Consider the following 144,179-nt stretch of genomic DNA (forward strand, 5'->3'; position numbering starts at 1 on the left):
ACCACCAAAGTGCAGACTAATACATTGATCACAATGCACACAAAAAGCTGAAAATCATGAAACTTGGTCTAAATATGCTACTTGGGAAACCCAGTTTATTTGTATTCTATGGCAGAAATAAGGACTTGATGAGCTTTAGAATGATGGAGGATTTGTAGCAGGTAATCAAGTGACGAAATCCATTGGCAGGTCTCAGTCGGCCGGGGACATCAATATCCTCTGTGTCATGTCCTTAACCTATTACTGCCAATTATCCGCAACAACAACAACAACAAAAAAAAAAACTTTGCAGTTTCGATTGTGGTTATGCCAATCCGATTTTTTGTTGCTCAAAACCGAGTGTCTGCTGATGAATCAGGTTTACTCAATTTGTGACAAAGAAATTTAATTTAATTTAATTTAATTTAATTTAATTTAATTTAATTTAATTTAATTTAATTTAATTTAATTTAATTTAATTTAATTTAATTTAATTTAAAACAATTTATTTCCACATTTTCTGAAAATGAGTATTATGCTTCAATTAATCACACTGTAAAATAAAATCTAACACGGTGAACCTGAAATTGATTTTTGTTTTGGAAATTAGTATATATTATACTATACTTTACTAATAATAGGCCGTATTTAACCACAAAACAGCATGATTTATTAATTAATGTATCTCTGTAAAACTGTGATATAGTGAAGCCGTTAATTTCGAAGTGCAGAGAGGCGAGGGATTATTATCGTGGTTTAGCTCAATCGTTCAAAATCTTTGGAGTCTTTCGAGACTTTGAAAATGAAACACTATCTTTTTCATCACTTAAATAGACAACAGCAGCAGTTATTGTCATTTCTTTTGGGATCCATGCTTTATTTATGAAGGCCATTTAGCGTCCTTCAAATTGCCCTCGGAGAATACCATACAATATTTCTTATTAAATGTGGAACTTTGTGGCAGTTACAGACTGACATAGCACACAATGGTCTGTACTATTTTAAAAATCTGTCACAAACAAGAATGCATTGTTTAAAAATACTCAAAATGCTGTATCGGCATGGAAAGGGAATGTATCCCACTTGGATGAACTTGAAACGTGTTTAGTTGTACTTATTTTACACAGAATGACAACAGAAAAGACAGAAATACACAGCAGACAGCAGACAAAGAAGCCAAAACCCATACAAAGGGCTCTGGAATGTGATGATGCTATTTGATGCTAATACAAACTGATGCTGAACACTGACTGAAACCAAAAGAAACTTCATATTTGCATGTTACAACCAGAAGATTAGGTCTCGTCTGTGATAATTCTGTGCTGAGGAGCCTTATCCCTGTCATCGGATGCTGTTCATACATTGCTTTGCAAGTTATTTGGATTGTTATACTTTACAGTACAACTTATTGTCTTTGGTTCTATTGCCGTTCCCCTGAATCGCTAGTTCACTCTATTCTTTTTGAAGTTCTTTGGTTTACAGCTAAATCCTATCATACTACTTATAGTATTACAGGTATTATTTTACCACAATAAAAAATATAGTATTGTCATATTACAGTGGTGTGCAGTCCGGGCCAGCAAAACCTTCTCTGCTGGCCTGGCTGTTCTGAAAAGGACTGACAACTTAAACTCCAGTATTTGTTCCATGAAATTGGATGAATTTGTTCCCAACGGTCTTATTATCTTCATTCTGCACTGATTCCAGTAGTGCAATGTAAGTTCATCGTATGTCATCAAACCAAAACTAATCAACATTCATAAAGCCCTTTTATACATTAAAAATGCTCTCATCCCAAACACACACACACACACACACATTGAATTAAAATATGTCTGAGCACATATGGCTGCCTCTGAGGAACCCTGGTCGATAAAAATCATAAAACTCGTAAAAATAAAAGTAATATAAATATTAATGAAAATAAAATAAGATATAGAAATATTAATCACTATGGTTAAAAATAAGGATTCAAAATAAGGATAAAAAGACCATTTGTTTTGATACCAAATGGTACAGTTGTTGGAAGGAGGAGAGATTTATTAATGCTCCAAGCTAAACTGCTGACTATCGAGGATCCAGTAAAATGGAGGATCCACTTTCAGAGCTAAAGGGACTTAAAAAGCAGTGGGCAACTTCTAAAGGTTCCTTCACAAGGAGAGTTCATCTTATTCACAAACGAGCTGACAAGATGACAGAAAACAAATTCTGGGGGGAGTTTGCTTGATTCTGTGAGGACGATTGGAAAATCATGCATGCAGGGTCGCGGAGGGGTGCTGGAGCCTATGCCAGCTGTCTTTGGACGAGAGGCGGGGTACACCCTGGACTGGTGGCCAGCCATTCCCACTCATATTTATACCTATGAACTATTAGGAGTCGCCAATTAACCTAGCATGTTTTTGGAATGCGGGAGGAAACCAAAACCCATGCATGCACGGGGAGAACATGCAAACTCCACACAGATATGGCCGAGGGTGGAATTGAACTCGGGTCTCCTAGCTGTGAGGTCTTGGCCAAAACTGAATATTTCTTGCACGGGAAGAGTTAAAGCAACTCATCTACCAAATTTTCAATGGGTGCAACAGAGACTATTATAGATGGAAGAAAGATCGGGAATCTCTGCAAAGACGAGCAAATCCTTATGGGTCAGATGAAGTCATGAAAGCTCAGCTGATTGACAGTATAGACGAAAAGATAAGGAAAGAACTGAGACTAACATCTTACAGCTCTGACAAAGAGATATTCAGAAAACAAGTATGGAAACAAGTCAGCCATTGTCGTTGAGATCTTGAGGGAACTGCAGGAGTTACGTCCCGTTAGAGGGAACAAACCAAAGCAGATTATTGAGTTTGTCAGGAAAAGTTGAAAAAGCTCTGGCAGATTTAGAAGAATGAGAAGATTATGGTGCTGTGGAGGATCGACTCACTGTACTGTCAGTGGAAAGTAAATTAGTCGACTTCCTTCCGAATGAACGGCTAATGTTTGTAGACAATCCTTTCTTTCAACCGATTACATATTTACATTAAGTCCATTCACTCACTTTATCCTTCCACTGCTGTGTGGTTGTGTGGGCTGTTTACTGAATGTAGACATTACTAAAAATAATTAGAAACATCCACTAATTGTTTCACTTTAAGGATCGTTTTTACGTCAAGGTCGCTACATTAGAGTTGAATAACTATATTATATTTAGAATCCAGCTTCTGGTGTATCCCAAAATAAATATTCAAAAAGGCTCACATTGTGTGCAACATATGCACTCATGAGAGGATGCAGGTGCTCGGTTTGTGTGAGTGAGTCTAAGCCCTATATGCTGCAGCTGGCTCTCTGCTGTACGCTTCTCTACACTGAGACCCTCAAACAGACCCCTTCAGCATTAATTACTGTGGCCATTAATCAGACCAGCACATAGCTGTGTAATGTCCCTATAATGCAGTTTTCTGTGGGGGGCACCAGTGTTAACAGGATTTGATTGGATAGTGGTATGATGTAGCACACAGAAGCTTCTTAAGGTAATGTGTGGCGCTCACCATATATTTAGGCTGTACTATACTGTGCCATGGTCATTTTAAATGGAGAGTAAATTTTGCCCTTAAGGGTAAGGTAAAGACACTCCCTTGTACTATTATTATCAATTTTGGTATTGTTTATATAATAAAACATGAAATTTGGTCTTTTAAATAGTATGATCCCTTTTTGTTAACAAAGCATTTCATGTAAAGTCAATTCCAATCTTGGACATCTCTGTGTGGAGTTTGCATGTTCTCCCCGTGCATGCGTGGGTTTCCTCCCACATTCCAAAAACATGCTAGGTTAATTAGCGACTCCAAATTGTCCATAGGTATGAATGTGAGTGTGAATGGTTGTTTGTCTATATGTGCCCTGTGATTGGCTGGCGACCAGTCCAGGGTGTACCCCGCCTCTCGCCTGAAGACAGCTGGGATAGGCTCCAGCACCCCCCCCCCCCCAGAAAATGAATGAGTGAATGAATTTCATGTAAAGAAAAAGGGTTATCACTGCAGATGTAGATGCTCAATTCCAATTTATTGTCTATATCGGATTGTTTCTGATTATTTATACACAACAACAGAACAGAAGATGGATGGATAGGACTATGCAAATATCAATATTGTGCAGCAACTGCAGATATAATGAACAAATAATGACATAATAAATAATAACAAATAATGACATAACATTACATACGTTACCCTTCTCCTAATACTTGATTCCAAACTGAGCTTTTTTTGTTTTTTCCATTTTCCACGTGCAAATTGAGACACATGACGAAAAAAATGGGTCTTGAAACATGTACTAATTGTAAATGCAAATCCAGCCTAATACTGAATAGAGACTGTCTGCTTTGACTGATGGTGTTGAAAAAATGCAGTTGGTTGCCTATATGGTAACTCTGCAAAAAATGAGTTCTACAAAAAACACTCAAAAAGCATGTATGTAAATGTATTATTGGTAAAGTTAATAGCACACAACTTTTTGGACATAAATCTCATAGTTGACGAGCAGGGATAAGGCAATGGCAGAGGCGGTAGAGCAAGAGGCTAAATGACAGCCTGGGTAGAAAGAAGCAGAAAGTTTTACAGAACTTTATTTTCTTCCAAACAAAAAAATTGTTTATATGTTGTTCACAAGACAAAGTTTGAGCAAACTTGGAGAGCTAAGTAGACACGGGTTGATTACCAAACAATTGACAGCAGAGGATGATACAAGTAGAGAGGTGATTGGCTGCCAGGATGATGACTGACAAGACCATGTGAAACCAAGACTGCGTTCACACTGCAATGTATGATGCCCAATTTGGAATATTTTTGTTAAAATCCTATTTTTTATGTAGTTATTCCTATTACCAAGAAACTGTGACTTGTACATTTTAATGTGAATGCAATGCATTCAGAAAACACAAACATGAGATTGTCCTATTCTACATTCTATTTATGTGCTCCTGGTACAGAGAACTTCATATCAGAAATGATTGATTATGATGTAAAATTCCTTTCTGAAAAGTAAGGTGGATTTTGCTAACAAATGTTTTGTTCTGGACAGACATCACAGATCTTGCTGACCTTGTGGGACAGTGGAGAATGAGATCCAAGGATTTCCCTTACGACTTTAAAAGATGCATAGGCGACCAGATGCCTGTACCACTCGTGAGAGGCGGTGGATGCAACTTGCAACTTGTCACACACCTCCAGGATCGGGGATTGCGGTGAAGAGGAAACAACAAGATGTTGTAAGAATTGCATTGGGTAATTACTGGGCTTACTGGCTTGTGGCATTTGGTGGTTAAGGAGTGGTATCGTTCAGCATCAGTCTCCATTAATGAGCTGGATCTGGGCATTAACTGAGTCCATCAGGAGGCTGGGAGGTTGGTGCTTATAAAAGACAACATCATCAGCTTGAAGTGGCTTAGTATATTTGACATAATGGAGGAGAAAATGGGTGACATATTAAAAGTTGAACCAAAGTGAAAACGCTTAACAATGCCATACAATACAAATACATTATACATGGTCAGGCAAAATGATCTGACGCATTTGTCGGTTAAATAAAAGGCAAATAAAGTAAAGAAACAATTATTATTTTCGAATAGCACATATACCGTATTTTCCAGACTATAAGTCACACTTTTTTTCATAGGTTGGCTGTTCCTGCGACTTATACTCCAGAGCGACTTATTGTTTTTTTGGTAGAACTTGCCTTCCAAGAGGACGTAATGTCTGTTTTGGTCAAATAGTTTGTAAAATAAATTACCCACAAAAAATGCGACTTATCTATGTATTTTGTTACCTAATTATGCATTTTTGGCCTTGTGCGACTTATACTCCGGAGCGACTTATACTCCAGAAAATACGGTAATGCCATTTTGCTTTGTTTCTTTATAATGCCATTGTTTTTCGTTTCTTTTTCAGTTGCTGCCATGAATTGGACTGGTGAGCATGGCGCTTTCATTGTGGAAACGTTTATCAAAACAAACAAATCTGTAACTGCAACACAACGAGCATTCCGTTTGCACTTCAATCTTGGTAGACGTGATCTCGTACCAAGAAAACAGAAACACCATCTTGTTATGGGTTACCAACTTCAGAGCTACAAAGCTACAGAGTTTCTTTACTTTATTTGCCTTTTATTTAACCTACAAATGTGTCAGATCATTTTGCCATTATCCTGTATCAATAAATGACACATAGACTGTTCTGCGAAGAATTTGCTGCCTTCACCAACAAATTACTAATTTTCGTATGACTCCACTATACAGAGCTGGACTTTTCTTATCTCTGTAATGGAATGTATAACAAATGACTTTAGTTTTGCTGACTTTCCCCATTACTTACCAATCCATTGCAGACTTATGCTGGAAGTCATTCATTAACACCCACTCCAGTCTCTCTGGCACAAAGCAACCAGGGTATGGGACACTCTAAGGGAATTAGGGTACTTTGGTTCCATCATATAGTCCAAAAACATCCATGATACGTCCATTGTCCAATTGTAAATACTCAATTTTAATGAGTTTAGGCTGTTTAAGCTAAATTGAGCGTAAAAGTGTGATGTTGGTCTATAAAGTGCAATTAAATATTTGGACTACTGAATGCCTCATTAAAGTGTGGCGGATTACGAGCATACTTGTGTGAATCTCTGAACTGAATTGGAATTCACAAATAGTAATTTTCCACTTTGCAGAGCAATTTTCCTCAGCATCAGTATTCATCTGCATCTCGGTTCATTTCAGGCGACTGTCCTCTTTTCATCCTTGATCATGGAAAGAAATCAACTCTCAAGAGTCACAAACATAATTAAAGCAAAATCTCCTCTTCTAATAGTGAAGACAAAGAGAAGATAAAGAGAAAGACTCATTGCCTTCGTTCTTCAAAAGTTAAATATGTCTTGGCAGGTGCTGGCTGACAAAGTACTTCTCTGGTACTTCTCTACGTAGTCTACCAAAGCCTCATATACTGTACACGTATATTCATACAGACATATACATTAAAAGGACAACTTCAAAGTGGAAAGATAAATAGTGAAGGGCATGCCCTGCTTCTGTCCATGGTGTCCCAACTGTAAAAGAAACCCGACCACCTTCATAATAGTGTCTAAGTTATGAAAATACATACAACCATCAACAAAACCTAATTTTCAGGTGAATCTCCACTCACAGTTTAATTGGAACACCAATATAAATTGAATCTTCAAGACTTTTATGCACAAAGTAACCATTCAAACGTACTTATTTGTTGATGTGATACAACTTGCCGCTCTGTCTCCTTCCTGCTGCAATCTCCTAATACAGTGAGGCATTCAGGCGCACTCATAATTTTGAGTCTTAGGTGGTAATTGTTTTTCCGCTTTTATTCACATATCTCTGAAAGTAATTGGTGTACCACTTTGGGAACCACTGATATAATGCAATATAAACATTGGTTGTACAGATTTTTTTTTTTTATTACTGGCTCTTATTAATTAATTTAAAATTTCTACTGCTTATCCTCATGAGGGTCATGGGCATGCTGGAGCCTATCCCAGCTTTCTTCAGGCGGGGTACATCTTTGACTGGTCGCCAGCCAATCACAGGGCACATATAGGCAAACAACCATTCACACTCACATTCATACCTATGGACAATTTGGAGTTGCCAATTAACCTAGCATGTTTTTGGAATGTGGGAGGAAACCGGAGTCCCCGGGTCTCCTAGCTGTGTGGCCTACGTGCTAACCATTCGCCCTTCAATGGTTTTCTTTTACTTTTCATTTTTGTATTGTTTAAAAAATGCAGGTTAAAATTCAGGCAAAATAGCAGGTGACCGGAAAAGCAGAGCCGTTCCACACATCCCACATGCACACGCAAAGGAGCAACCTTAGTGTAGGTACATGCTGTCATCAGCACTAAATGCATGTCATTATTGCTCACAAATTTAGAATAACTCAGACAGTGTATGTTTTGGCAATGTGGGGAGCATACTGGCAATTGTAGGCACTTAAGAACAAAGACTATGATTTTCTTCAACCACAGTTGTTTCACATACTCTTACTACATGCAAAGCCATATATTTCGCTGAATTGGTGGTGGAACATTGCTCTTTCTATTGACACATCCATCACAATGATGCTTGACTGTATCAAGACCCATCAAATCATATACCTAAGTAGGCCAAAAATATATATAAATGTATATAAAAGTAGTGTGCTACTACTCATTCTAGCACATCAAAAAAAAGTAGTTGCATGCATATGACTCAATGTCAAGCGTATGTTTTTTGATTGGGGTGTCAGAAGTATTTTGGTTTCCTCAGGTAGCGTCACACAATGTAACACGTAACCCGTGGAGCATGCATGCCGTTTAATGCATGCGTGAACAGGATGCGTTGATGGCAATTAAAGCTTCAATCAGCCGTCGTGTGACATAGTATTGTTTTGGACAACTGCGAGATTACATTTTTGCCTGCTGATTGGGGATAAGCTTTGATAGTTGCCAAATATTTCGGCTTTGCACAGTGTGAAATAAATTAACAAGAAGAAAATAACTTTTACTCCCTAATGTTTCAACCGTCTGTGATCCAATTACTGTAATACACTCCTGATCAAATATTAAGACAAGTTGAAAGATTGTAAGGATTCGGATCTTAAGAAGGTTCTAAGTCAATAGCTTTTTATAGTTATTTATTGGTAACAATTAATTTTAGTACAGCTGATGCAGTGAAATTACTTAATTTGTTTCAGTTTTAAAAATTAATTATGCTGGAGGTTTTGGAAACTGCAGTATTTAGTGTTTTTAATGTGTTTTAAAATGGCTCTTTTGGATGGAACATGAAATCCAGATTTCATGCAAAACCAATGTTCAGTGCCAGTTTAAAATGTTTATTCCGTTTCAACATTAATTAAACATGTCTTTGGCTTCCATCCCGGCAGACACAATTCGCTTTTTGCCGAGATGAAGAGATTTAATGTATCTTTATAATTCATGGTCCCGATCTTGTCATCTAACCATGATGCAATGATTTACTCATTTTTTGAAGGGAAAACATGGGTCATTTCATGAAACAACTGGAGGATAAAACTTTGCCATTAAAACAAACCAAACTATGAACATTTTATCGTTTGTATCCATGGAGGGGTAGACATATAAAAGTCATGACTACTAAGTACTCAAACCACTCAAGTGTAGATCAGAGCCATGAAAATGATGCATTTAGTGTGGAAGTCCTCATGCTGATATTTTTATTCATTTGTTGTTTATCTTAACCAACCATAAAGCTTAACTCATTCATGGAAATGTAGCTATATGGAATGACTGTTATGATGCAGCAACAATTCGACACATAACGATGGACAATTCTAAGGATTTTTAAGGTTAGTGGTTCTCAATGATGGACCCACCATCGCTCTTCAATGCCAGGCGGTAAACCAAATTGCTGTCATTTTTCCAACTTGAATTTCTCACAGATCTTATATTTATATTTTAGGGGTGCTGGAGCCTATCCCAGCTGTATTCGGGCGAGAGTCGGGGTACACCCTGGACTGGTCGCCAGCCAATCACAGGGCTTTAACCCTAAATGTAACATTAAAAAACATTTGAGTTTGGTTGACAGGATATCTGACACCTGACAAAAGTGTTGAGTTGGAGTAGACAATGGAACTCTGAGGTCACGCTCAATATCAAGTCTGTCTATTTCTATTTTGCCAGATCTGAGAACCCTGACTATTTTTTTAATAAATCTATATTTTGTCTATTTTCTGTGATTATATCTACTACATTGGGTAATGGAAATCCAAATGTGACTATAGGGGTGTTATTTCATGTCTTGAGGGCTCTAATAATGTCAAAAACCGTATTTAGAATAATGTGCAAGTGTTCCATGACTGCAAAGTCTGAAAGTTCAAGGACAAATGATAGCAGGTATTGGTTTTTGGTAAAAAAACAAAAAAAAAAAACAAAAAAAAGAACGTCCCTGTCATCTGCACATTGTACCCATTCAACTGCTGACTGGAATGAGAATAAGCCAATTCCTTCCCCCACTGCAGTTCTGCAGAGATGGCCGTTGTGCCTGTTTTTTCTCCAACACCAAACAAAACTGGGGTTTACACATGAGTCTGCTGGCACCAATGCACCGACTGTATTGTTCAGTGTGTTGCTTACATACAACAACACAGAGAGAGACACTCAACCACTGAACTACAGATTTCTGTAGATGGAAGGGTTTTGTATTCATGTTGTGTTTTTCCAAATCTGTCTATAAAGTTGATCATGTGCTTTATATCACAATTAAAATCATTGATTTCATAACATTTTTATTTTGGGGGAATATATTCATTCTTAATTTGTTTCTATTAACTGTCATATGTTCATGAAGCACCATTAGAAAGTGTGCATTGACAGTGGAGAATGTGGAGAAGTCAAGTGACCATCATCCTGAGGTTTCAAGTATAGAATTAAACTGTTATATTTCACGTCTACAAAGACAGCCTAGGGCTGGGCGATATGGGCCAAAACTCAGATCCCGATATATTCTGTTCTGATTGAGTAAGGAACCCAAACAATGCACATTTCAAGAAACAATACAAGTAGTTGATGTTTGATAAATACAAGGATGAAGGGCTGAACCAGTCATGATGTGCTATATAGTAAATATCACTATACTTACTATGGTACCCATTATGTCATTGGATGCTCATATCACCTCGTACTTCGGTACGTGACAAAAAATTAATAAAAATACAAAATAATAATAAAAAACAAAAAAAACGGAGTTATTAGAAAGCAGGAAGTGAACAAATGTAACAGATACTGATTATAAAAGTACCAGATGGAGGGGTAGGATTTAATAAGCTTTGCTTCTTCCTACTCCTTTTGGACATGTGGAACTTTGAACTGATTATGTGATGCATTCAATTGTAATCTGATGTTCAAATGAAATTAAACCATTACCATTACCATATTTATACCGTCTTTTTTGCTGTTCACTCCCTCTATGATGAACATCCATAGCTGCACACATGCTTAAGTTGTCGGCATGGCACAAAAAACAACAATAAAGTAACAAATCAAGAACTATTAAACACAAAAACGCCACAAAAGGCACAGAGCTGCCTTAACGAGCTTGCACTTGGTTGGGACCATCTTGAAACATGATACATACTTCAAACCCAGTCTATATTTATATGAATCAGATGTTTGATTGGATATTTTACTTACTTACGTTACTGGAAATGTGCTTTCGATAGGCAGGAGACACAACGGAAAAGGCCTTGATCCAGTCCTCCAAAATGTCGAACAGAACTTGTGTGACTGACACTTGAATCATTGCCCATTGAGGTCAAAAAGAGAATAGGTGTTAAAAGACACCTTGATAGTCAATTCCCACTGAGATGGAGTCAAAGAAAACAAGTTGGAAACCAGTATGTTTAAGTCGCCATATTAATCCCTGACACGCATGGATAACAATATTAATTTTGTGTCAATGCGGGCGCGATACTGAATTAACCACTACAAACAAATAAACTGTTAACTGATTTTTCCTCCCTGCTTTTCATAAGAAAAGATGAAAGCACCGCGCCACTGACTTCTGATCAGACATGGAGCTGTCTACTAGGAGACAGTCACACTGCTTTCCCTGCTTCATCCTTGTATTCATGTCTGTCAGCCAGCAGACTGGACAGAAGGTCACAGAAATGATCTGTGCCAAAACTGTTTTTACCCCTCCTTCCTTTTTTCTCTCATTTTCCCTTTCAGATATGCAGATTCTGGACCTCCTAATGAGAATATGTTACTTCCAGATACCATCTGTTCTACTTGCACACTGAATAAGCAAACAAAGAACATGTGACATCATTCCAGTGAGACTGATTAATCAAAGTCATTGGATTGTTGCCCTTTGGAGAAATGTGTTACTATGTGTCTTCAATGCTGTTACCTGAGTACAACCAAAATACAACGTAAATATCACCAGATTATTTCTACATATACATGGCTGGAATAAACAAGGTTGATGGCGGCTCTAATGCTTAGTCATGTGACTGTTATTTATGTTCATTTTCAGATGGACATGTTCCGACGCTTGGTGCACAACCGGTGTCATTCCAATCAAATCCACTCTTGTTTGTGGAAATTGGAATCTATTCTCCAAATAAGGAATGACAGGTGAGATTGCTGCACTGGAAGGCCAATAAAAGAACATCCTCAGGATGTTTTTCAATATTGAACCAGAAACAGATTAGGGTCACCAGCAACAAAATCCCTGAAAACCAATACCATAGTAACGAGTGGTGATTAAAGCATGCCAGTTTAAATGTTCAGTCAAATATTTCATCAATCTAAATGCATCTAATTATGAAGAAGACACAATAAATGATGGAATGTAATGGCAAGCCTGAGATCGCCACAGTTTGAGACTGCCTCATACTCATATTCATATTCATAGGGCAGGATCCAATCAAGACGAATCGACAGAGGGGCGTCTTGGACAGTAGCAACATGTAAGGTAATCATTAAGGTGACAGCTCAGGTAAAAAAAAACAGAGGCAATGAAACAGCACGGTTCAAGGGACAACGCTGGGCTTTTGAACCCAACTAATTGTAATTGCAAACAGCCGCGCAAAGATCCACTGAGGTGAAGAGTCTTCATTCTACACCTGGCAGGAAGTACACAACACTAAATAATAAGAGTATCAGATAGGAAGTCACCCTTCCTGTCCTGCGGAGAGTCACAATAGTATTTTTTTAGGTACTTTTCACAAAAATTATTGACTAAAAAGAGTTAAAAAGTATTTTGTACAGCATGCGTTGCCAGGTGCAGTAACTTCCAGATGGCAGACATTTTCTGGTGGGAATCGGCGGTGGATCTTTGAAGACTTTCTCTGTGGCAAAATTATGTCCGGAGTGCTCCCAGGTACACTTCGATCCGAGGTACTTGGGCTGAGAGGTTCACTATTTTGTCCGCGGGGTGAACTCTTCTCCTTGGATCTCCGCATAGTTGCGGTTGCTAAGCAACGCCTTGTCAACACCGACCATTGTTAGCCTGTTAGCTTGCTTTTATGACTGTCTTTGATATTTAGTGTTCATTGTTATAGTGAATATAGTCTCTCACCACTCGATGTCACAGCCCGGAATGTCCCCACAAAGTTTCCGAGATGTTATGGAGGTTACGGAGGGTAAAAGTGAGCCGCCAGCTAGCGAGCCGCCAGCTAGCGAGCCGCCAGCTAGCGAGCCGCCAGCTAGCGAGCCGCCAGCTAGCGAGCCGCCAGCTAGCGAGCCGCCAGCTAGCGAGCCGCCAGCTAGCGAGCCGCCAGCTAGCGAGCCGCCAGCTAGCGAGCCGCCAGCTAGCGAGCCGCCAGCTAGCGAGCCGCCAGCTAGCGAGCCGCCAGCTAGCGAGCCGCCAGCTAGCGAGCCGCCAGCTAGCGAGCCGCCAGCTAGCGAGCCGCCAGCTAGCGAGCCGCCAGCTAGCGAGCCGCCAGCTAGCGAGCCGCCAGCTAGCGAGCCGCCAGCTAGCGAGCCGCCAGCTAGCGAGCCGCCAGCTAGCGAGCCGCCAGCTAGCGAGCCGCCAGCTAGCGAGCCGCCAGCTAGCGAGCCGCCAGCTAGCGAGCCGCCAGCTAGCGAGCCGCCAGCTAGCGAGCCGCCGAGGCGCTGACACGAGTAATGATCGGGAATGTTCCCAACAAAAACTTTCTTTTTTGATTTTTCTTGTGGCCAGTTGATTGCAAATTCATTTTTATGCTTTATTTATAAAATTCTTTAACAAAAATAAATCAATAAAAGAAAAAATGCATGTTACCTGGACCAGGTTGTTGTTTTCCCAACAACCTGAAAAAGAAACGATGCCATTATAAAGAAACAAAGCAAAATGGCATTATATGAAAAAAAGGCATTAAATGTACTTTTCAAAAATAAAACCACTTTTTTGTTTCTTTACTTTATTTGTGTTTTATTTAACCTACAAATGTGTCAGATCATTTTACCTGACCCTGTATGTTGCCTCTCATACAAGTACTGTATCTACAATGTATGCACTCTATCTGACATCATTACCCAATAATATATCTATTTTGTATTCACTTTAATAAAAGAGTTGACATGCACAATTACATTTTAGTAAAATATTGAACATGCAGAGATTTTAATGAGATTCTTATTGCTCTGTAATACTCCCCAATCATGTTAATCTATTAAAAAAAACTGCTAAGCTTGCCCATGAGACATTATCTCTTATGGATGTCATCATTTAACAGCCATTGATTCTTATTGTTCACACTTAATCAGACAGGGGAAGGACCAAAGACAATTAATCAGAAGTGAACTCCATTAAGTTGCATTTTAACCTTTCAATTTGATCACTTCCTGTGAAGCACTAACTGGACTTGTGTTTTCACTTGTATAAGCGAATTGTTTCTCTTGCGTGTTGCATGTTCCGAGAACTTATGTATGAATTCAGGGAAAATAGGGACAACTGTATTACTAATATTTACATTATATATACCGTATTTCAGACATTCTGTCAAACGTTACAACAGAAGATATGGCGGAACAATGGCTCTGGGGGTCAACCTCAGAAGAGAAAGGTCTGGGGAATAATTATTGGTTTGGCTTTTCTTCTTGGTTCATGCAGACCTGCCAACATGTTCAAATCAAAGTATTCAACATGCAGTCTGTCCAGATAAATAAATGGTAGAGATGTTCCAATCAGGATTTTACGCTGCCGATGAGTGAAATTGGCTGATACCGATACCACTACTGATCACATACATGTGGTGCAAATGTTTAATATACTACTGGCTATATTAGCGATCACCAAGGTTTTTTCTTGTGAGAGATACTTTTACAAAGTGAAAATGGCCAAGAGATACCCATTTTTGTAACATATATTTTCATCGCTTGTTTCAAGCCAATCAAAGTCAATATGTTCTCACATTATTAATTGGAAACCTGAAAAACCTGAAAAGCAGGTTTATCCACCTCTGCTGGGTAACTTCAGCCGCATCCGCTGCCTTCTGAGGCGCAGAAGCAGTCGACTCCCTCTTGTTTGCCTGTGAAGGACATACAATATGTGTGCACAACACCTGTTTCAACGCTCACCTGTCACACTCGTCACACATCATCCGTAGTCCAACTCAGCCCCGCACACAACAAAAGTTCCTCCTGCACTAAAAGTGCTACATCGTGTCTCCATGCTCCCCAATCCGTACTGGGCCAGTACTCATCCCCAAATTCTTGCAAGTACAGTGGAGTTGGGACGGCTGCCTGACGGAGGAGCGCATCACGAGCCTCAAACTCACCACACCCTGCCAAGTGTCCGGCCCAAAATGTTGCACCAATCTAAAGCTTTTTAAAATGCCACCTTGGTGAGACATGTTTGAGGCACGTTTTGCAGGGTGCAAAACTTACATTATACTTATACTATACTTATACTGGGTTGCACGGCGAACGAGTGGTTAGCACACAGGCCTCACAGTGAGGAGACCCGAGTTCAATTCCACCCTGTGCGGAGTTTGCATGTTCTCCCCGTGCATGCGTGGGTTTTAAGCAAAAACATGCTAGGTTAATTGGCAAATTGTCCATAGGTATGAATGTGAGTGTGAATGGTTGTTTGTCTATATGTGCCCTGTGATTGGCTGGGGACCAGTCCAGGGTGTACCCCGAATGAATGATATATACTTATACTACTAAAACACCTATTATACTTATACTTATATTCATCTCAGGAAAGAATACATGCATTGAATCAACCAAAAACATAAAATCAACTTTTTGGTAAAATATCGTGCAAGGGTCACAAATGTTCTCAAACATTTGCTTGTATTTCTAACAAGTAGTGTATGGTATTCTTTATTCATGTCATTTTAGCCATGGTTAAGGATCCCTCATAATGGCAAAATTGTGTGTCTTTTTGTAGGTGCGGTAATGTAGTACAGCGTGCCTGTCTGTGGTCTTAAATTCACTTCTGAACATCTCAGACGCAGAGGAGAGCACTCTACCTTGCTCATTGGAAGTATGCTTGAATACACTTGCAAGATGCACCCTGTGATGTTCAGTGTCTTTCAAAACAGAGAAAGCATTAGAAGTGCTTGTCACATAATGTAAAATGGATTTTTGCTTGGAAAAAAAAAATCTGTAATAGGTTTATCGGAGCAGAATAAGCAGTCAGCTGGAAATAACAGTATTCGTGTTGTTAGTTTATGAGTGTCCATGTGTTTAATGTGCTATTGCTAATTTCAGGTTACATGCCAAAGGGCATTAAATTCTCCCTGATGTGATAAGACACTGATTACATTATAGTTATTGATCGAGTACCCTTGAGTGATTGTAGCCCTTTGTCATCTTTTGCTGTGCTTGGAATACATTATTTGTCAGTAGTTCTTGATTTGATTTTCAAGTGTATTTTCCCACTTAATAATGATGTGTCACTTGCTCGAAAAATATATTTTTAGACCTGGCTGGAAATCTGAGACACTTTTTAAAAAAGTGTTCTTTTATTGATTTTGTTTTCTGCTCAAGCCGGATATGAATTGTCAGCTCCATGATATGGCTTCTGATTGTCTGCACTTAGCAGGAGGAAGAGGGGTGGGCGTTAGAGACGCAGTATAAGCACACAGACACTGATAGGGGGGCTAGGGAGGCAAACGAGAAAACACTCTTGGAAAAAATTGGTGTTTTTTCCCAAATTTAAGTTTTTCATTCATTCATTAATTTTCTGTACTGCTTATCCTTCAAGGGTCATGGGCGTGCTGGAGCCTATCCCAGCTGTCTTTGGGCGAGAGGCGGGGTACACCCTGGACTGGTCGCCAGTCAATCACATGGACAATCAATTTACCAGTCAATCACATGGACAATTCATTCATTCATTCATTCATTTTCTACCGCTTTTTCCTCACGAGGGTCGCGGGGGGTGCTGGAGCCCATCCCAGCTGTCTTCGGGCGAGAGGCGGGGTACACCCTGGACTGGTTGCCAGCCAATCACAGGGCACATATAGACAAACAACCATTCACACTCACATTCATACCTATGGACAATTTGGAGTCACCAGTTAACCTAGCATGTTTTTGGAATGTGGGAGGAAACCGGAGTACCCGGAGAAAACCCACGCGTGCATGGGGAGAACATGCAAACTCCACACAGAGATGGCCGAGGGTGGGAATTGAACCCTGGTCTCCTAGCTGTGAGGTCTGCGTGCTAACCACTAGACCGCCGTGCCGCCACATGGACAATTTGGAGTCGCCAATTAACCTAGCATGTTTTTGGAATGTGGGAGAGTATGCGAGTATGCAAATTTTCCATAGGTATGAATGTGAGTGTGAATGGTTGTTTGTCTATATGTACATGTATATACCCCGCCTCTCGCCCGAAGACAGCTGGGATAGGCTCCAGCACCCCCCCCCCCCGCAACCCTCGTGAGGATAAGCGGTAGAAAATGAATGAATGAATGAACGACTAGATCAATTTTTCACAGTCCACATCCAAAAGGCTGATTAACTGTACTGTGCAGAATATGAGGTAGATGGCGGTCTGACAAAATCAAATTAAAAATGGCCTATGTAAACCTTTAGTTCATTGCCCAGTAAAGGTTTTTTTTAAGATAAATTGTAAATTTAACAGCAACCTTTTATTGTGGCCAGTCCAATGCAAAGCTCTGCAATAATCATGTCCTTTACAGCATCTTTTCAATGGATTCGTTTAAAGCACTGTTATTTTATTTTACTATTTCATGAAAAGTATGAGTAAAAAGCAAAGCGCTTTTATTTACATTGAGGTAAAATGTCTTCTGGGGGTTGTATTAGGTTTTTGTCTAAATTGTATAAATCTTCTTTACTTTGCATGGGTATAAGGTATCAGAAATAGGACAGGATGAACTAAATTCAACTAAACGAGTAAGCATTCATTTGTCAGAAGCTCCCTGACTGAACAAAATAGAATACTTTACTCCAACTAATTTTGATGTTTACATTTCTGTAGCATGTTAGGGAAAAGCAGACACAAATAACAGATTTGGATGGTGAAAAACTCAGGTGGCATAAAGACCGCCAGAAGCAGTATGAAAGGGAAAAGGCCCCCAGCCACATTTCTCTGGCTTGTTTCTCCCACACCTGACAACTTTTATTTCACCGACTCTGAACTGTGCATAATATCAGAATAGATGTCTCATACCCTCCAAAAAAACATCATGAATAATGAATGCAAGATCTCAAAATAAAGAACACACATTATTAATGTATTTGGAGTTTCTGTTAAGAGGGACAGCTGTGGTTGTATAGTAGCTGGCCCTCCAGGGTCCATGAGTAATATATGTTAGTGGAGAAACGCAACAACCTTCAACGTTTTACAATGGCTGTCAAAAATTCATTCATTTTCTACTGCTTATCCTCACAGGGGTCGCGGGGGTGCTGGAGCCTATCCCAGCTGTCTAGTAGTAGTTAGTAGTTGAAATGTGGTGGGGTGGGGTGGGTATTCAGAAGGCACTGCATGAAATTGACCCATGGTTCCACTAGAGACACCAGAGTTGTTGGTAGCAGGAATCAAAACACCCAACCCCCAATTATCAGTATTAAGCTTTCCTATTTCAATTCAGTATGAGGCTAGTTGACTCCCAAGTTGTGACATTATAGTTGTATCGTAATCCCTCGTTTATTGTGGTTAATTGGTTCCAGACTCGTGAAAAGGAAATTCGTATGTATACAAATATTTTCATAGTGACAGCATAGAAAACCTTCTATATTAAATTTAACTAAACTAAACTTTATTTGACACCTCCAGACATGGACTAACAACCTTATAGTCACATTTACACTGGTATTACCCAATAAAGTAGTCATAATAAGAGAAAAGTGAGGAACATGAGTGAGGTAATTCAAACCTAAAATAAAGGCCTGTTGTTTTGGCGATCAAGTCTGGTGCTTTTTGTGTCTTTCATTACATTTCATTTCATTACAGTACTTCCTGACATGAAGAAAGAATTTTAAGTGAAGGGGATTTTATTTTTGTCTCCCTCGAGTTCATGCCTTTGCACTATCTGAGTAACGAACGGTGCCATCTGTAAATCGTTTCCTGCATCACAAAATGTTATCTGGTTCTATAATCATCATTTTACTTTTTTTTATACTTTTTAGTCATTCACATGCTGAAGTGGACTGAAATTAAGATATTTTTCTATGGTTGAATTCCGCGTTGAACCATTTGGGGTGCAGCAATTTCTTTTTATTACAATAAATTTGTTCGATACCTGACTGTGAATTTCTGGCAAGCAGGATTCCTTATTTATGAACTGAATTTTTTCGTAGTTGAAGCATAGAAAACATGTTTAAGACCTTTTAAATATTGTTCTGAACAACATTAGAGCACTTTCCACATGAACTAACACCCCTATAGTCACCTTTGCACTTCAGAGTTGAGTTGAAACTTGCCGTGGGCTACGGCCACATCAGTAGGTCGTGTTTGTATTCGGGAATATTGTGATAGATGTTATTGTGACCTGCAATAAAAGCAAATTTAGTGTGTTTTATGGGAACATGACAGTAACGTTACTCAAACACAGTGACTAGAGTTGAATAGTATGTTCTTTTGAATGCAATATATTTGTATTTTACTTCATTTAGCACAATAACAGAAAATAGTGAGGGACAGCTGCAAATTATTTTTTTTGGTCAACATGTTCTTTCAGCAAAAATTATCTTGGCTGAGTCAATAAGCAATTATGAGCAGTAGAGTTGAGCGGGGTACACACAGTATTCCTTCTGCAGGATAAAACCCACATGGCATACCCAACACGATTATTACATTATCTAATTCCATCCCAACACATGTATTATTCAGTTTCTGACAACATAATACTCACAAGAAAAGGAAGAGATGTGTGTGCCTTAAGTCAGCCCTGAAAGGCACGTAACTGTTTTTTCTTCATTCTGTCATAACATCACATTTTCAAGGTTGTCACCATCAGAGTACTGCGAAAAAAACCGAATCATTTAAAAGTTGGATGCAGTCTTGAGTTAAGAAATCACATTGTTAAACCCAAGCAATATCCATTTCACGAGGGTGCTGAAAGCATAACAAATAAACTATGCTGAAGTATGACCTTAAATAAGGCTCTTTGCCCTTGCCACTTGAGGAATAAGTACCCCCAAGAGACTCGTGTGTCCTGCCCTTTCAAAGAACAAGGTCACATGGTTTCCAGTGCATCTCTTTACCATTCTCTAAGGGCATAGATACAACATCAACATTGGGACGTGTCATTGACATGCAACTGATTGTACATGTGCTGATTATGACAACGTGCAGATGCACCGAAATTGATGCAGATGATAGATTCTTGCAACAATAATTCAGCGTCCCAAAGCACCACTTTAAATATGTAAGTGTTTCTAGCAGTAAAGATGTTGTTGTCGTAAAAAAGCCACATACACTAAGATTAAGCGCTTAGCTCTTAAGTGATGGCTCCTATGACGCAGATAAGGCCAAATACAGGAAATAGTGGTCACCACATCTGATGCTAAAAGTCAAAGTAAAATAAAAAGCCTGTGATGAAGACCAATGACTAAAACCCTCTTTATGTTATCTCATCAATAAAGATATCCAACCTTTTGGAGAGCATTAAGAGTTTGTATATTAATGGCATCCATTAGGCATGCCTCCTACATGTGAGGTGAAAAGAAACAGTGAGGAAGTCGGAGTATTTAATAATGTCTCCTTCAGCTGGAAAGCGAGAGGGTGGTGCTCTTTATATGCCAGGGACACAGAGGCTGGCAGGAGGACAGTTATGAAGACAGATGAATGATGCAACACCTTTCAGCGTGGAGGGAAATGATATCAGATGCTGACAGCTCGATGGACATATCTCCGCTCTGGCATTCAAATGGTTTCCTCGAATCTTCTGTCATATTGCCTCCTGATGTATATGTGTGGGTGTGTGTGCAGTTGGAAGGTGAGATGTGAGCAATAAAATGAGGTTTGGCCTGTGCTTCTATACAATATATACAATAGAGTGGGCAGGTGATGCTTTGATACAATAGCACAACAACAGAATCCTCCAACCTGGAGATCTTCATGTCCACCAAGGAGGAACATTTCCACCACTTTGAGTTTCCTATTGAGTATGTCTGGAGCGGTCCAAGAACTCATTAAATATTGGTGCACATCACATTTTAAAAAGCATTTTCAACCTTTTATTTTATTGAATAATGCAAAATTTTGTAACTTGCAGGGGTTTGTATTTGGTGCTGAGCCAAATTGCCAATGTTGGCCTTTTATTGAGACCCATTGCAATTTAAAATGTTTTGTGTTTACTTATTTTTATTCACTAGATGAGCTTGACAAAACATTGTGGCCACAGCTGTGCTCAGATCAAATCTCAGTACAAAATTAAGCACTTAAAAAGTGGCGAATGTGTGTTTTTTTTACCTAGTGCTGTCAGTATAAATTGAAACATTGAAAGGTTCATTAATTATTGTGTGTAATTAATTTATCTAATTTATCTTTTTTAATTTAACCTAAAAATTGCTGACAAAATCCTCACCTAAAAAGGTATTTTTATTTAATTTTGTGACTTTATTGTGGCAGATCAAAATTATTGACATAATATATAAGTGGCTTTATGAAGAAAGTCCCAAAGGCTGCCTGTAACCTGTAGTTATGAAAATCAGGCGGATTCATGATGTGTTCTTTTGGTGGTATAAGCAAAAAAGACATATGACTCTACTTTTATCAATAATCCTGTCAGGTAATTTTTGAAAAGTAAACTTTTATTGGGGGCGGCACGGCGGTCGAGTGGTTAGCGCACGGACCAGGGTTCAATTCCACCCCCGGCCATCTCTGTGTGGAGTGTTCTCCCTGTGTACTCCGGTTTCCTCCCACATTCCAAAAACATGCTAGGTTAATTGGTGACTCCAAATTGTCCATAGGTATGAATGTGAGTGTGAATGGTTGTTTGTCTGTATGTGCCCTGTGATTGGCTGGCGACCAATCCAGGGATAGACTCCAAGCACCCCCGCGACCCTTATGAGGAAAAGCGGTAGAAAATGAATGAATGATTGAATGAACATTTATTGGCTCAACAACTCTTTCATTTTCACATTTACTCACCGCTTCTCACCTTGCCCTCCCAACTGCGAATCAGTTGAGGCTAAGTAAACCAACCCAATCAATGTCCAATTCAGGGTGTGACTGACCTTTGGTTTCCACCCCCAACAACTCAAGCACAGGAATCCCAACGCATAAAAATGGATTTTATAAAAATAGCAACATGCATCGGAAACAGTAAAGTTAGAGATTAAAAATTGCATTAACATAATTAACGATAATCTGGCTTTTTTTGTAGCATTTATCTCATGTTGGTGTTTTGGGCGTTTCTATGTGTTTTTGGCAAATGCAGCATTTTTCTTTGCATTTCTTTCATTTCCTGCAACATTTATGTGTTTGTACATAATTGTCCCCATCTGTACATTACTGCGCCTTCACCCCTGTAAGATTATGACAAGAACACATCTATAATATTTGACTGCTACACTTCCATCTGCCATGTATTGTGTTCCAGGCATGCATTGTATATTGTGTCCTGAAGCATTTCCGAATTCAAACTGGGTAATCAGAGACGTTGAAGTGAAATGTAGTCTATCCTTTGCACAAAGAGCCCGGGGCCACAATCTTACTCCAACAAACCGACGAGGGGGTTCGGTAGGTGGCAGTCGTGTCCTATTTGCGAGACACATTAGCGGTTCAAGCTCCCGTAAGCACCTCGTTCTTTCTTCTCCATCTCCGCCGCTTGGATGTACATTTTTTGGACACATGAAAGAAGCCAGTCATGAACGTCACTTTTGCAGACATGTGACTGAAAACTGCGGCGCCATTCTGGAGCCATTCAGGGTGAAAGTGAGCAACATGTCGACTGAGGGAGAAGAAGAGAAACAACGTCCGCAGCTCTCCCCTTGATCAGCAGCAGTGGCCGAGGGGGAACTTTGTCAGTGGGAGGTAACCCACATGACTGCCTGACAATTCAACGCTTGTCCGTGGGGCTGCGCCGTCCGGAACACAGTCTGAAGTGATCCATATCACAGTTTCAGGAAGAAGAAAAAAACGCAGCCTGCTCATTCAGAAACCCGAAGCATTTGTAACCTGGATATGAGAATAAGGGATGGACGGGACGCCACTTGGATGAGCAGCACTCGACATCATCTGTCCCCGTGTGAACGTCTCCTCAGCGGATAGACGAGACGTGATTTGGACAGATTTACGCACGGGTGGCGCAGAAGTGAAGACGGTCTTCAGTGGACACAGGTCCTGTGTGCGCTTAATGCTACCAAAACACGGATGAAATTTGAATTTGAGCTTTTCCAACGACAAAGAGCCATTTTTAAGGATACTCGCTGGATTTATTTTTTATTTTTTTCCATTTTTTGGTGTTGCGCAGGATTTTCATCTTGTAGAGCCCCTCGGGCATAATACTGTTAGTTGTCAATGACTTAACAGATACTTTTTTTGCGCATCCACAAACCTTATAAACATCTTTAAACCTACACTGAGATGTGAGATTGAATCCAATCCAATCCAGTGTGATTGACAGCAAAGAAGTAATAGAGACTTGGTGGAAGTTCCATTTCTAATTAAAGAAAAGGACGCTGATCCACTCCTGCAAAGGGCTTTTTTTTTTAAAGGATGCACCTTCTGATTCGTCGTGTGCACCATTTTGTGATGCAATGTCTCCGTCTTATATCTTATATGCATGTTCAGCAGTGAAGAAATAACAAGTGTGCACGTCCACATTGCCCTAACTCAGGAGGAAACGTCGGGCATTAGTGGTTCCGCTCAGTTCCAGCTATGGCACTTGTGGGTCTCTCCACGCTAAGAGTCTCGTGGAAAAAGGCGATGTCGGATATATCAGCATCATTTTGAGAGTTACCCCCACATCTGGACTAATGGATGGATTGCTGTTTTTTTAGCCTCGGATTGTGCAGGATCGCCTGAGAATTGCGGATTTTTTTTTTTTTTTGGTGTGCGTTTTTTCAAAAGACGCAACGTTCTCAATCAGAATCCAGAAAGGATTGGTGACTACTGAGCAAGTAAGTTTATGTGTGTGTATAAAAAGCAAATCTCAGTCCCCTGTCTCACTTGTCCTAAAGCAGGGGTGTCCAAAGTGTGGCCCGAGGGCCACTTGTGACCACACTTTGGTTCGATTTTTTTTTAATTTGACCCATTGCAAATTGTATAACTGAAACAAGGTGAAAATGGTGTAAAAAGGCATGAAAATGTTTGAAAAGTGAAACATCGGGCAGATGAAATGTTAGTTGTCATAACTAAGCTTGTTCCTTAAATATATACTTTTTGTTTAGTTTATCATATAATCATAGTATAGACGGTTCTTAAATCCGCAGTGGTAACATTAAACTATAGTGCAGTTATCAGCTTTTTTTTGCAACAAGACAGTCTTTGCTCTGTGTGTAGGTGTGTGTGTGTGTAGGTGTGTGTGTGTGTGTGTGAACAACATACTGACTCACACTGATTTGGCAGACAATTTGGAAATATGTATGCAATCACCCCTAAGAACGTCAGGCTTAAGCTCACACGCAAGGAAAAGTGTACCTCTGAGAGAAAGAGCACATTATTAGGCACGCTAGTCGCCAGCATGGAGTTACACACTGCACCATGTTGAACACTTACCGAATACAAAGTAGGCCAAAAGCTGTTTTTTAAATGTCTTTTTTTACTCACTAAGATGCAATAAGCCAGATAGATTACAGTGTATGGTTTGTTAGTGATTCCTTTTTGATATTATTCGAAGAACGAGAGAAAAAAAAGGCTTTTTTTTTCCATTTCATGAAGAGCAACACTGTCATCCCATGAGTGGTTGCCTAAATCGTCAGACATTGCCTGTCATGTCTTTTCTTCCTGGCATGGACTAGGCCTATACAGAAGGCACTTGTTCCTTAGCTCCCTGCGATGGAGCTGTCCCTTTCTGTGGTGCTGAAATGAAGTCAGTCTCAAACGCTGCACTGCATCATACAATAGAGGGCCTTATATATTGAAGGGTATCTCTTCATCACTTGTTGTATCAATTATTTGTTCAGTCAGCCTCAATTGGTACCCATTAATTCCATTTATCACCAAGAGACTGTGAGCAATTTTATAAGCGTTTGCTTGTCGTTGTATTCACAAATACGCAACATATAACTCATATCAATGTCAGATCCCGGAAGTATGTGTCTATCATCAACAGTAAACCATAAACCGATTCTGGTGTTAAATGCATAAATCGCCTCAGCTGTCACTGTCACATAAAGAATGAATCACATTATTGTCCTGTGAAAGTGAGAAATACTGTATGGCAAGCATCATTCATCCACTGAAAGAAAAGCACTCCATGATGGAGTGACATCACCTTGGGACGTGTTAGAATGCTGATTGGATGTTTTTTTTTCCCTTGTTTTTCCCACCTTTGGGGTACCGTGATGAATCCTTCTCTGTTAGTTTTTCTTTTGCAGTTGGTAAACATATTATGCTCAACTCTAACTATGCTTTGAAGCTAAATTTTAAATTAAAATGTGCGGCTAATGTTGGTCCGGTTGAATGTGTTAGAGCTATATTAGTACTTGATAGTAGTTGGCATTAGCCTTTGAGCAGGTGCAGTTTACAGACCAAAAGACTTCCTGCTGTTCACACAAAGACTGTCTTTCCATGATGACATTGCTTCCTCAGACATCTGTTTCATGTCCAATTTATACAGTCGCTGCTGTCTATTGCATCTATTGAAAATCGTTCCAAGCAGCCATGTCAGAAAATTAATGAAGTTGTCAGACAGAAAGGAGCACAGAAATGAGGGGTCAGGGTCTTGCAAAGTGACATACTGTATAAAATGTTCACTTCCCTACACTCTTTTGTCATTTATTTCCTACTTCAGCTTGTAGGCTGGTTCAGATCAAGGCCAGCACTTTGTGCTGTTTAATGAAATGATCATTTCTCAAATCGGATTAATATCTGCAAAGCCCCTCTTCCAACATCATTAGCATTCATTTCTTTCACTGCACTCGTGTCAATAATAGAGCTACTGCTATATTTCGCATCGTCTCTGGTTATGGAATCTCTTGAGAAGGTTCATTTAATAAGAAATAGAGCAATTACATAGATCTGTTTTATGCTCCCCATTTTCTTGTCTTGGGGACAAGCGGATTAATCCGGCAGGTCTAAATGTGAGGGAAATGCAGGATGTGGAAAAAGTGTAGACATTGACAAGATAACAGGATAGGTCGTAAATGCAAGTGCCTCAAACTGATGACAGTGGTGGACGAATGGATCAATACAACACCGCAATGTGCCGCACGAGATTTATGTTTATTTCTTATTTTCTATGCCACAAGTTTCATATTTATAACCACAAACAGTACAAAACAACATGATGTGTTAACTTTAAGAAGAGTAAACTATCTATCTATCTATCTATCTATCTATCTATCTATCTATCTATCTATCTATCTATCTATCTATCTATCTATCTATCATCCATCCATCCATCCATCCATCCATCCATCCATCATCCATCCATCCATCTATGTATTTAGCTATCTAGCTATCAATTAGTATCAATCCATCCATCCATCATCCATCCATCCATCCATCCATCCAGCCATCTACGTATTTAGCTATCTAGCTATCTAGTTGTCTAGCTATCTAGCTATCTATTAGTATCCATCCATCCATCCATCATCCATCCATCCATCCATCCATCCATCCATCCATCCATCTATTTAGCTATCTATCTATCTATTGGTATCAATCCATCCATCTACGTATCTAGCTATCTAGCTCTCTATTAGTATCCATCCATCCTTCCATCCATCATCCATCCATCCATCCATCCATCCATCTAGCTATCTAGCTATCTCGCTATCTATTGGTATCCATCCATCCATCTGTCCATGTCTATCCATCTGTCAATCCATCTGTCCGACCGTCCATCCATTCATCCATCCATCCATCCATCCATTTGTCTGTCGGTCCATCCACCCATCTGTCCATGTCTATCCATCTGTCAATCCATCTGTCCGACCGTCCATCCATCTGTCCGACCATCCATCCATCCATCCATCCATCCCTCTCTCTGTCTGCCTGTCCATCTATTCTTTTTCTTCAAGATATGCAAAATAAACAGGAGGGAATGCCTTTGAAGGTATTACCTTTAAAACTCTAAACCCAGACTACCTCGACCCGCGCCAAATGATGTATCCAATTATGTTTCCTTTGATAAACAAAATAATTAATAATTAACAATGCATACTTATGTAATTAATAGTCATGTAGTAGTACACCCGACCACAGGGCATAGCCTTCAATTGCCTCACACTCCCCAAGAAATGGAACCCCTTCCTGTGTTGCATATCAGCAACAACCATGTCTGGCCCGATTGGAAACATGACATTTTTCCCAATGTGTTTCCACTCCACCTCTTCCATGGAATGAGCTTTCACTGTGTTGCAGTACTCCCAGTGTGCGTAATCTTTGTTCAACGTTTTTTCTTTTTTAGCTTCAGCTAATAATAACTCCACACGGTGGCTGCTGGCGTGTTGTGGTGAGTCCTGCATCGCAGGCAGCTGATGTGATTGTGATAAAAGCTCACCTGAATTGGGTGACAGCGGCATTGCTTGGAGGATGTTGCGGTCAGATTTGTCGGGTGCTGTCATTTATGGGTTTATTGTTACTGCAAAGCCGCAAACACAACAGCACCACCGCAAGGGAAAGTGAAGCAAAGCCGATTCATATTTTTTGCTTATATTGCAATTATTTAGTAAGTTAATCCCTGCGGTGGTCTATATTACTGAGTGAAGGGCACCTGCTTTACACCTGTTGATGTGACTCCATGTTGTTCATGCAAGCATAAACATAATGGCCATCAACCAGGAATGAGCAAGCATCTTAGACCGAGCACCTCGACGCAGATGGTCACGATCGGTATCTGCGGGCGCCCAACTCATTAGTCATCCTCTCCAGCATGTCTGCTTGAATGTTGTGTCCAAGAGAAGAACAGCTGAGCAGGGGGACAGCCGCAGCACATTCCACCAGTCGATGGATTAATCAATTGGTGTTCCAGCTCAACCCATCCATCTTTGGGAATAATCTGGGAGACATCATAAAAGTGCTAGTCTGTCATTCTAGAGGCCAGGGATCAGTCGTCTCTTTTTTTCTTACTTCCCTCTCAAGGGCCGCTCTTATCACAAGAATGTAAGTGGATTCAAAGTCTTATATGTAGATATGAAGTCAATTTGGTAAGAAATAGGAAATCTTGCTTGCCGTTTTTTTTTTCTGTTTTAAAACAATATGACTTTTTTTTAACTGAAGGCTAGATTTTTTTTTTTTTTACAACATTTCACACTTTGTGGTACTTTAAGGGGAACTTCATGTTTGTTTGGAATTCTGCCCATCATTCACAATCTTTATGTGAAACATGAACACATGAATCCTTTTCTGTGCCAGACAACAAGTTAATATGAGCTAGCTAACAATGCACGTAACTGGGACACACCTGTTTTGACTACAAAGCCCTCTAAACAAACCCTCTAATATACATGCTGTGATTTTGCAAAAGTAATTACATTGATGATAACATGTAGTACATTCAGTATCTTGCCGTATTTCGATAATTTACAACATTACCTGAACCACTTTCTTGCCGCATTGATTTCACATTGAGCATTTAGCTTACGCTACTTCCATCAATAACAGAAGCATAGGTACAGCAAACACACTTACAATGTCCACTCTCCTTGGGATGGTTGTGTCTTCCAGTTCTTGGGTTAAAAACACTGACAGCAAACTAGCATCTTGTTGACTCTTTGTAGCAAAATTGAGAGGTATTCATTGTTTCGTCTGTGAGTGACACACTCACACGAATGGCTAGCGAGGCGTTTCTAGTTTTTTATGTGTTAGCTGCTACAATAACAATATCACTGTAGCATGGTTAACATAGAAGTCTGTTATGTAAATGGTACATTGTTGCCATTTTTTTGTTTTTTTGTAAGACCTTTAGTGTCAAAATAAGTATTTCCCATGATGTCCATTGTTAGCTAGCTCATATTAACTCGTTTCTTGCACTATAACGCAAATAAGAATTGTGAATGATGCTCACGATTCCCCCCAAAAAGTGTAGTTCTCCTTTAACTCCATTTGTAAATTCAGCGAGGAGCGCTGACCTCGTCAGCATGCATAATTTCTCACCATCTCACTTGCATTTCTTTCTTAACCCGTTGCGATACAATCCATACGCTGCTCTGCAAAGCCACTTTCACTTTCTTGGCCTAACACTGTCGCATGCTGCTAATATGGGGAGTGACAGCACCTCATGTAGGAATTATGCAATGGTACCGATAATAACAGCTTGCAGGAGTTCACCATAAATACTGACAAGCACCGTTTTCCAACCACATGCACACACAAACATTGAGAGACATTTGTGCATCTGAACCATGCAGGAGACATTTTTTTTTCTGCCTTTGAGGCAATTGGGTGTTGTTAAAGTGGTACTGGCTCAGGTCCACATGTTCATAATTCTTATTTAAAAGGTTAAATGGTATGTGAAATGGTCGTTCCTCTTATTTTCCAGCTCGTTGTCTTATTTTCCAAGTACGACATTTAAGTTCCCACAGGGGTAAAAACAAATGATAAGGAGGAAGAAAAGTAATTATTATACTGTTGTCTGCTGTGAACTTGACAGTGATCATGAACTCAAGGACAAAAACATATGAATGTAAGAGATTCACTCACACCACATTTAGTGGTTGCATAACATCTAGAGCTATGACTAGTGCACCTCCAGGTGGTTTATGACTTGCTATTTAAAATAGAGGTTGTTAGCGGACACCAGCCATGAACAGCAAAACCAGAAAGCATCTGCATTTACATATTTAAAAATGCACATACTGGGTATGAATGTTTAGGTGTACATTTACCAGAGTAAAAAAAAATGTTTCAGCTCATCAAACAAATTTAAATATGACAACACAACTGAACACAAAAAGCACTTTTTAAAGGGAACTTGCATATTTAGGAAGAAAAAACCTACATGGCCCTGTGAGAAAAGATACTGTCCATTTTCGATGTTGCTTATCCTCACTAGTGTTGCATGCAAGCTGGAGCCTATCCCAGCTCACTTCGGGCGAGATGCGGGGTACACCCTGGAACTCATAAAACAATAAAAGTAATTACTCTCACATACATACACACACACATAGACAAAGTAATACAGCTCGTGCAACTGCCCCCCCCCCCCAGAGTACACTGTTTCACACTACTGTATATGTGTTTTAAATTAAAAAAAAAATAATCTAACTAAAAAAAATAATGATGTAAGCTCACCCTCATCAAAATATATCTGCTGGTTTTGATGTTTTGCCACAGTGCATGCGTGTTTGCAAGCTTGGCATATGTTTGCACTCCTAAAGTGGTGACTTCTGCAGACCCGTGGGTGCAGAATGAGGGTCTAAGATCTGGACATCTGGGTCGAGCTTTGCAGTCTGTCGCCAGATCTCATCAAACCCATGCTGGCTGGTCATCAGAGTAGAAGCTAATTTCCGGCATGAAACTTACGCTCAGTTGAAAAAATGCACACAAATGACACAACCCAGTCACACATCAACAAGCATTACACAAAATAGACATACTTAATAATAAACACCTCTTACTCTCCTGATTGAGGCCCATAGTGGCATGGTTCAATGAGTGGAAGAACTTGACTCAGACGGTCATATGACCCAATGCTTATGTCCATTTAGTGTAACAGAGCTTAATTTAACAAGGGAAAACATCACCTTTTGTCAGGTTCAAACTCCTGTGACACTTGTAAAAACACTTACAGAAGAGACAGACAACAATATTGAAAGTTACTCGCACCGAGGAGAGTGAAACCACATACCCAGTGACATGCAGAGTTCACACTCCTCTCTTTTTATTCTCTTTCGGGGGTCCCTACTACATGGTCGTGCAACTCTAAGGGGGGGGGCATGTGTGTGTTTATATGTGAGAGTAATTACTTTTATTGTTTTATGAGTTCTTATCTTGACACATTCTTGCAGGATTAACATGAACATCTGCAGGGTCGCCGTTGGTTCATCCAGGCACCTCCAGGACCTGGGGATCCCTGGGGGTCTCTGATCAGGGTCACGGGAACATTTCTTCTTCAGCACATTCAAACACTCTTTCTATTGTCTAAGCAAATGGATACAAGGGTGATAACTAACATTATATTCATTCTATCTACATTTTATTTTAACCTTTCCAGATGAGGGAAAAGTGGACCACTGTGAGGTAATAAGTCTCACGATGATCTATTTTCACTCTCAGCCAATGTGCATTGATGTGTACATCTTTTATGTGTTTATCCGAGTGTGTATCTGAGCAATTGTCAGTGTCTTGATGGATTTCGCTTGCTACCCACTCACCCCGTTAGTCTACGACCTTAATGTGTCACTCATCCTGGCACCTGCATGTAGGCAAGACTGCCCTACTCAGATAGTTTTGATCTGACATGGATCGACTTTCACGTGATTTAATCCAAGTTGTCTCTATGGTACCAGTCTGTTTTCACCACTCAGGTCAAGGCCCTGTGACAGGAGCTGTCAGTCTGCTCTTATGCTGCACGTGGGTGAGAGAGTAAAGAAATGCAAGCTGTTGTAAAGTTAAACACAGACTGCCTGGACGTACTGAAGGATCTTTTTCACACTTTGGCAGGATTTGCACGACATGCCTTAAGTGACACAATTTTTCACTCTCATGTTGATCAGTTTGGATATGTGTCACTGCAAGAGAATATGCAGTGCAGTGGAAGTGGACGGGTTGGATATACAGTACCATGTTCTTATCTGCTTCAAATTGCTTAAACGGTTGCTTTCCTGTTTGTGTGGATCGAGATTTAATTTGACCTCTGTGACATTTCGTTTTTAATCAAATACCATAGACCCATTTCACCAAACCCGGTAGTTGTATGTGTGTGTGCATGTGTGTGTGTGTGTGTTTGTAGGCCTGTGGCTAGCCCCGTGCAGCCTCTGCCAGACTCTTCAGCATTTGGCCTCATCCCGTCTGTCACTAAGGAGAGAAAAATAATCACACAACATTCAAGACCTAGTCACGTCTTTTTTGGTTTTTATTTTCACCAGATTTATATACCAGATATATATAATGTGCCAAGGTATACAGTTTCAAATCAGTCAAGTAAAGCTAAATCTTTCACTTTTAGGAGTATGTATCATATATCATGTATCTTAAAAATGGATTTTATAATTTGCCATTTTTTTCTTGATAATTTTTGGTCTGTTTTAGAAATTGGAAGTGCAATATAAGTTCAGTAGTTATAGTCATGCAGTATAATGGTCTGGATGACAACATACATTTTCACACAGAATTTGAACTCTATGATATCGAGTGGGGGGTAGGGATGTTTGATAATATCACCTGACTGATATTATTGACTGAAAATGATATATTGCTTCAAATAATATTGGTATATCAGATACCGACAATGAAGTCAATAATCGAGCATGTTGTATATATACCGAGGTGATGGTGTCATAAATATCACGAAGTTCATTCATTCATTTCTTATGTCACTTGTCCTCACTAGGTAGGGTAACCCAGCTGAATTTTTATTTTTATTATTATTTTTTTTTTGGGGGGGGGGCGGTTCAAGAGACCCATATAACGTTAAAACAATTAAATACAGATTTAGCATACATCACACATTTGGCTTGTACTACTGTATGTTAAATGGAATTCTCTCTATTGATTAAATTCATCTAGATAACAAGTATGCAAATCATCACAACATGCTTTGCGTCTTGCGTAATGTCCAATTCGACACTATATTCTTGTTTATTGCAGTTGGCATCTATCGTAATTAGCGGGTCAGGGACACTGCCTCGATGTTGATTTTTTTCATTCATGTGTAATTGAATTTATTGTACTAATTACAATCCCCCAATGGTGAAATTCTGTTTACATTCTGCTCTATATTTGAGTTACCCACTCCACAGAGACCCAGACCACACACACACACACACATGCAGGCATACAAGAGAGATGTCACACTGAGAGGGTGTGCAAATGGTGACTGCGCCCCCAGGAGAGGGCCATTGAAGCACCTTGCTATCTGCATAGGATTGTAGTGATTTTATTTATAGACTCTCTCGGTTGTTGTCTATCACTGGATAGACTCACATGGATTTATTGCTGACAGTCCATATGGCAGCCATCAGTGAGCCTCGTATGAAAAGTTGAGCTCGCCCTCCTTCACTGTCAAAGCATGCTTTATTTATTGTCACGGAGGTGCTTACTGCATTCTCCCAATAATGACTGCTTTCAGTACTGAAAGACTCTACATCATCAGTATTAGATTTTAGGTGACATTATTCTTCATTTTTGTCCTTTTTGTACCTATGTCACGAACATTGTTTACATCATTGTATAAATGTAAAAGAAGCAACCGTAGCTTAGAATAATGTGGACAGCGTGGAACTCTCGCTGTCCTCCATCACTGCCACAGTGGTGCCCTTTAGCAACGGGATTTATTGTGTCATTATTATATTGATTTATGCTGTTCTCGGGCCTCACATGCAAATAAGATCTAGAACTGATGTGACTTCCTGAATAGGCAACGGAATAAAATTGTCAGGCAAAATCAGCCATTATGACTGCACGACCCTGAATGCACCGCGAGCCTTATGCAGTCAGAAGCAGAAAGTCAAACAAACAGCGCAGTTGCCTCAAACTGCCGTGCTTCCAACACACGTATGTACACTTACAGTACCTGTCAGACCCAGTGGCATTATTAAGTGGAATAAAAAGACACCGGAGCGCCAACATGCTCTGGAAAATTAAACTTGACATTCGAACATGGCGGAGCATAGCGACGTAAAGTTTACACGTACAGACCTGCAGTCATTCAATTGGAAACCTAACATGTTGGGTATTTACACTTCAAAATAAGGAACCCTCTAATACAGAAGGTTATATTTCTTGTTCTCCCGTCTAATCACACAACAGAATAATTTGGGCAGATAATTGGTTCCTGTATCTGTGATTGTGTTTGATCGTGTCCTTATCCGGAGTCTGTTGCAGTGATATAGTGATTATATATTGCAAAAAGGGAACATTCCAGTCTCCATGTTGACTACTAATTGGGCTCCAGTGTAACGGCTGTGTCATATTAATGACCCAGATCTAGCTTTGGTAATATTCATGATGTGCGCCGCATTGCCTTTTCTCAGTGGACCTGCACAGTACAAGGTTTGTAAGTGTGAGTATGTGTTGATTGTTCCACCCCCGTACACACCAACATACAAAAGCATAATCACTGCATGCAGGTCTTCTTCAGTTCATGCTGCTGTGTTTCAGATAAGTGGGTACAGTGTTTGCTGTCATTGCGTTTCTGACGTAGGTGTCCTATTCTGCCAGTAATACCAAAGAGGTGTGTGTGTGTGTGTGTTCTTTACATCCGCAAACAAGTGTCGTTGAGTAATTGACTCTCTTGTCATATTACACTGAGAAAGAGACAAGAAACACACACCGTGTCGTGATTAACAGCTTGTCTGTGTGTATACATGTTGTGTGTGTGTGTGTGTGTGTGTGTGTGTGTGGCATGGGAAGTCAAGAGGGTTTTGTGTATCTAATGAAACAGGTGGTATTCATTTGCGCCCACTCAAATTCTCCATTCTCTTATAATTTTCTCGACCACGGATTCTCAACTGGTGGGTCACACTTTTAAAAGACGTCCCTCTCAGACCTACCTCTCATTTTTTAAGGCACACAGAATATTTTGTTCTAGAAAAATACAAACATGGTACCTACCAAAAGAAAGATTAGACTCCTATTATTCATTAGAAAAAGACAAATCTGGTTCTACCTTTTTTTGTTCTTTATTAATCAACAGTTGAACACGGGTAAGTTTCAGTAAAATAATTTATTTTCTACCGCTTGTCCTCATGAGGGGCCCAGCTGTCTTCTGGGGAGATGTGGGGTACACCCTGGACTGGTCGCCAGCCAATCACAGGGCACATATAGACAAACAACCATTCACACTCACATTCATACCTATGGACAATTTGGAGTCACTAATTAACCTAGCATGTTTTTGGAATGTGGGTGGGAGTACCCGGAGAAAACCCACGCATGTTCTTCCCATGGTTGGAATCGAACTGAGGTCTCCTGCGCGCTAACCACTTAGTCACCGTGCAGCCCTTAGCCATTTATATTTAGTCAAAATATCTAAACAACTATGCCACAACATAAGCAACACAAAAAATGGTTGTTTTACATGAAAATAAAAATTTGCAACCGTGCACATGTATTCATGTGTTAAAATTTCATAACCTCCTTTTTCACATCCTGCTTGCCGTGTTTTATTGTGCAGAGCTTTATTACACGGGAAAGATGCATGCCGGGCTCCTACAAAAGCACTTTCGTCACTGTGTAGTCGTGTTTTACGACACCATCACTTCTTTTAGCCTTTTGCGCAAAAAAAAACACAAGATGTCTTTGGTATATATCGAGTATTCAGGTAAAAAAAATGTCTAAATACATATTTGGGAGTGAATTAGTTAATCCATTCCCAGGTCCAGGTGCTGTTATTCAACTCCTCACATACAAAATGTGTATGAAAAGCTCTACGCACACTTTTTAGACGAATAATTATAGAATTTGTGGATAAAAATTGTATTTCCACAATTTGGGTTGCCGCTTGTCATTGAGGGATGGTGGTGGGTCCCGCAGCCAAACCAGTTCAGAACCACTGTTCTAGTCATTGCATCACTTCTTCTCTGAGGCTGTAGTCCATTGTACTATTTTTTTTCTTTCATGCATGGATTGCAATATGGAGGTTTTTCACTGAAGGAAATTGGATCAAAGATATCCCTGGTTTAGCTAAAAAAAAAAAATAGGCAAAACTGTACTTTAGTAAGGTGGTAGAACATAATCAATTTGATGCCTTTCCTTTATTTACGACATTGGACATTAATTAGGATGAGTAGTTCCATCATGTAATGTGCCAGATTTTCTCCTTGTATCCTTGACTGATAAAGGTCAAAGAGACACTTTTTTCACATGTGTTAGTAATTATGATTATGAGTAATAAACTGTCAACTACTTCATCATAACTTCTAGAATGCATATTTAAAATAATTGACTGCAAACATTACTCGATTGATATGGCTTTTTAATGGTTCTTTTCCCTAATTGGAATTTTTGCTTCTTGTCACATGTGAGTTTCAAGATTAACCTTGCATTTTAATGGAATTTTCTCGTAAGAAGAAAAATTACGCGTAAAACATCAAAAGCGCCTCCCAAAGAAAAATGTGATTAAGATTCAGAACAGTGCATATATGGGGCATTCATTATAGTCGGTTAACAATGGCAGCTATCGATCTGTAGAATGAACTGTATGAATCGTATAAATTACACTGCAAGCGTAGCCGTCAGTGTTAAATATGCAAGTCGAATTCAGTGTACTGTGGGGCAATCAAAGTTTTCCGTTTTCCTCCTCCTAAAATATTCTGTGATTTTCTCTGATTTTACATGACAGTAGAGGATTTGGTCATGATGGAGAAAATAGATTCAGGATCTTATTGGTGAGTTTGTGCGCTTTGTGTAGAAAAGGGGGAACAATTTGTCACAGGAATAGGGGTACTCATTTGTTACATCAAAAGGATCAGCTGCTGCGCAATCCCAGCCGCCGCACCATAATCCAAATTAATAGCACTGCTGAAATGAATTCAGTCGGGCATAGGTTAATAATTTCTCCCATATCATTTCATTTAATATTCCTACAACATATACAGAGTAAATTAAGCATTAATTTCTGAAAAATGTTATACACAGAAAGTTAAGATTACATTGGCTGATTTAATTGTAATATACTATATAGCTAAAATTACGCTTGGTAAAAATGTTGAAACATTGGTGGCTTATCTGACACATGTTATTTTTTTTTAACATTAACATATATTCTTACATACACGTACCTAAGTGGCTGGCGCTGTTAGTTGTCTCTAAGTAGATAGCCTCCAATTTATTTAATTTCAACTTAAGAAAAGATTTCAAATCCAGTAAGGAAGGACAACGTAAGAAGCCACAAGCTTACCACTTCCACACAGAATGAGAGGGAACTTTCTTTTCACTATGTCATAGGTAATCTAATCTAATGTCTAATGTCTCATCCATGTAACATTACTGATGCCTGTGATGTGACCAAACTACTAAATATAATTGTCTTTCAATATCTTTTGACTAATAATAGTCCATAGTCAACCACAAAACAGTAGTGATTTTTCAACTCATTTGCTACCAAAGGTTTATATATGTTTTTTTTTACTTAAATGCCCATTCCCAAGACATATTTTTTTTAGTTTTTTTGAAAGAGAGACAAAAAAGAGGTGACGACAGCAAAGCACAATAGAAGAGAAGAATATTCTGTGTGCCTTGAAAATCAATTAATAAAAAAATAGCCGGTACTGAGAGGGACAGCTTTTGAAAAATTAGGGGGAAATCAATGATTTCATAAATTCTTTAAAAAACTGCAATAGAATAAAGAGCGTGATGTTCAAACCTTGATCTGGCAACGGATCTGGTACTTAAATTTACTCAAGGTTGGCTGTTCCGTGTCCTTCCGTGTGCATGCTTACAGTACAAACTAAGAATTTAACTTCATTGAAGCGACGGTGAACAAACTGATGGATTAACTTAAGAATTTGAGAAAGTCTGAAGGGTGAACTGTCCCAATTTTGAAGTGTCTGCACATGCTCAATATTTACAGTTCACTTCAAAACTAACGGAGCGCTAAGCTTTTTGTATGGTATCTTTTTCTTATGCGATGATCTTTGATCGAACCATATGAAATGATCTATAAGTTTTCATATAGTATTGTGTGAAAAAAATGTTGCCCTTGTAAATATCCTTACAAGGACTTTGGAATTAATCACTCTAAACTAAATCAATTTAATAATAAGTAGTTGTGGGCTGAGAAGAGGAAGTGTGCATTAATTTTAACTGAAGCACTAATGCACTACAACCTAACGTGCCTTACAAGAATCAGGTCAGCATATTTTAATTTGGTAATGAACAAATGCGCATGGAAAACTTTATGCACCTTTTTAAAATTTTACTGTGAAATATATAACCTATTTTTTTTCCTCTGTCACGATCACCTTATACATATGTGTTTAGGAATTAAATGCGCAATGTGACTCAAGATCTGCTGTGTGTTGTTTGTAGCCACTGTGCCGTTTAATGTCAGACATGCTCGTAAACACAGACAGCAAGTTAAAAAAGACTTACCAGTTGCCAACTAACCTGCTGCAGTGTGTGACATTGCAGTACCACTTTCTCCGACAGTGTCTCTGGCATTCATTCAGCTTAGAGAGATTAGGAAGCATCCACTCTCGCTGCCTCATTATGGGAGTGTCTGGCATAATGATGCGCATGCCTCTGGACATTACAGTAAACAAGAATTTGGGAAAGATAGTTTGGAGCCTATAAAAAGAAGTAATATACAAAAGCCAACTCATCTTAAACGCCCGCAGTTTATGTTTTTAAATAACCTCTAGGTGCAGGGAGTGAAAACACAGATGGACAAATACAAAAAAGCCCGGGGGAGAGTGTTTAAATGCAGGATTACACTTTGACACACCGTAGGGGGAGCCCTCCCCTTCTCCATGCAATGCAATTTGCCATGTTTTAAGCTCAAAGCCCTGGAGGTGTTACAGGATTTAAAAACCTATGAAATGTGATAGACTGCATATGCTTATAAAAGTGGCAGAAAATGCAATGCGTGGGACTCACATTCTGACTTGCATTAGATTCATAATAATGTATCATCGTTAAAAATATTCATAATAATTGGACACTGACAAACGTGAAAAAAAACGGATGCGTATGCTCAATTAGGGTGTTTTTCACCAATATTCTGCCTCCGTTTTTCCAGTTAGCATACAACACGGCTTTGAAATTCATCACCTCATACTTTGGTATAAGGTACATTATTTAAAAAAAAACAAAAAAAAATTAAACTGTATTATGGAAAGCAGGAAGTGAACAAATGTAACAGTTACTGATTGTAAAAGTACCAGATGGAAGGGTAGGATTTAATAAGCTTTGCTTCTTCCTACTCCTTTTGGACATGTGGAACTGTGAACTGATTATGTGATACATTCAATTGTAATCTGATGCATGTTCAAATGAAATAAAACCATTACCATTAAGAGAGAATTTAAAAAGGGGGAAGGAAACAAACCCAGACAAAAGTGACGATACCCTTAATATTTGTGTTGCACAAACTTTTGGAGCAGTTACTTCAATCATGTGATTCCTGTAACATTCCAGTGAGATTCCTCTTTGATGGGTGCCTTCTCCACACTGCATTTTTTCAGCTCTTACCACAGATGTTCATTTGGATTTAAATTAGCTCTCTTAAAAGGCCACTTAAGAATAATCCAATGTTTCACCCATAGCCATTCTTCAGTGTTTTTTGGCAGATGCGGTAAATCAGCCTTAGGCTACGTCCACATGAACGCAGATATTTTCAGAAATGCACATTTCTCTGATGTTAAAAAAAAACCTTCATCCACACATTCAAATAATCTCTGTCCACATGAAAACACCTTCACAGACTCAATACCGGCATTGCAGCGATGGACTGTAAGGCAATTATGCCGTTTCCGTAGAGTGGGAATGACGAACATGGTGAGTCGCAAAAAAACATATGTGTGGACTGATATCAAAGTAGAGTTACTTTTCAGTATTTTATTTCACAACTATTAAAATGTAACAGATGTTGATTATTCAAAATTAACAGATGTTGCTTATCAGCATCACACTGTGATCTGTACATTACACAGTACATTGTACTTACTAAATGATGGCACATAATTGTTATATTATCTAACCCCAGCGACAAGCAAGAAAAACTCTGTCTTCACTCACATAACAAAAACAATTTTTGAAAAGTGTTCACCCTAATTTGAGTTTACATGTGCATGAAAAAAATCAATATTTGTGTGGATATAGCCTATGAATATCACCAAGGTTCTTCCATGTTTCACAGTCTGTAAGGTGTGCTTTGCGGTGCATACTTCTTTTTTTTACATCTATAAACATAAAAATGACATTACTTGACAAAAAGACGCATATTTGCCACCCAGAAGATTTGTCAATACACACATAAATATTTTTAATCAGTACTTTTGTCAGTCAAAAGGTATTTATTTTCTTTCACAGAAGGGTACCAACAAGGTTATGTATGCTTGTGTGTAGTTGCAATGTTTTGCCTACAGAAAACAGAAGACAATTAACCCCACCAGCATTTAAAAGGTCTGAAATGACATTTCCCAGTACCTGCTGTTAACGTGCAAGCCTATGAGGGTAATTAGCTAAACAGCCTGTGAACCCGATATTAGCTCTGCAATTTTCCTCTTGAATGTCTGCGGCTTCATCAGCAAGATAAGTTGCAAGATTTCACATTGAGTCCACATTGCAAGATTTCATTGACAAAAACACAAAAGTCAAATGTGTTTAGAGTAAATGTTGGTGAGAAGCATTCCAACTAACACTTTAATATATTTGAAGTTATTAATATTGTGTTAAAAAATACATAAACAAAAGTGTGGTTTCAAAGTATTTTTGACTTTTGGAATAGCACTTTTTTTCCAAGTGTGCATTGAGATTGTTCTGATGACATTGCTATACTGTGAATGCTTCTACAGAAAAAATGTGTATGCCCATTTTAATTCCTATTGCTTAAACTGGGACCTTCCCAAAGAAAAGCACATGGAAAATGGTTTACAAATAGCAATCCTACAATATAGTTACAGAGTAAATGCCTGTGCATGTATCTTTCCAATGTAAACAAACATAGTAATTTAGTCTTGCTAATCTGTGTTCCATAAAATCTAGGGCTACAAAAATGTATCATGATTAATCCATTATCCAATTAATCAACACCTATTTTGGTATTCAAATAGTCCACCCATCATCCATTTTTATGTTGTTTATCCTCATACAGATGAGAGATGGGCTCTACCCTGCAGCCAGCCAATCGCAGGACACATATAGACATGCTCACATTCATACCTATTGATAATTTAAAGTTTTCAATAACCTAACAATGATATTTATGCAATGTGAGAGGAAACTGAAGAACATAAAAAATCAGATTTCAACCAAAAAATCCAGATTGTGCTTCATACCCTGCAATGGGTCCATCTGGGAACTGACCAATTACTTGATTAATCGAAACAACTGACGACATAGTCATTATCAAGATCAATATTCTTTATTGTCAAGTACGGTAACAATGTAACATTATCACCAGTGTTGAAAAAACTTTATACTTAGTGTCTACACAACTTTACCATGGAAAGTTATTTTGAGTGAATACCATATAGGTGTAGGAAAATCGAGCAGAAAACGAAATCGAAAAAATATTTATATAGAATAAAAACATGGATAAGAAGTGGAGTGTATGTTTGTGTGCCTGTGTGTGTGTGTGTGGATGGCAGTTCAATAGTTCAGCAATGCTGAACACAAATGCCTTGTCTGTAAAAACTCTCCTTAAATCTGATGGCTTAAATCGGATGGCAGGACCATGAACAGTCTGTAACTGGGGTGGTTGGGGTCAGAGAGGATCCTCTTGGTCTTTCTGCTGCAGCTCTGGCTGTAGATGTCCTGAAGGGCCGGCAGCTCTGACCTGATGATGCGCTAGGCTGATTTTATTACCTTCTGCAGTTCTTTGCACTTCAGGGCAGTGCAGCCGCCATAGCAGGCCGTGATGTTACCAGCCAGGATACTCTCAATGGTGCATCTGTAGAAGTTTGCCATTATTCTGGAGTTCATGCCAAACTTCTTCGGACAATGCAAGAAGAAGAGACACTGTCGGGCTATCCTTATAATAATGTCAGATTGGCTTGTCCAGCTGAGGTCTTCGCTGATGTTGACCCCTAGGAACCTGAAGCTGCTGACTTTCTCCATGTGGCTCCCTCGATGAAAATGGGTGTGTGTCCTCCTCTCTGAAACCTCCTGTGGTCCACGCCATCAGTGTTCTTATCTCCACTCTGTAAGCTCTACCATTGATACAACTGATGATAGTGGTGTTGTCAGCAAATTTGATGATGTACAGTCATGAGTGAGAAGAGCAGAGGACACAGCCCTGGGGAGCCCCAGTGTTCAGAATCAGTGTACGTCCCAGGGCGTGGAGGAGAAGCAGTCTTCAGGGTGGTTTCTGATTGGTTCGTACAGCGGCATCATCCTTTCTAATCATCTAATCTCCATTGTCATATGTATCTCTGCTTTATAGACCCTAAAATCCCTAAATTCCAGTTAGGTAAAGCTAGTAACTTGTTTGCCTTCAATCACACAGTCCAGTAAATACCAACACTCCAGGTCCCCGTGCGAAGGGGAACCTAAAACAACATGCTGCTGGGGCAGCACATAAACGAGGCAGGCTCGGGAGCAAAGCTTCTGGAGAAAGCAAGCACAGCAGTGCTATTGTTATCACACAGGGGGAGATTAGCGTTGATGGCTGTATGTGAGCTAGCAGGCTTGGCTGGTGTTCTGTGTCGGATGCTAACCCAGCCCACCCCTGCTGTCACTGGTGCCATGTCACAATTAGCCAGAATAGCTGCGGGCATGATTGCTCACCCTGGTGGCAAATGCACTCAATCCTTCCCGAATCACACAGATATCACCACCCTGGAGATCATTGCCAGCATAATGAATACTGCACCCGTTTTCACCTTTCAGATTACATTCTTTGCCAGAATCTGGAGTTATAGCCTTCATTGTTCTTTGCTCTAATTTCTGAGGCTAACAAGCTCACAGTAGTTGGAGTCATCCCAGAGTGAGTCATCCACAAAGGTAAATTATGGCTGCTGACGTAGAAACGCATACAAAAAAGCAGGCTGTGGCGTCTTTGCTCTACAATTCAGAACATGAGTAATCCGAAAATATGAGCAATCTGAGCGGGGGTTAGTCATTGTGTTTTGGCTTTCTGTGGTAGAAAGGTGCAAATATTTAACAATGCTACTAATTGACCAGACTAGAAATCGTCCCTCACTGATTACAGAAGCATGAATAATTAGCAGACCGACTGCTTAAATGGTACTGAGCCTGATTTGATGTGCAGAGATAAAGACAAGACTTTCCGCAGAACAAAACCGTGTCCTCTTCGACCTTCTCGTTCTCGTGTGTTCTCATCCTCCTCTGCAATCTTCATCTCTTTCTATATTAGGCTCTTCTGGGTTAATCATTCCTAGAGGACGCCAGTGCAGAAAAAGTGACACACATCCTTTCTTGTGTAGGAACATCACAGACCCCTTAAGCAGTACCAATGGAGCCTACTTGCAACACCCTGAGCCTCAAATCATGTGAAGACATCTAAATGTTCTTTCTTGACCTCCTCTGAAATCAATTCACTTGACTTTATTCTTCATTTATCCTTTATTTGCCCGTCCTCTCACTTTGGCATGAATGAACCAGGCTCTCCATTTTTCATATTCATATATAACATTTCTTCACCTCTGCCAACATCCTTGTTCGCTATTTTGCTCTATTGAGTCATGAGCCCTGTGGGAGGCGGGCGCTCTAATTCATTTGTTTGCATACAGGAAAAATGTCCAGCTCTGATGGATGGCTTTGGCTTGTGCACTCACTTTGTAGCCCAGGGTTTACAATGGAATTTGCTTAGAGTCTCTCAAAGGACTGCATCCTCAAATAGAGAGAGATAAATAAAGCACCCCCACAAACAAACTGACATGTAATTTCCCTCTTATAATCACATGTATTCAAGTCGCCTTACACAAGTCTACATATGTGCACGGTGGACCGCAACCGGAGGACCGGATATAAGCGATTTAGGTCACATTAATAAGACCCTGAGTGTAATAACTATTACAGTAATCCCAAATTGCATAGTCCGCTTCATGTCCAAATTAGTCTGCATCGTGGGTTCTTTAATCAGGATGCAAACTGTGATATGTTGTGACCGTAAACATGTAGCCACTCTCTTTGTTGCACTATTTTCGCCAACACACACACACACACACATTCATATGCATGCTTCTGAGGTTTCCAGCAAAAAAGAAATGCATGCCAGCTGAAGATGTTTTTCAGTCAGGCTGTTGTTCACCTCCAGCTGAAGCTCTGCATTTTGTCTCCAAGTAGTTGGCCAGAAATGTTTGAGGGCTTCCAAGTTTTTAAGTGCCAATCTCACTGGAATTTCTCACATTGCATTTTGTGTAACTTGGTGTAATTTTCTTGTTCAACAAATGCAGTGCCTTCCAAAAGTATTTGAACAGTGACGTCAATTCCTTTATTTCATGTAGACAGAACCAAAAGATACCCAAAGATGAATACGAACACAAGAGCAACACTTCTAGGTATTTACATCTGGATCAGATGCACAACTTAGAAGATCGCACCTTTTGAAGCACACATTTTCCATGTGCGCAAAACCTTTGTGTTCTGCGTCTTGATTGGCTATCGACCATTTTCTGTCAATTGCCTTTGTGATTAGCAAAATAGCTAATTGCTTGAGCTGCTTGCTAACTGGCTTAATGAATCTTCGGTTTGAGGAGGAGGACGATGGCAATATGTTTTATCAAGGATACAAAAACGCTACAGCCGAACAAGGTATAAAATGAGGGGTAGAATTGGGATTCGGTCGAAGTAACCTATGTTGAACAGGTAGACTAAGCAAAAATCAGCAGTTGATGACAGAAACTTTGTGAAAGCTGTGGAAAAGATTCTTTAACAAATGTTACTGACATCAACAACAACCTGCTTGGGCAGGGATGGTAGTATCACTATGTACTGAAAAAAGTACATAGTGAAAGTACAGTGGCTGCACCATTTGCAAGAAAAAATAGGAAAGCCAGGCTGAAATTTGCCAATTTTTGGAAATGAGCCTCCGAAATTCTATTTCCGAATGAATTTTTTCGTCTCCTCACTAGGGTTAGGCATCAAGTATCAATGAGAATCACAAATTATTCTGATTCTCCCGGGATTGTTCAATTTTTTTATGTTTATTTCTAGTTTCCATACCCAGTCCACCTTAGACAATCCTTGTACAAGTTGTTTGATATTCTGCATCATATTCACTCATGATAACTCAGATAGGTCAATTTGTCTTTGTAGTGACTATTTTTTCAGTTTCTTCAAATCAGACTTAATTCGATGTAGTTTTATTTTAACCTGTCATGACATGTCATCTGCAGTACTTTTTAGAATGACTGACCACTGTGACATATCAGGCAATAGTCACAACATTTGAAACTTGTCAAGGTAAAAAATAATGAATTAAAAATGTATGAAAATAAGAAAATAAAAATAAATGTCTCCTCACTTTTCATAAAAAATCACTGTATCTTTAACACAGCTGATGTTTGCTTAGCCAGATTAAAATGGGTTGTCTTTACCTTTAAAATGGCCGGTTGAAACAAAAAATTGAAAATCCAGTGTTTTGCCAGGCATAGGTCTTCCAAAATGTGGATGACTGTATTATTTTAAAAAAAGTAATCAGTGTTCTTATGGCCATGGTCAGAATGTGATATTGTAAGAAGACACTTCACACATGTCGTATGGAAGCATCGCTGTCTGTAGTCACACATTGTGCTTTTGCTTTGGTGCCGACACGGCTTTGATTGGCATATACAGCTTGTAGCACTGAACGCCTGAGCGTCGTCTGTTATAGGATAAGTGTTCCAGATCAAACCAAAACAACATCTTGTCTCTTGAGCAAATCTGAAACAAAGGTTCATGTGATTGCGTTCTGATGCTGTGATTTATGCTTTTGCTCGCCAAATTAAATGCGCAAGCCCTTGAGACATTTCTGCATCTGTAACACGACTGAGGCCAAGACATCTGTGACTTTTGTGGGGTGTACGGCAGGCATGTGGCAGGGGACATGCATTTTCTTGGTTCATTTCATCCCCTCCACTAAGTCTCTTGCCCACTTTCTCTTGTGGTTTTGAAACTGAAAACCTTAGTAGCGTCTCTTGGACAGGAAGCGCTGCACTATTTTAGAGAGAGCCTTCACGTACATGTTCTATTTATAAATCCTTATTATGTAAACCACCAGGAGACAAAACACCAACGAGCAATGATTCACCACAACTATGTTGCATAACAGGCCTTTTTTGTTAAGGAAATTTTAGCTAATATATATATATATATATAGTATATACAGCAGGTATACGTACCAATATTGGGTCAATTAGAATTACAAAAATTTTGTGACACACATAATTTCCATGAACTAGTCCTGAACACAATGCAAATGTACCCCCACTTTGGGCAGTATGTATCAAAGCATGTCTCATTGACACTAATGCATTGCTGTTCCTTGCACATTCTCTTTCTGCAACTCATACATATATCATAGACTTACCTTACTTTTCAGCAATGAGTGCTTCTCTGGGGTTCAACATTGTGTAGGTCCCTTGAAAATAGAGACATTTAAGAAGCTTGGGGTGTTTGAAAAAAAAAATAATGCCACAGACGTGGGAAGTGGTGGTGACAATACATACCCATGTGGGAACAATGCCCGTCATGCATACTATTACCGTGCACTAGATCTAAACAGTACTTGACAAAGTGTAAATAAATGGTCATGTCATGACAATTGACTCAATTTTAAGTCATGTGCAATTGTGTGTAAAAATGCATAATCTTGCAGAAACTAGTCTTCACAGTTTTCAGGTGTGCGATGAATAAATAAATTACTCGCATTTTGATTAAAATTAATCACAGTTTTCAAATTAATTAATCATGATTATTACCATTTGAAAGTATGAATTAAATATTCCATTTCAACTGTATTCCACGAACAGAAAGATAAATGACAGGACATGAAATGAATTTATGTATTAACAGATACAAATGAACCGAGACAGAGCTTTGAGATTTTATTGACTAATAATTCTTGTTTACAACATTTGAGCTTTTCTCATTGTGACTTTTATTTTGTTTGTGCCAATTTTGCTGTTGTTTTTTGTTTCATTTAGTTTCTGCAGTGTGCCTCGGGTGAATGACAAATGAGACATGGGCCACTGATGGCCCCTGGACCGCACTTTGGGAACTGCTGCTTATGTGGTTCTTTGTCCTGGTTTTCCACATGGTGTCAGCTTTGTGAGCATACCACAAGTATTCAGCTTGATGGCCTCTCATTGTGAGCGAGCAATGGTGGTTCAGAGGAGAGGAGTGGCTGGTTAATGTGTTCAAATAGTCGGCCATTTTTTTGGAGGTGGATGTCAGACTACACTTGTTGCGTGTGGTGTGTGCTGGAACTGCCAAAATTGGGGGACTGGTCTCAGGTGGTCATATTTCAGGGTCAAATGCGTACCCATCATGGAGGGCACAGATGTGAGAATTATTTTATGTTTCCCACCCAATATGTTCAGGACAGACAGAGAAAGGCCGAAAAATCAACTGGTGGATCACAATCGGTTGGTGACCCCTGCCGTTGACACAGTGTTGATGTTTTACCGAAGCAAATGGTCCTGACCAATGACAAATCGGGTATGTATGATAAGTTTCCTCAAAATATGCCAATTTTTTCAGCTTATGATAATTAATAATTTTCCATCTGTCTTTATTAATTATTGTCTTTTTGTAATTTCAGAATAATTCCTACATTTGAAGGTCAGATATCACTCAAATTGTTCAGTATACCATATAAAATGTTCAGTCAACATGTTACCTGTACTCAAATCCTTCATGGACTACAATCTATGTTTAGTCTTATACAATACATTGTATGCTTACATTCCAGAATAAGATACATTATTAATCAGAACCGCAATGGTGTGATGAGATGTGAGAGAGTGACAGAGTAACTAAAAGCATTTTCCCTCTCCATTTATTTATTTATTTTTTGGTTTAAGAGTGCATTTTTGTGTCAAAAAATGCCTGTAGGCATTGGGGGGTTTTCCTCTGTTCTAAATTAAAACTCACTATGGCAGGGAAGGTGAGTGGGTAAAAATAAGTGGATTCAAGTCAAAATTGCTTTTTGGCATTCTATTCAAGAGGTAGCCGCATATTTTATTTTTTTTTTTCTAGCAGTCAAAATGTAATCTGTTCATTTTGAAGAGAATGAATAAAACTGTAGCATTTTATTCATGTAAAATTGTACCACGCCAAAAGACCTGGCAGTCAACCCTGAAAAAGAAATAGAGGGCAATCACAGCTGCTGTTTCACATTCCCTGTCCCGCTTGGTGTATTGCTCCAAGACACACGACTATAAAATCCACACCAGGGGAAGCGCACCCCGAGTTGTGTTGTTTAATTTGTTTCCCATTGGTTGCCATTGCTGTCTCCAGTGTGCGGAAACTTTGTCAAACAATTTTGGTCTTCTGTGCATGCAAACCAAACATTATGGACAGATTCATCGGTGATGATCATTCATCCATTTATGACTGACTATGGGCAAAAGGTGGACTGCACCCTGGGCAGTGCATAAGATACGCTTTATTGATTCTGTTGGGGGAGTTCAGACCCCAAATGAGTATTTACAAAACTCATATGCTGCTACAACCTACTTCATTGCAACAAAGGACAATGCAACCACAATTTGACACTCATATACTGTACATATAAATTAATGAATAACAACTATTTTGGTATATGTGCCCTGTGATTGGCTGGCGACCAGTCCAGGGTGTACACCCGCCTCTTGCCCGAAGACAGCTGGGATAGGCTCCAGCACCCCCGCGACCCTCGTGAGGATAAGCGGTAGAAAATGAATGAATGAATGAACTATTTTGGTAATCGATAAATCCTTTTTAAAATGGTCTGCCTGGTCAGTAGTTGTCATGATAAATGTTTTTTGTGAGAAAAACAAACTGGTCAACCATTAAATTAGTTGTTGACTATTTTAATAATAGACTATGTATTTAGACTATTTTATTTGACTATTTAATAATTTAATCTAATGCACATGTAGAAATCTGTGCTAGTGACTTGTTCATTTATTTCCGTTGTCGGGGAAATTCCTCTTCCTCGCCCTCTTTACTATGTTTTCATGCTATACATTCATGCATTCTTAAATGGAATGCTGCCAAGAGACAGATTTAAAAAAAAATCTAATTTATCCATTAATCTAAAACATAGTTGACCGATTAATCAGTTATTAAAATAAGCATCGAAATAGGTGTATCCCAATGACAGCATTGTAAACTTGTGTTATAAGGCAAAGGGAAGGGACAGAAATATGTGTTCATGTAATGGTAATGGTTTTATTTCATTTGAACATGCATCAGATTACAATTGAATGCATCACATAATCAGTTCACAGTTCCACATGTCCAAAAGGAGTAGGAAGAAGCAAAGCTTATTAAATCCTACCACTCCGTCTGGTACTTTTACAATCAGTAACTGTTACATTTGTTCACTTCCTGCTTTCCATAATAGTTTAATTTTTTTTTTTTTTTTTTTTTTTAAATAATGTACCTTATACCGAAGTATGAGGTGATGAATTTCAAAGCCGTGTTGTATGCTAACTGGAAAAACGGAGGCAGAATATTGGTGAAAAACACCCTAATTGGGTATACGCATCCGTTTTTTCATGTTTGTCAGTGTCCAATTATTATGAATATGTTTAACGATGATACATTACTATGCAAGTCAGAATGTGAGTCCCACGCATTGCATTTTCTGCCACTTTTATAAGCATATGCAGTCTATCCCATTTCATAGGTTTTTAAATTTGTTCACTTCCTGCTTTCCTAATATAGTCTACATTTTTTGGGGTTTTTTTTGTAAATTTTATTTTTGTCACGTACCGAAGTACGAGGTGATATGACCATACAATGACATAATGGGTACCATAGTAACTGTCAATATAGTGACAGTTTCACATAAGGATTGTGAATGATGGGCAAGAATCCCCAAAAAAGTGCAGTTCCCCTTTAAGCATCGGGAACTGGTCTGTAGCCCCACAGTCACACAGTCAGGAGATCAGGAAGACTTGTGTTCGATTCTCTGCTTGGGCATCTCTCTGTGGAGTTTGCATGTTCTCTACATGTGCATGTGGGTTTTCTCCGGATAGTCCGGTTTTCCATGTTAGGATAATGACTCCAAATTGTCCATAGGTATGAATGTGAGTGTGAATGGTTGTTTGTCTATATGTGCCTTGTGATTGGCTGGTGACCAGTCCAGGGTTTACCTCGCCTCTCACCCGAAAACAGCTGGGATAGGCTCCAGCACGCCCGCATCCCTAGTGAGCTTAAGAAAATGAATGGAACTGGTGTGTAATGGTTGATAAATTTGTAATTAAAGATAATTAGTTTTCTATTGCAATTTCTTTTATGTATTGTGTAATTTAATTTGGTAGAAGAGGACAAAAGTAAAGTGCACTTTAGAGTCTAATTGATGCTGGTCTCGCCTTAGTTCTGCATCCTCAGCAGTCTTTCTCTTCAGCTGATGGCGTGCAGAGGGAGATATACTGTCGAGGTGAGAGAGAAAGGTGAAGGCAGGCAAAACGGGGAAAAGCCAACACAAAGAAGGTTATGTGAGAGGAAGGAAAAATGAGACTTCTTTAATGTGCATTGTTAGTTCATGACATTCAGAGGCTGCAAATGTAGAATCAATTCCCTTGTGGCTCCTGTGTGAGAAATTAGCAGACTGGGCTTGTTTCTATTTGAGGATGGTATGAGGGAGAGTGCCATATAAACCCCTACTCAACTAATGGCGCCAATAGTCTCTTCCCCTCTCACACTGTCTCTTGCTGCATAAAAATGTAAATCATTTTCTGGTTCATCATTGCTCTTCCTGTTCTTTGTGAATTTCAACATTAGAGACTATTTGTGGAAATGTGGAAAAGCCAGATGAGAGTTAAACTCCCGGGTATCAGTGGTGCGTTTTTGCTTATAAGCGTCTTGCGGGAAAAAAAAACCTGCAACGACCCTCGATGCTGTCAGTATGTTGCATACTTTGTACAACATTATTTTTAGTATCTCCACTCTATGCAGCTTATGGACACCTCCCAAATGACCTAAATGCAAGGATGCATTTGACACTCGTGTTCATTAAGAGAAATTGGAAGCAGAAAGGCAAGTTTTCATGGACTCCCATGATGACACAAGTGTGCTTCCAACAAGCCGCAGAGATGTAGTTGCGTAAAGCTCATGTAGCGTCATTCTCGGGCCCCCTAATATTTCACTCCGGTCCTGGCGGAGTAAAGGTGTCAGACACGACATTATGCAGCCGGTTCATCCCGAGCACAAGAAACGGAATGATGAAAGGAAAACACCAGAGGGGGATGGGGGAGGACAAGTGGCTTTTTTAATGACTCTGGAGTGTGGAGGGAATTCTGTTAATGAGGAGGACTGGGATAAGAAGCTATACTTCCCACGTGGAGGAAGACAAGCCTTGGAGGAGCCCAAAGAACTTGTATCTCGGCTTCTTCACAAGAAGAGTCAAGAAGGGGTCTGCAGACCACAAACGAGGGAGGTGGATGGAGTTTGACTGAAACGCAGGCAAAGATGGCATTGGGAATGAGCTCCGTCCAAAGTCTTTCTTCTCCTCCTCTCCATTCTCTCACAGAGACAGTGGCGGTTTTCTGGTGAAGATCAGAACGTTAGGATATGGAAAGTGGTGGAGGGGGACCGTAGCCCCAGGTGAACAGATCTCCAGTCACTGACTCCACTTGGACCTCCTGTGTCAGTGCTCACTTTCCAACAGGAAGATGAAAAATAAATAACCTCTCCGGTCTCCTTCTCTGAAAAAGTCAGCTTTCCCGGGAGCAAGGTTCACTTTCTATGTAGTTATCGCTATGTAGTCGTCCCGCCATAACTGAAGCTTTTTTCACGTCCTCTGACATAAGTTGTGTGGCTACAAATTCTCGTCTTATATTTGAGCTCTAAAGCTTTACCTTTTTTTTTAATATCATATGACCAACCATTGCCCAATAAAAAACATGCATAAAGTCACAACCTAATTTTACAACATGTGCACTGTTTGACACGGTGAAACTCTTATTTTCTGCTGATTACTTTATAGTGTGATAGTTCAACCAGTTTATATATTGTGAATTTCATAAATGATTTTTCGATGTGTATTTGTATTTTGGACTATTTTTAATTTTTATGCTTATTGTTGCACCAACCCACCAGAAAAAATTATTTTGTGAATTATACCTGGCTATAAACCTGATTCTGATCTGATTCTGAACTCATTTCAAATGTACAGTAATCCCTCGTTTATTGCAGTTAATTGGTTCCAGACCCAACTGTAATTAGTGAATGAATATATCATGAATATATATAATATTATATTATATCATATATTATTATTATATATTATACATAACATATATTTATGGTAAAGTGGTAAGCATGCAGGCACAGCTAGACACAGCTAGGAGACCTGAGTTCGATTCCACCCTCGGCCATGAATGTGAGTGTGAATGGTTGTTTGTCTATATGTGCCCTGTAATTGGCTGGCGACCAGTCCAGGGTGAACCTCGCCTCTCGCCCGACGACAGCTGGGATAGGCTCAAGCACCCCCCATGACCCTTGTGAGCATAGGTGGTAGAAAATGAATTAATTGTATTAATGAATTTATATATATATATATACAGTATATATATATATATATATATATATATATATATATATATATATACATACATACACGTACAGTAAAGTCTCGTTATATCGATATCGGTTATAACGAATTACTACTTATAACGATACTATTTTCATTTCCCAGCAAATTTCTAGTCTTTTATGATATAATTAGTTCCGTTAGTACGATACCCGGTTATTATGATAATCCGGTAACTACGATGCCCTTTTCATCTCCCGCCAGCCAATTTGGTCTGCTTATATCGATACAAAAGCAGCTTAAACACATGCCTGCAACAGAAGAACCACCTGACATAGCATACACACCTATTCCAACGAAGACACAAGCGTACAAATACATGTATTTAATTGTGTTGTATTCAGATATCTTGTTATCGCTTGCAATAATCACTGTTTTTCATATGTACATGCTGGCGTTCGTGGCATGTGTTTGGCCAGCAATGTGGGGCGGGTTGAGCATGACCTGTGAACCAGGAAGTGCGGGAATCGGTGTGTGTGCTGCGCTCTGGTGGTGGAAGTGTGAAAAATAAAGTTGACTGGAAGCAGCCGTTCGCCGTGTTCTTTTTTGGTATTGAAATCCTTAAGCAAAGATTGATTTAAGCTGTGCATTATTGCCCACTTTTAATGCAGTTCGGCGCAGGATTGGATATATGGATAGTCCGGTTATATCGGTATTTTTTCCGACTCCCGAGAATATCGATATAACGAGACTTTACTGTATTTATTTTAAATAAACAGACCTTAAATAGACTTTTTATAACAAAAACAAAGACATTCTATGTCATCTATTCCCGATTTTACAATCGCCTTTTTCAAATGATTCAACAGCGAGATAGAATCACACTCCTCCAAGTCAAATTGTTGAACAGTCGTCTATTCTAAGACACCCCCGTGGAACCACATTATTTATTAATAAACATATTTCAGTTCATAAGATGAACTCAAAGATCTATATATACGTATATATATATTTTATGTAAACAAATGTTTTCTGTTTCCTTCAAATATTGTTCACAAATCTGTCTAAAGCTCTTACTAAGCACTTCTTTTTTTCCGAGATAATCCATCCGCCTCACAGATGTGGCATATGTAGATGCTGATTTGACAGCATGGCTATTGCACAGGTGTCCCTTAGGCTGGCCACAATAAAAGGCCACTCCAAAATATGTAGTTTTACTGTATTGCAGAGTCAGTATCTGGTGTGACCATCATTTGCCTTATGTAGTAAAAGAGATTGGAGATTGGTCCGACGTCGGGAAAATACCAATAATCGGATTGCATCTAAAAAGTGAACAAATTGTATCGGGACACATCTAGTGGAAAGAAAATCTCTATCATGAAAAGCTGGCTCTTGTCCTTTCTTAAACAAATCCATAATCTAACGTACAAGCTAATTGAAAGAAATGCATTGAAAAGAAAGTCATATGGTTTATCAAAATGGTACATACACACTCATAGTTCATCGGTGCAGTGACTTGGCTCACAGACTGAATGCATTAACATATTATCTAATATAGAGACTCTTTCCCGCTATTCCTCGAGAATGATAATGTCTTGCATTAATCCGGCTGTCATATTAGCCTTCTTTTCTTGTAGAATGTCAGCATTTCTCTACTTAATGCGACTATCAACTTTAACTCCTGATATCTAATCTGTCATGAATGGTACGCTTAATGTTGATACTGCACAATAAATCCACTTAAGGTCTCTAGCATTGAGCTCAATATGGAATGGAGTGGCTTCACTCATATTATTGAAAAGTTTGAATCCCTTGTGACGACTCCGGTGTTGCCTAAATTGTTCATCATAATTCTGTAAGTGATTTTAGACATCAGACCATAAAAATTTTTTTTCAAAGATGCATACAGCTGAATATATGGGTATTTGGTTACAATATATACCTTCAATGTTGCAACAAAATCATTGTACAATACCCGTGAAACAATACAAACTTGTTGTTTTAACTGCACATGAGGTAGTTCTCTCAAATACAAATTAAATATTTGGAAAATTGCTGTATTGGTTCAAAACTTATGTTACAAAAAGGTTTCACTTGTGTCTGTAATGTTATTTTTTTTTTGGCTAGAGTCATAGCTCATTCCTTGGCTACTTGGCTCTGGGTCCAGATGGTAAAAGGATCAAACCCTGCTAAAGATGTGAATAACTAAATTAAATTGAGATCTGCATGATTCCCTGCATATGTGTGGTTTATTGTGAGGGATGTTGCATGCAACACGGTTTTTACAGTAGTCATAATTGGAGTTCATCTTAAGAGACGAGAAATAATGAATAATATAAAAAAAAAACGAGATTTGACAGAAAATGAACAGAATGTTTCACGTCTCTCTTGTAAATGCATCCGGTGTGCCATTTGAGATAAGAAAAAAAAAAAGTGGATTATGTGGGATGCATCCCCAAGGCATTGGTAGAAGAAACATTGGAGTTTGACTATAATCTTGCGCAACACTTATTTTAGAAGAGGATATGCATAATTGTCTTGGTAAATGTGTGAAGTCTCACCTTTATCCTGAGGTCTTGCCCTGCGGTCTAGTTTTTTTTTTTTTTTTTTGCATCAGCATCATCTTCCTCTCCAGGGGCCTAATTTATTACTGCCACATAGTCACAAACACATATCTGAATAAGTCCTACACTATTTTTTCAAAGTTTTTTGATGTGTGAAATTTAAATTGAATGGTAAAATCTGCACACAGAAAAACTGACTCATTTAATGCAAACAGTTTGGAGGCACAGATGGCACGGTGGCTATATGAAGGCAGGTTGTTAAACTCTAATGTGAGAGTAGTGGCGATGTGCATAATGGTGTATCTCATACATTTCATTTCATTTTATATTACATGGTGCTACAGAGAAGAATAGATATACTGTATCAATATTTGAGCCAGTACAATCATAAGCACTATATTCAATCTTTTTTAAGTTCGTGCAAGTGAGAGAGCCTTGGACAGACTTGACGCTTCACACGTGTCACGGCAGCACTGTGCATCCTTTGGGCATATTGACCCCCTGCAACAACAACCTCCCACCCCACTTCATGGATTGTGGGGCTCTGCGCAAAAGTACTTCCTATGCGTATATAGGGAGGGGCAGCTCTGACTGTGCCAACTCGCTCCATGTGTTGTTTTGTGTCTGCAGTGGCCGGGAGATTTAGTTGCTGTTATTACCAAGGCAAGGACCAGCAAATACAAAAAAAAAAAAAACGCCTTCAATCAGCTTATTATTGATCGGCCCACCGGGAAAACTCCCAATACCCCCGCCAGGCAGTCAACCCCTGCCTCCACATTTAGATGTAACCACATTTTTAAAAGATCAGTTTGTGCCCTGTTGGTCGAATTGCATCAACAGAACATCCAATCGTGTTAGCCATAAAAATATGGATGCATATCACACAGTCTACAGTAAAAAAACAACATTCTCGGTTATGAGTCACAGTGCATTTTGGCAGGGCTTTCCATGACCATTCGTGGATGCAAGTGGGCACACTGAAGGCGGAATATGATGCAGGTGGACAAAAAGGAATACATGTGCTTACAGTTTAATAAATCATGAATTTGTTGTTTTGAAAGCCAACATTCTGATTCATCGGCTGAATTTGGTTATGTATTCAACAGTGGTCTGCTGTTCGGGGCCAGCAAAGTCTTTGTTGCTGGCACAGACCTATATACTTAAACTTAATCACAAATACTTAAACTTGCTGATATAGTTCATCTTCAAACAGCTAAAATAATGCATAAGGCTAAAAATAACCAATTACCTAAAAATGTCATCCAATACTTCTCTACAAGAGAAGCTATATCACTATATTGACACTTACTATGGTACCCATTATGTCATTGAATGGTCATATCCCCCGTACTTCAGTACGGGGTGCATTATTAAAAAAAAAACAAAAAAACCTTAAACTGTGTTATGGAAAGCAGGAAGTGAACAAATGCATACATATGCTTATAAAAGTGGCAGAAAATGCAATGCGTGGGACTCACATTCTGACTTGCATTAGATTCATAGTAATGTATCATCGTTAAAAATATTCATAATAATTGGACACTGACAAACGTGAAAAAACGGATGCATATGCTCAATTAGGGTGTTTTGCACCAATATTCTGCCTCCGTTTTTCCAGTTAGCATACAACACGGCTTTGAAATTCATCACCTCATACTTCGGTATGAGGTACATTATTTAAAAAAAAACAAACGAAAAAAATTAACTGTATTATGGAAAGCAGGAAGTGAACAAATGTAACAGTTACTGATTGTAAAAGTACCAGATGGAGGGGTAGGATTTAATAAGCTTTGCTTCTTCCTACTCCTTTTGGACATGTGGAACTGGGAACTGATTATGTGATGCATTCAATTGTAATCTGATGCATGTTCAAATGAAATAAAACCATTACCATTACCATAAAGGAAAACTGCACTTTTGGGGAATTTTGCCCATCATCTGCAACCCTTATGTGAAACACGAGCACACTTCTTTCCCTTTTCTGTTGCTTTCTAAAGAGAGAAAAATGGCTCGAATGGGGGAGCTAACAATACACATCATGGGACACACCTATTGAGACTATTAAGCTCTTTTTTAACGTAAATTCATACATCTTTGAAGTTATGAGCAGTAATGTTAGTCAGGCAGATTTGTGACTGTGTATCCCAAGATAAGGGACCTTGCATTGTAGTTACGTCAAGCTCACAGGGGGCTATCTTACAAAATGTGCTGGAGTTTCCTCCTCTCTAAATGCCTGTATAGGATGTCGCTACAGCAAAGCGGTCATGCTTCAAAACCATATTTACTATCATTTTTGCACTGTGTCTGGCGAGGCGGCCCACTAAAGGCCCAGGTATCAAATGGTCAATAGTCCAATTTATAAGTGAGGGCCATCTCCCCACCCCAACTGTGTTTGCTTGCTGTTTCAGGTATTTTCTGTGGGTGATATTACAGTTAAAAGTAAGCCAAGGCTGAAAATAAAAAGTGAGTTTAAAAAAACAAATAAACATGCACACTGTTAATCTCTGAGTTAAAATTCCATAAATGTTTGATTAATATTAACTTTTTTTGAACTTTACTATGAATTTCTATGTTTAAATATATGTTTAATGAGTATATAAATAAAAACCATTGAACTTGAATATACAGTGGAACCTTGGTTAGTGTGTGCCCTGGTTTGCATACACGTCCCTGTTAGCGTACAGTATTCATTCATTCATTAATTTTCTTATCCTCACGAGGGTCACGGGGGTGCTGGAGCCTATCCCAGCAGTCTTCGGGCGAGAGGCGGGGTACACCCTGGACTGGTCGGCAGCCAATCACAGGGCACATATAGACAAACAACCATTCACACTCACATTCATACCTATGGACAATTTGAAGTCGCCAATTAACCTAGAATGTTTTTGGAATGTGGGAGGAAACCCGAGTACCTGGAGAAAACCCACGCATGCAAAGTCCACATAGAGATGACGAGGGTGGAATTGAACCCTGGTCTCCTATCTGTGAGGTCTGCGTGCTAACCACTCGACCACCGTGCCGCCCATCTCTGAACTTAAATTCCATAAATGTTTGATTAATATGAACTTTTCATGAACTTGAATATGCAGTGTAACCTTGGTTAGTGTGTGCCCTGGTTTGCATACACGTCCCTGTTAGCGTATAGTATACTGGATAATAATTCTAAATGCAACCATGATATTTTTAGCCGAGGTTATCAAGGAATCTAATACCAGGCCATCTATTTGGGGAGTAGAGAGTTATTTCAGCATATTTGCAGCCAGCACTACCCTGTTTAGTGTCAATAGATTGTCGATTGACCACCTTGTTGTCACCCTGTTGTCATCCACTGTGTTGTTTTACTCTCGTCTAACGGTTAGCGCTGTATCTTTTCTTAGCCTGGGTGACTTCCTCTAATATGTCCTAATGCAGCATGCAGAACACTCATCATCCCTCATCAGCATAAGGTGCACAGTGAAGTTGGACAAATAACGTAATCTGTCTATTGTGTCCTAACTCTAAAATAACTACTGTCCATTCTTTACAGTGACCGTGCTACTATTGTGTGGATGCTTTCTTTTGGACACTCGATTCAGATAGTTATAGTCGAGTTATAGTCGAATAAACAGACTAGTTGGTTTGATGTTCAGTACCATAACCAAAGCATATTTTGCCACAAATTTTGGATGAAAACAGAATGAAAAAGTGTGGTGCCACAAGGGGGAGTAATGGTTGTACAGTGTGAGAAAGAGCGAGAGGAAAAATGCAGACTCACACACCAACACAGCTTTATCTGAATTCAGAATTTTAAATGAATCTTATATCTTGTCAGAAAATATATTGGTATATCGTAAAAACTCAATATTTCGCCCAGCCCTAATTTGTATTCTCCTTTTTTCTCACTTGAAGGACTCCATTTCTCAGCATCACCTCGCATTTTTTTTAAAGACGGTCTCCATTTCCTCTGTGGAACTGCTGCGATTCTTAGTTATCAGTGATTCGTATTACATATTCTTATCGGCTTAGCGTGTTAATCCTCCTATATCTTGGTGGCAGCATGGCAAGCCTTCTGAGGCATTTTCAGAAGCTTTTGCCAATCTTTAAAATGACAGACAGACATATTCAGAGAAAGAAATTTCATATTGGTAATTTTCTCTTCTCTTAGATGCTTACTCTGCAGTTTATGCCAACCATATTCTGCACCTTAATGTCTGCTTTTTAGCAGACATTTTACTGATGGAGCCGCATTTGCCTCCCTTGAATATTTCCCTTTTGTGCCACCCTGAATGTCTTAATCGTCAACTATTCATCTTCATGTAGTTCTCTCATCCCCTAGTGAAAGGGCTTTCACAAAAACAGACCTTGTCTTCAAAGACTTCAACATGTTTGAATGGCCAACCAATTACCTCATGAACAACTGCCAGATGAGTAAAAAATGAACATTTTGATGTGAGACTGCATTAATTGAAGAGGCGTGAAAGAGTGAAATGAAGAATCCAATAAAAAATAAAATGCATCAAATAATAGTTAAACCTAGTTTTGGTTTTTCTTTCCAAAGAACCTCCTTGTTATCAACTCAAAATGTATTTTGGGATACATATCTCCGGTGTTCGGAAAAAATGATAAGGAAATTATATAGAAATAAAAAATACAAAATAAACCGCAGGGCTGCACGGTGGTCGAGTGGTTAGCGCACAGACCTCACAGCTAGGCCAGGGTTCAATTCCACCCTTGGCCATCTCTGTGTTGAGTTTGCATGTTCTCCCCGTGCATGCGTGGGTTTTCGCCGGGTACATTCCAAAAACATGCTAGGTTAATTGTCCATAGGTATGAAAGTGAGTGTGAATGGTTGTTTGTCTATATGTGCCCTGTGATTGGCTGGCGACCAATCCAGGGTGTATCCCGCCTCTCGCCCGAAGACAGCTGGGATAGGCTCCAGCATGAATGAATGAAAATAAACCACTAGTGGTTATGCTAGATGTTACTCTCTTACTTACTATATGGCTTATAGTAAGCGTATTGTGATTATTATTGTACATTTCTGCTCTATCATTCCACCATGTACAAGTTCAATCCCAGTGGAATCGTAAACACTTATTTGTGTGTCTTTTGCCACAGAAGGAATGCATGAGTCATGGCGTTAAAATAAACAAATCTCATTTTACACCAATTTGCCAACAACTGCTGAAAATCTGGCAACTCTTGTCAGTGGTTAAGCATCACATTATGGTGGCGTATTTGTCTGTAGTCCAGAAAAAGTCTTCCATCGGTTTCTGTGATTATTGACACAATACAAACACAAAAAAAAACCACACACGCACACACATTGGAAATGTCGACAATACACCGGAAAAGTCTGCCAACTGACAAATGGCGTATATTCCTCAGATGTCTTAATTAAAATAGTTGCTTTTGCTACAATCTCATTCAATTTAGTCACACATCATAGAATTAATATAATTAAGAAATATAAAATTACTCTCTTTGTTCCACATAATTGTATTCGATCTCAAATCCTGTTCAGAAGCCTATTAATTTGTTTTATCTAGTCACCATCGCCTTACTTCGTCTTCGTGTGGGAATCCCAGTGTGCATTTGCATCATGTCAGACTAAAATCATACAATTTCATGGGTCTTTTTCAACTTGTAGATATGATCGCTCTGCATTTCATATGGGGCAGTAAAGTATTTCTGTCACTGTAATCTGTATTTAATATTGATCCATCCATCCTTACCTTCCTTAAGTTTGCTGTGTCTTGACTTAGTGATGCAGCTTGGCAGGATCCTTCCAGGGGACACAGATGGATTTACCATTAGATAATGACAAATGACAGACACAGCTGAGCTGATTTCAGCACTTACCGCTCCTTTGGGAGCCTGAACTCACCACACTAGACACCATGCAGTCCATATCCCACCAGAGATCTAAATTGAACCGTTGGTTCTACAGTCAATTGATTCAGCCTGACATGCATTTCTGCTAATTTCTAGTGGGTTATGTTGCCTGACCTGCGGGTCAAAATATGCTGGGTTATGGAGCACATGGCACTGACATCAAGCTTGATTTGTTAGACTATTACTCTTAAAGAGAGGTCACTATCTCTTTGAGTCTGTGCACTATAAAGATGGCAGAGAGAAAGATGTGGTATATTTTGATGGGACATGATTCATTTATGTATGACTTATTGTGCATGCAATGTGGTGCTTGTGCCTAATGTATTTGTATATGCAAAAGTAATGTTTTGCCTGATATGATGCTGGCAAATAGTTATAGCTATATATTGATACTTACGATTACGCTCACAAAGTATCAATACTAAAATCAATAAATGTAACAGCACTTCCACATATTTTAGGATGTATAAAATCTGCCATGATGGAGTTGACTAACAAAAAAACAACAGCACACAATACTGTGACTAGAGAAGGAGGAACAGCGATGTCCACAAATCCACAGAAATACTGCTGGAATAGGTGCAGATTCTGGAAGCTCTACAACGTTTTCTTTGTGGGTTACTGTTCCATCGGAATCCACAACTGAACCCAAAGGGGAGTCTGAATGTTTGACTAGTTGTATATATATATTTGTAATGTTTTGTAACTTTACATTGCGTGTATTTTTATGTTAAATATTGTTTAGAGTAGAAATGGTGGCCTTGTGATTAACATGTTAGGCTCTGTCAGGAGGTTTAGGTTCAAATCTCTTTTGGAGATTTCACATTCTCCCTATGCTTGCTCCGTCTCCAACATTCTAAACAGGTGTGTGTTCTAATTGCAGACTCTAAATTGTCCACAGGTGTGGGTGTGAGTGTGAAGGATCCTTTGACTATGGCTGCGTTCGAAACCGCATACTAAATACTACATACTTCCATGCCTATACTAGTCACAATCCATACTACATACCCAATCCATCAGACAGTATGCAAAGCGTTTACACTACAGCGTACTGAATGATAACCAACAATGCATTGCGCTCCTACTCGAGCCAAAATCGACAGGCTGAAGCTTATTTCGCTTTAGCGCTAAACTCTTTAAATACATCACTTTATTGAGATTTTTTAAAAATCAAAGTGGCCGTTTAGATCCCAGGTGTACCATTTATTTGTCCAAATACCAATCGTTTACAATTTTGCTCAGATGAATTCGGCAAAATTTAAGCTAACCGAAGTGAGCAATGCACTTTCGGTTATTTTCACAAAATAAAACACCGCCTTACTTTTCTCGTACAAAAAAAAAAAAAAAACATAGTGATAAATCACTGCTTTAACTTTGAAAACAAGAACAAAACCAATTTGCAATATATCCTGCTTGACACCGCCAGTGTAGACACACTTCATACTAAAAGAGTTAGTATGAGTAGTAGGTAAGGATGCGGTTTCGAACATAGCCCATATGTGTGACTGACAGCTTGTTGCAGGGTGTTTCTCTCCTGAGGTCAGCTTGGATCGGCTGAAGCTCATGGAGTCGTGGATGTTAATGTTTAATTTCGTTTCGCTTCAGTTGTGGTTGACTAACGTCAGCCTCCATCTGTACGGAATCCAGCATAAATATGAAAAAGAAAGCATATGTTGTATCTGGAAAAAAAAAAAACAACTGGAGTCATATGATATGGTCTATGCAATGATGTTGAGACGATAAACACTCTTATTTACACACAGTTTTTGCACTACTAATGGATGCTGGGCAAGATAGTGAATTTTATCAACTTGCTTTTGTCCTCCATCATTTATTCATCGCGCAGGGTCTTTCCTCTGTGTGTACATATGTTTGTGTGTGCAGAGTTTTCATTCGTGTGTGGATGTGTTTGAAAGGCATTAGGGCCTTGAATGTCTGTTGTCCCTGAGGTATGAGCTATTTCCTCTGTAGAATGTCCTGTTGGAGGTTCTCAAAGGGAAAAAAAAAACATCACCATCAGCAGAGCATGCTGAGGAAGCGGTTGAAAGAAAAACTAACGAGATGACTCAATGATTATTTAGAGACAGTAAAGAGAATTTTCGATTAGATGTATTCCATCCAGAGGCTTTAAAAATTGCATTTTAGCTGTTGATTAGTTGTATCCCAGTCTTTCAATCACAGTGCATAATTCATGTTGTGTTCCATGGAGAATACTTATATGTGGACACAGGACTGTAAAACACATCTACAGTACATTGAAGTAGAAATAACACTTGTCTCTTGCATTTCCAGGGTCCGTGTTATGTTGGATGGGGGTCGTAAATGAGAATGACCTGAACCCTTCTGTACTGTAACTCATATGGGAGGTAAGAACTCACTCATCAATCAGTGCAATTTGGACATGTCCATTTCTGATGAAAAAGTACTAAACAATCAATAATGATGAAGTGATACAAACCTATGAAATTTATAGAAAATTGATTGACATAATTTGAATAAGAGCCACACCCAAAGTTCAACTAGTGCTTCTCAATTTAATTTGACTTCTTGTATGAATGTGCCAAATGATATCCATCTCTGCAACGCTAGGTGACAGGAAATACGCCCCCTTTTCAGTTTGTTTTGCCATTGGGCTTTTCCAGTTGACCTATTACATCACGTCAAAACATGGAAGCTGTGGATAGCCAGCAGTGGTGAAATGAATAACTTTACAGCGCTCCTCATCACATGCATGCTGTACGCTTTAGTAACTCCTGTGGATGTTATTTTCACTCATGTAAAGTATTTATGATTTCTTCTGTCATTAGAGCTTCGGGGGGTTGAGGGGTGTGTTAACAGGACAACAAGGACGACAGCTGACACAGGAACAACATATTTGAACATTTTAAAGCAACATGAAATCATGACACGAGGGCGATGCACGAGATTGGGTCCACAAGAATGAGACAAAACAATATTTTATTAGTTTTAAGGAAAGTACAATGAAAAAAAAATACTGGAAAAACACATTTTTTTTATTTTGCCAAGTCACAAAACAATGTAGATGCATTTAGAAATGTTTATTGACCCAAAGGCTGCACAGCGGTTGAGTGGTTAGCATGCAGGTCTCACAGCTAGGAGACCCGAGTTCAATTCCACCCTCGGCCATCTCTGAGTGGAGTTTACAATTGTCCATAGGTATGAATGTGAGTGTGAATGGTTGTTTGTCTACATGTGCCCTGTGATTGGCTGCCGACCAGTCCAGGGTGTACCCTGCCTCTCGCCCAAAGACAGCTGGGATAGGCTCCAGCATCCTCATGACCCTCGTGAGGATAAGCGGTAGAAAATGAATGAATGAATTGACATAAATTGACAAACAATATTATTGTCAACATATCAAATAAACTACTGTTATACTATATAATAACAACATATCATAATAATGCAATATTCGATTTGATATGCCATCTTTCACTCTGTGGAGTTGCGGAACTGGCATTGATGACATGTATTTCCTTACAGGCAATTGATATTGTCTGTCAAACATTTTATTTTAATGCTTTTTTGTCATTTTTACTTGTCAGTAGTTGGGTTGCATTGTGGGTGGTTTTTTTCAGCTTTCAGACCTGCATTGCATGACTTTCACTTTTAATGTACACTCCTACCTGCTAAATATAGCGACCATGATGGTAAATTGGTAACACAGATCTTTCTATGTATGAAGTATGTTATGAAATTGAATTGGTTGCCGCAGTACCCTTGTCACCGATATGATACTGGTTCGAGCTTAAAATGGCATGATTCTGTTTGACTTCTCTTTACATTGTTCCGATGTATTCCACTATATCAAAGTAGGTAAAGTCAGGCTAAGCGTATCTGTTTTGATTGTAATAAGTTTGTTTTCACAATTATCGGTCATCACAATTCTAGCAATTCTTCAATTACTGAAGAAAATTAGCGAGAAATAAGCAGTCCTAATAGTGTCTTTTATTGTTGCTTATCAAATGTTGTCTAATTCTGGTGCATTAAAATGTCGATGTTGGGATTTGTTGTTAGATTTGTCATTAAGTGGATGAACTTGGGAAATTTTTAACACTAGCTACCTGAATTAACACAGCACTAATTATTCAGATATTATCAGATTTTCATTTTACTGAGTTGATTGTTACTGATGAGCATCCATGTCATAGCCTTCGTTTAGTATAATGTCCTTGGCATAAGTTATTGTAAAAAACAGGGACTGCCATCCAAACAATATCCATAATGCTTGTCATGACGAAAGGTAGCTGTATCATCTACCGAAGGGGAGGAATTGGAGCAGTTTGTAAGCTGGATGTGAGCGGTCTGCAGAGATGTTGCCTGTGCTGTTCTTGGCTTTAGCCTGGTACAGTTTCTCTACAAAGGGCAGACTGGTGCCGACGGGGGCCTGTGGCCCTGATTGTCTGTTGCAGTCCTCTCTTGTCCAGTTACATGTGCGGATGAAATTTGAACTGAGTTCTAGGCTAGAGTGGTACTGTCACACACACACACACAAAAAAAATATCTACAAAAATTCTGCAGACAACAGACTGTGCCTGATCACACTCAGTTCTCACAGTTCAAAACCTTTCTTTCTCTTTGCTTCATATTTAATTGATATAATGCAATTCATTTTTTAAGCCTGCCTAGTTTAGTGGTTAAGCATGTTGGCCCCACAGTTCAGAGATAGAAGGTTCAAATCGCCATTAGATCTTTGTGTGTTTTTTTTTTTTTTTTGTTCACTGTACCTTGACTGCCCCCCCCCGCCTCTTTCCTGCAGTCATTTGGGATAGGCTCCAGCTCACATGTGACCCTAATGAGGAAAACCATCTAAAGATTTCATTACACAGTCATTTTAGTCAGCTAAAGTTAAAATAATTCAAAACAGAATAATTAATAACTGATCCTTTTTCCCTTGTAAAATCAAGAAAAAAAAGTATTCAAAGGCCATCTCTAGTGATGACACATGTAGGACGTAATTCTTCAGTAGAGTCGAAGTACTTCGCCAAACACTAAACAAGAAAGTTAGTTTCTACAGGGAGACAAGGTTAGTTTGAGGGTACTTGTGCTTAGCAGTTCCTTTCCTCTCAGCTAATGATGCTGTTTGTGTTTGCTTTGCTGTGATTTTTTTTTTTTTCCATGAGCGCAGCAATTCTGGATTTTTGATGGTTGATGCAGCAGCAAATTCCGGCGCTGTCAATCTGGGCTAGCGAAGAAGTGTCTGTTCCCTTTTTGTTGCCTTTAAGCCATTACATAAAACGTTCCTGCATAATTGCTTTTGTGATTCACTGACAACAAATGTAGATTTTTCTCATATCATCATATCATCCTGAGGGGTTGGGGGTTTCCTTAATAGAAAAATTGATTCATAGATTATTTTTTCTTCAGCAATGATGCACAACGAAATAAACTCATGTTATTTATATACATCCCCTCTATGTCCACTAATGTAATATTTCCAAACAATACATTATGAGGCCTTTGGTTGAAATGGATATGCATTTATAAAAAAAAAGTAAATAGTCCTATTCATTTATAATACAATGTTTAAGAGCGAAATTCATCAATTAATACTTTCTCTTCCCTTTCTTTGCCATATTATTTTTCCAAATATTATCAGTTGAATTGCACAACTGAGAGCGGGCCCAGAAGAGGTTATTGCATGTGAACAATCTCACGTCTCAAATATATATGCAGATGATTTATTCACTTCACTTGACACATCAAGTTGTTTGCCGTCTGGGAATGACGGCCACTTGAAAGCCCGACTGGACAAACATCACATCCATTTCTGGTCCATCAGAAGAGGACAATAAAGCTGCTTCAATGGCCGCATTCACACAAATCTGTTCAGGGACTGCCATTGTTTTATTGTTTACAAGCTTGCGGTCTGTTTTGTTTTTTTTCTTTCAGCACGTCTAATGGACGGCTGCCTCCTCCTTAAGAAACAGTTATTGGTGTCGTGAGCTGCAGTTCATTCCAGTTATGGCTTACATGTAAAAATATGAAATATGAAACCCAATTAATATAAATCAGGGATATCCCAATTTGATATTGATATTGGTCCTATGCTAGTAAAAAAAATGTGTCAGATTAATGTCAGATTACAAGTACTAAACTTGTCATGCAAAAGTTTCCCATTGTGCCACAGAACCGTGAAAGTATACTAATACAGTAAAGTCTCGTTATATCAATATCGGTTATAACGAATTACTGCTTATTACGATACTATTTTCATTTCCCGGCAAATTTCTAGTCTTTTATGATATAATTAGTTCCGTTAGTACGATACCCGGTTATTATGATAATCCGGTTACTATGATGCCCTTTTCATCTACCGCCAGCCAATTTGGTCTGCTTATATCGATACAAAAGCAGCTTAAATCAATCTTTGCTTAAGGATTTCAATACCAAAAAAGAACACGGCGAACGGCTGCTTCCAGTCAACTGACAACCAACCAACCAACTGACATAGCATACACACCTATTCCAACGAAGACACAAGCATACAAATACATGTATTTAATTGTGTTGTATTCATATATCTTTTTATCGCTTGCAATAATCACTGTTTTTCATATGTACATGCAGTTGGTTCTTCTGTTGCAGGCATTTGTTTGGCCAGCTATGTGGGGCGGGTTGAGCATGACCTGTGAACCAGGAAGTGCGGGAATCGGTGTGTGTGCTGTGCTCTGGTGGTGGAAGTGTGAAAAATAAAGTTGACTGGAAGCAGCCGTTCGCCATGTTCTTTTTTGGTATTGAAATCCTTAAGCAAAGATTGATTTAAGCTGCTCGACATTGTTCTATACTATAGAACAATTCTATACTATAGAACAGTTCTATACTATAGAACAATGTCGAGTGCATTATTGCCCACTTTTAATGCAGTTCGGCGCAGGATCGGATATATCGACAGTCCGGTTATATCGATATTTTTTCAGACTCCTGACAATATCGATATAACGGGGCTTTACTGTATTGCCATCCTCATCATGACTTTGAAGCAGTAGCACAAAAAACAGTATGAGGATTTTTACGACACCATGGTCGGTCTTCTCTTTAAACCGTAAAATTCTGAGGTCTTGCACCCGTCTCCCATTATGGTCCATCACCTTTCTCTTGTGTATGGTCCATGTGTTTGTTACATTGTCTACCTCTCTACAACTCTGATATAAACAAACGCTATTGTCCTAAATGGTCGGCGTTGCTGACTAATTTTCTCTGTTACACTCTGAGTACTATTTGATCAAGCATTTTGTACTTTTCACACTACAAAATTAGACACACAATTATATATGATTTGCATTGTTTAGTATCAGCTCAATATCAGTATCAGCCAATACCCAAAGCTGCAATATCAGCATCATATTGAAAGTGAAAAATCTAAATTATAATGTTTTCCTTAAGATAGTCAAGTTAAGGAGCCCAGTAGAAAGAAAGCAGAAATGTTTTAAGCAATAGGCTATTCAGATTAAAAAGTAAAATAAAATACAATGCAGAATGATTATAATTTATGCATTTGAACATTTTTGAACCTTTGAAGATGACAAATACTTGCACAAAAAAGGCACTGAAATATTTTCATCAGTAATTGACAACCAGCCTTGAACTTCCAGATCCTCTGTTGTGCTGATGTGATGCTCGGGCTAACCTGTGTAATGACACCTCCATCAAGGACATGTTACATGCATGAGCCCTTGAACATGTCAACATTGAAAGACTTTGAAAATATTTGACATGTTCACAGATTGGAGAACACAGGATGTGTTGCCCCGCCATGAGCTTATTGACTAACTCTTGTGAGGCGTATTCACTCTACAGCTTGCACTAAAACCACAGTAAGAATTGATTTTTTTAATCAGGATTCTGCATCGTGGATTATAAATCCCCAAAAAAATTACATTTGAAACTGACTGAATTGATTTTTATAGTTAATCCGAACAGACTTTGGAGAAACATATGTTTTAGAAACAGTAACCTAGTTGTCACCCAGGTCACCTCATGCTCAAATGATATAATAAATAGTCCATTTTGACTGTATGTCCATGTTCACAACCTCTGAGTGACCTTAGCACACCATTGTCAGTCTCAGTGTGATGCATACTAACCCTGACCTCTCCAACACCAAAGTGACAACAATATTAAGGACTGACAGTCTCATTTTATAACCTCGAAGAGAAGTTACCATCAATTCTCTGCCTACAGACACTTGGAGATGCTGTGAGAATGAAGACTCTTGATCAATACCGCTTGTCTGGTACAGACGCCATCACCCGAGGGGGAAAAAAAAAAACGGTTGTGTGCACAGCTTGAAAAATGTGAATGTTAAAAAATGCTTATATAAATACAAACATGCTGGCTCAAAGTCCCTTCATCTATGTCGGTTTTTATGGCCAGCAGACTTTCAGGCGAGGCAGCGACACCATGAGATGGTTGCAAGTTATATGCTTATACTCCTTCTTTTAATATAACAAACATTTCACCATTTTCTGCGTGTACAGTACATTTAACATGGACAAATTACATGACTTTTAATTGTGGTGCTCATGTAGGATCTGGACAATTTATGGATCTGGTTGGCACAACCTCGATATAGCTATTAAGGTTTGAAGTTTTAGTTCACTTAGTGCAGGCGACAAATGGCAGGCCTGCGCTCTCTGAGTGCTCTTTCTGTTAAATTTAAGTCATCTTGAGCTATGACATCAGCGAGAAAATGGATTGAAATTGGTTAGAAGGTATTGATCACTTTGTCCATGAAGACTAATTACAGTAGGTTGTCAAGGTGAATACATCGCTCACGTATCAGCAACCGTTTTTATTGTATCTTCTCAAGGGACAATTCTCGAAGTGAAACTTGGATATGAGTTAAGTTTACGTTTGTTGGTGTACAGTTTGTATTTTATATTTACTGTCCTGTGAAAGTATCTGAACACAAAACAGTTATTCTGCACTGGTTGTTACTACTGCATTCTTTGTCCACAGACACCATGCACTCCTCCACCTTCCGCTTCAGGAAGCCTCAAAGGTGCTCAACTGAGTTCAAGTCTGGAGACAGACTTAGTCACTCCATGACTTTCACCTTCAACTTCCTCAGTAAACCGTCTGACTGAGGTTTGTTTGGGGTCAGTAACATGTTGGAGGACTGCTATGCATCCTGGTTTCCAAAGAGGGATATCTATGCTATGCTTCAGAATGCCAGAGCAGATGTTAGAACGGAATGTTTCCCTCAATGAACCACAGCTCCTCCAGTGCCGAGGCAGCACTCATCCGCCCCCAGACCATGATGCTGCCACTAACATGCCTGATTTTAGACTTCTCAGCTATTTAGACCACAAGTTTCAAACTCTTGAAATGTGGTGCGCCATGTCATTTTATGTCAACTGTATGGAAAATAACATGAAGTAGCACTGATCACACAATTTGGAGTGACCAATTAAACTAGCATGTTTTTGGAATGTGGGAAGAAACCGGAGTACCCGGAGAAAACCCACGCATGCACGGGGAGAACATGAAAACTCCACACAGACATGGTTGAGGGTGGGATTGAACCCGGGTCTCCTAGCTGTGAGGTCTGCGTGCTAACCACTCGACCACCGTGCAGCCGTTTGATTATTATTTTTTCTTTTTTTATCATTATTGGTGCCCCAGAATTGGACTGCATTCAGATGGTAATGAGTTACTACCTTGTCTTTTCCATCACACACAACGTAAATGGTGCACTGAGTGGCTGGAATGCATACGTAATGACGATGAAAATATCAGCTTACTGAAATGACCAAACACACATATAAAAGTACAGTGTATACAAAATGATATTCCTGATATATGTTGCATACCAATCCAAATACAATACATTTTACTAGTTTTACTAGTTTACTAGTTAACAGCAATTCTCGAAATCCGCCAGACATGACTGAAAGATGGGCGTCTTTTTCGTGATATAAACCATATATTGGGCAGATGGTTGGAATTTAGTAACTGACTGAGCCCTATCGGAAACATTTTTGTGATTTTGAGTTTTTGATTTTGAGTTTCTACAATGTTTTTCTTTTGCAAGTCTATCCAGGTATTGAGGGTAAAGTATTAAAAAAGGAGCAGAAACTCCCACACTGTATTTTCTTTATCAACTAACAGAGGAATTTCTAATCAATGAATCCACTAAGGGAGCATTAATTAGTATGTCTGACTCAAAGCTAGGTCTTTCTGCATTTGAATCTTGGCCCAGATTTCTCTGTGGGAAGTTTGCATTGTCTCACCTAGTCTGTGTAGATTAATTCCAATTGAATTGGAATTGGTATCGGTATTGGTCGAACATTCTTAGTTTTACAGTTGATTTTACATTCCAAAAACATGCATGTTATTTTATTTAATAACTCCAAATTGTCCATAGGGAAGATTGTGAGTGTGAATGGTTGTTTGTCTATATGTGCCTTGTGATTGGCTGGCGACCAGTCTAGGGTGTACCCTACCTGTCGCCTGAAGTCAGCTGGGATAGCCTCCAGCATACAGTGACCCTAGTGAGGAGGAGCATTGTGAAAAATGGCATTTTTTTTCATTATTAATGTAGCAAGCAAATAGTGGCTTAGTATTTGATGGGAAAACAGTTGCAAGCACAGAGGTCAAAAATCTTTCTGTGCTTTTTGCAGAGAAACTCAAAAGAGAATATTTCCACCAGGGCATGGTGTTCAGAATTTGTAGAAAACATGGCGAGTCAAGTTGATGCCAAAGAGCTCGAGTTTAGTTTCACCTGACCACATTACTTTCCCCCAAACCTTCTCTGAATCATTCAGGTGTCAATTTGCAGGCTTGTAAATGTGCCTTCTTGAGCAGGGGCATCTTGCAGACAATGCAGGATCACAATCCATTACTGCAAAATGGTAATGAATGGTTTTGTTGTCAGTTGTGGCGCCAACTCCCTTAATTCACAAGCTCCTCTTCTTGTATGATTCTGGGTTGGTCCCTCACAGTCCTCAATCATCTTAACCCCACTGGGTGACATCTTGAGCTCTTGATCTGGAGTTAATCATTCATTCATTCATTTTCTACCGCTTTTCCTCACGAGGATCGCACGGGGTGCTGGAGCCTATCCAGTTGTCTTCGGGCTACACCCTGGACTGGTGGCCAGCCAATCACAGGGCACATATAGACAAACAACCATTCACACTCACATTCATACCTATGGACAATTTGGAGTCACCAATTAACCTAGCATGTTTTTGGAATGTGGGAGGAAACCGGAGAAAACTCACGCATGCACGGGGAGAACGTGCACACAGAGATGGCCGAGGGTGGAATTGAGGTCTGCGCACTAACCACTCGACCACCGTGCAGCCCCTGGATTTCATCATTCGGGTAAAAACTATTGAACTTTCAAACAAATAAATGCAATAATTTCTTAAGGATTTGATCCTTTCAAATGTTGTTTTTGATGGTGTGGGGAATGTTTACTTCAGCATGAGTGTTAAGGAGTCTTAAGTATGATCTAACCTTGCTGATGCATATTTGAATTATTGCAAAAAAAGCACAGACAACGCTCAAGTTTGTGTATTGCAGTACAAACAACGTCCGTAGTATAGTATCAACATGGTGGAGCTAGACCAGGGGTGGGCAAACTACGGCCCGGGGGCCACATCCGGCCCGCCAAGTGTTTGAATACGGCCCGCCCAATCTTTCCAAAGTATTTCATTTAAACTCAACATACAACCTGGCATCATGGCCTGAGCCAACCTTTTGATGGTTTTATCAATTTTGTTTTTTGACATGGTCTGTTGTTTACAAAGTGCTCCTGAAAAAAGGGACACAAGCACATAATAATAATAATAATAATAGTAATAATAATAATAATAATAATAATAATAATAATTATTATTATTATTATTATTATTATTATTATTATTATTATTATTATTAGATTATTATAATTATTTTTAGAACTATTATGATTATTATAATTATTTTATTAATGCTAATTATTATATTAATTATATATACTATTATTGTTATATTTTACATAATAATAATATAATAATTATTATTTTAATTTTATTGTAATTATTATAATATTTTATTATTTTTTAAATATTTAAATATAAATATTAAATAATAAATAATAATAGCAGATTGCATGACAATTTTACAGATACAATAACACCAGGTGGACTGTTACGTGGAAAATATATAGTCTGCCCCCCCCCCCCCATAAATTTTGTCATATCAATGCGGCCCGCGAGTCAAAAAGTTTGCCCACCCCTGAGCTAGACTCATACATTTATGGGATTGGAAAACATTTGATTTCGGTTTGCCGTTGCGCAGGCAGGACATCACATCACTATACCCAAAAATAGATAACTACACTCTACATACTTAATGCGTATGAAACCCTTGAGGGAATTAATAAATCCAGCCTACACACCTCATTGTGAAAACCACAAGAGCTTACTTTGCTATTTTAAACATGAGTAAGCTGAAAAATCTTTTTTTTTTATTGGTGTCAGGTATTGTAATAATTTGTATGTATTGTATTTACTAAGTCACTTGTTTTTTTTATTCCGCCTTAATTCCATTCATTATTATCGTGATGATGTTCATCCACTGTGGTGTTTAGACAAAATGCAAATTTGGATTTTGAAGCATGTACTTATTGCTGCTAAAACAATGTAATCCCCCTTCGGGGGAAAAATAAATCAAGCTGAAATACACAATGAGAAGATCTTCATGCCAACTGGTATATTGTTCATATTTTCAAATATGAAGACAGGAGTCGGAGTACATAGGTGACCTACGATGGCCACTAACGGTGACTCATGTAAGAAATAACGTGTCCAATAACCCAAGTGAAATCCAATATTGTGGTTAAAGTCGTGAGCGATGCAACAACTATTGTAAAAATGATGATCTAGTGAGAAATACAGCAGAGGACCGTCAACCAGTCATGCAGCACTTTAATGCCACTGGGGAAAGAGGGAGGGAAATGAGAAGGCTTGTGATGAATGTGGTGAGTATCACTCCCACACTGGAATCCATACAGGATTTTAGTTTATATTTGGAGCCGTTGCAAGATTGCAGGCATTATCAAGAAGTGACCTGATTTGATTTATATGTCATTAATCTCTCACTCTCTGTTTCTCGTTCTTTTTTTTTTCTTTTTGAAGAGTAGAATACACGGCAACCTTCCCCCTTTGTAATATATGCCTCTCATTCTACAATCTCCATCATCATTCCTTCTGCGTATCATGTGGAATGAAAGCAGTAAGTCACCGTTCACATTACAATAAGCAGATACTCAAGCATCGTCCCCGTCTCGTTTTCATCACCACCTGAATTATGCTTTGTTATTTTGTAAAAAGAACAAACAAAAAGAAAAGGGGAAAAAAATTCTCCTAAAGTAAATAATATAGTTTTCAGTTATTTTCTGAATTACGTTGGAGAAAAGAATATTCAATTGATTGGGGATCTGTATTTGGTGAAGTTGATTCGGTGATTCTGTATTTTCCTTTAAGGTCGTCATTTACTCGACAATGATTTATGATAAAAATGACTTTAATAAGGTATCACACAATCAAATGGATGTAATGAACGGCTCACTCTGTGCTTGTGTAAAACAAAAGGTGCTAATCTCCACATCATTTGGATGACACATCCGTACTGACGGATACTATTCATCATCTTCCTATATTTGAGAAATACTTCCCTTATTAAATTGTATTTGCTGCAGTTACACTTTGTCAATGTAATTATATATGTGTATTCAAGTAATATTTTCAGTTGGGATATGATGATTAATCTTTCTGTGTATCAAATCTGGCAAAAAGTATTTTTTTTTAAATTCATGATTATGTAAAACACTCTTTTTGCAATAATAATAATAATAATAATAATAATAATAATAAAATACAGATTAAAAGTATGAATAATTATTATTATATAATTATTTGTAATAACTATAATTATAATTGTAATAATAATAATCATTATTATTATTATTATTATTATTATTATTATTATTATTATTATTATTATTATTATTTATTATTTTTTTTTTTGCCAGCACCTTGAAAAAATGTTATGAGATGATGTTGTGCTGTATTCATTGCACAGAGAAAATTGTGTTCAAATTGCAACAATTGTATACTACTAAAATATTCACTTAGGACTTCTGACTACCTCAATGAAACCTATGTAAGTTTTGATGTGAATAATAACTTTTGTCATGATATTGCACTTTTCTTTATTTGTATATCTGTCATGACATTATTACCAAATCAGTATAACATTGAAGCCTTTTTGCAGAGAATGTTAATTTATTTTTAAGTACAGCATGTGGGAAACTATAATATGTACCTCTAAGCTTGTAAGGCAGCCTCTTTACATTATCAGCAGGAATTTAAGCCCTTTTAAAGTTTTAGTGGAGTCACCCAGGAATTGTTAGTCTGAAAAGCTATGTCATCCTCACCTGGGGTTTCATCTATAAAGGTTCCAAAAAACAAAACTGGGCCAGAAAAAAAGCGTATGCCTCTTTTTCTGCCAATGTTTTGATTTTCTAAAAAAAAAAAAAAAAAACAAGTTGGCAGGAAAATGTGCATACCTACACGCAGAGCTGTTTTATGCAGATTTTGGACACAGTGAGAACGACAGACTCAAATGGGGACAAGATGAAATGAAGCCATATGGCTCACACACATTTAATTCCTTGTTATATCAAATGTAAATTATTGATGAGATTCATCACAAAAACACATTATTTGTGCCGTTTGGAAAATCAAGTGCTTTTATTTGTACAAAGTGTATACTTGTATACCGTACCATAACGGCTGAATCCCCTTTCAGTTTTAAAAATATACATAACCTGATCAGGCCATCAAATTATCATCATAATTCTTCAAACAATATTTACTGTACATGATTATTTTTGGCATGATGTGAGCGAATGAATGTGCTTGCTGTCCAACAGTCATCCAAAAAGTCAGCTAAATTTGGTCCATTCCAACCCAGAGACAGCACTCAAAATGTACCATCAAATGAAATAATCAGATTTACATATTGTGTCTGAAAAGGTACAAGAGTGAGCGTCACTAAGCTGAACGGCTAGTTTTAGTAATCAAGTCACTGAAATAAGTTTTAATGCAAAAGCATGGTATTTGTCATAATAATTCAAAAAGAGGTTCCCGCACACTGTGTCGCTCTCATTCATTAGTTTATGTAGATAACGTTTCGGTCCGTTTGACCTTCATCAGACATATTAAATCCCATCTCCTCCATACACACATATATATATGTATGTCCTCGATGGGTGCAGGCAACCAATCCGGGGACTTAGGGGGCGACCTGTTTTGATGAGTATCACCTGTCGAAAGGCAATAATATTCATTTAAGAGGTGAACAGATTTTAACATAATAGGAAAAACATTTTTTATGCATAATTCAATTCAAACACAACACATAAACACATGTACAAATAGGGGCAATCATGCCAATAATTTAAAAACACTTATGATTTTTTTAAAATAAAAAATCAGTAAATACTCAATATCTTTTATAGAAAGAGGAGGGGGGGAAGAAAGAAAACCCAAGCTGAAGCTGAGCTCAGGCCTGCACCCATCATGGACATACATAGTATATGTGTGTAGGGCGGAGATGGGATAATATGTCTGATGAAGGTCAAACGGACCGAAACGTTATCTAAATAAACGAATGAGAGCGACTCAGTGTGCGGGAACCTCTTTTTGAACACTTTGATGGCTACACCTGCGCATCTTCAAGTGTGCTGAGACTCTGCATTCACATTTGTCAAAATAATAATTAAAAAAAAAAAAAAACATGGACAATTGACAACATATCGAACATGTCGTCCCTGACAATAAAAAAATTACAACCACTAGCATGCTTGGTAATATGTAGCTAATCAATAATTCAATAATTCACCTTATGACCTAGGTTCCCAAAGTACATGACGTGTTCGTGTCATATTGTAAAATATTGTCATCTAATTGAGTCTCGTGCTTCTTAGTGGTGCCATGACTAATTAGTGCATTTTCTGAGCTGTGTGAGCCTGTAATTTGTTTCTTGGATACACTGACTATGTTAGAAAGCCCGCAATTTGAATGTTTATGTTTTTTTTATCCTTCATTCATAATGTGTTTTTCTCACTTACGGCCATAGTTGTGTGTCATGTGACACAGATTGAAATGTATGTGCATGAGTTTCTCCGACATTGCACAGACAGACCTTTATTTTCTATTCTTCCTTTCACATCGTCTCTGGTCACAGATGTTGCTCAGTTAAGAATGTTTATGCGTAGCATTTGAATTGTTACTCTGTTGTGCTTTTTATACCATATAGTTGCAATCCACAAGCTAAAAAGCATGACTTCTTATAAATAATAATAATAACAACTACTACAGCACATTTGAGCTGGTGAACTTCTCAAATTGATAAATGTATTAATTATGTTGTAAGGCTGCACGGTGGATGAGTGTTTAGTGCGCGGGCCTCACAGTTACGAGACCACAGTTCAATTCTACCCTCGGCCATGTCTGTGTGGAGTTTGCATGTTCTCCCCGTGCATGTGTGGGTTTTTCTCCGGGTACTCCGGTTTCCTCCCACATTCCAAAAACATGCTAGGTTAATTAGCGACTCCAAATTGTCCATAGGTATGAATGTGAGTGTGAATGGTTGTTTGTCTATATGTGTCCTGTGATTGGCTGGTGACCAGTCCAGGGTGTACCCTGCTTCTCTTGATGATTTTTTTTTTTTTTTTTTTTTCCAATGCAGGAGCAGGGATTACATTGGTTTCAGGTCAGATGTCAAAAACATGGCTACACAAACAGAACAGTAACTTCAAGGCTCAAAGGGAAATGCTCACTCTTCTAAGATAAAGTGGCATGCTGTTCTCTGGGCTATTAGATGTAAAACAGCATAATGAGTGTACGTTCTATTCTACATTTTATTACCAACTCATATAAACACCATCAATTTCATGTCATTTGTTCTATTTTGCATAGTTTTCTTACAATTCATAGTTTAGCAGAGTCTGCATCAGTCAGCCCAAGTCGGGGATAGTCTGTTCGCGCGTTAATGTATACAATCAGATCGTGTGTACGGAATACAGACCCAACTTGCCAACAACCTATAAAAAAAAAAAAACGAGTTGGTGGGCGTTGTTTGTGAGTGAGAGAAGGATGGAACGCAAGATTGACAGGCGGATTGATGCGGCTCTTGCAGACTCTCTTCATCAGTCCATTGTGGTGAAGAGGGAGCTGAGCCGAACGGCAAAGCTCTCAATTTACTGGTTGAAGTAAGATCCTACCCTTACCTACGGTCATGGTCAAAGCTCTCAATTTACCAGTCAATCTACCTTCCTATCCTTACTTATGGTCATGAACTTTGGGTAGTGACTGAAAGGAGAAGATTGCCGGTACAAGCGGCTGAAAATAGTTTTCTCCATAGGATGACTTGGCCCCCCTTTAGAGATAAGATGTGAAGCACTGTCATCCACAAGAAACTCATAGTAGAACCACTTCTCTTCCGCATTGAGAGGAGCCAGATGAGGTGGCTCGGGTATCTGATTAAGACGCCTCTCGGACTCTGCCCTGGGAAGGTGTTCAAGGCACGTCCAACTAGATGGATGCCTCGGGAAACACCCAGAACAAGTTGCTCAACTGGCCTGAGAACACCCTGAGATCCGCCAAGAGGAGCTGGATGAAGTGGGAGAGGAAAGTCTGAGTTTCCCTAATTAGGTTGCTGCCTCCGTGGCCCGACCTCGGATAAGCAGAAGAAGATGGTTGGATGGAGTTGGTGGCACACAAATTATTTTGGTCAACGTATCTATTTGAGTATAATATAAGTTAATTCGTACAGCGTACAGCATGTTTGATTCACCCCAACCCCTTCAGTGAATAGAGTCCATACTGCTTGTTGACTCCTCCACGACTTGACCCACAACCGTGTTTAATTATTACTGCATTTTTCAGTTGCAACAACGAACCGCTTCTCTCCCCTCTAGACTTCAGTTTTCTAGACGTGTTTGCTCTCAGAAGAGTTTGTGCTAGAGTTTATACATTCAGTCCGCTTCAGTTGCTTTGGCAAATCATGCAGTCTGTAATCATCCATTGCAGTCGTTAAACGCGTGATCTCCAGTCTTTCACTTCTCGTAAAATTGCCGGGTGCATTCAGTCTTTTCTAAATCTGGAATGACAGAACAAAAACTGTGTACTGCGTCACCAGTTTAACCGAGGTCTTGTACGGATGCTCAATAGTCATTTTATAGGATTGCTGGAAAATACATGGATCAAAACAACCTCAACAGTAACTGCTGAACTAAAAGGACTTCAAGGACTACACACTTCACACAGACAAGACATAGCTTCGTAAAATATCGAGTCAAGCGTTGAAATATTAAGAAGAAGTAGGGCAGGTCTAACAATACCTGGTAAAACTGTCCTGAGGTACTGAGTTTGAATGTTCTGTCTGTTCTGGTGTGGGTTTTGTCCTGGGATTTCAGTTGGTCAAGGTGTTCCCCCACTCTTGATCAAGTCCACCAGGATACAAAGACAACATCAGAAGCTCCAAAATGTCTGTTTTAGTTACACTTGGTGTTAGAAACACTCTGTTTATTTTGACCTGTGCTTCAACTAATGTAAATATTTTCCTTTGTTTTATTTCCAGTTGGCCCAATCATCTTTCCAAAGAGCGGAAGACCAGTCAGTGAATTATGAATGTTAAACAAGATGACCTCCTCTCAGCAGCAGCAGATGATGCGAGGTCCTAGGTGGAACCGGGCCTTGTCCGACCCTTTGTTTGTACTGCTCCTGGCCCTACAGCTGTTGGTGGTTGCGGGTCTGGTACGTGCTCAGACGTGCCCCTCTGTCTGCTCCTGTAGTAATCAGTTCAGCAAAGTCATCTGCACACGGAGGGGCCTGCGAGAGGTCCCTGATGGCATTTCGACCAACACACGCTACCTAAATCTACAAGAAAATTTAATACAGGTCATTAAAGTGGACAGCTTCAAGCACCTAAGACATTTGGAGATCCTGCAGCTGAGTAAAAACCACATACGCAAAATTGAACTTGGAGCTTTCAATGGACTCGCTAGCCTCAACACCCTGGAGCTTTTTGACAACCGCCTCACCACAATCCCAAATGGGGCATTTGAGTACCTGTCCAAACTAAAGGAGCTTTGGTTGAGGAATAACCCCATAGAGAGCATCCCCTCCTATGCTTTCAACAGGGTGCCCTCATTACGACGGCTGGACCTCGGGGAGCTTAAAAGGCTCTCCTACATATCTGAGGGGGCCTTTGAAGGGCTGAGCAATCTTCGCTACTTAAATCTGGGAATGTGCAATCTGAAGGAAATCCCCAACCTTATTCCTCTGGTGAAGCTGGATGAACTGGAGATGTCAGGGAACCAGCTGTCTGTCATCCGTCCCGGTTCTTTTAAAGGGCTCATCCATCTGCAGAAGCTATGGATGATGCATGCACAGATTCAGACTATAGAAAGGAACTCATTTGATGATCTCCAATCGCTAGTGGAGCTTAATTTAGCCCACAACAACCTTACGCTCTTGCCCCATGATCTTTTCACTCCTTTGCATCATCTGGAGAGGGTGCATTTGCACCACAACCCATGGAACTGTAACTGTGACATCCTCTGGTTGAGCTGGTGGCTGAAGGAGATGGTACCAGCAAACACTAGCTGCTGTGCCCGCTGTAGCTCACCATCTCACCACAAAGGGCGTTACATTGGCGAACTGGATCAAAACTATTTCCACTGTTATGCTCCTGTTATTGTGGAGCCCCCTGCTGACCTAAATGTGACGGAGGGGAGCGCTGCGGAATTGAAATGTCGAGCCAGCTCTTTGACCTCGGTGAGTTGGATTACACCCAATGGTTCCATCATGACGCACGGTGCGTACAAGGTCAGAATCTCAGTCTTGACTGACGGCACTCTGAACTTCACCAATGTTACCATGCAGGACACTGGTACGTATACGTGCATGGTAAGTAATTCAGCTGGCAACACAACAGCATCCGCCACACTCAACGTGTCCTCCACTGAGAACAGCAGCTTCAGCTACTTCACCACAGTGACGGTAGAGACAATAGAAACGCCACATCACGAAGACTTCACCACGATTGTGCAGCAGAAAGTGGGCCCTACTCCATCTGCTCGTACATGGAAATCTATTTCACCCATCTCCACAACTACCACCACAGTCCAGACCCCTCTTTCTACCCGTGCCACAGAGAAGACGTACACGGTCCCCGTGACTGAATTTGGTGGGGAAGGCTCACTGAATGGCTTGGATGAGGTCATGAAGACAACCAAGATCATTATCGGCTGCTTTGTTGCAATCACACTCATGGCAGCTGTCATGCTCATCATCTTCTACAAGATGCGCAAACAGCACCACCAGCAGAACCACCACGCGCCCACTCGCACAATTGAGATCATCAATGTGGACGAGGACTGTGTAACGGGTGGACCGGGCATGGAGAGCCACCTGACTTTGCCTCCTCTTGAACATGAGCACCTCAACCATTATAACACATATAAAACTGCCTACAACCATGCCTCCACTATCAACTCCATACACAGCTCAGCGCATGAACCTTTGTTAATCCGGGCCAGCTCAAAAGACAATGTACAAGAGACCCAAATCTGAACTTGTTTCTTTTTTTCCCCATGTAATGGAATTACATCAAGACTTTCCGGGCAGTATTATGTTTCAAATTTGGTTTTGAGGAGATGGCTCAAACACGGATAAATCTCTGCGTGTTTGAAAATTCAATGGTCGGTGATGTTTATTCAATGACTTTGGTAATTAGGGTATGTCTGTTACAAAAAGTGTCTTTACAAAACAAAAGTTATTTATTTAAGAAAAAAAAAACATTGTTGTTAAATCAAGAAAAACACCTGGTGTATTCTACAATATTTTTTCTTCGCACTTAATTGATGTTTTTTTTCTTCCCTTTTGCTCATGTTGGTTCTTTCGCTCATGTTGGTTGACTGACTGAAATGAATTACGAAAGTTGTTGATATTAAGTCAATTGAAGACTTTTTTTTCCCAACAAAAGTAGAGCAGATTCGATTTTTTTTCCCTCCAGCTGTGGAGTAAGTGGTGAAGTGTTTTATGATCATATGGAAAGTATATGATATTTTCAATATTAAGTGTTTGGCAGAAATAATTCACATGACTGTGTCAAATAAATAATATCCCCCCTATTTTCATGTTATGAAATTTGAGGACAACATCTGCAATATTAAGAATTACACTGTAATTCTAAAAAAAAAAAAGTTATAAACTAGACATCTATGCATATAATTTGCATAAATTGGGATTTTTTTTTATATCAAGTGCCCAGCTTCCAAAACTTATTGCATTTATTTCTTTATATTTTACGATGTTACACCAATTGCAATAAACCCACTAAGACCTTAACAGGAAAGAGGCAAAGGCTTGGTACAATGGAAGCATATTGGACCAAGGGTTCCCAACATGTCACCCATTTGCTACCCATACTTACATCCATCATTTGCAGTTAGTACATGTTTTTTTTTTCTGCGGGTTTCAAACAACCTTTTCCAAGCACATACCCCTTACCTCATCGACAAAGCTGCAGGACTGCATGCTGTCAGAGGTAGACCAGTGAGCTTAAACCCTTTATACAGCTGTCTGACCGCATTGGCTGTAATCTGTGTGCCACATTTTCCACATAGGCAGTACCTGGCAGCCCCACATCCACCCTGCCCCTGCCAGCAACACAACTTGGCCGTGAGCAGCAGGTTTTGTGGCTTTAGGAGGCGGGGTGTGGGGGAGCGGGCACCAACCAGATGTTTGTGCTGTACCTGTCTTTCTCCCCCAACTCCATTTACATTTTAATTGATGTGCTCATGGGCATAGATCTGCAAGGGACTGTTCCCTGGGAACAATTACAAAGAGCTTACCATAAAAAAAAAATAATGCCAACTATCATGAACAGTGATAAATCCGATCAAGCAACATTTACAGAAAATTATATTCAATCTTGTTTTCTAAAAATAATTATGTACGGTGTTGCTATTTCTATCGCGATTAATTCAGTTTTGTTACTTTATTAAACATTATTCTAAGACCAGAAATACAGTATCTAACTTTGCTTGTAGTTTTAACTGTCCTCTCTGGGGTATTCAAGTGTAAATGTTAATTATTTCAACAAAATAATGCAAAGTTTTAACTTGCACAATTGTTTTAATGGAAATCACTGATGCATTACACTACACAATAAATGAATCACTGTCTGATCCATGAGAGCAGTTAATGGAGCAAAAATGCTAACTATTATTTTTTTACTTTAATTTATTTACATGGATGAGCATACAATGTAGAGTCTGGAAAATTGGTCAAACATAAAAGGCTTTGTACTTTAAATAAATTTGAATAAGAGAGTGTAATCCCTTGCCAATTCACGCTTTGGATTGTGTGTCTTCCCTCTATCACTATTTTTAACATATTAATGAATCATTGCTGTTTCATGGTTGAATATGGCCCACTATTAGTCAAAAATATGCATAACATGCATATTTAAACAAGTTTTACATATTTTTGCCTAAATTAAGCATTCCCAAGCATAAAAATGGCAAAATAAACTAAAATAAAAAATATATGAGGCAATCAAAAGATGCATTCAAAGACATTGAAATGTGTTAGACACTGGTCACGAGATGTCAGTCATGTTACATTAATGAAATAGCTGCTACAGGAAGTACAGTCCAGATAGAAAGTAAGCACGAACAAGAAGGAACTCTCCCATTGCAAATGTGTGAATCTATATGTCTAATGTCTTATTTTCTCTTATTACGTCTACTATTTTGGGTAATACGAATGTAAAGGTGACTATACATGTGTTATTTCATGCCTAGAAGGTTCTAATAATGTTACAGACCATATTTAGAAGGTCATAATCACAGTTTTTGTATGATCTAACTACGAAAATATTCCATTATAAATAAGGAATCATACTTCGTGGAAATTATTTTATCACAGTCGGGTCTAGAACCAATTAACCGTGATGAATGAGATATTACTTTATATCCTTTTCACTAAGACATAAACAAACAGTCCAAAATTAACTCCCACAAACATCTAACATTTTGTTTTATGTAAATGTAGAGCACATCTGAGCATTTAATGTAACATCTGTTATATGTTTTATGATGACAAATGATTAGAAATATTCCATATCATTTGATGGAACTTGCTGACCAGTACAAAACTTCCAGGCTCGCAAAAACAATCCTTGAAGTTATTAAGATTGTTTAAAAATGAACTGAATACACCTTAAATAATATGTGAGGGGTGCTCCGATCGATCGGCATCGGCCGATATCAGTGAGAAAGCATGGTATTGATATCGGCTGATACTTGCTTTAAAATGCCGATCCCGTCCCCAGATCAGCTTCGCCCTCGCTGCAACATTCAGAACAACCATGTCTGCCGTGTGTGTGACTTCCTGTCTTTGTGAGACTGATATAAGTTTCGCACCCGGCAAAAATGGTCTCACCGGAATGGCGCTTGTGCAGCATTTGGGGGTGTTTTTTAATTTGAGGCTAACGATGTGATCATCCGTCCGGCAGCGGCTAAAGCCCCAGTCCCAACCCACTGTAATTGCAATTGTGGGCAAGTTGTGGCGAGTGAGTGTTTGTGTCGCGCTTGAAATGCGTGATGTGCACACTGATTTCATCAGTGGTGCCAAGCAGCTCCATCTGCGGTTCAGAAGGCAGCAGATGTGGCTGAAGGGGCCCAGCAGAGGCGGGCGAGCCTGCTTTTCATTCATGTTGTCAGTCAATGATGTGTGAAATACAAAACACGAGTTGTGGATACCAGTATTATGTTCATGCTCTGGTAAAATAAGCATATCGACTTTGTTTGGCTTGTTTGACAAATCGTATCGGCAGCATAAACCCTGATCAGAACATCCCTCATATAAATATATACATATTATTAAATAATTGTTTTTGCGCTTCCAGGTTTATGGAGGCAGCAGTGATGATTATGAGCACTTTTGGGTGCAAAGCCAGATGCTAATGAGTCTACCCAGCATGCCCACTGTTTGTATCAATAGTGTCTAGAATAAAAATATTAATGTTAAGCTGATAATATGTTTAGCCAATTTGAAGGAATCACTAATAGATTTGATGTGAGTGTGCTGCATATAAAACAAATGTGTTATATAAATGCCTAATTAATACATTTCAGGTCCCCAGACAATTTTGCTCAAATTAAGCTAGACTAATGAATTACCCTATGTGCTTTCTGACATCCAAACATCATCGCATTGCACTTCTAATTTTCTAAATCTCTTTGACATTCCGGATCTTGGATGTTGATGTGACAATTATAATATTTTTTTCGTCTCTTAAACTCCACTTATGGTTTTTAGTTGAAGGTGATTTGTTTGGGAATTTCAAAGCTGATTTTTTTTTTTTTACATTTTAGTCAAGCTCCATCATGTATGTAAGATATTGGACTATTTCGATCAGCAATTTTTTTTACATAAGCAATTTTTGGAGAGGAAATGCAGTTGTAGTGGTAGATTTATACAAAAACACATTTTTGAGACTGCATCATTTAAAAAAGTCAATAACAAAGTGCTTTGTTGTCTGTTTTGTTTTGTTTTGTTTTTCCTTGTATCAACCAGCTGTCTAAAAAAAAGAAATGTGCTGTAAAAGACTAAGAGATTGATTTTCATGTAAGAATTATTTCATGACCTTTAAAAAGATATGGAGATCGATTATAGAGACCAGAGTTTGTAGTACATACACGAAATATGGTTAAAATAAACTTGTTGTTTTTTGTACTGTCTGCTCTTCTGTGTTGTATTAAACTTTTTTTTTCAGGAACTTGCAGATATGAAATCGAAAAAAGTTGCATTTACACCACAATGTAAATGCTGGATTATCGGATTAGTTGTTGTTTTTTTGGTTTTTAGCAATATTAATACAGCAGAACCTCCAAACTCCGAAATCATAATGGTTGTATAATATGAAATGTTATAAGCATTTTTTGCCTCATTATGTCACACAAATTGTGCATTAAGTATAAACGAAACATCAGCATGAGGAATGTAAACTGTGTCTGTTCTTGAAGGCAACCGGCTGTTTTTTGGGATGACAAGTGTCTCTTTCTTTAAAGGAGACCATGACCAAGGATGATTAGAATGCCACAAACATCACTTCCACATACTCCCAATCTCTTGCATATGAAAAGTGATACAATTTATTGGCAATGGATTGCAAAGTCCCTTTTTAGCTACAAAAATGAACTTAAGCCCCAAAACACAATTTCCACTGCATTTCAGCCGTGTCACAAAAGGACTTACCTGACATAAGTTAGCATAGGTGGGAGTGTTGACAAGAACAACTGCTAAAGATAACTTTGCCATGCTGATTGAGTTAGACTAATAGTCTGGAAGCTTTAAAAGAAGGGGTTGTTTGAAATAATTGTTTTCCGTCTGTTAACCATGGTTACCTGCAAGGAAACAAGCACAGTCACAATTGCTTAGCACAATGGCAATTGATCAGCTCTTGCAGAATTTCAGGAGGGAGGTTCAATTGTTGTGAAGAAGGCTTCAGGGCACCAAAGAAAGTCCGGTGAGCGTTAGGACAGTCTCCGAAAGTTGATTCAGCTGTGGCATCCGGGCACCAGGTGCTTGCTCAGGAACTGCAGGGGGCAGGTGTGAGTGCAGTGAGGCCAAGACTATTAGAAGATGGCCTGGTGTCCAGAAGGGCGACAACAATGAGAAGGTGAGTGCTACAATATGTCATTGGTCATGCCAACAGTAAAGCATCCTGAAATCATTCATGTGGGGGGGTGCTTCTTAGCCAAGGGAGTGGGCCCCCCTCAAAGTTTTGTCTAAAAACACAGACGTGAATTAAAAATTGGGACCAAAACGGTCTCTGAGAGCAACCCGACCATTCAAGAGCAGTTTAGTGATAACATTTGCTTCTCCAGCATGATTAACATTTTGGGTCCATGGACAGGAAACACCTCAGACCTTAATCCCTTTAAGGACCTATGGTCAGCCGTAAAATATTGGTTATTAATGGTTGGTTGTTGGTGTCACGTTATTTTCATTGTTCTTTTGGCTTTGTTGAGAGTGGCAAGGCATATAGATGTCTTCAAAGCATGTGATGATGCAGAATAGACAGTGTAACTTAAACTCTGGGGGTAGAGTTGCGGGTTCGATCCTCCGTCCTCCCGTGATCATGTCAATGTATCCTTGGGCAAGAGACTGAACCCCCACTTGCTCCTAATGCTGTGTCATCAGTCGGTAGATATGCTAGTCTTGAGTGCCTTGGAAGTGGAAAAACGTTGAGAATGAAAAATAAAAGACCATTTACAGTGAATGGACTAACCCAGGGGTGGGCAAACTACGGCCCGGGGGCCGCATCCGGCCCGCCAAGTGTTTGAATACGGCCCGCCCTATCTTTCCAAAGTATTTCATTTAAACTCAACATACAACCTGGCATCATGGCCTAAGCCAACCTTTTGATGGTTTTATCAATTTCGTTTTTTGACATGGTCTGTTGTTTACAAGTGCTCCTGAAAAAAGGGACACAAGCACATAATAATAATTATTATAATAATAATTATTATTATTATTAGATTATTATAATTATTATTAGAACTATTATGATTATTGTAATTATTATATTAATGCTAATTATTATATTAATAATATATAATATTATTGTTATATTTTCATATTTTACATAATAATAATGTAAAAATTATTATTTAATTTTGTAATTATTATAATATTTTATTATTTTTCAAATATTTAAATATAAATATAAAATAATAAATAATAATAGCAGATTGCATGACAATTTTACAGATACAATAATACCAGGTGGACTGTGTAAAATATACAGTCTGCCCCCCCCCCCCCTGTAAATTTTGTCATATCAATGAGGCCCGCGAGTCAAAAAGTTTGCCCACCCCTGGACTAACCCCAAATTCACAGTACAATTTAAATCACTTCTTTTTTAATCTGTCTGTTAATTCACACCACCTCACACACATGCATGCAAAACATAGTCACACATGGAAACACCGTAAACCAACTTACGGTGTCAAAATAAACCAATTTTTAACAAAGGTTCAGCGTACCGCATCAAAAACGGGACAGGTGTTTTATCATGTTAGTGGCGCACCCTTCTTTGCATGATATGATGGTGTTGCAAGTGTTGCACTGCGATGAATTTCAGCCAAAATTCCGAGTGCCTTCGCACACTGTCCATGGTTGAAATGGACACAAACACAAACGCTTCCTGACACTTCTTCTTTGTTGGCGTTATGCAGCCATTTTTTCCAGATTCTTCTACTGTTTCTATGTACTTCAAAGCTATTCTAAGAAAATAAAAATCAGGAGGAAATCAAGGCAAAAAATCAATGATGATCCTTAATCCTACCCTACCTTTGGTAGAAAAATACGTTTTTTAAAAATCAATGTCAAAGGCTAATCCGATCATATTATTAGTTTGCCAAATTGTGGAATTCAAGCAAAAAAAAGTGTTCTTAGCAGTTGCAGTTATCCACGTGATGAGATTCTAAAACTGGCACACATTATGCAGGCAAATCTAATCATTTCCATTTTGTTAGTCTCTGAAGAACTAATTAGTGTATTGGTAAAACATCTTGTGGCTGAGAACCCACCACATCACAAGACAAACACAGTGATTGCACTTTTATCTATCATCAGCATTCATGAGCAATTGTTCCACTCTGAGTTGGCCAAATAAAGTGAGATTGAGATTCTCATGTGATTAAGTGGTTTTGCAGAGAGAAATCCCACAATAAACACTGGGACCCAAAAATGGTGCAGTTGAGCCAATTTGCAGCAAATAAATGTTTGTTGCAGAAAGCCTGGATCAGGAATTTAATTACACTCAGTGATTTATAATGTGCTTGATAAAAGTAATTATTGAATGGTAGAGAATCAATATTCTTGTGTTTCTACTTGGACAATAAACCAGTAAGTTTATTAAAGTTCCTTTCTTTTACTTATGTTTTTATTTGGCTTATGGTAGGTTGTGAAATATAGGAGTTTACCCGAGTTGGTCACCTCAGGAAAGATGACCAAGGTAGGCATAAACTTAAACCAAACAAAAACACTTTGATTTATAATCACTGCAGCTCTTTCTCTAATGCATACGTCAGCCAAGTCCATTATTATATTTTATTGCACTTCTACTTTTGTTTCTTTCTTAGCTTGAAAGGGTATTTTCCACGCTGGGACCTGTACTATGATCAATATAAAAATATTGTCTGTAGATCAACTTTGTATTAGATCTGTAGTAGATCAACTTTGCACAGGTGATCAATTTTAATCAATTTTACACTTTTTATACACACAGACATTTGAGAATCAGGTGTCCCCCACCTTGTGCCCGAAGTCAGCTGCAATAGGAGGATAAGCGGCATAGAAAATAAATGGATGAATGCTTAATACTCATAATTTAACACATGAGAACTAGAGACAAACCTTGAGGCCTTAGCTCACAATATAAAAGAAACTGTCATCTTTACAGTTTTCAGAAAAAAAAACCTCTTATCATTTATTTGATTAAACTGCTCTTTGTAGAAAAGTAAATGTGAAATTAAATAATCTTATAACGCAATAAAAAAAAGGGTCATTCTGACTGAAGAAAATGAAGTATTCCCTTTTTCATGCAAGTCTAAGCAACCTTTGTAAAGTGGTTTAATCTGTACATTTTGAAATATTGAAATGTGTGCCCACATTCTTATTATCATTCATTGGATTCAAATGTGCAGTGTTGCAGCACAGTTTGAACATTTGTAATTCAATACATCGTGGTTTAGTTAACACACAATTACTGTGTGTTAACAAATTGTTTTTTTTTTTCCAAGACATGAACATGTATTTCGGTCGTTAGACACATTTGTCTGTTAATACCCAAAGGATTTGTCGGTGACAAAACCAAAGCAAATCTAAAATTGATGACTGTGTAACATTAAATGTCATTTACTTTTACACACCTCGCCACCTTCATAAACAAATTAATTGATCTTATTTTGAGATGCATGAGCTCAATGCACATTGTCAGCTTCACAGCATCTTCTGAATCCATTAGCCCGATGATCTCCACCTCATCTTGCATCCTCGTTTGATAAACTGGTGACAGTATTCTTGACCCTGATTTTGCTGGCTCATCAATATTAAATCCCTTATGTTAGCGGAATGCACAATTTATGCTTCAGTAGTCGTGAGTTAGCTAATTCATCTAGCCAATTCCCAAAGTAGCACAGCTAAATTGTTTGTTGATGTCATGTAAGACTCATTTGTTAAACAGGCTAACGGTCTTTAGGAGAACAAGCAAAATGTCCATTAGGAATTTGGTGATTTTTAGCAGAAACAATGGACAAGATGACAGATTACAGATGATTATTAGTATTGTAATTAGGGATGCTCCGATAGATTGGCCTCCGATTAGTATCATCTGATTTCTGTATAAAATCGTGTGATCGGTATATGCCAATAATGGAATGGAATGGCCTTTATTGTCATTATACAAGATGTCTATCGACAATGGAGAGCTTTCCTTTCAGTGCAATAGTCAAGTTAAAAAAAGTATACAAAAATTAAAGTAATAAAAGACAGTTTAAGAAGATATATACAAGATATATACAAGATATCCAAGATTGCAGAGGAGCAGATATGTATTGCAGATATGTATTGCAGATATAATAATTTTTGTGCAATGATGAATGGGTCTTAGTGCAAATAATGAATGGTGTATAAATGGTAGAATGGTAAATAAATAAATGGTAAATAAATGCCTTCCGGTGCAGCCCGAAGTGATCCTTTTGTGCAGTGTAGTGTCTTGTTCTAACTAACGTCTTGGGCAGTGTCGTCATCCTCCCACTTCCTTTAAGACAAAAACACACAATTACACGGCATGAAACTATCTTGCGAAGGTATTATGTCGAAAAGCTTTAATAAGGTATTTGAAAAACAACACTTTATAAATAAATGACTCATTTTATCGGTAATTACCTATGTTTGGGAACTGAGTAATTTGTGGCCAGAGTTAAGATACTGTATGTGACTACTTCATATTATTTGTAGGATCATTACTAATCAACATTTAAAAATATATATATTTTGGCTTTGGCTGACCCTTGTTTAAATTATTACTTTTTGTTTTCATATTTATGGAATAAAAATAATTTTATATAAATTATATAATAAATAATTATTCTTATTCATATATATATATTTATATCCCCTTATATATGTTGATGTAATAATAATAATAATTATTATTACTACTATATTATTATTATTATTATTATTATTATTATTATTATTATTATTATTATTATTATTATTATGTACAGCCAAATATTATAATAATAATAATAATAATAATAATAATAATAATAATAATAATAATAATAATAATAAGTATTATTATTATTATTATTATTATATATTATAATAATAATAATAATAATAATAATAATAATAATAATAATAATAATAATAATAATAATAATAATAATAATAATAAGTATTATTATTATTATTATTATTATTATTATTATTATTATAAATACATATATATATCACACATCAACATATATATAAGGGAATATCAATATATATATATGAATAAAAACAATTATTTATTATATAATTTATATAAAATTATTTTATTCCATAAATATGATAATAAAAAGTAATAATTTAAACAATTAGTAATCAACAATTATTACCATTATTATTATATATTTATTTAAATAAAAATAAAAAAATATTTTAAAAAATCCTTGGCAAACACTCATATGTAAATGTTCCAGCATTTTCCAACAAGTTCTTCCAGTCAGCTCAGTCGAAAGAAAAAGGCAGTTCTAAGGGTGACTCACTCTCCCTAAAATGTGGTCACACTGGATTGATTAGCATGTACCACACTAAGACGAAGGATCTAAAGCAGCCTTAAATCAATCTGTTCCTGACCCAGCATGACAAACACATAGCATCTTATTATTTATGTCGACCACAGAAATACTCTCTCTCTGCAATTCACACATAGATATGCATGTGCACAAATCGCAGCTCCGTAATGATGATCGCCATGCTTTGTGCGCGTGGGTGATCACTGACGGCAGTGTCAGCTGCTGCAGTTTTCCACGTCTGTGTTCCTGTGGAAACTGTGCTTGTAGAATTGACTGTCTGACCATGCTTTAAATGTGTAGCACTTATATACACTTATACGGTATAGCACATATTTTTTTTTACAACTCTTTAACATACACCATGCTAGGTTTTTCATAAGTTTAACTACATTTGACATTTCACACACACACTGAAATTTATATAATATATCCGAAATCTGGACAGAAAAAGACCAACCAAAGGAAATCGCAGACTGATTTGATCAATGCAGTAAACCACTGAAGAACATGCATCTTTGGGTGGTATGGAATTTGGCTGTACATAATTTGTGCAGCAAAGAAAATCAATGGCATTGTCACAAAGAAGGAGTAACATGGCCCCTTTTTCACTCGTTGCATGACAGGTCATTATCAGACCTGATAATGGCCACACAGTGGGTTCAAATCTCTGTGTGGAGTTTTCTATGTGGGTTTACCATGCATAGATTTTCTCCAGTTTCCACCCATTTTCCAAAAACATGCATGTTAGGTTAACTAGAAACTAAATTGTCCATAGTTATGAATTTGGGTGTGAATAGTCGATATGTACCCTGCGATTGGCTGGCAAGCAGTCCAGGGTGTACCCTGCTTTTTACACTGAATCCTGGTTCCTTTTGAGAATGAAGTGAAATAGAAATGGTGATGGCGATAACTGGATAAATGGAGATAACCATGTTCAGATGCCGCTGAGTGTTTCTTCCAAAGGAAAAATTCAGCTTGGCTTCGAATGTGTGACTCAAAATGAAACTACAGACCTACAGCAGAGAAGTTGAAGGGTCTGAAAATCATGCATATTGTGAAAAGTCTGTGAAAAGCTAAATATGTTCCACATAGGCTAATAAGCTAAAAGACTAGGGATGACGACAAAATCACAATGCGGCATTAAAAAAAAAAATTATCTCGAGAACGACAGGTGCTATCAACTTGAAACCAAGTTCCATCCACCCAAAAAGTGCCCTCAAGCTTTTCAGTGATCTCAACCAAGACTTTCTGTAACATCAGGAAGTAAGAGAAACTTTAAAAAAAAGGATTATCTTGGGAAGCGGAAGCTATAAAAAGTTGTGGTTTGTAAAGTTGGAAAGCGGGGTTGGGTGTTAGAAAATTAGTTCCACGTCAACTGGACCTACCATTTGGGAGTTAATACAGAAAATGCTTGTCCAGTCAGAACGCAGCATAAAAATGGGCAGTCCAATCAGAATGCAGCATTAGATAAAATTAAATATCTCGAGAATGATAGCTGAAGCTTGAGGTTTTGGTGGTAGAACTTGGTACCAAGTCAATTGTGTTTTGTTCTCTCCCAAAGCTGAAAACTGACCTTTTCCTGTATTATTATGATATGAAGGGGGTGCTGTTTTAATGCAGTTTCTAATATGAAGACACATTGGAGCTCCCCATACTTTTTCTAGCAAAAGAAATGCAAAGAAGTATTCCTGGATGCAAGCCGTGAAGTGGATATCACAAGCCAGGAGCTCAAAAGAACTGCAAACAACTAACGTGAATGCATGTTCCAATAAACTGCTGACCACACGAAGGAGGACTTGGCGCGCCGCAGGCAGGCTTCTCCAATTTCAACAAGCTTGTTAACATAATTGGCCAGAAGCAAAAACTTTAATTTTGTCCTTGAATTGACTGCTCTTAGCATGGTGATTTTTGTTTCTGTACATGATGTCATTGTGCACATGGTCAAAAATGGTCATGCAGACCTTTGTGCAGATTATTCACAGATAATGTAAGTATACCAAATACTTCACCCTGCTGTGTTCAAAAACTCCATACAAGCTGTGCATCACTCTAGCAGAGCACCCTCAGGCTGGTGCTGCAAGACAACGACACCCCATTCTACCATGAAGTCATCAGTTCACGTGGATTATGCAATACACACCATATTATAGACTTAGGTTAATGTTTTAACATGGTTTTCCACCTGCCCGTCTTCCAAAAGCATATTCAACTGATGTTCTGGCTCTGCTTGTCTTATTGTTCATCAACTGCTGGGTGGTCAACCTGCCATTGGCATGAAATGGTTCAGCAGTTAGCTCATTAAGGTAATATCTAACATCATGTTCATATATGATCTTTGTCTCTAGAGGCTGCAGCAAACCCCTGTAAACAAGATCCCACAACCTAGACAAGTGGAGTATTCGGACATCTTGCAGGCTCCTAAGAAAAGTTCTAACAAAAACATTCCAATTGAGTCGCCTTCCATCCACCACAGCCTGCAAAATGATGGAATGCCAGCCTTTTTGAATGCCCTATATCACCTTGTACTTTAGTTTGTCTTCTGGGGAATTGTAGAACTTTACCAACAGTCTTCTCTCAACCGCAGAACAGAGGTTGTCCATACAATGGCACATCGTCGTACTCGCCAACTCCAAAGGTGAGATGCTTCTCTACTCTGAATTGGTCTCCAGTTTCCACAGGGCTAGTCTGCTGTTGGTCAAATGAACACCCGTGTGGTAGTTGCTCACTCCAGCTCAGGTCCAAGACGACAGCAGAACTAGTGCTTCCCAACATTTAGCTCCTCTAAGGTGCTTAAAGACGCTGGGGGAAACATTACCTGAAATATCTTGAGCACCTAACTAAAATATAAAATGACCAAATATGCTGAATTACTCCACATGTATTCTCTACATTAATTTGTGGTTTTTTTTATTTTATTTTATTTTATTTTATTTTATTTTATTTTATTTTATTTTATTTTATTTTATTTTATTTTATTATCCAGGCACACCTACTCCGCTGTGATTGGTCACATTCCCAAACAATTTCATTGTCAGACACACTTTGTCAGACAATCTTGGCACAACATCGGTACTGTTCCAGACAGTGACCACTGCCAGTTCTCTCCACTTCCGTGGATGCGTAGCATGTCCGACACCATTCCCGACAAGAGCTGGCTGCTTCTGGCTTCAGAAACAGTTGGTCGAATATTTCATGTTCATGTTCACAAAAACAGTCACATCTGAAATGCATTGACAATATGTATGAAATATATGAAAATATTTTTCTCTTGCTGGGAATCACCAACTACAATAACTTCTGTCTGAGCTTTTTTTGAAAACAGACAAGCAGAGTAACAGAATAAGCTGAGTGTTTACCATTTTAGCTTATTGTGTCACGCAAATGACACAGGCTTTTTGGTCATCTTTCGTGGCCTTCAGTTTCTTCTTACCACCGATTACTAGAATGGATGACTTTCTTTTACCACAAAACCACACGGGCCACAAGAACCTTTTAGTTTCAGGAACTTTTCATGGAAAACTCTCTCATGATTGTTGTTGATAGATTGTTTGTGATGAATTGCATCAACTCCAACCCCACAGGTCGCAGGGGATTGAGAGAGTGATGAAAGCTTTAATTTTATAAAGTTATGTTATTTGATATGAAGTTGAAGAAAACCCATGGGCCACCATGAAAAGTAAACTATCAAAAATATAAAACTGAGCGCGTGGGATCCATCACACAAAGGACTCCGAGCTATGGAAATGTGCTTTATATTTTTAAAATGAGCTATTTCATGGAGTGGTGGTCAGTATATTCTTTCAAGCTGTTAGTTGGAATACAAATTGCAGTTTAACAATAAAACAATATACATTCAGTGCTGCAATTTTTATAACAATTACATAGCATGCCATTCCCCAGTGATAGTATTTTTAAATGACTATAAAAACATAGAAATGTTAAAAGTAACACTAGACTATGTGGATCCTATCGAGGGAAAAAGTCCACTATTAATCGTTTCCTGATTACTGCTCATGAGATTAGTCTTGGTTTCTTATATAATTTATTTTTCATAGTCGTATGCACTTCACACACAAAATACAAATGACCTGGGCTTTGCAAAGTGCTGGAGGCAGGGGGTTTGTGAAATATGAATAAGCTATAAAAAGTGTACATTTGTTAAAGGTTTCCCAATTGATGTTTTACGTACGACTGCTGAAAAGAAGAGTGCGCAGCTTATGACAATAAGATGGAATCTCGTGCTGATAGCTCATAGGAGGGTTCATGGCATTGTTTCAGGAAAACTAATTAACTGATGCAGTCCATTTCATCAGAGTCTGGGGACTCATTCATCATACTCAGAGGCAAAAAAAAACAAAATATAGTACTCATGTAAATTAAACCCTCACAGAGCTTCTGGCTCAGTGTACATCATTTTCATTGAACTATTTATTTATAACTTCACAACGTGAGACATCAGCTTCAACACTGTCACAAAATTGTTGGTTTTAGGTGATTTTCCTCACTTCCTCTCTAAAATATTTGTTGTGCATACAGTATAGACCAAGAAGATTACATTTAATGCACATGTGAAGAGAGTCATCTGCGTAAATTATGTGCTGCTACAATAAACAAGCAGGAAATAGTTGTAATTTCCTATATTTAAAGACAAATTATTTAATTTTTATCAATATATATTGAGCTGTTATAGTTATTTTATGCCTAAAGTGTCTACTTTTGCAGGGTTTTTGTTTATTTTATTTCTGCAATGAGCTACATCCCGCAGATGGCCCGTAGGCCACATTTTGGACACCTAAGCATGTTTTGCCAGGAAGGCCGAGGTGTTGACGGAGGAGTATGTTGAAGCTTGGCCTTCTTGGCTCTTCCAATGGTCAGGGTTTGGATTGCATTGTTGATGGGTTTATGCATTGCACAACAATACTTATGTATTGGCTGCACAGCAGATACTTTTTGTATAATCTTTCTTTTGGTATATACCGTGTTTAAAATATACAATATTCTGTATGCCTAAAAAAAAAACGGTCAAAATCATCATGGTTGGTACCAAGATGAAAAATGGCTGGGATTGAATGAATTAAACTGCTTCTACATTGAAAGTATTCAGCGAATGTGACCGTTATGCCATTCCCAGCACACCACACCTCCCATCCCTCACACATTAATGCAAATTCAGCCAAGCACCTACTCTAGCTACCTCTGATTGCCTGAATTACAGGCATCAGAACCAGGGGTGAGGTAGTTGTGCATGTCAGCAAGCTTATGAGAATCATTGCATCATTGCAGCGTACCTCTTCTTTGTCAGATTTAAAATAATTTTCATGGGGAAAAGATGCACAGAATATAAGTGAGCATTGTTTTATAACGTGAACTACTGATAACATCACTTGAACACTGCAAGCGGTTGAAAGATAGCAGATTTATGTAAATTAATGTTTTTCACTGATTAAATAATTTAGTAACACATTGTACAATCGCATAACTGAGGGTTTAGGAAGTTCTGTATAACTAACGGTACCGAGGCATATTATTTTTGGACAGCATTCGTTTACAACAGTCGAGTGTCCTTCACAACAAACACAACACACTTCACATTATGAAGTCTCACTCCCACACACATTCACATTGCGAATGTAACTAATCCCTCGTTTATTACGGTCAATTATTTCCAGAGCCGACCGTGATAAGTGCACTTCCACAAAGTAGGATTCCTTTGGGTCTTGGCTCGACTGCATTGAGAGGATGGTGCACCCACAGATAGACTAGAATCGATAGAAATTCACTTATCGGTGCTCTCTGTCTGTAAATTCAAATACCTAAAAAAAAATACTGTACAGCACTGCAGATCAGGCTGGGAAAAAAAAAAAATCTTCCCCCAAGAGCTGTTTGTATTGACTACAGCCCACGTTCTGCTGTAAAAATCACTGCTACACAGGTGGATCCCAGATGGATGCATGAACTGACTCCAGACAAACCACAGATTTTGCCCTGCTTTCTTCCTCTACAACAACAACGGTTTTAGAATAAAAATTCACATGGGCACCCTCCAACCATTGTGTGTGTCTTTTATTCTTTTATTCTACCACATTTCTTTTAAATATTTCTTTAAAAACAAAGTCATTAAAAAAATCATGGCCAATATTCAAATATTGCACCATGTTCTCCTACTATCAATGGCATCAATACAATTTGAAAAGCTGCACAGTTCTATGTCCCATAAACATTTATATACAAACAAAGTAAAGTGCAAAGTCTGGACTCTGGATAAAATAAGTAAAATAATAAACTGGTTACAGTTGGGTGTTTTTTTTTCAATATCATTAGTCATTTTTTATTATTATTTTGCTACATAACACATTGTAAACACTTAAGCTAAAGGGTTTTAAGTGTATAGACTCAGAACAGCTTATATCAACCCTTATGGCTAGTAATTTGGGGATGAGCAGCCTCTTATTATCTCTTGACACAGGTTTATTCCTGTTCTCTCCTGTCAAAGCCCTTTATCATGCCCTTCTAATTACTGTCACTTCACTCTCAAAGATGTCAAAAATGTGACTGCAAACAGTCAACGCTGACTGCGCTGACACATTCACCTTTCTAACTCTCACCCAACCCGGTCCTGCTTCACCATCTTTAAGTTTTAAACCCATCCCTCCATCCATTTTGGTCACTGTTCATCCTTCTTAACAACAGTCAGGTTGCAGAGCTGGTAGTGGTCGAGGCAAAAACTTGGCTGTGGGAGGAGCTGACCTCAACTGGGGGTATAGTCGGACGGTGGGAGGAATACTTTGAGGCCCTTCTCGATCTCAGTGACATACCTTCTGTAGCGGAAGCAGAGTCTGAGGACACAAAAGCGGACAGTTCCAATCAAGTCAAAATGCTCCCCAGTGGCTCCTCATTCTTTCAACATTAAGCGAAATTTGGGAACAGTACCACTGCATTGCAGACCTGGGTGGTGGTCTCCTTTTCAAGAACGCTGAGGCGGATCACACTCCTTAGCCTCTCCGGGAAAGTCTATTCGAGGGTGCTGGAGAGAATATGACCGGCTCCTGGAGGTTCCAATAACCAGGCCCCTGCTCTGGGCCTGGTTAGCATTGCCAGCAGTAAGTCGAGCCTGTGTCTGGTGAAAGTTGGCCCTTTGTCAGAGATTCTAGCCATCATTTTTTATGGTGAGAATTTTTAGATGCAGCCAAGGCGTCGAGGGAGTCCACTTCAGGGGCCTTTGGATCTCGTATCGGCTATTTGCAGCCGATGTGGTCCTGATGGTCTCATTGGGCTGTGACCTACAACGTTTACTGGGGCAGTTTGCATCTGAGTGTGAAGCTTCTGGAATGAGACTCAGTACCTCATAATCCAATTACATGTTTCTCAGTCGGAAAAGGGAGTTGGGGGTGGTGTTATGCCCCAGGTGGAGGAGTTCCAATAACTCATGGTTTTCACAAGACAAGTGAGGGAAGTTTGGACATGGAGAATGTTAGGCAGTATTGTTCTATGAAGGGATGTGGTACTGATTTAGTTTCCATCAGTCAGTCTCCCTTTCTCCCAGCCATTAACCTCTCCTTTGAGATCTGATGCTTACTTGCCTTATTATTACATGTCTTTATGATATCCAGTCCACCTACAGAAAGAGACCTTAACATCTAATGCACCACTCAGTCATCTTCCGGCACTCTGTTGTCTTTGTAGCCTGCCTTTTTTTGACCCCTGTCTGTTCCTTGTCTGCTTTGTTAGTCACAGTAATTTGACACACAAAAGCCTACTTCTGCCGAGTGCATCGCGACAAGCAATCATTTTAGCAACCTTTTGTTGATCAGTTAAAAAATAATTTAATTATTTACAAATAAAGCTTTGTGCACATAAAATAATTGTTATGCCCCGTTTCATTCTGTCTCTCTCAGTTTTCTGCCACAATAAACATCACATCTAGGGTTGGGTATCATTGACAAATAAGACATTGGTGCAAAATTGGTACCAAAGGAAAACATCCAAAAAAATTTTTTTTTAGTTTTTAGTCCAGATACAGATCATTTAGATGAAAACCATCTAAATGATGGCATCCGTTACACTCACACCACTAAACTTCACTCACATCCGGGTCAAGGCACCAATGTAATCCACCTGGTTCAGTCAGCCTTGCACTCCACCATGGGCCCAAACCAAGGTCCTTCGGAATGAGAGTCAAAAGTGCGAGGCATCAAGCAAACGGGTCAGACCATCAACTTGGCACTCAGCATAGCTCTTAAGTTTCAGGGAGTCAGTTTTTATCAATGTTCACTCACACAGCCACGCTGGCTGGCATCCTTAACAGTACGCCTCATCTCTGGATGGTGCAATATTATACCTGACGGTCTACACTTTGCTTCAGCAGTCATTTCCTTGTTGCCGTCGGTCTCTTGCTCAAAGTTTGTTTGGCACTACGGTGGACTTGTGGATACCAGGTATGGTGTGGAGATGTTCTTCTTCTGCTTTCCCCCAACATGGTTGTTTATTGATGAGTGCCCTGGGATTGACTGTCAATCAGTTCTGTCTCTACCCCAAAGTCAGCTGGGAGTTCACCATCCTGACTGATGCATGCATGCATGCAGGCATGGCTTTTATAGTTTCTTGCAGTACGACTTTCAAAAGGTAAACCCAAAAACCTAGGCCAATAGTGCAGAGCCTCTGCATTGATTGCTTCAGTCACTTTTTGGCAGCTCATTTTCATCTGGTCTGGATATTCTGCTGAGACTTCCGAACTTTCCAACCATTGTCTTAATTCTACATGTGGAGAAATTGGCTGGTTTCATTTTCATTTCTATTCCTATGGAAATAAGCTAAATTGACATTTGTCACCCTTTATGGTTTTTGGAAGTGAACATTAGGATTTCACACACATTTCATGTATTCATTTATTTTGACCTGAAACCAATAGTATGTAGGTAATGAAAACAGCTTATGACCTAAATTAATTATGTATGATTCAATTAATCGGTTTAATGTATTTGTAATAGTGCTACAACGGAAATATTAAATAGTGTGTGCAACATGTGCTCACTGATTAGTGAGGAGGGGAATTAGGGTAGCCATACAAACAGCCTCCATGTGTAACTATCACAAAGGGACCCTCGAAGGTGTTGTTTCCATGGTGCTGACACATAATTTCAATATGCTACGTGCTGCCACCTGCTTTGTGTCAGACCCATGTTGTTTTAATTTATAGCAGTAGAAATCTCTATTATGCATCAGCGGCTGTCTCACTCAGCATGCCACCAGAATGGGTGCAGTGTCAGCAAGACAAGAATGTCATTGCCGCTGGTTAACAGTTCCACTCATTGATTTTCTCATCCAGAATGCTGTAATTAAAATTAGATGCTTAGTTAATGCAAGCTTGATGTTTTTTTTCTTAAATATATAAAATCACTACATTATACTACAAAATGTCATATTTGTGTCGGTATGTTTATGTTCTCTTTCTTAATACAGAGTTACATATTTTTTCATGTTTTATTTAAAGAATGTCATGTTCTCATTTTTGGTATTAGGGCCTGTTGTTATATAATATGTATAACACGTTTTTTTCTCCTGTTCTTTACACTCACACACAAACAATACCAAAGACAGCAATTATATATATATATATATATATATATATATATATACGTGTATTTGTAAACACCCAAAACAGAAGTTCCTGCTTTGGCATCCAATCTGGTGTGAGCAGTTGAAGAATAAAGTACTACTTGAGATCCTATATTATTAAATCGTTTTGTTGTTCTCACGATAGCCAACAATGAACTGGCATACTGTAGTAATAAGGGCAAAGATTAAATCATTGTTAGCATATCAGTCGCTGAAACATTCTTTGTTTTCCTTTCACTAATCCCCTTCGACCCCTTTGCTCTTGCTTTAATCCGCTTTTATCACTTGGGTCATTAAACACAAGAAAAAGCTCCTTATTTCTTCTCCTGTCATTTATGTGGTAATTATATCTTTAGCTTTCAAGTTAAAATGTTTATATATATATATAAATATATATATATATAGTCAGGTTGGAACTACTGTGATAGGGGAAACAACTGTTTGAAGCAGAGACTAGAGTGAAGCTGGCCCATAAATTGTTCTGTTTATTGGCATCAGTGAATAAATAAAGTTTACAAAGAAAAGGTATAAATAAAGACAAACAAACTGAAAAAAATGATGGGTAAAACTAGAAGCGGGCGGAATAATAATTACTACACAATAGAGCGTTACACAAGAATTACAAAAAAGACAGGAAAAGGGAGGAAGATGTTAAGAACGACGTCAAGCCACTGGTTGGACACCAAAGCATTAAAGCCAAAAATATGGTGAAGAAAAGGTTTTAATCCAAAAAGCGCACACAAAAATTGAAAAACTGAGTACAACAAAGGAACCGGGCGAAGCCACACAAAACCAACAAACAAAAGACCAATCATAAAATACTCACAAAATATTACAAAGAGAGCTAGCGACACAACACTAGGCGAAGGTTGCGCAGGGAGCGAGTGTCGACATTGCAACAATCTGGCAGCAAGAGAGTGTCCAAGAATGGCTTATGAAGGACTGATTACAAAGGCTCTCAGATTTGCACAGATGGCTCCACCCCGGCAGGACCAGCAGTGCACTGCAAGAGGGAGCAGATAGGCGGCAGCAGAGCAGCTTCAGTGGAACATCACAGAGTAAACAGAATGTAACCAGTAAAAACAAACAGGAACATGGCAAAACAAGAACCTAACAAAATAGAAATTTGATGACAAGAAAGCAACATGACAAATAAACACTATATCTACAATACAGCAGGATTTTACGTATTTTAGTCAAATATTTCTTGGAATCCTATAGAGCAGCTGCACATTATAATCCACACAGAAAGCTTTGTAGATCTTCCAGCATCTTCACCTATTCCAGCTATATTCCTTGGTCTTCCAAAACGGTGTGTTTTAATGTATTCCACCCATGGCCCGCCTCCAGGCATGCCCACTACGCTGTGATTGGTCACACTCCCAAGCTGCCGAACACTAATTTATAATTTTGTCGGTATATGAGTTGATAATAAATGAATAAACCCTTTGGAGAGTTACTTGAAAAGAGGTTAGGACAGGGGTGGGCAAACTTTTTGACTCGCGGGCCGCATTGATATGACAAAATTTACGGGGGGGGGGGCGGACTATATATTTTACACGTAACAGTCCACCTGGTATTATTGTATCTGTAAAATTGTCATGTAATCTGCTATTATTATTTATTATTTTATATTAATATTTAAATATTTTAAAAATAATAAAATATTATAATAATTACAATAAATTAAAATAATAATTATTATATTATTATTGTGTAAAATATGCAAATATAACAATAATATTACATATAATTAATATAATAATTTGCATTAATATAATAATTATAATAATCATAATAGTTCTAATAATAATAATAATCTAATAATCTAATAATAATAATAATAATTATTATTATTATTATTATTATGTGCTTGTGTCCCTTTTTTCAGGAGCACTTTATAAACAACAGACCATGTCAAAAAACGAAATTGATAAAACCATCAAAAGGTTGGCTCAGGCCATGATGCCAGGTTGTATGTTGAGTTTAAATGAAATACTTTGGAAAGATTGGGCGGGCCGTATTCAAACACTTGGCGGGCCGGATGTGGCCCCCGGGCCGTACTTTGCCCACCCCTGGGTTAGGAGCTACTGAGCTACTCCCTGGAGACCCCTGATTTCTGGTGTATGAACTTGAAGATTAGTAACGGAGGTCTGTGTTTACACCTGCCTCACTATTTGAGAAGATCGGGATTAATATAATGATTACATTCTGAGCTAGCTACAATCACAGTTCTATTAACATTAAATTTGTCTCACTCAACTCAATTGCTAAGCTTAGAATTAACTATTCACAACATAAACACAATATATTAAATAAAGAAAATAGTCTGCATAATGAGCTTTCTTTTTTTCTTATTCCTGCATTTGACAATCAACCAGCTGTCATGGTTGCCTGGTGACAGGAGCAGCACTTCCTGCAGCATAGGCAGGCTCCACTACAACCATGTGATCAATGCTCAATTTGGCTCCTGGCGTTTTTGGAAGACTTCCATCTAGCGAGATGTCATTTGCTGCAGACTGCTAATAAGGTCCAAAGTGCAAAATAATGTGCACTGAGACAATGACAACAATGACAATGATATTTTCATTCATTTAGATGAGCTATAAACATGCACATGGGGGTGAAGATGAATTATATTCCTAAAATTAGAGTGACATTAAGATTAATAACTACACTCTTAGCATCATCAATCCTCTCAAACAGGTGAGCATAATAAAAATCCCTCAGTAAATTGAGAGCAGAATACAGAGGGGCCTTATTATGAGTGTGTGTGTTAAGGTGTACAGGAGCACGAGTGCCACAGCAACTTACACTGTATTTAGAGACTGATTATAGTATTTGTATTGTAGAGTTCAACTGCAGGATAGGATAAGATAATTATTATTATTATTTTACATTTCAAAGCCATTGCAAAAAGCATTGGCTGTATTGCCTGACCTATCACCTATTTATGAACTCATTCAATCCCAGCCATTTTTGATGATTTTCAAAGAACATCAATGTATTAATCTTGGGCAATATAGACATGGTATATACTAAAAGAAAGATTAGACTAATCTTTCATCAGAAAAAAAAAAGTTTGTCTCTACCTTTTTTCGATCACAACAGATAATAGGTAAGTTTCAGCAAAATATCAGTTCTCAACAAAAAAAAGGGAAAAATGCATTTTAAATAGATACAGATAGATGTGACCTCGCTCATGCCTAGTAACCTCCTTCACAAAACACAAAGGTGCCTTTTCACTTCCTGGTTTCTGCAGAGCATGTATTTCAATGGTAAATATGCAGGCCGAGCTCTTATAAAATGCACTTCTGCCACCAAACATGCTCTTTTCTTTTGTGGAGTTGCATCATCACCTCTTTGTGTGTCTTACCCCCAAAAAAATTCTGCCAAAATGTATATATTATACACACTTTTTTATCTAGTTGGAGATGTCAGCTTGTACTCTTTTAAGAATTATTTATTTTAATTTGTTACCATGAATTAAAAGGTCTCCATCAAAGCAATTAAAGTTATATTTATAGTAGCAGTAAATATAATAATGAGTAGGTTGGCTTTTTTTTACAGATTTCTAAACCCAATACCAATACCCACAGACAGGTAATTTGCTTTTAGTCTGAGACATTAGACAAAACCCCTAATCCAAGTGTCACCTTGGGGGAGGGGGGTAGGTTGCTGAGATGAAAAGAGGGCAGTGTCTCACTGTGACAGTGTGACTGACCCATCACAGTTTGCAACATTTAGGTCTCTTATTCCCCGGGTTGGATATTTTACAACCAGCCTGAGGTCAGCCTCGGGGCACATTTGTCTGGCACCAATAGCCAGTACAATCTCTAAGCACTTGACTGGAGCAAAGCAATAAATTTGATTTTTGTGTTTTATTTTGTAGAGCTCGAGTATAATGGGCTTTCTTCACATTTCAAGGATACTAAATTGAAATTATTGTAAAAATGATCATGTCACCTTTGTTATTGGTGTTTAATTGGCTCATTATCTTGGTAACACACTGTGATTGGATGGCGACTAGTCCCTAGTGTACCCCTCCTTTCGCCCAAAGATAGCTGGGATAGGCTCCAGCATACCACTGTGATCTTAATGCGGATTGAGTGGCATAGTGTCCACACTATGACAGTGTGGAAGTAAGGACTAAAATGTACGCCTTATTCTGTTCTTTTCAGCTGGTAAACATGAAGAGTTGCAGTCCAAGAATGTATAGCGAAAAAACCTTCGGTTTGTGTACCATTTCTTTCCAACCTCATGCTACTCATCCACACCACTCAGTTAAATTGAAGCACCCAATGGACACCTTTTTGTAAATGTTGTCTCGGAGGCTGTGAAGAGCTTCACTTGGCTGTCTGTGTCGATGCCTCGGTTTGATGCCAAAGGCCATAATCGTCAATAATCTGATGTTAGTACCATCTAGACAACTTTGGATTTTTTGTGGACATTGGAGCCAGCTCCACTCGTCCGATTGAAACTCAGCTGGACTGCCGTAGTTTTGGCTGGCCAATGGTTGGCTTCGGATCAGCTCTCGAACTAATAAAAGAAGTCTCTACATGAGTCTGACCCATAAAAATGGCTATTGTGTGCATGGTGTGGTTTGAGTAGCTGACTGGGGAAATATCCATAGACGTTGACAGTGGCTGGTTCATTTTGGCAACGGTCACAGTTTCACATGTTGTGTTTTTTTTTTTTTTTCATCGCAGATGAACGGGCCATTGGTGTAGAAAACATGAGGCTACTTATAAAACAACCAAACGTTTCTCAAATGTCTTTGGCTGACCTGTGGTTGCACAAGAATAAGGTTTACGGATTCAGATAATTCCGATGGGTGAACAGATACAGATAGCGGTGTACTAACTCATTCCTAGTATACTCTTTACTTTTCATCTGCAACCATAAGCAACGGTAATCCAAGCACATACGTAGACATATTGCTTGTTTACCTTTTCTCTCCAACTACACCACATGTTACACACTCCACCCCAAATAGCTGTCTCGAGGCTATGTCAGTAACAGTGTGATTTTCTCACAATTTAGTACAGCAGGCTAGGCAGATAATCTATTTTACAATGGCCGATTGAGTAAATGACAGCCATAAAACATGTAATCAGCAGTGATACATCTATCGAAACACGCTAAATAATAGTATACAAAATTGTGACGTAAAATCTCAGAACATTTACCGGTACCAAAATATTGGACTATTTGGTCAATTGCAAGATCATGATGGAAAAGCAAGGATGTGGAAATTATATGTTATCACCAGTGCTCTTCCGTCATCCATTTATCGGTCCCCAACCCGGCAAGAGGCAGCAGTACAAAAAAGTCTGAAACATTTTATTTTCTACAATGATAATTAATTTAAAAGGCATCAATCCAGGCTGCAAACGTGTGTCTGATTAACAATTGATACAATTATTCATTTATGTCATGGTCCTAGAGGCTGTATTGCACCAAATGCTGATCCAATACTTACAATACATAACATCATGTATGCATTGTTTATAAAGTAAACATACAGTATATCCCACTTTATAGACAAATCAACAAAGCAGTCGAGCAACCAATATCCATTCACTTGTTGGTGCTAAAGTGCAATAAATGAATCCAAAAGATCCAAAGATCGTTGCTCTGTGGATGTGACTCTTCGTTTTCAATTACTTGATACTCCGATCAGACGGGTTCTTAGAAACTGTTGGAATTCCATCAATGTTGACTTAACTGCTACAGTTGAGATTTGTGCTGATGTGGTGATGTAAGACCGTTGGTCTCCTGTTGAGTAAATAGCCAATTAACACCATTTATGCCCTGTCAGTGTTTCTTTTAATAGGACATAGTCACATGGGGGGGTCAAACAGCCTTGTCATTACTAATTTGAGCAACTGTTCAGTGGCACTGTTTCAATTGAATGCGGTGATCGGGGGCTCATAGCACCTTTAAATGAACGCTTTTATCAAAGCAATCATATATAAGGCAGAAGAATAGATAATGTACGAACCTAAGATATTCCAAGTGTATGTTACCATACGCGCAGGCTCTAAATTCGTTTGCTGTGGCCAGAACCTAAAGGAAGATGCAAGCGTGGCGTACTTATCGAGCAGATGATTCGTGACACCCACATGCTTGTCGCTTGCCCTCTGTCGAAAATTGGCAGCTTTTAGATTCGTGAGTGCGCCGTGTGCACCTTGGCCAGGGCAAGGCATATTAATGTTGGATACGCTATGCCGCCGTATGTCCGTAGAGGTGAGGAGAACCTGAGTGTACAGCTGGAGGAGTATGTTCACCGTATGTTACCAAACTATCACAGTTGTGTTTGGATGTTTTCAAAATGCACTGAGCCCAATTGACTCTTAGATGCACGAGTGACTGGACCCTACACTCTTCCATAAGTGGGTCAAAAATGACCCATACTAGAATCAATGCGTTTTTATGCCAATTTTGCCATTTTGGTTAGGAATAATCACTTTATTTATATTTAGTATTATATTTAGGACCACACAAGAATGATTTCATGTTAGAAACATCTTAATTTTTCACTTTTTTCCATGTTTGAAAAAGAAAATGACCCCGTACAACAATAGAAAATGTGAGGATCCATTGTGTGTTGCATGAAGGTAAGTTAAAAATGTGAATGGCATGATATCAAAAACATGTTTTTGAGGAATACCTGGAATATGAAATGATAAAAATTTTTCATTACAAAGATATTTCAAGAAAACAACCTGACCGGGTCATTTTTGACCCACTTATGGATGGTTGGGGTAGTAACACAAAAACAAAAATTTCTTAAAATGTATGAAAAATAAGTTAAAAATATGAACGGCATGATATCAAAAACATGTTTTTTGAGGAATACCTGGAATATGAAATTATAATTTTTTTTCATTACAAAGATATTTCAAGAAAACAACCTGACCGGGTCATTTTTGACCCATTATGAAAGGTTGGGGTAGTAACACAAAAACAAAAATTTCTTAAAATGTATAAAAGATAAGTTAAAAATGTGAATGGCACGATATGAAAAACATGTTTTTTTGAGGAATACCTGGAATATGAAATGATAACAACTTTTCATTACAAAGATATTTCAAGAAAACAAGCTGACCGGGTCATTTTTGACCCACTTATGGAAGGTTGGGGTAGTAACACAAAAACAAAAATTTCTTAAAATGTATAAAAATAAGTTAAAAATGTGAACAGCATGATATCAAAAACATGTTTTTTGAGGAATACCTGGAATATGAAATTATAAAAATGTTTCATTATGAAGATATTTCAAGAAAACAACCTGACTGGGTCATTTTTGACCCACTTATGGAAGGTTGGGGTAGTAACACAAAAACAAAAATGTCTTAAAATGTATAAAAGATAAGTTAAAAATGTGAATGGCATGATATCAAAAACATGTTTTTTGAGGAATACCTGGAATATGAAATTATAAAAAAAATTAATTACAAAGATATTTCAAGAAAACGATGATGCTGTACCCGTCCAAAGTCTGGACGGCTCGTAGTTCACCTGTGACCCTGAACAGAATGGATGTAAGAATCATTTAAGAGATGACAAACACTGGCAAATCTTGCTGCCAATTGTTGGATCATCTGAATGGAATCACGCCATTAAGACTTGACAACAGAGAACATGATAGAGGTGATGCCAGATAAGACATCAAGTGAACAAAAACACAAGTTATTGATCACAAATTTTAACAAGCACATAAAATATCTTGTTGAACAATCCCAAAGCCACAGGGTCTTTATTGACCCAATAATGTCTCAGTCTTGTCTGGCCTCTACTTTACTACCGGTCTCCTGGGAATTTCACACCAGATGGACTCCTGCTTTAATGAGGTGGAAGGAGTGTCGGCATTAGGAAAATACAATGGACCAGGCAGTGTTGGTTCTAATTACCTAAAAGAGCTTGGCCTGCGTATATTGGAGCAGGATGTTAACTGCTCTACTGATCATCTCTTTCTTTCCAATTTCAGGGTCCCGGACTAACCTTTTAGATTAATTCAGGCTCTTGCGAATGTACGACATTTAAAGGACCTTTGACTCCCATTATAAGAAGCATCTTCGGTCAAAACTAAAAATGTGTGATTATTGCTGTGAAGCATAATGTTTGAAAGTTTGAAGAAGTTTGACAAATGTGATTTATTGAGCTGTATAAACCTCTAAAGGTTTGACTTTCTTCTATGATCATAGTACAGCATTATGACATAAGGTAAGTTCATTAGAACAGGCAGGAATTTACCGCCTGTTCTGAATACACAAATGAAATTACACCGGGTAGATGTCTACTATTGCATCATCTACCATCATATTTCCCAAGTTATTCTTTTCCAGTCTGCTCATGGCTTTTTACCCCTAACTGTTTGAGCGACCTTCCTGTTTGTACTCTTGCCGTCAAAGAGAATCAATACTCAAATGGAAAGAAAATGCCTACAGCGTAGTCATTTATTGGCATGGTGCTGCATGTTGTCACTTTTGTTGAAACGAAAAGAGAAAAAAAAAAAAAGACTGACAACCCCGAACAGACAACAAACGCACTGTTTCGGTCTCAAGAGAACAGACCTGGGGCACATGGTTTAAGTTGCTTGCTCTGTTGATTCTATTGGGAGTCTGTATCTTTATAATGGACCATCAGCCATCGCTTCAGGCTATCGCTCCCCTGTATAAAATTTTCATTGAACAAAATGTAACAAATCAACTTGGTGCATGCTGCTGAGAAAACAAACATGCTTAAACTGTCAATTAATAGTACAGGTCTTAATTTAGAGAGCTTTTTCCACCTCTCACCTCCTAATAGGTAGGAGTATTCAGTCTGTGCATTGGTTTCAGCACCTTGCCGCATTTGTTCCTTAGAACAAAAGCATGAACGGAGTGAGCCCTTGAGTCAGTCGGACAGGCACGGCGGATAAGTGGTTAGCACGCAGACCTCACAGCTGGGAGACAAGGGTTCAATTCCACCCTCGGCCATCTCTGTGTGGAGTTTGCATGTTCTCTCCGTGCATGTGTTTTCTCCGGGTACTCCGGTTTCCTCCCACATTCCAAAAACATGCTAGGTTAATTGGCGACTCCAAATTGTCCATAGGTATGAATGTGAGTGTGAATGGTTGTTTGTCTATATGTGCCCTGTGATTGGCTGGCCACCAGTCCGGGGTGTAGAAAACAGCTGGGATATGCTCCAGCACCCCCCGCGACCCTCGTGAGTCTAAACCAGGGGTGGGCAAACTTTTTGACTCGCGGGCCGCATTGATATGACAAAATTTACAGGGGGGGGCAGACTATATATTTTACACGTAACAGTCCACCTGGTATTATTGTATCTGTAAAATTGTCGTGCAATTTGCTATTATTATTTATTATTTTATATTTATATTTACATATTTTAAAAATAATAAAATATTATAATAATTACAATAAAATTAAAATAGTTATTATTATATTATTATTATATAAAATATATATATTATATAAATTATTATTATTATTATTATTATTATTATTATTATTATTATTATTATTATTATTATTATTATGTGCTTGTGTCCCTTTTTTCAGGAGCACTTTGTAAACAACAGACCATGTCAAAAAACTAAATTGATAAAACCATCAAAAGGTTGGCTCAGGCCATGATGCCAGGTTGTATGTTGAGTTTAAATGAAATACTTTGGAAAGATTGGGTGGGCCGTATTCAAACACTTGGCGGGCCGGATGTGGCCCCCGGGCCGTAGTTTGCCCACCCCTGGTCTAAGCGGTAGAAAATGAATGAATGAACAATGTATTTTTTCATTGGACTTTTACGAGGGTGAAAAGACATCCCCAATGTTATTTTGCCATTGGGTTAAGATTAATTTATTACATTATTATTACATTTCTAGTGTTATGATGCTATATTGGCACGCTAGTTACATTGCAGAGTCAGCAATCACCATTTTGAATCTAACACAAACTTGATAGTAAGTGAATGAAGAAAACAGTGTAAAAAAGCTGCTCACGTGCAACTAACAGCTTGTCTTCTTCTTCTTGAGTGAATCAGAATTGAGACTGGTTACACTGCAAATACTTCTCATCTAAACTCAGCACCAAGCAGGTATCAGCGCACTTACTTTGCAAAGCACGACTGCTCGCAGCTGGAGGGAGACTCAGCCATCTCTCCCTCAGTGTGTGCCAGTGATTTATATAGCGAGTGAAAGACCCAGTCAGGTGACTTATTGAAAGATTGGAGTTTGAATCCAATTTGTCTTCCATGTGCTTTGGGTGCAGCCTTGTAATGTGTTCTGCCTTCAGGAAGCATTGGACGTAAGTTAAAATCGATGCTCTTGAAGGATTTTTCAACATATGATATCTATGAAGACTTATATTTCTTTACTTAATTATTTCTCGAGTTTGTTCATCCAGAAAGATCCCACAAAGAGAGTCCCACAAATTGTTTCACGATCTAGACAGATCCACTACATTGGGAGACATTTTTTCAGCCTTTTCAAGTTGGTGTTGGATTCCAAATGGTGTTTGATTCATCAATGTAACGAGCACCAGAATCAGAATGCCCTTTATTGTCATTTTACTTATAGTAGAATGAAATTGCAGCAGCTCCATTTTCAGTGCAAGACAGTTGGATAGTGGTTAGCGCGCAGACCTCACAGCTAGGAGACCCTAGTTCAATTCCACCCTCGGCCATATCTGTGTGGAGTTTGCATGTTCTCGTCGTGGAGCAATGACACAAAGAAACAGACACTCATGTTCACTCAGACATTCACACTCAAATTCACATCCTCAGGCAATTTAAAGCCTACAGTAACTCGACAACCACGTTTCTAGGCAGTGGCAGGCTCTAACCCAGAAGCCTCTTGCAGCGCTGCAACAATGAATGTTCAACTTCCTCATATTCCAAGACAAAAAATATTAAAATCTCCTGGAAACTTGATGTATTTTAGTTCTGACATTTCTGAAAATACTACACCCTAGAAGCAAGTGAAGAGTGTTTTAGTGTGTAAATAGAAATTAGACAGGCTAAGAGGGAGGATGTCGTTGAACAATCCATGTGACATTAATGGAACCTGCAACGTGTGGCCATGTTGATAAAAACAGTACATCCGTGTTTGAGAGCTGACATATGTCAGGAAAGAAATTGTAGTTGAAAAGCGGTGCTGTTTTCTGTGTCAACATTAAAGTGCTGATGTCAAACTGTCAAAACAGAAGCTATTTGAGGCTGTATTTTACAGAAAGTGCTAAAGCAACTTTTAACTGTGAAAACACAGAAATGACATTTTGCTTTCGATACAGTGTTTTGTAGAATTGAAAATAAAGGCAGAGGCTAAAGTGTTTGATGCGTTTGACGTCAATAATGTGTCATCATGAGCAAATGGTAACTCTTTTTCACATTTACCAAATTTAATGGCAATTTAATGGCGTCTATCAACTTTAACAGGTCCAAAAGTTAAATAATGTACTATTCACCAAATGTTTAATAGAAAACTTCCAAATTTTTTTCATTTGCTGGTTACAATTCCTACTTGAATCAGTCATGATGTGCTATATATATATATATATATATATCACTATATTGACAGTTACTATGGTGCCCATATGTCATTGTCATAATCACCTTGTACTTCGGTACATGACAAAAAAAAAAAAAACTATATTAGGAAAGCAGGAAGTGAACAAATGTAACAGTTACTGATTGTAAAAGTACCAGATGGAGGGGTAGGATTTAATAAGCTTTGCTTCTTCCTACTCCTTTTGGACATGTGGAACTGTGAACTGATTATGTGATGCATTCAATTGTAATTGATGCATGTTCAAATGAAATAAAACCATTACCATTACCATTACTTAATCAATGCACAGCATGCATTTGGGAAAACATAGCATTGGCTGGAAAAGGTTTAAATTCAGATTAAGGCTGGAGTGGGTTCAAATATTAAAATTTTGAAGGTGAAAAACAAATACTTTTAGAATATTTGAGGAGACCAATTTGGGTCTTCAGGGTGTCTTTCTGTTGTCTACTGTTGCCTGCTTGTTAAGCACTTTGAGGCTCCTTTGTTCAAGACTATATGAATAAACTTGACTTGACTTTTGTAAAGAATACCAAATACGTTTCCATTTGTCAAATAAAAAAAAAATGAAATGGAAAAAAATACAAGGTCATATCATACAGAGTGCGCTGAACATTTATTCCATGTTGGCAGAATGCAGGTTCAGTTTAAATCATACCTGATAGGATCTTGTTTTTGCTTAAATTTTAATCTGCAAACTCCACACAGAGATGGCCAAATGGAGATTTGAACCCAGGTCTTCCCGAACTGCTGACTGTGTGGTCATTATTCTAACCACTCGTCCACTATGGACTGTCGCGACCGTCAGACCATCAACAAAAATACCTTATTTTTTGTACACCCTGGACTCGTCGCCAGCCAATCACAGGGCAGCCAACAGCATGGCTGACAGGTTGCATGACGACGTTCAGAAGCACAAAATTTAACACGGACAAATTTCACATGTCACTTGGCAGGACGGAGGCTCACGATAATGACTCTACTGCACAAGTGCCATTGAAAAGGAACGGACGAGAGGCGATGTCGCCTCCTGTGTGTAGAGGCTGTGCCTTGAGTGTACTCTTAGTCTTATTGCTTATTAGAAATGTTCATTCACTAAATTGCTGTTGCTCTAAGTTGAATCTGTGAGTGTTGGGCAGGGGAGTACCCACCCAGCTGTCATTTTGAAGTACATTTGTGTTGGAAATATTTTAGTATAGGCTGCACGGTAGAACATTTACATTGATTAATAGTGCAGAATCTGAGAAGTCATCCAATACTTCTCTACAAGAGAGGAGAAATATGATCTCAGGGAAGAACTACATTTGAAACACTTTAAAGGACTACGTTAAAAAGCCAAGAATGAAGAGTCTTGAACCAGTCATGATGTGCTATATATATCACTATATTGACACTTACTATGGTACCCATTATGGCATTGGATGCTCATATCACCTTGTACTTCGGTACGTGAAATAAAAAAATAAAATAAAATAAAATAAAATAAAATAAAATAAAATAAAATAAAATACTTCGGTACGTGAAATAAAAAATAAATAAATAAATAAATAAATAAAATAAAATAAAATAAAATAAAATGTGTTTATATCACCACATTAACATGGCAAACATGTTGATGCACCTCAGATAATTTCACTGGTCTCTCCTGTACCACTCGATCAGTTGTGTCACTTTTTCAGCTCTCTGTCGGTCGCCAGATATCCAGCTTGTGGGTGCAGCTTTTCAGAGGAGCATGAATGTCAGTAGATGAGAGCAAGCACCTCGCAGGGGGAGCAGCGTTCCATGAGCGTCAGTCTGCGAGCTCACGCTGCTCGTTTGACAGATAGTAAAGGTTCTGTCCTCTCTTCAGGACACCCGGTTTAGCTTGACAGCTTTGTCCTTGAAAATTGGCTCAGCGACATTCCATAAACATTATAGCTATTACCATTAGTTTACAGAGTTTAACGTATTCCGGCACTGTGATGGATCTCCGGCATTTAACTATGATTCAGGTCCCTCCCTTAAACTGCTACTGTCTAGTCCGATCTTAGCAACTGTTACTATGCGTGGACATACAGCTTGAGATCTAGCAGAGGTTGATGCTGCATTCAAGACAACACAGGGGGGGAAATGGGCTCTGAATTGTAGAAAATGAACCGAACAATGAACAGCTGAAATTACAGGTTGGAAATTACACACACTGTATCTATGAAAATAAGCATAAACTGCGACTGCATACAGTGGTGTGAACGTTTTGTCCCCTTCCTGAGTTCTTATTATTCTGCACGTTTGTCACACTTAAATGTTTCAGATCATCAAACATATTTAAATATTAGTGACAACACAATTGAACTCAAAATGCAGTTTTCAAATTGTTTTTTTTAATTTAGGGAGAAAAAAAAAACAAACATATGGCCCTGTGTGAAAAAGTGATTGCCCCCTTTTTTTGTCCGAATTCAGTACAGTCAGAGGGACCAGGAACAAAAAAGCCTGTGGAAAGCACAAAGGAGGTGGACTTGCACTGTATGTGAACACAGTGCAGTGTCATCCTGGCCATGTGAACATTAAAATTTTGATCCAAAAAATAATTAAATTAAATTAAATTAAATTAAATTAAATTAAATTAAATTAAATTAAATTAAATTAAATTAAATTAAATTAAATTAAATTAAATTAAATTTTGATCAATACAGCATTTTTCAATAGCGGGTTTTATTTTCAATTTTTATGCTGATATCTGGCTGATATTACAGATGGCCTGAAATTATCGGCCAAACCAAATTTTTACTTATTTATCATTTTTAGTATTTTTTGCAGCAGCAGTTTGGAAACCATGTTTTTAATGTGCTATATACATAATGCTTCTTTTTTGTTATGAATCCGTCCAAGTAGTCCAAAAATTTAAGAATATGAAAACTTAATAAATTTTTTCCATTAAAAAAATTATTAATATTAACAATTTGTGTGGGCTTTTGACTAGTTTGGCCATACATTTTAAGCAAGACAAGACCAATTGACAACCAATACATATTTGTGATAGCAATTTTCGTCCAGAACCAATTCCTACAAATAATGGGGCGTACAAAATATGAGGTTTCACTGCATTGACTATACCCATAAAAAATGTACAATTGAATTAATGATTATTTGATTGACCGACATAAATATGCCCTTGGACAAGAACCGGAACCCAGTCACATTCCCCCAAAAGAACACAGTCAGGACTATGATTTTTTTCTTTATCTGTTATAACCCTTCCCTTCCTACTGCCACCACAATGTTACCATTAAAAAAATATTTTTCAGCTATAATTTTAATTGAAAGTAGTTGATGGCTAAGCAGTCCCATGTGTGAACCCCACACACTTGTCACCGAGACGCAAACACAGACATGATTACGGTATACAGTGGTACAGTATATGATGATTTATTGTGGCTAGTTCTTCTGACAGTGTATGCCAGATGTGAGGCTGTTTAGTGGAGTGAGTTAATGAGTGGAATCCTACAAAGTGTTGCACAAAGATGGAGCCCAGGGCTGATGAAATAGGCAGACAAGAAGAGAGTTGCAGCTGAGAGCAGGTGCAACTGCAAGCAAAAGGGGAAACTGGGACAGGCTTGGCTGAAACACAAGCAAATGTTAATGCGGCTTGAAACACAGACTAACAAAAGCGGTGTTATCATCTGATAGCACTAATGCGGCGATGCTGTGGAAAAAAAATTTAAATTAAAAGACAAAACGCTCAATGGTCGAATGTGATGCAGCTACTGGGGCACTGCTGTTTATTCAGCACACCAGTCAGGGTGCATGCTCAGGGCTTTGGCTGTATGAGCGCCTACTTCTTGTTGGTTAAATCTTGCTTTTTCGCTTCATTTGTGGCCCAGCTTTCTTCCACCATTACTCCACTTTTGGATGGTTTGCCTTTATACTACTGAATTATGGATATGCATAGTTATTAGGGCGTATGCAAATTAGGCTGTTATGTTACTGCAATTTACCTGACATTGTGGATTATTTCTGTTATTCCGAGTTGTTCTTTTTTTGTGCAAAGTGGCGTCTGTCTACCTGCAAGAGGACTGATCGCAGTTGGTTTGACTTTCAGTTTTTTGTCTATTTTATTTTTATTATTAATTGCATTGGTTATTATTAAGAACCTACACGGTTCAACAATTTGAGTTTGTTTGCCCTTCATTTGTCTAAAATTAAAAAACTAGATAGCCAAATCAATAATAAAAAAAAACTGTAATGAAATTAAATTAATTTCGAAAAATGTATCTGTATAATATAGTAGATGCCCTGTGATTGGCTGGCCACCAGTCCAGGGTATACGGCAACTATTGCCCGAAGACTGCTGGGATAGGCTCCAGCACCCCGGCCACCCTTGTGAGGATAAGTGGTAGAAAATGAATGAATGAATGAACATGGGAGATGATAAAGAATCTATAAATGATGTTGATGGCAAATGGCAGATGGCAACACTTCTCAATCATCTTGTCTTCTGTTGCGAATGCTCCATTACTCTGTCCATGTGATTCAATTTTATGCTTTCTTCGGCACAATTACAAAACCATGACAGTCTATTTCAGCTTTGTCAAACTCCTCACTTACCCCTCCAAATATATCCATTACCATGTAGATTGGGCTATTATCCACTGGAAGAGGACACTTGTTTTCAAGTGAGATGTCAAAATATTCTGTAACAAAAGTGAAAGGTTTTTTTTAAAATAGCCAAGTTTTTTTTTTCCATCTTTTGTACTACTGAATTTTTCCTTTACTTAAAAAAAAACAAGACTCTATTATAAACTTCCTACTGTGTATGCCACTGTGACCTTCATACTGTTTCAAAGTGAACACTGATGCTCTGTTCTAGTTCACAAGCTACTCCATCTGGCACTTGTCCTTTACTAAAATCTACACTATAGTGAATATCACAGTATTTTTTACACCATGGTACAACCTTCAACCATTGGTGAACCACCTCGAGGTGTGCCCCCTCTGCTCCTGTCAATGTCCTCCGATGTCAAATACTTCTGATCCCCCAGGCTGACAAGCCAATCCATCTTCACCTGAAGAGGAACTTTCCGTTTGTCTTCAGCCTCCGCCCTTTATCAAGGGGAACCAAAATAGATATGATAAAATATTCACAGCTTTCTTCCTGATAATGACTTTCAGGAGTGTGTCCTCAATCCCAAATTGTATTTTCATTATTTATTGTTTTAATCTTTTTGTCTAAAACACATGATTATCTAACATGTTAAATGTAATTTACAGTGAAACCTGAAAGTATGAGAAAGAATTAAGTACAGTATATTTAGAGGGAAAATGGTAAAGTCTGGGATGTCCACACGCTCTGACCATGCCAGGATTAAGCGCCAACACTTTGTGTATTTTACAGCCATTGCCGGGGTCAGGTCTGGAATCAATGGGATACATTTTGAAGCAGTTCATCATGGGAGAAATCCATGTTTTCCTACATAAACTCAACAATCACCCAATTTCAAACAAGCAATGATATCCCAAACCAGTGATTTTCAACCAACACTAGTGTGCCGTGAGAAATTGTCAGGTATCCTTTTTTGAAATTAAAATTTATTAATCTTGCAAATATTATGCCATTGTCGAGTATCAGTGGTGGAAGACTGGCGGAGCAATGTAATATTCGTCCATGTGGCAACACGTGGTTTATTGCCTCTTTCATCCAATAGACTTAGTGATGCGTTTGAGATGGTTAGTGGTGTGCCGCAAGATTTTTCCAATGTAAAAAAACGTGGCGTGGCTCAAAAAAGATTGAAAAACACTGTGACCTAAACAATTGTTTTTCACAGACTAGGTCAGAGGTAGGGAACCTATGGCTCGGGAGCCAGGTAGGGCTCTTTTGATGACTGTATCTGGCTCTCAAGCATTTCTTACCACAATAAAAATTTATTTTTGCTAACATTTTAAAGTAAACCATCACAGAAATGACTGTTAAAAATAATATTCAAAATCAACAACTTTCTTATGCATTTTAATTCGTCCATCTATATTCTGCTGCAATACGGCCAACCATATCTATCTTTCCTGATGATATTTTCCAGGTCAAACACCAAAACTTGATTATTACTGGGTAATGCTGTAGTCTACCTCGGTCATTGAGATGTCAAAAAAACATGTGAATGTAAACTTTCCTCCTTTAGTCAAATAGCTAAAGCTGCAGAAACAAGCCTTCTGATGAAGATGGCCAAAAGAATGAAATACGTCTACGGAGTACGGTGCAAAACTATGCAGCAGCAGAAGTTGTATTAATGGCAACAAGTATTTGATTTATTATTAGACACTGCGCTGCTCACGAAAGTGTGCTGGCCACACCCCATTGGCGTGGGGTAGTGTGCCTGGTCTACGTAATTAGAGCCCATTATCTAAAACTGTTGCTCTTACATAAAAATGCACACATTTTATTGCATTCAATGTTTAAAAAAATGTATATGGCTCTCACAGATACACATTTTAAAATATCTGGCCTTCATGGCTCTCTTAGTCAAAAAGGTTCCCGACCCCTGGACTAGGTTAATGAAGGCAGGGCGAGAGCACCATCCACCATCCTAAGACCATGAATATATCCGTATAAATCAGCCGACATGACACGTCACAGGAACATAACATGACCACAGCATGTATAGATGTATTAGAGTTTGTTTGTTTTTTTTTGGAAGATTCTGTAGTCAAAATAGGTGTATCCTGATGATGTGCATTGTTAGCTAGCTCATGTTAATTGTTACAATGCATTGCTCATGTTACAATGCACAGAAAAAGGGCAATAAAAATGTGTTCATGTTTCACATAAGAGTTGTGAATGATGGGCAAAATTCCCAAAAAGTTAATGCGACTGCGGACTTGGCACTTCCATAAAATTAACCTTATTATTATTCTCAAAAACATGTTTTACTCTTCTCTGATAGAAACTACTACAGATTGCGACATACAGTATGATAGACTTGAAAGCAAAACAAAAGAGTTGTGTTGTTTAATTTGATTAAAAAATACAAATCTGTATTCTTTATTAGTGCAGTATTTCCTTTAGTGAGGAGCCATTGTAGAAATCAACAGCTGGTCATATAAGACCCTTAGAAGTGTGATACATTAGGTCACTTGTTAGATCAATGGAACATCACCCTTAGGCCAGCCTGTACAAGATCAATAACCTTGCCTAGAAGGTGGCGTAATCATTATCAGACCATTCTATATCAATTGCATAAACACTTTACTCATACTTGAATTACTTTACTAATGTGACTTTACTGGAGAAAAAAATGATGTCTCTTTTGACTTAACCCATTGGCTGAGAGATTAAAAAAACAAGGAATTGTTTACTGACTAGACTCGGAAAAAAAATGTATCAGTAATGAAAATCCATTGATGGCAAATCAATTTGTTACCTGAATGAAAGGGTGACAAAATGGGTTGTAGTAAAGAAAAAATATATATTTTTTTTTTTTTCGAAATCCTCCAGATCACACAGTAGGTCACTGTCACTTTCCAAACATAATGTTTTACTATAAATTCACTAATTCAATAGAAAAGACATATTTGTACTTGTTTACACTCGCTCCCAAAGACATAATTTTTAGGTATAACTTATACGTCCTTAATGTAAAGAGGTGATGATGCAACTGCACACTAATAGAAGTCACCATCACTCCAGTTTTAAGGCATAAAAACGGTCCCATTGTGGAAGAAGTGCATTTGATAAGAGCTCGGCATGGATCTTTAAGGGCATGGAGGAGTGTAGTATGCAGGAGGTTATGCATTGGTGGGGGAACTAATGCATGAACACACACACACACATTTGCACACACACATTTTATTTCTAAATATGGAAGGTGTAAATAGCTTGTGGTGTTATATTTGCAAATAAATTTGTTATTATGATATAAAACAACCCTTTGTGTGTTTATGTTGTGTTGCAGTTGTTTAGATACTTGAGCTGTCACAAAGCAAAAAAAAAAGTGAAAGTTATGCTTGAAATATATATTTTCACAAAAAAGTTTTTCTCCCTTTTTTGTTGGGAACTGAAACTTACCTAAGTTTTACTGCTGATTACTAAAGAACAGAAAAAGGTAGTTACTATGTTTATAGAACCACAGAACACAATGTATTGTCTAAAATTTCCTGAAGAAGTTGAATTTTGAAAAATAACTGGGATTGAATGAGTTAAGACAAATGTCAATTTTAAATTGCATACATTCGTGGATTTTGTGAACATTATTTGTAACTTTTCAAAATGCAGTTGAACTGCGCTATATCATCGAAGAACAGTTGTAATGCCATGTTCTTACCCTGCCAACATATGCTGTCAAAACATCAGATCTTTGTGCACATACAGTACTACCTGATGTGCACGATGTTCTCTAAGTTGTATAAAAGCCCCATTCCATCTATAGAGAGGAACAGGTTTACAAGGTTACATTTTAATGAGTCTCTTTGCCTGGCCACTGCATCATCTGATATGCTTCTGTTGCTGCTGTTAAAGCCCAAATCATGCTATCGCTGTGTGTACAGGCCCAGCCAGGTCCATCATTAATACTGCTCTTATCATTGTGTCTGCCATGATTTCCATCCAATCCATTGTTATCAGTGAAAGCCATATCAAACTGTGTCTGTCTTGTTGGGATACAGAGCAGAAGATTTGCTACTCGGCCCACTGTCTGTGTGCACTTGCCTGTTGGCCAACAGAACACAACAAAACCTTGACATTAATGATTCAGTGAGCACAGTAATTGAGTGCCTTTCTCATTTCCTGGCAGCTACACTACACTGATGGCACTGGGCAGACAGTAGAAAGACAGACGTTGGATTATACGATCGGGAATATTAAGGTAAGATGAAGAGATTGAAGGGGTGAAGGGTGAGGAATTAAGAATAGGAAATAAGGAAATAACTGAGTATACAGTAATTGTGCGATGGAGAAATGATCAGAAGCAGCGAGAGATAGTGTTCCCTTATAATACCAGTGGTCTTGATATGGTCTTGGTATGAGGTTGACAGTACAGTTGGAGTCTTCCTATTAGTTCCCTGCATTACCTTAAAAAAAAACTGTACATTTTGGGGGAATTGTGTCCTTATGTGAAACACGATAACAAATATGTCCCTTTTCTGTGTGCTTATAGAGAGAAAAAAAGTTATCATGGGTAGGACACACCTATTTTGACACTACAGCCCCTCCCAAAAAACTAAAAACAACGACAACAATGTCAAGTTAACATAACTTAATCTGTACATTAATCAAGCAAGGGTGCTGGAGCCTTTCCCAACTTGAGGACTATGCTAAATTTAACCGCTCAACGGGGAGCCCAAGTCTTGTGCTGGAAGATACAGCCATCCCATCATTGAGTGGCTGTTGACTTTACACATATTTTTTGGGGGGGGTCCATGACACATTTAGCACTGGAGCTACATTATAACGCTATGGGATCCTCATTTGTCCAAAAGTAATCAACGCCGGTTCTCACAAAGTCTGCCCGCATTAGTAATAGCAAACAGACTCTTCTATGCTGTTTTTGAGGGACAGAAGTTGTGTTATTTCTGGGTTATGTAAAATCAATGCGCTCAAGAAAAAAGTTCTGTTTAAAAATAAAGCATTACATATCATAAATGTAGCTGTTACCGCATGCTCACAGCATGTATATAAAACAATAAAACTTTTTTTTTAGTGGGCTTTATAGTCAAAATAGGAGTGTCCCATAACGTCCATTGTTAGATCCCTCATGCTAACTGTTTTTCTCTATTCAGAATGCGCAGAAAAATATGTGTTCATGTTTTAACTAAGGATTATGGGCAAAATTCCAAAAAAAGAGTGTAGTTTTCCTTTCAAGAACACAGCATTCAAGTAAATGAAAAATTTCTCACTGAACTCTTCCATTCTGCTGACATGGTGAAGTAACAATCGTAATATACGATGGGTTCAATGGACATCTCATGGAGTACATTTCTACTATCCGTGAAGGGTTGAATCAAGGGCAGCCAGACTTGGTGGGCTCATCCTAGTGGTTTCCTCAGTCCTTAGAGACTGGAGCGGAGTCCCAAAAATGGGGTCATTAGCGAGTTCATGGATGCTTGGTTCATTAGGGATCCGAGCTGTTGTAATGGCAGCCGTTAGAGAGCGGCTGGGGTCAACTAAGACCAAGTGGAGATGACAGTCGTTTTACTGTGGAGTGTCACATGGAGCCATATGTGGATTATTCTTCAGCCCACTTGGGAGGAAATTAACTTCCATCACTGTTGATTTGACAGATCATTTCTGTCGTAATAGCCAAGAATATTAACATTGTCCTCTTAGATAATATGTATATAAATCCTATACACATAAATATGGATATATATTAAACACTGTTCAGTGTGTTTCGACATTTCAAACTATACTCAACAAAAATACAAACATGACACAATATAAGCGCGACACTTGGTAGTTTTTCTCCAATCTTATATGGGCTGTACTCAAAGATGTAAAACATCTTCTATGTGCACAAAAGCCCACTTGGGGGAAAATTAACTTCCATCACTGTTGATTTGATAGATCATTTCTGTCTTAATGGCCAAGAATATTAACATTGTCCTCTTAGATAATATGTATATAAATCCTATATATACACATAAATACGGATATATATTAAACACTGTTCAGTGTGTTTCGACATTTCAAACTATACTCAACAAAAATACAAACATGACACAATATAAGCACGACACTTAGTGGTTTTGTTCCAATCTTATATGGGCTGCACTCAAAGATGTAAAACGTCTTTTATGTACACAAAAGGCCTGTTGCTTACACATCTGTCCAAATATGTGTTAGTCCATCTACCTCAAAGGTGTGGCATATCAATATGCTGATTACGGTGATGTGCAGTCAGGGAAATTAACACAATAAATATTAATATTTGTCGATTGAACTGTATTAAAAATGTATTTTCTGGATGATTCCAATGGTTTTTGACATGTTCTTAAGTAAAAATGGTGGGAATTGCCTGATCAACACTGGGGTAAAAACCTCAAGTGAGGCCACCACGAGCAGGGTTTCTGGGTTTAGTACACAAGGTCGGAGTTCACACTAAGCCTGTGTAATTTCTTTCAGTGTGACGTCATTATCCTTACTAACCCGACAATAAAATACATATAAATGTCATACGTTGAGACTCTTGAAGGCATAACGAGTTACAAATTGTGGCAAAATTTATTACAGAATGCATTCAAGAATGTCATTACAAAATGCGTCAATTATTACAAAGTGCAGCGTTATTAAATTATGGCGTGAAATTGTATTACATTATTACATATTGTACCGTGATCACGCGGCGTTACAGGGACCATTATGTTGATTGTGCCATAGTTCAATCCATATTATGTAGTTGTTCTCATAAGGTTTCATGGTAATCTCAATAATTTCACAATTTAAAAGCTCACCATTTGATATTTACTTTTCATTAAAACAAACTTCTCAGGTGATTTGATGTATATTCTTAGTATAATTCCTATTTTGCCCCCGAATTGATTGAAACTGTCTCTGTAATCCCACCATCATGATTCCTGTCACAATTTGGAAGCAAATAAATTGATGACCCACAAAATGGATACATAATGCAGGGCAGTGAGTGAGCGAACAAAAAAAAAAAAAAAAACGAAATGAATCAGCAAGCGAGTGTGGCTCAGTGCGTTGCAATGCATTTCTTCTCAGGCCAGCCAATGCAACTCAGCTGCCTGTCAGCAAGGCAGATGGGAGACATAAAACGCCCCATGCCTTGACAAGGTAGTCTGTCAAACTTAGAGAGAATAGTCACAGGGGTAATGTTTTGACAAGGCATTAAATGTCTCCTTCGCAGTCGTCCTGTATGTCATTGCATTAGACTGATGTAGAGATACAGATGGCTGTATAATGCATGCCTATGGCAAATCTGGATGTGTGAGTGTCTTGCGAGAAGTTTTCCTCAAGACCACATTTACCACACTCGGCTAATGATTAGCCTTTAGCTGTGTCACTCGTGAGTCTCAAATGTCACTAGATAATTGTGTGATTAAAATGCAATTAAACTTGACATTGCAAGGAGCATTCCACTGTTAAATCAGTATTGCGCCGTCTCAAGTATGATGTGTTGATTTTGCTGCCTTCCATCATAGTGACAGATGTCCTATTTTATTCTCTGCCATTTATTGACATAGATTACTTTTGACCTTAACAGACCTTTTACCCACAATTTATTTGTGCACAAATAGGAGAAAATATTAATATTCATAGGCTAGCAAAAATTGACTTAATTGTCTGTATATCATAAGACACATCCAGCCCGCCACTCACATTTTGTAAACTATTCAGTCTCGATAGATAAGTGCTTTTTGATGTAGCACTTCTTCTTTTGCTGTGCAACGGCAACAGTGAGGTGTATCACAATAAAGCAGCTGTAAAAGTAGACTGCTATTATGTAAACAAATATGGTGCTTTTAATTTCTATAATGAAACAATAAAGGACAGAAAAGTAGACACTGAAATTGCATTTTAACTGCAACTGCACAACAATAAAAATTATTTATCCAATCTAGTTAATCTTCAAACAGCTAAAATAATGCATAAGGCTAAAAACAACCAATTACCTAAAAATGTCATCCAGTAGAGGAGAAATATGATCTCAGGGAAGAACTACATTTGAAACGTATATGCTAGGACTACGTTAAAAAGCCATAGCATTTCAGTATGTGGAATCAAACTATGGAATGGATTGAGTAAGGACCTCAAACAATGCACAACGATGAGCCAATTCAAGAAACAATACAAGCAGTTGATGTTTGCTAAATACAAGGATGAAGAGTCTTGAACCAGTCATGATGTGCTATATGTATCACTATATTGACACTATGGTACACATTATGACATTGAATGGTCATATCACCTCGTACTTCTGTATGAGGTACATTATTTAAAAAAAAAAAAACAAACAAAAAAAAACCTTAAACTGTATTATGGAAAGCAGGAAGTGAACAAATTTGTTCATTTTGCTAAAACTATTTGTTTTGCTATTTTGATACAAATTTGCCTCATTTGTTTCAAAAATTGAAAATGAAGTTTGTTTAAAAGTTTGTTAAAAAAAACAAACTTAAACTGTATTATGGAAAGCAGGAAGTGAACAAATGTAACAGTTACTGATTGTAAAAGTACCAGATGGAGGGGTAGGATTTAATAAGCTTTGCTTCTTCCTACTCCTTTTGGACATGTGGAACTGTGAACTGATTATGTGATGCATTCAATTGTTATCGGATGCATGTTCAAATGAAATAAAACCACTACCATTACCAATCTAAAGTGGGTAAACATGAAAACCTTAATGCATTCTACATAACTGTGAGTGTAGTCCTATTAGCTTTTCTCGGCCCTGCTCTACACCACAAGAGCCAACTACAACTGCCCCCCGGGTAGCATGAATCCTTGCTGAAAAGAAAAAAACTCTTCACTGACGATGATAAAGGACTGCAAGCAACGTGGTATCTAATGATCAAATTAAAATACAGGTAATTTATTTGATACACTTTTAGCCTACTTAACACACTTTTAAGTTACTTGACAGACTGATTTGATAATTCTTCTTTTAACATGATACTTGTTTTATTTACTTAAAATATCACCGTCAAGTTCTTTTGGACGGATGCCAGCCTGCACTTAAAAAGGATGAAAAGCTCGTCAAGGACGCTTTATCTACTCCAGGATATTATCTTGAGTTTTATTTCATGCTTTAACTATTTACAGTAGCTCGTCAGGTTAGGTCGATAACCTTTGAATTGAAGAGGAATAGCAACAAATTACTCAAGAATAAACACAGTTGTCAGTATGGATGAGGTGCATACATTATGGATAATGCATTTTTGCAGATTATGAAACAAGTACAGCTGTCAATTATGTAAGGGAGATCCTCATTGTGTTTGTATACTGTTCTCTAGTTTTTAAAAACTCAATAGGTAATGTATTCACTGTTCACTCTTCACACTCTGTGATTGGCCATTGACACACAGCGACCGCTCCTGCAGCCAGCGAGTGTGTCTGTATTGTGTTTATGTTTGGAGGTCAGCGGTGCTTCACAAGATGCAATAGGACGTTGAAAACGTCTTGGCATTTGTCACAATGCTTCCACCTTATTATTTTTCAGCTTGACAATATTTTGGTTTGTTTCAAAAGTTACTTGTTAAACTTCTTCTGCAACATGCATGCTTGTGCGGACACTCAACAACTCAGTACATATGTATAAACTACATTGACTGGCATTGACAAAAGCGTGTATGGCTGACATGAGCCATATATAATATATTACTCCTTTTTCAATATGTTGCAGTGTGCTGATTGCAATCTTAAACTTTCATAACTTCAGGGTGCATTTTTTTTTTCAAGACAGCGGGCACGATCGTGCATCCGTCTCTGACTGTGTTTTTTTTTTGTCTGCTTGTTTCAGGCGGTTTGGCTGTTGGAAAACTGCTTGTAGTACTGAACGAGGTACTGAACTTATAATAATGTACCAATTATTCGGTACCATGACCATGTCTAGTTCACGGCCCGCCAATTTTCAAGAAAAATTACATGCACTTCCGGTGTGTGCCTCTCCCATTCAAAGTACAGGTACGGATACAGATAATAATAGATGGGTGAACAGATAAACTGACAATCTTTACAATAATATTCAAGTAGTACCTTTTATTGTCTACTGAACTTGTTTACTAAATTTACCAATTATGTACCCAGCATCATATACAGTAATGCATGTCATATATCATGTAGCTATCCCAAATTTGTCACCGTAATTTTTATGGCATCATAAACATCATAAGAATTGCCATACTTTTTGATATAAGGTATAAAATTACAATGCAATACTGCATTCTTCATGCTTATTTCTCTGTGATGAGGTTGTGATTTTCCCACTGTAACTTACTGGTCTTCAACCCTCGATTCACCATTTAGATCGAGAACTATCCCTTTTCACCTTCTCTACTACATTAGTCTATAGACACGGGCCTCTTCTGCATTATGGTTGAGCAAATTGAATCTGCCAGTCAGCTGAAGCGCCACACTTATCTAATCCAACCTGCAATACGTGGCTGTGCTCTACTGCCATTGCACAACACCCTCTCCATTTTTGTAACACCCATCCCCAAAGGCTAAACTTAAGTATTGCTGTTCTTGTTATATAAAGTGTTGCTCCACCTCTAGCTACAACACCCTTTTAATTTGATGTTGCATTATTGGTATGGTGTATTTTTTTGTGAATTGTAGTGAATTTTAAATGCAGTCTATGACCAAAAGGCCGAAGCTGTGAAGGGAATGAATGCCACCTTAACCCTTCACATACCAACAGCTCAGGTTTCCTTATGAACACGAATCATACATACTTGTATTATTTATTTTCTCAAATAGAAAATAGTCAGCAACAGTAGATACGAGAAAAAGGACCAATTTACTTTCATGCAAGTGGTGTATGGTTTTATCCCCAATGTAGTGGCAGCTAAGTATAACTAAGCTTTGAGGTGCTCAATGAAACGTTTAAGCCTGACATTACTCATCACCGAGGGGCTTGCTTTTTACTGTTATAAGTAATACTTTTGGGGCAAAAGCAGTTATCCGACAGCGCTGTAGTCCAACAGCCCACTAGTCCGACAACCCAGAAGTCCAACAGCCCACTAGTTCAACAACCCAGAAGTCCAACAGCCCACTAGTCCAACAACCCAGAAGTCCAACAGCCCACTAGTCCGACAACCCAGAAGTCCAACAGCCCACTAGTTCAACAACCCAGAAGTCCAACAGCCCACTAGTCCGACAACCCAGAAGTCCAACAGCCCACTAGTTCAACAACCCAGAAGTCCAACAGCCCACTAGTTCAACAACCCAGAAGTCCAACAGCCCACTAGTTCAACAACCCAGAAGTCCAACAGCCCACTAGTTCGACAACCCAGAAGTCCAACAGCCCACTAGTTCGACAACCCAGAAGTCCAACAGCCCACTAGTTCAAAAACCCAGAAGTCCAACAGCCCACTAGTTCAAAAACCCAGAAGTCCAACAGCCCACTAGTTCAAAAACCCAGAAGTCCAACAGTCCAGTAGTTTAACAACCCAGAAGTCCAACAGTCCAGTAGTTCGACAACCCAGAAGTCCAACAGCCCACTAGTTCGAGAACCCAGGAGTCCAACAGCCCACTAGTGCGACAACCCAGAAGTCCAACAGCCCACTAGTTCGACAACCCAGAAGTCCAACAGCCCACTAGTTCGACAACCCAGAAGTCCAACAGTCCAGTAGTTCGACAACCCAGAAGTCCAACAGCCCACTAGTTCGAAAACCCAGGAGTCCAACAGCCCACTAGTCCGACAACCCAGAAGTCCAACAGCCCACTAGTTCGACAACCCAGAAGTCCAACAGCCCACTAGTCCAACAACCCAGAAGTCCAACAGCCCACTAGTTCAACAACCCAGAAGTCTGGCAGCCCACTAGTCCGACAACCCAGAAGTCCAACAGCCAACTAGTTCAAAAACCCAGGAGTCCAACAGCCCACTAGTCCAACAACCCAGAAGTCCAACAGTCCACTAGTTCAACAACCCAGAAGTCCAACTACCCACTACTACCACAACCCAACTGTCTGTTCGATGCAGATTTTAGATGCAGGTTCATATAATCCGATATTGTTTTATTGCTAATTTTGTGTGCTATTTGCTGTGTGCTCAGACATTTTGTGTCAACTACTTTTATTTCGCTAGTTTCTTTTGCATCCTGGTGTTGAGGATTGTTTCCGTCCCTAGTTTTGTGGTGATTGTTTTCAGTTGCTCCGGGGATTAAACACTTTATTTACATTGACCTGCCCAGTATTTTCTTTCTACACTTTTATTATGCGCCATTTTGTCCCTGACACCTTTGGGACGTAACAGGCACAACTTTCCTTGTTCAAAATGGCCCTTTCAGACACAGTCTGGTCTAGGTTTTAAGTCTGTGTATACTTCTGGTTTTCAATTAACATTTTCTGCAAAATGTTGGCTTGGTTTTTGTATATTTTTTGGGTTATCATACAATATTGCAATATTGCATGGAACAATCTAGTCAGTTTGATTTGTACTGTATCGTTGTGCAGAATTGAGTGCCCAAACAAAGTACCTTATGCCTTGCTGACTCACGATCTGTGCATTTTTTTTAACTGCAATTGCTATAATAATAACCTACAATGTGAGTGAATTTGATATATGGTAAGACTTTTTGTTGTGTTTAAAGTAATCAATTCAGTAATAACAATGATAATGATAATCAACTTTTTTGGAGCAATTTTAGTCAGCAAGAGAGATGGTCCAGTCTTTCTGCTGCGATAATTCAAAGGTTGCAATCACTAAGAATTGACTTGCAAACATGGCAATACATTAGTGGGGTTCCAAGCACCACACTGCTTATGAATTGTTGTTCAATAGAGGAAGCCGTAAGGAAAACGCATCATTTTTAAGCGAGATGAGAACAACTACTAAAATGCTTTTAACTTGGTTGCTGGCTAAAACAACAACATGGTTTGCTGTATTGGTGCATTTCGTTATTATCTGTATGCATGTTGTTTTTTTTTTTAAATGCTCATTATGAATCACTCTTTACGTCTTCCATGCATTTATGGCCGACATGGCAGCCCGATACCTGATTAGGACTGTCCTTGTTTAGGACTTCTTATAATCTGCCTTGGTAGAAGTCAGACACTGTACTGCCCTATTGCTCCAGCAAACTAGTCCACTTGGTAGTCCGGTTCTTGACCTTTTTTGCTCTTTATAAGTACTTCTGCCCTTAGTTTATTTTAGCGTGGCCTTGTCCCGTTTTTCTAGTTTCTTGTGTTGTTTGCTATTTTGTTACTGTGACCTGCCTCTTTTTGTTCTACTTTTTCCATGTCCTTGTATCAATGTTTACTGTGTTTTTTTTTTGGTATTGCATTTTCGTATACAACTTTTTGTCCTTGTCTGCCTTGTGGTCCAACACTACGGCTTAGCCGACTTGTGACACTGCAGTTATTACTCACTCACACGTGTTGTGTGCCTTTCACGAAGGAGTACTCGCTACATGGCTTGATGTGAAAGTCATGTCCCTAAGCTGTGATAACACCCAGGAAATGGTGAGGTGAGTGGGGATCATGGAGAGCTCTGCTGTGACATGAATGAAACTCTTTGAAGATCAAACGCATATGAGAGAGCACAGAGGTCCTACCAGTCAAGCACAAAACACAATCACGAAAACCGAGATATTCTACAGACCTTTGCTAATAATGTTGGGATGCAATGCAGTGTAATTTATATTTTTGAGTGGTGTGCAGCGTTTACAATAAACTTTCCGCACAAGACGGATATATGCTTCTTGCCCTCTTTTGAATGGCCAAAATATAACATGGCATAGCCGTTTTCAAAAGTATAGAAGTACAAGTCTGCTTAGTCGCCATTGATCAGTGCATCTCAATGGCCGTGGTGAGCATGATAATGTCTTATTACCTGTCAGTCTCCATCCTAAAGTTCCATAAATCTCGTTTTCACACCACGGCTTCTGTGTTCACTTGCATTTTAAGAGCTTTTATATGGTCCCCGTTTATATGTCCCTGTGCTACATGTCATCTATGTGAACGGGCAAGACAGACAGGAGGAGGAAAATAATGGGGGGCCTCGGAATAAAAGACGTGAAGATTTAAATGTCAGCACACTGCAGTAGTGTTTTTTTTTTTATGCTGCTTCCATCCACCCATTCAGATTTCTAATCTGCACAGACACGCATACTCATACTGAACAGTGCTGGCAAAGTCATCAAAAGAACAACAAAACGCCTCTCGGAAGAGTCTGGATGCACTAGGTCGAGTTTATGTTTCTCTGCACTGATTCTGTCATCTTTCTTATCAAACAGCCATTGTGTATCACACCACAGGCCCAACAGTGCAAAAGCCTTTTTCTTGGCCCGTAGTCACCATATCTTTCAGTTTAAGCCTCTCTTTATCGCTTTAGGATTGTTTGTGTCTCTATCCGCTTGCTGCCACGGAGAGTTTGAGAGTTTTCTTGGAACATTAATAATATGATATATTTAAATTGTGGACATATTGGCCACCAACTATGACAAAAACAAGCAATACAAATTGACAACCTCTATAAAAAAAGTATTGAGCTCAAATACATTTAGATAAAATTTAAATGCAATAGATTAAAAAAACACAAAAAAATGTAGAAATGTGTAAATAGATTTAAAAAAAATTAATTTCAAGACATTTTGAAAAATGACAAGAATTTACATTTTGCACTTTTAGATTTTAAGGAGGTTCTAAGTAGAGCTTCAACATGTATTTTTCAATTGGTCTTGAAATTTGAGTGTATACGGAAAAATTTCTTATTGTTATTATTATTATGTTTTATACCTGACTGCTGTGCATACCCCGCTTTTATTCATGTTTTAACTGTGTATTAATGAATGAATGTTGTATTTTTATGTGGCTTTTATTCAACTCCATTCTTCTGTTAAGTGTCTTTGAGTATTTTGAAAAGCGCTATACAAATAAAATGTATTATTATTATTATTAAATGTTTCCAAAAATACATAGTTATATTTGGAAATTAGCTTTTCCAAAACAAAATGTGGCTTAGCACTACACTGAGAAACCATTTGGATGTTTCTTGTAGTTGATCACCAAGGTTGTACACATCTCAGGAAGGATATTGGTCAGAGAAACAGTTTGTTATTGTTTGGGTCATATTGAACATTCAGCACGCCTCCAAACACTTCAAATTGATACTTCAGTCTGAAAATTTGAATTTCGAATAAAAGAGTCTGCAAATGTTCGAAAGGATTCAGGTCCTGGCTTTGGGAAGGTCATTCCAGAAGCTTAACGTAAGCCCGCTTTATCTATTCCAAAACTAGTTTTGATGTTTGTTTGGGATTGTTGTGCTGTTGGAACACCCAATTGTCTCCAAAGTTCAGCCATCTAATTGTTGATGGGAGATTAAGCTGAATAATGTTTATGTCCAAATAGCTCAATCTTTGTCTTGTCTGACCTTAAAATGTTTGTCCAGAAGGCGTCTGACTTACCCATGTGGGCAGCGGCAAATGTCAGTCAAGCTTGATGGTGTCAATTATGGGCTTCTTTTTGAGTCGGCGATATAAAACTGGCTTCATGGCAGCATGGTTCTTCTTCACTAAGGAGAAGTTAATAGGGTCTTGCCTACAGCACCACTTACTATGTACAGTATGATTAAAGTAACTCCATGTACATTGCACATTTGAAACTATGTATAGTTAGTAAGAAGAGTGATCATAACAATGAGTATTCTAGAGAATTGGTATTTTTTGTAATTCACTACCCTCCATTTGACTGTTGGCAAGATTTACAGCATGCGCCATACTGCTGTTCTTCATGCTCATGACAGAATGACAGGCCTTATAGAGACGCAAAATTCCACCAGCTGTCAAAAAATAAAACTGTTTTCTGGTACATAAGGGACATGTCACCACAATTTAAAAGGATTTTTGGACAAATACAGGAAACACTTTCTTATCTGTATATTTATTTGTGCTTTCTATTTCATATGAAAAATAAGTTGCATGCTGATAATTTTCATAGTATTACAAAGTAAAAGTCTGGAATAGTACCCCAAATTCCGGACTATAAACCTATAAAACAATGGTGCATAATCTCCTGTGTCACTCACTGGAGCCAATGAGTGATGCTAGGATATCATGTGGAGTTAGGATTGCAAGGTTTATAGTGTGCGTACATCACTTAATGTGTGGTTCTAATCCTCCATATGTCCCATATATACATAACAACATGGACACCTTGTGCAGCTTATAGACAAACGTGGCTGATATGCAGTACCTTGGTTAACATACATGTTTTTATTAAACACGCAAAATTTTAGCTGAAATCTTGTGATACCTTGACTGCGGCATTGTGTAAGGCGGTGCTTCTCTAATAGTAGGGCGGTTCTCCTTTGGCAGAGAGTACCTTCAATGTTAGTGCGAACTAAGGTTGGGCGATACGGACCTTAGCATTCTTTCATTTTGTACCGTTTTACCTCACGAGGGTCGCAAGCGGTGCTGGAGCCTATCCCAGCTGTCTTTGGGCGAGAGGCCGGGTGCACCCTGGACTGATCGCCAGCCAATCACAGGGCACATATAGACAAACAACCATTCACACTCACATTCATTTTTATGGAAGACTTGGAGTCGACAATTAACCTAGCATGTTTTTGGAATGTGCGAAAACCCACGCATGCACGGGGATAACATGCAAATTCCGCACAGACAGGCCAAGGGTGGACTCAAACTCGGGTCTCCTAGCTGTGAGACCTGCGTGCTAACCACTCGTCCTCCGTGCAGCCCCGACCTTAGCAAATATCATGATATTTTTTAGGATGTATCACAATACAACGATATAAAACGATATAAAAGAATATTTTTATACTCAGCAGTCTTCTCTAAAAAGCTACAAACCTTAAGACCTATAATCAAATACACTTGTCACAAATTGTAAAGCACATTTATTCATTGGTAACAAAACTGGCGGAAGTGTGAAAACATTTCTGTCCCTGAGCCCCCTGGGGACAGAAAAATAATTGAGAACTGCTGCTGTAAGGCAGTGAAGTGGCCTTACAATGGACCCTCGGCCTTAATGACTCCTGTCCTTGCATTTTTTTCATTGAGTGCGATGAACTCTAGATAAGCCGCGATGAGTCCAAAGAAGGTTGCGAGTGGCAGCAACATTCCAATCAGGATGAAGACCACTATTGAATTCAAGAAAGAAGTCGTTGCAAAGTTCAAAGATGATGTCCGTGTTGTTGTTAAATGTTTATTCCTCCATTTCGTACGTCATGTTGTGGCAATGATTTTTGAATTTGAAACTGTGCATGTTAAAAGTTTTAACAAACCTCTATGCAATGATTATGTGTGCTCTATGAGTACAGTAATAGTAAAAAAATGGTTAAAGTTCAGTTGTCCATTCATTTGTAATTGTTTTTGCATCATTTTCTGCATGTAAAACGATAATTGTTGTCTGCAAAATTTGCTTTGGTTCAAATTTTTTGTCATTGATCAGGTCAATGCTAAAATATTCATTCATTTTCCGCACGAGAGTCGCGGGGTTTGCTGGAGCCTATCCCAGCTGTCTTCGGGCAAGAGGCGGGGTACACCCTGGACTGGTCGCCAGCCAATCACAGGGCACATACAGACAAACAACCATTCACACTCACATTCATACCTATGGACAATTAATTTGGAGTCGCCAATTAACCTAGCATGTTTTTGGAATGTGGGAGGAAACCGGTGTACCTGGAGAAAACCCACGCATGCACGGGGAGAACATGCAAACTCCACACAGAGATGGCCGAGGGTGGAATTGAACCCTGGTCTGAGCGCTAACCACTCGACCACCGTGCAGCCCTCTATGAGTACAGTGACAGTAAAAAAAATGGTTAAAGGTTCAGTTGTCCATTCATTTGTAATTGTTTTTGCATCATTTTCTGCATGTAATACTATAATTGTTGTGTGTTTTGGTTCAAATTTTTTGAGACTTTGGAGTCATTCATCAGGACAATGCTCGAACACCTAAAGCTAAATCCTTTAAGTCATTCTCTCACAGATGCAGATGCAGTCAGAAAAAATACAGATCTTAATTTGGGTCGTCGTCTTTAAGGACAGCCTGTTCAATCTTCTGGCTTTGCACACCATCCACACTCAATATCTTCTATAAGATTTGAAATGATTGTCTGTGTTGAACACTGGCGGTGATGGCGTATTTGCACGAGGCCTTGCTTGTGCAGCTCAACAATCCTGCCAGGTTCAAACATGAAACACATTTTTTTTCAGTTGTCGATAGTGTTTTTTTCTGCAGGTTGACCTTTTACCAGCACACAATAATAACACTTGTGGTTTCCCTTAGTCTTAATATTGCATTTAGGGTGACACTATATGTCACATAAAACTACAAAGGAGTTCTTGCTTCACCAAAAAGTGCACATTGACCGCGGCCATAACTTCAACTATACATTAACATTAACCATACCCTTTAGTGTTTTCCTCGGCTGTCTCCATAGACGTGTTCTTCATCACGATTCAATTGCAGCCCTCACCTCGACATCTGATCACAGCTCACAGATTGATATGAACTTCAATACAAATGCATGTATTCATGATTTAAGACATGTCACTCATGCTGGGCATGCTATGCTGGGAAGATACAATTCAACCTCAGTTAAGCCATTATGTGGACAACCTGAAAACCATTACCAGCTGTGATGAAATGGATTCCCATGGGGACAATAGACGGACAGTTACATAGACGGGAGGTGATGAGGAGGACAAGGTAACATGGGCAATGGTTATAACCCCTGGTCCTCATACTCATTTACTCTGTAGCCTTTTTTTGAAGCCTACAAATAATTTGAAGTTATAGTTGGATGTGCCAGAAACCTTTTAATACTTGCCTAGGGTGAGCTTGTTAGAAATAGCGTGCAGTTTTATTGACATTTGTCCCTGTTTACCGTGGTTAATTGGTTCGAGACCCAACTGTGATGTGTAAATTTCTGCAAAGTAGAAGCAAATTTTAATGTTAATATTTTTATAGTTAGAGCATAGAAAACCTGTTTATGACTTTCTTAATAATTTTTTTTTACCATTATTCATCTTGGATATGCTGATTCTCACCCCTGCTGCTTCACACTTGAACCAAGGCGGGGTACACCCTGGACTGGTGGCCAGCCAATCACAGGGCACATATAGACAAACAACCATTCACACTCACATTTATACCTATGGACAATTTGGAGTCGCCAATTAACCTAGTATGTTTTTTTTGGAATGTGGGAGGAAAACCGGAATACCCGGAGAAAACCCATGCATGCACGGTGAAAACATGCAAACTCCACACAGAATTGAATGGAATTGAACCCTGGTCTCCTAGCTGTGAAGTCTGCGCGCTAACCACTAGACCGCCGTGCCGCCCCTAAATATGTTATATATTGTTTATAATTATGTTGTACATTGCTCAATTTTTTTAATGCAAATAGTATCTGCCATCAGGGTACTATCACTCAAGTAAACAAACATAGCGATGTACGAGACCTGAGCAAGAGAAGTGCAGAAACGTAAACATAAACCAAACTTAAACATATAATGGAAGCAGTTCCAGGCTAAGAAATTAGTTCATTCATTTTCTATACTGCCTGTCCTGATTAGAATCATGGGTGAACTGGAGTCTATCCCAGTTGACTTTGGGCGAGAGGCAGAGGACACTGTGGAATGGTCACCAGCCAATCAAAGTGCACATACAGTCACGGGCAAAAACACTGGCATACTAAAGGTGCCAATGTATTTGGCCATGCCTGTACGGAATAGAACCAGTGCAAAGCCATGGCCAAAGACATTAGCATCTTTGGCATGACAATATTTTTGGCCATGACTGTATGAACAAACAACCTTCCACACTCACAATTTAGAGTCTCTAATTAGCTTAAAATGCATGTGTTTGGAATGTGGGAGGAAGCCGACATATCCAAAGAAATCCCACGCGTGGAGAGAGCATGTGAATGTGTGGCCCTTGGACAATAAATTATTTATGTATTATTTTACTGACTGTTTAGACATTCTTGTCACAAATCTATCATATCCATCGTAAAATCCACTTCTTCAGAAAGCACCCCCGAGGAAACAAAAAGAACATGATCACATTACAAATAGCTTTTTTTTTCCCTTTCTCCCCTTTTGTTAAAACAGCATATTCTAAAATCTTGGAAGGGACCGAACTAGCAGTCCATCTGCCTCTCCAGCTTCTCTTGGTTTGTCAAGCTCCGAAGCAGAATGTGATATTGAGATGCAGCAGCTTGCAAGGAAGTGAGTCATATTGACTAACTTCAGCAATCTGCAACATTATTCGTCATTGTCTTAGCAGGAATCAAAGTAATTTCTCTAAACACAAGGATTTGTTCACGTTGACCTGCTAATTATTCATTGATAAATCTTGTTTTGATAACAGATTACAATTGTATTACAACATAAGTTAAACATTCCAAGTCCATAGCACTCATTTATCATAATGCAAAAAAAAATAAATATTATTTCTCCACTGAACAGCATGCACCCTCGGGCATCTCTGTGTGGATTTTGCATGTTCTCCCCGTGCATGCGTGGGTTTTCTCCAGTTTCCTCCCACATTCCAAAAACATGCTACTTGTCTATATGTGCCCTGTGATTGGCTGGCGACCGGTCCAGGGTGTAACCCGCCTCACAGACAGCTAGGATAGGCTCCAGCATGCCTGCGACCCTGCTGAGGATAAGCGGTAGAAAATGAATGAATGGCATGCATTTTCTGTATGATATTGTTTTTTCCTCAAGATCATTTCCCGCCACGTTTTTATCAGTAAAAATATCTGAATGTGTGTATTTCTTGATAAAATACAGCTGAGCCTTTGAGCACAGCTCTCACAAACTAGTGTGTGTTGGCAAAATACCCCCCCCCCAAAAAAAAAAAAACACAACTATGACATATAATATACAAGCCTGTGTATTGTTTTAATGTATCATGCTGATACATAGTACATACATAAAAAAAAGTCATGGTTGCGTGTAAATCTGCCTCACCAGACAAGAACCAAACCACCCATTACTGCTTCCAAATGATAACCACATGTACTAAGCATTTATATGTCATGAAAGCTGATTATTCCAAAGCATGACAGCACATTCTACAAACTTGTTTTTCAAATTATGCACGCTGAAGGGAAACAAATCTGGGCCATGAAAAGATCACCAAAGGGCTGAAATATATTTTAGATTTCCTGTATCTCTGAGCAATATAGATGTGTGTGTGTGTGTGTGTGAGGGGAGGGTGGGGGAGGAAAACGAAACTGAGAACAGGTAAACGATATATTTGATTTGACATGGAGCCCGAGAGAGCTGGCTACACTGTTTGTCACACAGGATTGATGACAACTTTTTATAAAGGTAAATAAATAAATAAATCATAGTAATCCCTGAGATGTGACAGCCGTAATATGTGCTGCAATAAGAAAAAAGAAAGAAAGAAAATGTGGTCTGGGGGCCTCTGATAGTTTAATTCACCATGGAATGTGCCCGTGTTAAATAAATACAGTATGTGTGCCGTCGTCGTCTGCTGGAAACCTTTGCTGAGTGACTGGAAATCTAAAAAAAAAAGTATCTTGAGTTACAAAAATGGCACCACGAAAAATGGGTACAAGAAAATAAATGCTATTGAACTCTAAACCAGAAATGCTGATGCTGGGAGAAGCTACAGGGTTGGCAGGAAGTCAACAACAGTGGATGGAACATCTACCGCAACAATCAATGAGGATGAGCAATGGTGGGCAACCAAACCAAAAACAAACAGAGAGAAACCAATAAGGTGCTCACCTGCAGCAACCAGCGTAGCGTCACTGCAGAACGTTACTGTAGCGATACCAGGCCAGCTTCAGCAATTAAAACAATATACAAAACACACACAATAAATGCTGACTGATTGCATTTTCATGGATAACTCTTCCCGAGGTAGACTCGGAATTTAAATTTGCATTGAACTCCATATTATATGACATTTGGGGCCTTTTGATATTCAAGCTGCTACTGTAAAAAAATGAAAACAAATATATTGCACCACTTGCAAGTGATTTAATATGGAAAAAATGTTATATTAACTCATCAAATATTCCATATTCAAATATATTTTTGGTTACAATCAAAAAGTCAAATCAAGAGTAGTTTATACTTACTAATTCTCAACATCTTCTTCATTAACTTCATTCAACAAATACCAAATAAAATGCAAACAGATGCAGTATTTCTGTAAATAGAGCATTGATTTGTACATATCTCAGGAGCCCTCTTCCTCTTGTAGTGTTAGGGCTGTGAAATAAAGGGTTTGAATATAGTGGTCCCTCAGTCCCATAAAAGTAAGCAAAACAAAGCTCTTATTTACCTGTTTCATTCCTGAATATACTCTAAGCACAATAAAATATACACTTGCAAATTTTTTATACTTTTTGTGATTTACTAGAAACTTTTCCTTGTTAATATTAATATTACCATATATTGCTTTTACAGCAGTTGTGTTTACTGTTTAAGAGTTTTGTGAATTCTATCTGTAAACTTGTCTTGTGTGGTTGCTGAAAGAATACATGAGTTTGCATGGGAAGTACACCCACATATGTATACTTGATAAAATGAATATATTGATTTTTACCACCATGCTTTTGCATGGTAGCTATTGCATTATTATTATTATTATATTGTATTATGTTTAAAGTATCACAATCTCACATAGTCAACTTCACAATAGTGTTGAAAGGGAATTACAAGTGGAACAGCACAGGTGTAGTTAATCAGTCATGCGGTAAAATCTGAAATTGACAACCGATTGGTGAGGGTTTTTTGTAAGCAATGAAAAAAAAAATCGTGTGCCAACACTGCTTGCAGAAAGAACATTTGAGTTTGCAGACAGTAGCCTGTTTTATTTTTTTCCAAAAATGGACTGTCGATTGGCCATGTCGTTACAATATGACCTTTATCCTTAATTATGATCACGGCAGTCCAGTGTTGAGTGTAACGTAGCTCACTTGAACTGCACAAAGGGTATTCACTGTAACTAGTTAGCAGGCGAGTCTTGTGTTTACCGACCAAAGTTCAGGTTATAATTACGTTATGGGAGTGTGTATATAACCACAAAATGCTAAAACCCGGAATGCCGTGACTCGAGGACCTCCTGTAATCAAAATTTCAATGTAACCATGAAGAAAAATGGATGTGTTTAGGTGAGTTGCCATAGATTTGTGTTTAATTTGTTAATTTAATGTGAGTCCCATTTAACACTCCTATAGACGTTGCCCACCTTGCACCTACCATATCAATTTTCTCCAAAGGAGAGTAACACCAAACCACTGTTCTCCAGGGAACAAAGCTACAACATTGTGCTGAGCTCCAGGCATCCCTGATGATCGAGGGACCTGGCCCTCAATTGACCTCAAAGCTAACCGCAAAGCCAATTAGCACAGGTTCTCGGTGGGACCTGCCTATATCAACATTTTATCAGGACGCCCAGTCAAGCCGAGACATGGCTCTTATTCATTACCATAGAATGACTCCAAATCCCAAGTGCCTTATGTCTCAGAACAGATGGCATCAATACAGTGATCATGTTCAAAATCCATGACCGCTATCATTGTAAGAGATTATGTTCTGCCACTAAGTCAAATGTATCATTTTACACTAATCCACCCAACTGACTATTAAATTAAATTTGATGTTAGATAAGAAACATGACTTTATTTATTTTTAAGGATGAGCACGTTATCCTCAGCTCACCTCTATCGGGGTTTGTACTTAAAGTTACTTGGTAAACGTGTTTCGGAACATACATGTTATTTTTGATAAGTCAGCACTGTGCAGGCTTGCGTTGTGTCACTTATGCAACAACTCGGTTAGCATGGCTGCTTTTTTTCCTTTTGAAATGTATTTTTGTCCTCCATTAGGTTATTAATTGCCTTACCTACAATACATAAATTTTGTTAATTTTCAGCTGGAAGTACACAGACATTGGTGAGAGTAAGCGGAAATGACTGCCGCATTGGCTAACTCTTTCTGCTTGTATATCATGTTATATTATATGCACAACCGTGCCGATTTCGGACTTTCAGACTGGACGATAACCACACCTACTTCAAGTTTATGCCCCTTACACTCTGAGTACAGACCAGGATACAAATAATGTAGCTGGGTAAACAGATACAGTGGTGTCCTTGTGCCATCTTTATTTATTTTATAATAAGGTATTATTCAGAACATGTTTCAATTAAGGGTTAGTTGTTAATCCACAAAGAAATAATACCGATAAATTAGGTGGGTGAAAATGTAAAAAATCCCATCAAATATAACAATAACATCGATAATAATAATTGCCTTAGACATAATATTGAAACAAGTTTCAGTTGAATCATGTAAACACTGCGGAGCTTGGGGAAAATAACAAATAACGGTTTGTAAATCTCGTCATATAATTGTGTTTGTATATGATCATGTTACATTTTTAGACAACGGGAATATAATGGTAGACCAAGCTAATGTTCGTGAGTGTTTGCAGGGTTACATTTTATGGTTATAGCGGGCTGCACGGCGGATGAGTGGTTAGCGCGCAGGCCTCACAGCTAGGAGACCTGAATTCAATTCCACCTTTGGCCTTCTCTGTGTGGAGTTTGCTTGTTTTTTTCCGGGTACTCCGGTTTCCTCCCACATTCCAAAAACATGCTAGGTTAATTGGCAACTCCAAATTGTCCATAGGTATGAATGTGAGTGTGAATGGTTGTTTGTCTATATGTGCCCTGTGATTGGCTGTCGACCAGTCCAGGGTGTGCACCGTCTCTCGCCCAAAGACAGCTGGGATAGGCTCCAGCAACTCCAATGACCCTCGTGAGGTTAAGCACAGAAATTGAATGAATGAATGAATGGTTATAGCTGGGATTGTTATCAAACAACAAATGGCATATTAATATATTACCGCATTATTTCAGTTTGACTACATTATCAAGCACAGTAAAATCAGCAGTTTGTTCAGAAGCTCCTCTCGTCATTACCACTCATCTTCAGCACGTATACGTTAAGCTACATGTGATTCATGTGTTTTACAAAATGGATTTGTTTGGTAAATTTCATTGGAAGGCATCCTATACCTATAGTCCAAGTCAAATATGGAATCAGGATCCAGCCAGCGCAGAGTTTGGAAAGGACACATTTGCAGTGTTGACTGTCAACAGGCGGTCTATTTCTGGCTAAGTACAGTCACCTACATCAGTCATGCTGGCCTTCCTTTCCATGCTAACTAACACTTGTCATACAGCACAGTTCCGTGGGCAGTGTGAGCAATGCAAGTGAGGTGGCTTTTCAAACTTGACGTCTTTTCAATAAGATACGTGCTTTTTGTGTGTTTCTGAATATGTACTCTTACATCACTCTTCTGACACAGAAATGTTATCATTAGCCACGTATACATGGACCGAAATATTCCAAGTCCATTCGGGTTATTTGGAAAGAAACGGAAAGAACGGAAATAATCTAACCTTTGTATACACCTCATTCCGAAAGAAAAGTGCCACTTCGAATGAATATATAATTGGATTCCCAGGGGTGGAATATTCCTTTCCCCAATCCGATTGAGGTATCTTGTACCCGCTCAATTGGAAAGTTGTCAGACTGCGTTCTTCTTCGTGGTGTTTTTCTTCTTCTGTTGTTTATTGGCGGTTGGCAAGCAGCTTTCACGTGCATTAGCGCCATCTGTGGAACAGAATCTAAACCCTTCTATACGCCATTCACAAGTCCAGTTTTATTAAAAAAAGAAAATACATATCTATATAAAACATGTGCAGAGCTTAATTATAAAATCTTAGCAAGATTGAACTTTATCTTTTCCTGTTCCCGGGTGCGTTCTTTCAGCGAATGCTGAGATATGACGTAACACGCAGCTCGAGACGTTCTTCCGTTAAAAAAAAAATGGTGGCGAGCAATCGGCACTGGACTGCTGCGGAAAGTTTGTTTTTGATTCAAACTAAATTTCAAAACTGGACAAACGAAAAACTGGCAATACGGAGTTATTCCAACAAGTGAAAGAAAAACTCAAGGAAGTCGGTATCACTTGATGTTGGTGTTTACGCTTTACTGGGCATGCCCTATTGACTATTCTGGTTGATTATAGCGGCGCATGTAGACACGCGATTGGAATATTCCTTTCCATGTATACCATTGCTTTCGGAAAGGTCATTCGGAAAGATTCCATTCAGGAAAAGAAAAACTCCTCATGTAAACGTGGCTACTGTTACATTAGAACAACAACAAAAGTAAGAGATACTCAAAATTGCATTTTTACTAACATAGTCCAGCACGTCATTCCCGATACCGATATTGGCAGAACTTCTTCCATTATTAATTACAGATGAGTATGAGCATGAAACCAGTACAGGTCATCAAGCTGAAAAAAGTCGTACTTGTTTGATATTGCCACTATTATGACCATTATAATTCTCATTAATTTCATTTAAATCCCAGTGTAGTATATTATTAGCGCTGAG

At 38.5% G+C, this 144,179-nt stretch overlaps 1 protein-coding gene across 1 annotated transcript; it reads left to right on the plus strand.

Annotated features, from left to right (window-relative positions):
• Window positions 1–22,706: 22,706 nt before the first annotated feature.
• Window positions 22,707–84,616, plus strand: LOC131130861 (leucine-rich repeat-containing protein 4C). Its single transcript, XM_058074937.2, has 3 exons — window positions 22,707–24,024; window positions 63,254–63,327; window positions 79,622–84,616. The coding sequence occupies exon 3, from the start codon at window positions 79,672–79,674 to the stop codon at window positions 81,616–81,618; it is 1,947 nt and encodes a 648-aa protein (XP_057930920.2). The 5' UTR covers window positions 22,707–24,024; window positions 63,254–63,327; window positions 79,622–79,671; the 3' UTR covers window positions 81,619–84,616.
• Window positions 84,617–144,179: the final 59,563 nt, after the last annotated feature.

This window comes from Doryrhamphus excisus, linkage group LG1 (genome assembly GCF_037039965.1).
Source record: "Doryrhamphus excisus strain RoL-2023G ecotype Guam linkage group LG1, RoL_Dexc_Guam_v1.1, whole genome shotgun sequence".
Taxonomy (NCBI): domain Eukaryota; kingdom Metazoa; phylum Chordata; class Actinopteri; order Syngnathiformes; family Syngnathidae; genus Doryrhamphus; species Doryrhamphus excisus.

Coding starts and splice junctions, on each gene's coding strand:
- LOC131130861 (XM_058074937.2), top strand. CDS start 79,672: ATGTTAAACAAGATGACCTCCTCTCAGCAGCAGCAGATGATGCGAGGT.